This window comes from Camelus dromedarius, chromosome 14, assembly GCF_036321535.1.
Source record: "Camelus dromedarius isolate mCamDro1 chromosome 14, mCamDro1.pat, whole genome shotgun sequence".
In the NCBI taxonomy this organism is placed as follows: Eukaryota; Metazoa; Chordata; class Mammalia; order Artiodactyla; family Camelidae; genus Camelus; species Camelus dromedarius.
Genome location: NC_087449.1, coordinates 32,638,714 through 32,780,067, shown reverse-complemented (window position 1 = coordinate 32,780,067; position 141,354 = coordinate 32,638,714). Strand labels below are relative to the sequence as shown.

The 141,354-nt window shown below is 49.2% G+C and overlaps 4 protein-coding genes and 1 non-coding gene across 15 annotated transcripts; 1 reads left to right on the top strand and 4 right to left on the bottom strand.

Annotated features, from left to right (window-relative positions):
• Positions 1-88: 88 nt before the first annotated feature.
• Positions 89-15,386, top strand: CPT2 (carnitine palmitoyltransferase 2). Of its 2 annotated transcripts, none has more exons than XM_010982124.3 (5): positions 89-391; positions 7,514-7,594; positions 9,114-9,220; positions 12,648-13,952; positions 14,746-15,386. In XM_010982124.3, the coding sequence occupies exons 1-5, from the start codon at positions 144-146 to the stop codon at positions 15,075-15,077; spliced, it is 2,073 nt and encodes a 690-aa protein (XP_010980426.1). In that variant the 5' UTR covers positions 89-143; the 3' UTR covers positions 15,078-15,386. The 2 variants fall into 2 exon arrangements, with proteins under 2 accessions (XP_010980426.1, XP_010980428.1); XM_010982126.3 differs by lacking the exon at positions 89-391 and adding an exon at positions 7,851-7,953 and having other exon boundaries at positions 7,508-7,594.
• Positions 15,387-21,947: 6,561 nt separating this feature from the next.
• Positions 21,948-29,273, bottom strand: CZIB (CXXC motif containing zinc binding protein). The gene is made up of 8 exons (XM_031465159.2): positions 29,182-29,273; positions 28,878-28,961; positions 25,987-26,043; positions 25,563-25,644; positions 25,319-25,350; positions 23,934-24,011; positions 23,125-23,190; positions 21,948-22,201 (listed from the first exon to the last, which is right to left on the bottom strand). The coding sequence occupies exons 1-8, from the start codon at positions 29,185-29,187 to the stop codon at positions 22,124-22,126; spliced, it is 483 nt and encodes a 160-aa protein (XP_031321019.1). The 5' UTR covers positions 29,188-29,273; the 3' UTR covers positions 21,948-22,123.
• Positions 29,274-31,426: 2,153 nt separating this feature from the next.
• On the bottom strand, positions 31,427-40,542 carry MAGOH (mago homolog, exon junction complex subunit). Its single transcript, XM_010982128.3, has 5 exons — positions 40,369-40,542; positions 37,856-37,914; positions 36,630-36,740; positions 32,737-32,819; positions 31,427-31,678 (listed from the first exon to the last, which is right to left on the bottom strand). The coding sequence occupies exons 1-5, from the start codon at positions 40,454-40,456 to the stop codon at positions 31,579-31,581; spliced, it is 441 nt and encodes a 146-aa protein (XP_010980430.1). The 5' UTR covers positions 40,457-40,542; the 3' UTR covers positions 31,427-31,578.
• A 2,986-nt stretch (positions 40,543-43,528) lies between these two features.
• LRP8 (LDL receptor related protein 8) lies at positions 43,529-120,918 on the bottom strand. 10 transcript variants are annotated; one of them, XR_010383833.1, is made up of 21 exons: positions 120,259-120,390; positions 119,352-119,471; positions 85,258-85,380; positions 77,601-77,729; positions 74,088-74,477; positions 73,039-73,161; positions 72,219-72,341; positions 68,870-68,989; positions 68,670-68,795; positions 65,474-65,648; positions 63,249-63,476; positions 60,237-60,355; positions 59,845-59,984; positions 58,277-58,418; positions 57,656-57,808; positions 56,609-56,830; positions 54,922-54,990; positions 51,583-51,755; positions 50,475-50,651; positions 47,179-48,173; positions 43,529-46,334 (listed from the first exon to the last, which is right to left on the bottom strand). XR_010383833.1 is itself a non-coding variant. In XM_031465160.2 (20 exons), exons 1-20 carry the CDS (start codon positions 120,365-120,367, stop codon positions 48,135-48,137), a joined length of 3,000 nt encoding a protein of 999 aa, XP_031321020.2. In that variant the 5' UTR covers positions 120,368-120,390; the 3' UTR covers positions 43,529-48,134. The 10 variants fall into 10 exon arrangements, 9 of the variants coding, with proteins under 9 accessions (XP_031321020.2, XP_064349641.1, XP_064349643.1 ...); XM_031465160.2 differs by having other exon boundaries at positions 43,529-48,173; XM_064493571.1 differs by lacking the exon at positions 72,219-72,341 and adding an exon at positions 70,211-70,249 and having other exon boundaries at positions 43,529-48,173.
• TRNAS-AGA (transfer RNA serine (anticodon AGA)) lies at positions 86,247-86,320 on the bottom strand. The gene has a single exon. It is a non-coding gene; the product is annotated as a tRNA-Ser (tRNA).
• Positions 120,919-141,354: the final 20,436 nt, after the last annotated feature.

Below are 141,354 nucleotides of genomic sequence, written 5' to 3'. Positions count from 1 at the left end.
GCTGGACCCTCCGAGAGGCGGGCAGGGCTTGTGTGGGCGGGGCTTCGTCTGTGGGCGGGCCATTCCGTGGGTTGGGCCTTCCGTGGACGGGGCCGTGGCCGGAAGTGGTCCGCGGACGAGCACCGACTGATCCCGCGTCCCGGATGCTGCGCCCCGGAACACTGAGGGCAGCGTCCTGGGTCTCTGTACGCCACAGCTTCCCATCCTCCGCGTTCTCGCTGCCGCCGCCTTCCGGGACGATGGTGGCCCGCCTGCTGCTGCGCGCCTGGCCCCGGAGCCCTGCCGTTGGCCGGGGAGCCTCCTGTCGGCCCCTGAGTGCCGGCTTCGAGCCCGGCCAGTACCTGCAGCGCAGCATCGTGCCCACTATGCACTACCAGGACAGTCTGCCCAGGTGAGCCCGGCCTCCCGGTCCCCGCCTCCCACCGCCAGCCGGGATCGGCCCCAACCTCAGTCACTCACGGCTCTCCTACTGACCCTCTTCCGCCCCAAACTCCGACCCCGGACGCTGCCGCATCCTCCAGTCTGAAAATCCTGTGACTTGCGGGATCTCCTGGCACAGGAACTTCAGAACGCTCAAATTCTCTTCAGAACTCTACCCCACCCCCTACTCCCCCGCTTTGTTCTCTCAGATTTTCTCTCAAACTCTTCTCAAATTCCTCCGATAACCCAGCTTCCAATCAGATACCTAATTGTCCCTCACCTTTCTCCCTGAAAAATGTCCAACTTGCATATCTCCAACACTGTCCTTACCCCTTAACTAGGGTGTCCCCCACATTCCTTCCCAGAATACGGCCAGTTCCTGGTCATTAATAGTTAGTCCCCCTCAGCTTCTCCCAGCACTCCACCTTCTCCACGCCTGTTACTCAGAACCCTCGGCTGCACTCCCTGTGCCTCCAGGACTCTTCTATTTTAGCGCCCTGCTTTTCCCCCTAGCGGTCCTCACCTGGAAACCTTTCACCCCTACCAAACCTTCCTCAACACTTCCCTCTCCTTCCTCCCTCAAAATATCCTCCCTAACCCACTTTACCCCCTGCAACTTCAGCCCACCCTCGCAGAATCCTAGACCCCACCTTCAGTACTCTCAAAATCTTATCTTATTCACGTTAGAGCCAGGGCCCACCCAAATTCTATCTATGCCTTCTCACTATCGCTACTCCCCCGACCTTCAAACACTTCTCCCAGAATCTACTTCCCCTGTTAACACAGCCCCAGTAAATCTTCCTCTCTTTCCCTCACCCAGTATTTTCTTTAATTCAGTTTCCAGTTTTCCCAGTCTTTGAACTCCCAGCCTTAATCTAAGCTGCCAAATCTCCTCCAATATTAAAAATTTTCCCCAATTCCTTCATCCTCTAAAATCAGACTTTAACTTCTTGAGCTACTCACCAGTTAGTTCCTGGTGTCAAGTTCCAAATTTGTTTCAAAGACCCTTTTTACTTCCTTTCTAACCAAGCTGCCATCAGGGATCTGCCAGTCCAGGGACTGGAGACCAGCTCTCCCCACCCCATGAAGAGAACCAAGGTTGTCACAGGCAGCACCCCCAGCTACTAGGTTGCCTTTTTTCCTCTACATTCAGGAAACCCTTAACCCACTGTCATCACTGCCCACCCCCACCCTCTCAAGAATATCATCTGGGGTGATTCCTGTGAAACTATAATGGGCAGACATCTAAAATGAACTAACATAAGATTATCTAGTCCCAGTCTCAATGTTTAAATTTGGCAGGAGGGGCCTCCTCCCTTGCTCCCTCCTCTGTTGCTCCCTCCTCTTTGGAGACGGCCCCGCACTCTGTCTGTGGAGTGTGTACCGACTTTTACTTTAACCCGAGCACCCAACCCCCACACCTCGTGGCCTTTCTTTTGCCTTTTGAAACAGCCTACACCCTATGCAGTATGTATCTCTCTAAATAAATCTACCTGTACTCAAAAATAAATAAATAAAAATAAATTTGGCAGGAAGACGGGGAGGAGAAAAAAAGTCTCTGTGCCAGTGGGATAAGCTTTGACAGCCTGGGTGTGAGCTGAGCCAGTATGTCGGGGAAAGGTGAGGAGTGACAGAGCCTGTCTTCCTTTGCCAAGCCCAGCGTCAGATGGCCTTTAACTTCCAGACAGGCCCAGGCCCCACCCCAGGTTTAGGATCAGAGGGATTTTCTCCATTTTAGAATTGGAAAGCTGGGAAGAATATTTAAGATCATTTCCTCCAATTCACAGCACAAATATCTTGGAGCTTCAAACAGTAACACTTATCATCCACGTGTAAGTTTAAAGGACATCTTCCACCTAGTCTACCACGACCTCAGCTCCAAGTTGGGGGTTAGATGAGATTCCTTTTATCTCCGAGAGTCTAGAGAGGTAAAGTGTATTATCTTTCACACTCATTTTTTTGTCACACTAGGTGAAAAGTCCTGGCTTTGAAATCTGGTAGAATTTAGTTTCACATTCCAGATATGATACTCTGTAACTTAAGGCAATCCAGGGAACTTCTTTGAGCCCTAGTTCTTACTTGTGTAGTAGGAGCAGAACAGAGTTCACGGGGCTGTTGGGAGGTTAGAGTGAGGTAAGATGCCAAAATAGGGAACAGTCGTTAGCAGTTGGCATGGGAAGGACTATTCCTTTAGTATTACCTGGTCCAGCTGGGTCTCCCTTCACCTCTTCCCTCTTCCTTTTCCTGTCATATCACTGTCTTTAACCAAGTGACTTTGGACTTGCTTTCCTCTAGGAACCTTTGTACTATCATTTGCTTGGCTTTTAGATGTTATATTTTTTCTTTGCTCTTTTTTAGCATGGTCAATATACATAACATAAAATTTACCTTTTAAACTATTTTTAGGTGTACATTTCAGTTAGGTGGGTTTTTTTTTAAGGATTATATTTATATATTTATATACACTGAACCGTTAACCTCAGAATGTAAAACTGTAAGTCCCAGGGAGACAAAGCATGGATCTGCCAGACCTACACATTCATGTTATTAATCTGATAAACATTTATGGATTTGGAGACCAGTCAGTCATGATGAGGAGCTTACTAAATAGTGGGGGAGATATGACTGGTAAACAGATAGTTATGATATAATGGTTAAGTGGGAAGCAGCATCTCATAGTGGTTACAATCATGAGACAGGAGACAGATTTGATTTTTAATCCAGCTCTGCTTTTTACTAGCTGCATGGCTGTGAGCAAATCATCTAAACTAAAAATGGGGATGCTAATAATACCTTCCTCTCAGGGTTGTTAGAATTAAATACCCTGATATAACGCACTTAGCACAAAGCCAGGCACATGGTAAGTACTCAGTATGTATTCACAAGTACTGTAACTACCTTAAACAGACATTTGTTGCATATTGTGTTGTATAAGTGTGGGGATGGGAGTGACTTAGTGCCTGGGAGAGTAAGAAAGATTCAGAGAAGGGGTGACATTTGAGTTGGATTTTGAAGACCACCAGGTGAGAGGGGTGAAGGAAGAATAGAACAGCACATGCTAAGTAACAGAAGCCAAAAAAAATGCATTTCTAGACATGTTGAGAAGTTGATGGTAGGTCCAGCCCAAAGTAAAGAATCACCATTTGGTTACCTCCCCCTCAAAAAAATTAAAACAATTAATAAATAAATTTTAAAAATTAAAAAAAAAAAGAATCACCATTTGGGCCCTAAGTTATTAGAACTGGAGTGAGTGAGTGAGTGAGTGTGTGTGTGTGTGTGTGTGTGTGTGTGTGTGTGTGTGTGTGTGTGTGTGTTGGCCAGGGCAGGGAAGGGGCATTGCATCTTTAAAAAAAAAATAATACTGGGTCATTATTTTAGGCCTATGGTTGATCTGCAGTAATTGTCAATTATCTGTTGTTTCTCTTCTAACCTCTCTTAACTTTAGATGATAACTGGTATTCAAGACAAAATAGACATCTTTTCTAGAATTCACCTAGGAGGCAGGTGAGGCCAGAGTTTCCAGGGTGTGGAGGATAACAGGTAGAAACAGTAATGTTCTGGGCCCGAAAGGCATGTTCTGCAGATTGTCTTGATATCCAGAATGATTTTATCTAAATAAGAACTAGATTGCATAAAAATACGAAAGCTGTGTTTTATAGCTGTATTCTTGCAGGGAGAACAGTAAATGTCTACTGCTTGGAGACTGACTGAGTAATGATAGAATCACTTACACAGGAGATAAATCTGGGTAGTGATAACTTTTCTTCCATCTTTATTTTAGCAGATGCTGTTTAGATGGGGGTAGGGTTCTTAGCTAGAGGGTTGGGAAGGAGAACCCCCATGGTTTAAATGGACCTACCAGGAATCTTTCAAAGGCCCTGGCTCTACCTCTTTTAAGGCATCTGGTGAATTATATCTCAAGGAGCTCAAGGAGCTATAGGTGAGCATATGAACCCACTTTGGGTTTTCTTTGAGGAACTGTGGAGAAAGGGTAGTGCAAAGAGACTGGAGGTGACCTTGCAGCTTGATTTCTAAAGAGTAGAGAATAAATGCTGACTGTAAGTAAACACTGAAAAGGCCACAGTAAGGGCCTTTGTGGGAGCAAGCTATAGAAACCCAAGTTAAACTGGCTTAGGCCAACAGACCTGAAAAATCCAGGTTGGATTAAGGGGACCAAATGATGTCATCAAGACTCTGTTTTGCCTTTCCACTCAGCTCGTCATTTGTGTGACTCCATTCTCAAGTAGGTTCTCTCCTCATGGTGACAAAGTGGCGGTCACACTAATCTCTTAGTGATCCAGCTATCAGAGATTCCCTTGTCCTAACAGTTAAAAAAAAACAAACCCTGTAATTAAGTCTTATAGGTTCTTACTGGGTCTTATTGGTTCTGAACCAGTAAGCTGTAAGCCCATCCATGGGAGCTGGGCGTGTAGTGAGCTCCACCTGAACCGCAGGGACTTGAATAGGAGGAGGTGCTGTTACCAGAAGTGAGAAAGGACGGGAGCAGGCAAAACAACAGAAATGGTTAAACCCTGTGCTGGGCGCTGACAGAGAGATGATGAGCTAGTTCTCTAGCGTTGTGAACGGTCTAGTGGCAGAATTGGGATCTACAGGACTTGATGACTGAGTAGGTAATAAAACCTATTATTTATTGAGTGCTTACTATGTGCCAGGCACTATTGTGAGTCAGTGACTTGCATTGGCTCATGTAATCTGCACAGAACCCTAGGAGTACATATTAATATCATCCCATTTTATAGATGACGAAAATGAGGTCCAGGATGGGCAGCGTGCCCAGAGTCACAGAGCTGTGAAGCCAGAGTCTGCCCTCTTCACTGTTGTGAAGGTCTGCTGCTCTACAAGGGGAGGAATCGCCTGGGTTTCTGAGGTTGCAGTCACAGACTGTAAAGGAGCCTTAGAAACTGTCTTTTTTAGATCCTTCATCTTACTGAGGAAAAAATTGATCACCAGAATTGAAAAGTGACTTGGTAAAAACAATTTTAATAGCTTTATCAAATTCACATGCCATAAAATTCACACTTTTTAAAGTTGAGGTATAGTTGATTTACAATATAAGTTTCAGGTGTACAACATAGTGATTGACAATTTTTAAAGATTATACTCAATTTATACATATTATAAATTATTGGTTATATTCCCTGTGCTTACAATTTATCTTTGTCTGTCTGTGAGGCAGTTCTTCTTTCCAACTCATAGGCAGAAGATGGAGTCTGAGAGACAACAGTTAATTTGCAACCCATAACCATATCACTAGAGATTGAGTGACAGAGCTGGGATTTAAGCCTAAATCTGATTCTAAATCTCATTCTCTTTTCACTGTCAGTAGTTCTTATACTTTTGGATTTCACAGATCAGTAAAATTATATGGGAAAATATTGTTATCAACATTATCAACAAAATTATGTTATCAACATAAAAGAAAGACCTTTTATGACTGCCATCCAAAAAAAGGGAGGGGAGGGGGACAATCTCAGAATTAAGGACAGATTTTTCATTTAAGAGAATTTAGCTTTGTGAAAAGCTCACTGTACTATCCACATGTGAACCAATAACTTCATAACCATGGCCGTCACCTGCAAGTATCAGATAATCCCAGTCATATGGGTTGTATTGTTATTTGACATTTACGCTGAGGGTATGTTATGTAAGGCAAAAAAAAAAGACTTGGTAAGCTTAGTACATTTGTTAAGTTATTGTTAATATTTTATAGAAAACAAGTGACTTTTACATCTGTGATGAAAATTTTTATATAGAATTTATACTGCCTTAATTTAGTTCTATTGAGAAAATTCACTTTCTATTGTATTAACAACTCCAAAATAAATAATCACTCTGAAAGCTTGCTCTACTCCAGTAAAGGAAGTTCAGGCTAGAGTTAATACCCCAGAAGCTTTTAAATAAGGACTGTCTTTATAAAACTGCCGTTGCTTCTAATTTAGAATTTTTTTAAAAAGGTTAATGTTCATTTATGTCCCTATTGTATCAAAATAAAGTCTTGAGAAAGGTAAGCAGGTAACTTTGTAATTATGAATTCAGCTGGGGTCGGTTGGGGATTTTCTGTGGAAGTTCACGAATGTAAGGAGATCTGCAGTGTGAAAGTGTTCTGAGTGGTTACTCAGCGCAGCCTAAGTCCATGATGGCTGTAAATAATTCAGATTTATTTTTGACATCATGTTTTGGGTAAACATACATTGAAAAATAAACTGAAGAACATGTCTTAGAGTAAGGTTTTATACTATGTTATGGATAACTTTTTGGTTTTCCTAAATGGCTGCTATATTTAGATATTTTCAATGTGTTAACTTTGAGTTGGCAGAGGTAACATAACATTCTGATTAAGTTTTGGTACTAGGGAATATGTCTTTCAATAAAATCATTAACATGAAAAAGAAAGTATACCTCACTATACTGCCCATGTGTTTTCATTTCACTGTCGACCAGTAACTTCATCACCAGAGCTGTGCTTGGGAATCCACTGGTAGAGAATGATGACGAAGCACAGAGGAAGGTCTGGGTCTTCCTCATAGGACTTCTGGTGGGCTGGGCATGGCTTGCTGGTTGATCCCATGGTTGGCTGGCTTGCAGACAGACCTGTGCTTCCATTTTGTGTTATTCTCTGTCATAAAATACAACAGAAAACTTAAAAATAGAACTTTTTTTTTTTATCATCTTAGGGGAAAAAAAGACAGTTGTTCCAACTAGGGGTAGAATTAAAATCAGTGTCAATACAGGGTTAGCACAGGTGTTAGAACTGTGTCCAGCAAACAGGAATGCCTTGGGTAGCTTCTGCTTCCCCATTTTAAATCTGCTAGTTTATTTCCTAATTTAGCATATGAAATTCATCATTAATACATTTAAAAATTATCATTTTACTTAAAAACAGAGCTACCATTGATACTTCATCTATTCACTGATAACTAAATGCATCTATTCTCATTTGTCAGTGGCTTCCCTTTGTTGGTTTTGGGGAAGGAACTTAATTATCCAGTAATTATTTATTAGTTTGGGCTGGGAAGCTAATTAACCTCTCCCACATATTGTCACGTTTACACTGTTTTTGCTTTCTTCCCAGGCTGCCTATTCCCAAACTTGAAGACACCATTAGGCGATACCTCAGTGCACAGAAGCCTCTCTTGGACGATGACCAGTTCAGGTAAATGCTGAGCAATGGAATGACCATGGTTGGGTGGTTTAAGAGAGGCTGGCAAGTGGTGGTGGATCAAGCTTCAGGAAGTATCTGATTTGATTGGGTCACCAGGCACCTACGACCGAGTCTTTCATTTGTAAATTCAGGAGATAGGTTTTCACTCATGAACAACTGACCAAGCGCTGAGGTGAGAATCTCTTTAACTAGACTCAATAGGCAATGGTTTATCAGCCAGAATGCCAAATTTGTATTGTCTTGGCAGGTGCTACCTGGTAGGCTAGCTGATACTGGTCATTTGCAGAGGGCATGTGCTCTTGGTATGGGAGTTCACGAGGAGAGCATATGACAGACCAGAAGTCTGCTTGGTGAGCATATGTACTGGGTTGGATAGTATGCCCCCCCAAATTCGTTGCCTTCTCAGAACCTCAGTATGTGACCTTATATGGAAATAAGGTAGCTGCAGATGTAATTAGTTAAGATGAGGTCATCCTAGAGTGGGGTAGGTCCTTAATCCATTATGACAGGTGTACTTACAAGAAGACAAGAGACAGCCGTGTGAAGATCAGGCAGATTGGTGTGTGACAACAAGCCAAGGAATGCCAAGGACACCTGGTAACACCAGAAGCTAAGAGAAAGGCCTGGAATAAGATCTCCCCTAGAGTCTTCAGAGAGAATATGGTCTTGTCAACACCTTAATTCTGTACTTCTAGCCTCCAGAGCCGTGATAGAATACATTTCTATTGTTTTAAGCCATCCAGTCTGTAGTACTTTGTTGTGGCAGTCCTAGGAAACTAACTCAGCATGGAATTGGAAAATAATATTGGATATTGTCACAAAGTGGATTCTATCAAGCTCTTGTATCCTGGTGTAGTACTCTTTTCACACAATGAGAATTTGTTGTGCAAATAACTGGCATTGTCATAGAATCACAGAGTCCTTCTCTGGACAGTGATGGAAAAAAACAGATGAACTATTCATAATGTAGTCCTCTGCTTTTAAATATCCCATATTAGTCACTTGAAGCTTCTCATGACATGGTAATGATTTAATCGCTACCTGTTACTAAGTACTGTTTCAGATAATCCTAAATCCTTAGCTATATAAATATTTTTAAAATCACGTAAGGTATATTATCTCTATTTTAATATAAAGAAACTGAGACTCAGAGATCAAGTAACTTATCCAAGATCACACAGTTTGAAAATAACAGAGCTAGAATTTAAAATTAGCTCTTTTTGACTCCAAAGCTTACATTCTTTTCTCCATACCAGGCTGTCTCTTAGATTACACATTGTTTTATGAGATGTGGATTCATTTTCCCAATCATTTTAAGAAGATATCCTAGACTTACCGGTTTTAGATTGATTCCTGTTCTTCTGACCAGAGGTACTTTCTGATCTCTGTCCCAGGTTCTAGGGATATGCTACTGGGGACCCAAAGCTCTGTGTGTGAGTCCTTGGCCATGAATCTAAAAAGCGTGTATTCCCTGCCATGGTTTGATTCTATCTTTTCTTGAGCATTTCAGGAAAACAGAACAATTTTGTAAGAGTTTTGCAAATGGGATTGGAAAAGAACTGCATGAGCAGCTGGTCGCTCAGGACAAGCAGAATAAACACACGAGCTACATCTCAGGTGCGTAGGCAGGGCTGTGGGCGTGATGTTTCCCAGAGCCCCCCATAATGGAAAGTATGGCATCTTCTGTTTTGGTCTGAGAATTATTTCTGGTGAAACCAGCATTGAGTCATGTCTCATCCTCTCTTCCTGAGATAAACGTTAAGGCTGAGTGAGCTCCTCCTCCGTGAGGTATTGACTGGAGTCCATGCTCCAGAGCAATGGCTTGCCTGCTCTGTAGGTAGGATCAAGACAGAACCTAATCATCAGTTGTCTGAAAAGGATGCAGGATTTAGTCCTGTGTCCTGTGTGTATCATTCTAGGTCCTCCACGATCTGACCCAACTGCCCCCTCCAGCCAGTGTTTTAGTATTCTCCCAACACACTCATGCTTCAGCAAAACTGAACAACTCCTTCCCTCAGCCTTTCATTCTTCTTTGCTTTATCCATCCACTACCATTTTTTACCTGGCAAATTCTTCCTTTAAGACTCAGGTAATATGGTTGTCAGAGGTAGGGAGTAGAGAGGGCGTGGGTGAAATGGTTGAAGGACTCGAAAGGTACAAACTTCTAGTTATAAAATAAGTAAGTCCTGGGGATATGATGTACAACCTGGTGACTGTAGTTAACAATACTGTATTGTATATTTGAATGTTGCTGTGAGTATAGATCTTACAAGTTCTCATCACAAGAAAAAAGATTGTGTAACTATATATGGTGATGGACGTCAACTAGACTTACTGTAGTGACCATTTTGCAATATATATAAGTATCAAATCATGTTGTACACCTGAAACTAATATAATGTTATATGTCAGTTACATCTCGATAAAAAGAAAAGATCCAGGTAGGATGATTTTTCTGTGAAACTTTTTAGTCCTTCCCCCTTTCCATTCAGAATTGGATGGAACTTCCACCTCTGTTCCCACTTCTTTTAACTTAGTTTATATTTTAATAAGGTTATGCATGCATATAGTTTAAAGAATCAAATAGTTCTCTCAGACTTGTTTGGAGAAACAGCAATTTCCTGATCTTTCCCTAATTTCTCACTTCACATTTCCCTCCATTCTCTATATTACTTGCTTATATTGATACATCTTAACTTTTTTAGTTTTAGGCATTATCTATTGACCTCTCACTATAGAAGATAAGGATTTAGCAGTCTCTTACGTCCTCACCACATACCTGGTGTCATGCACACTTCCTATCCCCTCATTGTCACAGTATAGTTATTTGTAACTTGAGTTAGCTCAATACCCAGTATTTATTTACAGTTATGATCATGTAAACACTACTGTCAGCTGAGTCATGCAGCACAGTGGGATTGTTTTTTCTTTCCCATACAAACTTTATATTCTCTGAAGTTAATAATTATCTTATACCTTCTGTTGCTTCCTATATGCTTGATAATTTATCTGGGAACTTTCTTTTAAGTTCTCATCTTCATAGACTCTCCAAGTTGCTTTTTTCCTGTTTGTTTTGCCTCTTCTTTCTTCAGATGTTTCATAATCTTTCTTTGTTGTCTCAGAGATGAATGAGATTTAAAAGCTGTGGGAAGCTCTGTGGATGAGGGTGGGCTTGTCAGTCACAGCTTCGCCGTAATGTGACCTGGCTAAACCATGTCCTCGGGTGCCCCTAATGTTAGTGTCTTTGGGTTAGACTCCCTGTAAACTGCCAAAAGGTATTTTCCTGGTTGCTGCTGTGGTAGGAGTTGGGTAAGGGAAGAAAGCTTGAGATCTGTGACTTGTGTCTCCCAATTTACTTTTTCTAGTGAATAGCAAGTCTTCTACTGGAGTGGGGAGGGAATCTGTCAGATGAGGGTGGGGGGTCTAATTAAACAGCCCTTTATTTAGATATATCTAGGCTGCCAATTCCTGAGCCCTCCGGGGGTTCTGCTGTGTAACTCATATTATTTCTTGGCTTTCTCTGCTGCCATCTTAGGGTCGGCTTTCTTGAGTTGGCTTTAGTCATTACCAGTTGCCTGGATGCTTTCCAGTTTCCAGTATTCGCTTTTTCCTCCTTTCTCATTCTCTTTGCCTTATTGGTTTATGTCTCTTTAAAGTTCTTTTACTGAAGGGATCAGAAGCATAAATTCATGCCTTCTTTCATCAGATATATCTTACCCCCATTTTAGTGCTGTGTATTATGTTTTGATTCTCTTTGTCTCCTTCACGAGAGTTCTTCTGAGTCAAAGTCCATGTGCTATTCCTCTCTGTATCCCCTGGGCCAGGGGCCCAGCACAGCAGTGATCAAGGAATGAAGTGGAATGAATGGACCAACAAATGAATTGTAGATAAGTTTGTGTCCATTAATCCTTTCCTCAACACTTTGCGTGTAAAAAATATTTCCTCCATGGAAAGTATCCCTAATTTATAGAGTTCACCCATGCTTGCTAACCATAGCAGGAACTTCTCTTGAAGGCACATTTTCTGATAAAATTTCTGGAATTTTGACAAGCAAAATGTCCACAGGAATACAGAGGGCTAGTTTGAGTGGTTCCCACACACTGATAGTTATTTCTAATTGCTTTTCAAGCATTTCCTAAAAGAGGGAGTGCAGGAATGTGCATGGTACACAGAATGATGGTGAAGACTTCCCCATATTATGGAGACAGTTCTGTACGAATGTCGTCCCTGAAAGGAGATGAAGCAAGAGAAACCTAAGCAGATGGGGTAGAAATTAACAATTACTCTGTTAAAGCATGAATGCAAGTGAAGTGTTACTGTTTTTTATTCCTTTAAGTGTCAAGAAAGGAAATAGAATGAGGGAAAAAAAACAATTAATAAACATTAGGGAAATGCAAATTAAACCCACAATGATGGTTACCCACCAGAATGGCTCCAACCAAATAAGACAGTAACAATCACAGATGTTGCCGAGGATGTGGAGAAATTGGAGCTCTTGTACACTGCTGCTGGTAATGGTGCAGCCACTGTGGAAGACACCCTGGCAGTTCCCTAAAAGGTTAAATGTAGGCTTACCACATGACCTAGCAATTCCACTCCTAACTCTATCCCCAAGAGAACTGAGAACTTACGTCCATACAAAAACTTGTGCGACCCAGCATCATTCATAATAACCAAAAAGTGGAAACAACCCAGATGTTCATCTACAGATGAATGGGTAAACAAAATGTGGTATAGCTGTATAATGGAATGTTATTCAGCAAATAAAGAAATGAAGAACTAATACATGCTATAACATGGATGAACCTCAAAAACATTATTGTGATAGAAATCAGATGTAAAAGACCACATATTGTATGATCCCGTTCACCATTTATATTGCGTGAGTTATTGCAGAGCAAAAAATAATCAGAAAATTCCACCCTCTGGAGGTTAATGCCATTTCTTTTGCATATGTTTGATTTCTTTTTTTTCTTTCTCAAATTTTATTTTTAGGGACTACATTAACTCTTTATGTTTTTCTTTTAAAATTTTTATTTTTTAGGCCCCTGGTTTGATATGTACTTAGCTGCTCGAGACCCCATTGTCCTAAACTTTAACCCATTTGTGGCATTCAACCCTGACCCAAAGTCTGAGTACAATGACCAGCTCACCCGGGCAACCAACATGACTGTTTCTGCCATGCGGTTTCTGAAGACTCTTCGAGCGAACCTTTTGGAGCCAGAAATATTCCACTTGAACCCTGTCAAAAGTGACACTGATACCTTCAAGAGACTCATACGCTTTGTGCCTTCCTCTCTGTCCTGGTACGGTGCCTACTTGGTCAATGCATATCCCCTGGATATGTCCCAGTATTTTCGGCTTTTCAATTCAACTCGTTTACCCAGACCCAGTCAAGATGAGCTCTTCACCGATGACAAGGCCAGGCACCTCCTGGTCCTAAGAAAAGGACATTTCTATGTCTTTGATGTCCTAGATCAAGATGAGAACATTGTGAGCGCCTCTGAAATCCAGGCTCATCTGAAGTACATTCTCTCAGACAACAGCCTGGCCCCTGAGTTCCCACTGGCGTACCTGACCACTGAGAATCGGGACATCTGGGCAGAGCTCAGGCAGAAGCTGGTGAGTAGTGGCAATGAGGAGACCCTGAGGAAAGTGGACTCTGCTGTGTTCTGTCTCTGCCTGGATGACTTCCCCATTAAGGACCTTGTCCACTTGTCCCACAACATGCTGCATGGTGACGGCACAAACCGTTGGTTTGATAAATCCTTTAACCTCATTATAGCCAAGGACGGCACTGCCGCGGTCCACTTTGAGCATGCTTGGGGCGATGGAGTTGCAGTGCTCAGGTTTTTTAATGAAGTATTTAAAGACAGCACTCAGGCCCCTGCTGTCACTCCACAGAGCCAGCCGGCCAGCACTGATTCTTCTGTTGCCGTACAGAAACTCCACTTCAAGCTGAATGATGCTTTAAAGTCTGGCATTAGTGTTGCTAAGGAAAAGTTTGATGCCACCATGAAAACTCTCACCATTGACTGCATCCAGTTTCAGAGAGGAGGCAAAGAATTCTTGAAAAAGCAGAAGCTGAGCCCTGACTCAGTAGCTCAGCTGGCCTTCCAGATGGCCTTTCTGCGGCAGTATGGGCAGACAGTGGCCACCTATGAGTCCTGTAGCACAGCAGCATTCAAGCATGGCCGCACCGAGACCATCCGCCCGGCCTCCATCTTCACAAAGAGATGCTCTGAGGCCTTTGTCAGGGAGCCCTCCAAGCACAGCGCTGGAGAGCTTCAGCAGATGATGGCCCAGTGCGCCAAGTACCACAGCCAGCTGACCAAGGAAGCAGCGATGGGTGAGGCGGGGGTGGGGAGCATGCCCTTGGGCTTTGTTGCCCTCAGAGCTGGGGGTAAGCCTCAGTAATATTCTGCTCCACATCAGATTTCCACCCCTTCACTAGGTTTAATCCTTTGGCCAACTGATGATTATTTTTTTCTACCTTAAGCAGTCTGAACAGCCAGACTAGCCACTAGAGATCAGAGTATTCTCTGCTCTGAAGCAGGGATGGGGAAGTGCATCCAACTTCACCCTCATTTAAGGTCACTTTCAGCTGTGGCACATGCTGTCTATCATTTACTGGTCATCAAACTCACTTTTGACAATGTAGGATTTCTAAGCCTGTGGCCCCTAGGAAACTGAAGCCACTGGCCCAGGCTCACACAGCAAATTAGCAGTAAAGCTGAGATCAGAACCCTGGTCAAATACCCTTTCCATTTTGTTCCGTTGACTCAATCTTGTTTTTTACACTTGACTTGGACTTGGGGTTTTATCTTGGGGTTTGAGTCCGTAGTGTGCTGTCCGCCTACTTTTCTTAACTGACTAAACTGATTCAGTTTCAGAAATTTAAAAATCATTTTCATTTTAGGATGATTTTTAGCTCAGCTGTTCATGGCTTTTTTTAAAAGGAATATTCTAGAATGAACTCCAGAGGTTAGTAAGCTGAAGGTGTGCATACAGAGGGAGGCAGACCCCTCTTCCACTCTCAAGGATGCTGTGAAGGGTATTCCTACCATGGGTGGGAGATTTTACTAAGGTCCTTTTCAGTTCTGAAATTCTGAGACTCTGATTTTCCATCTTGTCTCTGACAGGCCAGGGCTTTGATCGACACTTGTTTGCTCTTCGGTACTTGGCAACAGCCAAAGGGATCAAACTGCCGGAGCTGTACCTGGACCCTGCATACGGACGGATAAACCACAACATCTTGTCCACGAGCACGCTGAACAGCCCAGCAGTGAACCTCGGCGGCTTTGCGCCTGTGGTCTCTGATGGTTTTGGCATTGGGTATGCTGTTCATGACAACTGGATAGGCTGCAACGTCTCCTCCTACCCAGGCCGCAATGCCCGGGAGTTTCTCCAGTGTGTGGAGAAGGCCTTAGAAGACATGTTTGATGCCTTAGAAGGCAAAGCCATCAAAACTTAGCTTCTGGGTGGGTGAAAAGCCTCCACTGCTTCATCATCGTGAAAAGTGGGGCCTCTGTAACCAGTGGGTGCTATTCTGTGACTAATGAAACTGATCATGAGGTGCCTGAGCACCAGTGCTCAGTGCTATAAGATTTGAGCTTTAAAACTCGTTTTAAAGATAAATATTTAATTTCCAAGTGGGACAGATCACAACTAAAGATAATACGAAATTTCACTTTTAAAGACATTTGATCAGGAGGTAAGATTTGGAAAACAACTTAGGTATATTTATTGTTGAAGCAGAAATAAAATTTCATTTTTGCTTGGAGGTGGTTCCTCGTAGGTTTTTTTGTTTATTTTGTTTTAACCTAATTGCCTCATCCCAAAGAACTTTCCAGCATTAAGTTCAGTAAGTTCAGGTAATAGTAAGTTCCCACTGGCTCCTGGCTCTTCAGGTGATGGTCGGAAATGCTCTTTCATCTTTTCTGCAGACTTGCTTCTCTCTCCTGTGGTGTCCTTTCTTTAAAAATCCTCTTCATTTTTTTAAGGCATAAACTTCTGCTTGATTCTGATAATCCTGTGCAATAAAGACTAGACCCATGGATTTAGGGGGTGCTGTTTCCCTATTCTTCCAGCCAAATGAAGATTAATAATTGGTATGTAATTTTGCATCTATGCTCATTAGTAATATTGGACAGTTTCTTTTTGTGTGTGTGTGATAGCTTTGTCTGGTTTTGGTATTAAGGTGATGCTGGCCTCATAGAATGAGTTCAGGAATGTTTCTTCCTCTGCAGTTCTTGGGAATAGTTTGAGAAGGATGGGTGTTAATTCTTTAAATATTTGTTGGAATTCACCTGGGAAACCATTTGGTCTTGGACTTTTGTTGGGAGTTTTAAAATTACTGATTAAATTTTAGTATTGGTAATTGGTCTATTCACATTTTCTATTTCTTCCTGGTTTGGTCTTGAGAGGTTGTATATTTCTAAGAATTTGTCCATTTCTTCTAGGTTGTCCATTTTATTGGCATATAGTTGTTTGTAGTACTCTCTTATGATCTTTTGTATTTCTGTGGTGTCAGTTGTAACTTCTCCTTTTTTCATTTCTGGTTTTATTGATTTGGACCCTCTCCCTTTTTTTCTCGATGAGTCTGGCTAAAGGTTTATCAATTTTGTTTATCTTTTGAAAGAACTAGCTCTTAGTTTCATTGATCTTTTCTATTTTTTTAAGTTTCTACTTCATTTATTTCTGCTCTGATCTTTATGATTTCCTTTCTTCTACTAACTTTGGGTTTTGTTTTTTCTTCTTTTTCTTGTTCCTTTAGGCGAAAAGTTAGGTTGTTTTAGATTTTTATTATTTCCTGAGGTAAACATGTATTACTATAAACTTCCTTCTTAAAATTGCTTTTGCAGTGTGCTACAGGTTTTGAATAGTCATGTTTTGTCTGCACTTGTCTCTAGGTATTTTTTTATCTCCTTTTTGTTTTCTTCAGTGATCCATTGGTTGTTTAATAGCATATTTTTTAGCCTCTATGTGTTTGTGTTTTTTGCATTTTTTTCCCTCTAGTTGATTTCTGGTCTCATAGCATTGTGGTTAGAAAAGATGCTTGATATGATTTCAGTTTTCTTAAATTCATTGAGACATTTTTGGTGACCTAGCAGGTGATCTATCCTGGAGAATGTTTCATGTGCACTGGAAAAGAATGTGTATTCTGCTGCTTTCAGATGGAATGCTCTATATATATCAGTTAATTTCATCTGATCTAATGTGTCATTTAAGGCCAGTGTTTGTTTATTGATTTTCTGACTGGATGATCTGTCCATTGATGTGAGTGGGGTGTTAATTTCTTCTACTGTTACTGTGTTACTGATGAATTCTTTCTTTATGTCCATTAATATTTGCTTTATGTTTTTAGGTGCTCCTAATTGGGTGCATATATATTTAAAATTGTTATTTCTTATTCTTGGCTTGAACCCTTGATCATTGTGTAGTGTCTTTCTTTGTCTCCTGTAACAGTCTTTATTTTAAAGTCTATTTTGTCTGATACAAGTATTGCTACCTCAGCTTTCTTTTGATTTCTATGTGCATGGAATAACTTTTTCCATCCCCTCACTTTCAGTCAGTGTAGGTCTTTAGATCTGACATAAGTCTCTTGTAGGCAGCATATATACAGGTTTTGTTTTTGTATCCATTCAGCCACTCTGTGTCTTTGATTGGAGCATTTAGTCCATTTACATTTAAAGTAATTATTGATATGTATGTTCTTGTTATTTTGTTAATTGGTTTTTTTTTTGTAGGTCTTTTCCCCCCTTCTTTTGTTCTCTTCTCTTGTGATTGATGATGATCTTTAGTGCTATATTTGGATTCCTTTTTCATGTGTGTATCTTATGTGTGTATTATAGACTTTTGGTTTGTGGTTACCATGAGGTTTATATAATGCTATCTATCTATCCATGATTGTTGCTGATCTCTTCATTTCAAATGCATTTTAACAACCCTGCATTTGTACTCTCCTCCCATCACAATGACTGTTTTTGAGATCATATTTTATATCTAATTGTTTTAATGTATATCCCTTAACTGCTTGTTGTGGATAGAGACAATTTTACGGCTTTTCTCTTTTAACCTTCCTACTAGCTTTGTGTGTGGATGATTTCCTATCTTTAATGTATGTTTACCTTTACTAGTGAGCTTTTTCTTTCATAATTTTCATGTTTCTAGTTCTTTTTTGCTTAGAGAAGTTCCTTCGACATTTCTTGTAAAGCTGGCTTGGTGGTGTTGAACTCTTTTAGCTTTTGCTTGTCAATAAAGCTTTTGATCTCTCCATCAAATCTGAATGAGAGCCTTGCTGGGTAGAGTATTCTTTGTTGTAAGTTTTTCCCTTTAATCACTTTAAATATATCATGCCACTCCTTTCTGGCCTGCTAAGTTTCTGCTGAAAAATCAACTATAGGCTTATGGGAGCTCCCTTACATGTTATTTGTTGCTTTTTGCTTTTTAATATTCTCTCTTTAATTTTTGGCATTTTAATTATAGTTTATTTTGGTGTGTCCCTCTGGGTTAATCCTGGATGGGACTCCCTCTGCTTCCTGGACTTGGATGACTGTTTCCTTTCCCATATTAGGGAAGTTTTCAGCTATTATGTCTTCAGATATGTTCTTTGACCCTTTCTTTTTCTTTCTGGGATTCCTATAATGTGAATGTAAGTATGCTTGATGTTGTTCCAGAGGTCTCTTAAGCCATTCTCATTTCTTTTCATTTCTTTTTTTTTCTGTTCAGCACCAATGATTTCCACTACTCTGCCTTCCAGCTCACTGATCCGTTCCTCTGTATCATTTAGTCCACTGTTGCTTCCCTTTAGTGTACTTTTCCTTTCAGCTATTGTATTCTTTATCTCTGTTTGGTTGTTCTTTATGTTTCCTAACTCTTTGTTAACAACTTCTAACTTCTCTCTCTGTGCATCCATTCTTTTCTTGAGTTCTTTGATCATCTTTACAATCATTACTCTGAACTCTTCACTGGGTAGACTGCCTATCTCCACTTCACTTAGTTCTTCTAGGGGATCCTTTATTCAGAACATGTTCCTCTGTTGTCCCATTTGCCTAACTTGCTGTTTTTATTTCTATGTGTCTGGTAGGTTGGTTATGTTTCCCAACCTTGGAGAAGTGGCCTCCTGTAGGAGACATCCTTTGCATCCCAGCAGTGCACTCCCTTCTTGTCACCAGAGCCACATACTCCAGGGGTACCCACTATGCAGGCTGTGCAGGGTCCTTCTGTTTGGCAGCAGACTATGTAGGTGGTCTGGTAGGCTTGGTTAGCTCCCAGTACAGTTGGTTGCCAGACCCTGCCTTGCATGGAGGGTGTTGGCTGCTGCTTGGCGAGGCTGGATCATGAGGTTGCTGACTGCAGAACCCCAGGACACCCCAGGGCCAGTGCTGGCTCACTGGTAGGCAGAGTCAGGGTCTAGAAGACTCTGGGGCTGTTGCCAGCCCACAGGTGGGTGAAGCCAGGTCCTGAGGTTAGGGCCAGCCTATCAGGCAGAGAAGTGTCCTGGAGTCTGGTTGCAGGGCCCAGGGATCCCAGAACTGGTGTCAGGTTGCTGGGGGAAGGGGTTCCTGACACAGTTGGGTATAAAGTCCAGGGTGTCCTGAAGTTTTTGTTGGCCTGCTAATGGGCATGGCCCACCACCCACCTGGTCCCAGGGTTAAAGGTCTGGCCTGCTGTGGGAAGACTGGATCTGCAGACTGTGGGATTGTAGTTTTCTTGCACCTAATGTCTGCCCCCTGATGTGTGAGGCTGGTCCAGAGGCTAGAGCAGGCTTCATGGAGGACAGAATTGGGGCCCATGGAATTCTGGCACTGATGCCTGCCCACTGGTGTGTGCAGCTGGGCCCTAGGCTCTCTGGTGGACAGGGCTGCCCAGGGGCAGCTGTGGGCTCATAAGGTCTTTAGGCAGCCTGTCTTCTGATGAGTGAGGCTGTCCTTGCCAGTTAGTTGCTTGGTCTGAGATGGGGGTGGGGGTGGGCAGATCCCAGCACTGTTGCCTACAGGCTGGTGGGTAGGGCCAGCTCTTGGTGCTAAAGAGCTAGAAGGAGGATTCTATACTGGTATCCAACAGTACCAGCATCCATACAGTAGAAAGATCTCCCAAGAATGGCTGCTGCCAATATCTATGTCCCAGGATGAGCCACAGCTGCCCTCCACTTCTCCAGAAAATTCTCCAAAACCAGCAGATAGGTCTGGCCCAGGCTCCTACCAAATTACTGCTTTTGCCTAGGTTTTTTGTGTGTGCCCTTTAATAAGAGCTACTTCTCTATTTCCCCCAGTCTTATAGGAGTCCCAGAATCAAGCCCCTCTGGCCTTTAAGGCCAAATGCTCCCAGGCGTGTCTTCCCAGTGCAGGAACTCCTGTGGGAAGAACCTCTGCAATGTAATTATTCCCGTTTGTGGGCCGCCCACCTTGACTATATTGTGGGCCCACCCCTACTACCAGTTTCCGTGGTTCCTTCTTTATGTTTTTATAGATCGTTTCTGGTAGGTTTCAATCTTTTTCATGGATGATAGTTTTACAAAGTTGTGATTTTGGTGTACTCATGAGAGGAGGTTAACAGCAGGGTCCTTCTAACCCTGCCATCTTGGCCAATCTATCGATCGGTCAGGAACATCTTTGATATAGTTAATTACGTTACTTTTGGGGGTAATTTTGTTGCTGTTCCTATTGCAAATGGTATTTTTTCTTCATTGTGTGTTGCCAGTGTACTGAAATGCATTTGATTTCTGTTTATCAACCCTAAATCCCATGCCTGTTAGTGCTTTTGGAGTTGGTAATTTGGAAAAATCACAATCTGTGAAAAGTGAATTGTTTCTTCCTAGTCCTTTCACCTTCTTTCTTTTCAGTCTTATTGTGCTGGGGACAGGGGGAGCTCAAGCACAATGATGAAGGGAGTGATCCAGCTATCCTCATCTCACCCCAATCTTGAATGGAATACTTCAAATATTTCATTTGCTCTGAACCTCCTGTAGATATCCGTTGTGAGGTAAGGGTAGTTCCTTTCTATTCCTAGTTTGCTAAGGGTTTCTATGGTTTGTTGTTGAATACTTTTTCTACATTTATTGACATAACCTAGTTTTCCATCTGTTACTGATTATTTGGGTTCCTCTACCTCCTGAAAGATGAGAAAATAATTTACAATATAAAGAAAACTTGATCCTTTTAGTGCTTGTTTTTGTAACACACACTGGCTGGTATGGAGACTAAAACCCAGAAAGGCTGCTTACCCAGCCTCATGGCCCCTCGTTTGCTTTCAGGCTGGGCAGTGGACCATTCCCAGCAGGTGGGGGTTGGCAGAGCTGCTGGCCGAGGGAGGCCAAAGAGGCCTGGCTGTCAGGTGCAGAAAGCACAGGCCAAGGGGCCAGGAACACAGGGAACCCAGAAGACATGTGACTTAGCTGCCAGACTGCAGAGGGGACAAGGTAGGCACCTCTTCCCCATCCCTGGACATGTCCAGCTTTACCTGCAATCTGAGGGTCCCCTTCCTGGAGCCCCACAACAAACCTTAAAGCAGGTAGACCGTTCCCAGTGGGCCATTCAGAAAATGAAGAGAGTAATTTTTACTTCCAAAGAATTCCAGACTCCAGCAAAACACTGGAGGAACAAGATCTCCTGTAACAGGTTTTCCACATGGTGGAGTCACTGGTGTGAAGACATGGCTTGCCCTCATGACTAACTGTGCACTAAACAACTCTGTCCACTGTGTAGGGGGATCTTAAGACCCAGGGAACTAGGCCCATGAGACACAGAGGCCACTGTCTTCACATCTCTACAGGGCTGTCCAGGGGCAGAACACGGAAGTGTGACCACAGAGGGGACAAACCAGGACCATCAGGAGGAGCTACAGGGAGCACAGAGACTGATCTGGCACAAGGAAGAATTTTCATAGGGATTCTCCTAACAGTAGAGGATTGCCCCCACCACAACAAGTGAGCAAAGACCTGATGTGCATCTGGCAGGGATTGTATAGATTAATACCAGGACAGAACTGCTGACCTCCAAAGTCCCTTCTAGCCCTGGAGTATGAAGTGACACCAGCTAACAGAGATGCCTGGGATTACGTGAGAGCCAAGATGGTCAATGCGACCTTTTGGCTCAGGACTACGGGCTCATGGCATCGTCCCAGGCTCAGCTGCCCTTTGTACCAATGGCCTTGACACCCTTGGTCCCCTGGGTTGGCCTGTGCACTCAAGTGCTGGAGAGCCCTTAGGGGCTTTGTGCTCCTGCATACTTTGCAAATTAGATCAGGCTAAGATCCTGTATTGTGGGAAGGTGCCACGAAGCCGTCAGAGACCTCCAACATGCATTCTAACTTGTGAAGGGGGTGGCTGTTCAGGCACCAGTGTAGCACAAACAGGAGCTTTATTGGTAGGGATCGGGAAGCTGTGGCAGAGCCCAGCCTGCAGGCTGTGAGGGCCTGGACAGCTGCCAGGGGATAAGGGTTGAAGGGACCAGCCTCTGCTACTTGGGGCACATTGTCCCTTTTCAGTTCCTAGAGGCAAGTGTATGGGAGGAGGGTTCAGCACTTCACAAACTGGTGGGTGACTTCGTAGATTCCCACAGACTCCTGAGCCTTTTCGTCATAGTCAGTCCAGTCCTATGGGGGAAAAAAAAACGTTAGCCTCAAGAGGCAGCCTGGGACAGCACAGAGAGTGGGGAACTGGGACTGTTAAGGCCCAGCTCAGGCTCTGACTCAGACTTCACGAGCATGTCTGACCCAGGGCAGAGCCAGACTGCACAGGCCTAAATTCCTGTTCTTCTAGCTTTCTGATTTTGGGCAAGTCACTAATTTCTCTGAGCCTCAGTCTGTCCTCTATTTAAAAAAAAAAAAAAGGGACAACAATACGTTTTATGTTGAATATTGAAAGAATCAAATGAAGTAACACATGTAAGAGTACTCAGCACAGTGCCAGGCGCCTATGAGAGCTCAGTAAAGCCAGTTAGGTTACTCCTAGGTGCTATGCAAATCAAATGTTTTTATCCTTCCTTCCTTTGAGGCCTGACCACAGCTTTCCTTATCTGCAAGGCAGTAACATGTCCAGGAGTACAGTAGATTCTTGTTATTCACGGTAGTTTTGTTCTACAAAGTCCCCACAAACACTGAATCAGTGAACACTGCTCCCGGAGAAATATAGGGTTAGGTTCCTGGGAGCATCTGATCATACTTTCTTCAACTGATCAATACATAACTTTGTTTCATGTATGTTTCTGTTTAAAAACACCTTATTTAATACATGCATTGATTCATTAATACTAAATTCATGGCCAACAGTACTGTATCTTATGCCTAAACAATGCTCATCGAATATATATTTTCTCTATAAGGCAAGTCCTGGCCTTCCTGCGTGGGGACGCTACGTAGCACTTCAGCACTACACCTGGGGTTATCTTGGACGCCAAAACCACCAACAAAAGGCACAGAAGTGCAGAGTCAGCTTCCCACTGAAGAGCCTTGTTCACCTAAAAGGCAATTTCCACCAGGTACCCTATAGATCCCTGTAAGGCCCCCAAGTCCCCTACCTTCTCCTGCAGATTAATGTCACTGAAGACTGTCCCCGATTCCACACCCTCGGCAGCAAACCCGGCCTGCAGGTGACAGGAAGGCAGCAGTTAATCTGAGGGAAAGGAGGGTCTGGCATGCCAGACCTGGCCAGGGAACTGGTCCTTCTCACAACACCTGTGGGATGGGGGACAGAGACGCAGTGTGGGCCGCTGTTCTGGAATAATGACTTGAGCTTCCAGGACCCGGCAGGCTGAGCTGCCCTGAGGCTAGAGTGGTTTCTCCAAATTAGAACCCTGGACTAGAAGGCAGGAGATGCAGGGTAAATCCTTCTACTACCCTTGATTTTCTGAATGACCCTGGGCATGTCACCTCCCACTCTGGATCTCAGTTTTCTTACTTATGAAATGGGGCTGACAATACTGTCTCCTCTGCCTACCTCACAGAGCTGCGAGGTGAAAACGCTACACAAATAAAGTGGCACGAGGGCAGGAGCACTGGCTCTGCAGTCAGACAGACAGAATTGGATTCAAATTACAGCTCCCCACTTACTAACTGTGTTACCCTAGGCAAGGTGCAAAATCTCTAAAGTTCTTTCCTCATCTGAAAAATAGGATGAATAACTAACTTCACAGGCATACTGTGAGTATAAGTGAGGTAACGTTTAAAGTAACGAGCCTGGTGCCAAACATATGTTAAATGCTTAAAAAATAATAATTATTCTTAGAAAGGAGAACTATTAGTCTGTGGTCTATGAAGGAAGCAAAGTTCTGCTGTCACTTCGTATATGCCCTCCCCAATAACACAGGTTCCCCAGGAAGACACACACCTGGGGCTGGAAATCAACCGGTTCAAGTCCTCGGCACTCAAACTCTACTATCGTCTTGAATTTCTCATTGTCTTCAGCCTAGAAAGGAAATGTGTTGAGGAGGTAGGCCCAACCAGGCCGTCAGGGTGATCCCAATGCCCCTGCAAGCCCAGAATGGGACTCAGGAGCAACTCATCCCCTTCTGGAAGAAACCTGCCTTGGCACCTGCTCACCACGAGACATGGATGCTGGAGAATAGAGTGTGGGCTCTAGGGTCGGGATGCCTGGATGTGACCTCAGACAGAGTTCTGTCGCTCTTCCTCCCTGGGCCTAAGATCGTCAAACAGAGCTGAGGAAGCTCTGTTTCCTACAGGTTTATTGTGAGAATCTGAACTAGGTGTAAAGGACCCGACACTATGCTCAATGAATGGTAGATAAAATTACCATTATGTAACTTTAACATTAAGCTACAAAGATCATCCAAAGGGTCCCAGGACACTTAGCTGTGGCCTTTGGCTAACCATCTGCCAGGCTGTCAAGGCAGGGGCTGACTTAAAGCCTTTGAAATGGGATTTGTTCATGGAGGGTGCTCACCTCTGAGCAGGGTGGTACAGCTAGGAAATTCACACCTGCCTGAGCCCTGGGCCCAGAGATGCCAAGGACCGCACCCACACTTTCATTCCCCTTCTGTCATGCTTCCTGCATACCAACCATGCGCCTGGCTGGGGTGGGGGCACTTCTCTGTTGGTCCTGGTTTGCTTTCTGTTTGCTAGTCTATCTCTACAGTAGATTATGATTTCCTTGAGGGCAAGTCCTTATGTGATTTCTCCCTTTAACTTCAGGACAAAGCTGAGGATTTGGCATAAATCAGACATTTTTCAAAAATACCATATAAGGAATGGATGAATACAAGTAACTGCCTTTCTTTAAACACACAGACCCAAAGCATACACTCCCTCCCTCACCTCTGGACTAATCTATTATGCTGTAACATATAAATACCTAATAACATCAACAATATCAAGGATGGCATGCACCATTCAAAGCACTGTCCCACCCATGGTTTCAGAGAAGGCTTACTAGTCCCCCAAGACATAGATAAGGTGAGTGCTTCCAGTGTTGGAGCCTGAGTGGCCAGGTTGGGTCAGAAGTCCCTCGAGCTCCCACCGCCCAGCAATTATAAGAAGGCACTACTATAGCCTGTTTATGAGTCCTTTTCCTACCCAATCACTCAGTCAGTGTAAGGTGAATAAATGACTGATAGAGTGAATGAATGAAAAAGTACTTGATATAAGTCAGTCCCATGGCAGGTCGGTCTGGTGCAAATATAATTCTAGAACCCAGGCTTCCTAGATCCCAGCCTCGATCTAATCCCACCGTGCCTGCCACTGCAGCCGGAAACTTACATTGTAAGATTTGATGGTGCTGCTCAAAATGTCTGAAAGGTAAAAGAGAAGACAAAGTTGATTTGGGTTCATACCCTGGCCCCATCCAGGTGCCCAAGTGTGGCTCTGGGTAAGAAAGAGTCTGCCGCAGAAGCTTGAGTACCTCAGGTCTGGGTCTACCATAGGTAACATGAGCCTGCTTTTGCTCTGATACCAGGAAGCTGTGGGGCAGCCTGGCAGAGCCCAGTATCCATGGCCTACCTACCGATGGAGTTTTCCCTTGAACACAGCTTGCACTTCTGGATCATAGAGGCGCTGCCACGGCCTCCCTTCAGTGCCACGCTATCCTGGCAAGGAGTAAACAGGACCTCTAGTCACATGTCAGTTACATACAAGGATCCTCAGGAGACCCAATCCTACCACCTATTATCCAGTTGAAGAGACCAAGACCTAGAGAGGGGTGAGCAACTTGCTAGGATAAGAATCCTAGGGAGGCTTCTTGAGGCTGAGGAAAGGACATCCCCTTGATTGTGAATTCTGCCTCACTTCCCAGTGTTGAACACACCAATGCTTGCCCTCCCAAACCACAAAAAGCAAGGGGCAGAGATCAGAGAGGTTAGGGCCACAAATCCCTCCCCAGAAGCATGTGTGTGTTTGGGTGTGGGTATAGTGGTGGGGAGAGCAATTACCATCAGCCGAATATATTGCCACTTCTCAGAAATCTCGCCACAGTTGCCACATTTCATCTTAGGGGAGGAAAAGCAGTATTAGTAAAGTAGTTGGCTCAGTTGGGCAGATGCCGAGGGAAGGGTAAGAACAGTGTGAGGTGGGCAAGCTTATAACCTTGTCAACCAGCTCTTACCTCATCCTTACAACCAGCTCTTACATCCACTAAGGACATAACCAGACTTATCTTTGGGCAAAGAACAGGTCAAAATGTTTCTTACATTGGCGTGCTCGCCCTCCTGTAAGAAGTGCCCAGTCTGGCTAGGGGTTCAATGCTCATGCAGTACAGAAATGGCCTCAAAGCCCCCCATCCCTGTTGGGTTAGGAGCTTCCTCTCTGTTCTCACAGGCCCTGTAGGTTTGCTGTGAAAGTATTTATCACTCTGTTGCTACTCTATTTCTTTGTCTTCTTCTCTAGACTGGGCTTTTTTAAGCCAAATAATATCAATTCCTCAAAAAAGCCCAGGCACTCGGGCTTCAAAATATTTGGCAATAAAGGTGGGCAGAAGGCTTCCTAAAAAAGATAAGGCTTTTGTCAGGTACTGAATGCTGGGATTTAGACTAAAAGGAAAACAGAGAAGCTCTGGGATCTGGGAGAGTGAAGGGCCTCAAACTGCTCTGTTACGATGAGGACCTCTGTAGACCATGCCACCAGCATACCAGATGTGAAAGAAAAACACTGCCTGCCATATCAGCAAACAAAGGCTGCTGCAGCCATCAAGCCAACAGCCACTACCACCGCCCCAGCAGTGAGCCCAAGGGAACTGAGGATGGAGACAAATAGGCTGTCTGGTGCCAAGCCCTCAGGCACTGCAGCCGCCCTCAACCGTGGGTGGAATCAGGATGGGAAAGAACAAGACACTGGCTCTAGATAGCTAAGGTGCATATCAAAGGAATGATTTCAGTGAGCCCACATAAGACAAGTCACTATAAACCTCCTAGAAGAAAACATAGGCAAAACATTCTGACATAAATCTTAGCAATGTTCTCCTAGGGCAACCTACCCAGGCAATAGAAATAAAAGCAAAAATAAACAAATGGGACCTAACTAAACTTACAAGCTTTTGCACAGCAAAGAAAACTATAAATGAAACAAAAAGACAACCTACGGGATGGAAGAAAATATTTGTAAAATGATGCAACTGACAAAGCTTAATTTCCAGAATATACAAACAGCTCACACAACTCAACAACAAAAAAACCAACAACCCGATCAATAAATAGGCAGAAGACCTAAACAAGCGTTTCTCTGATGAAGACTTACAAATGGTCAATAGGCATATGAAAAAATGCTCAATAACACTAATTACAAGAGAAACGCAAATCAAAAACTTCAATGAGGTATCACCTCGCACCAGTCAGAATGGCCATCACTAAAAAGTCCACAAATGATGAATGCTGGAGAGTGTGGGGACAAAAGGGAACCCTCCTACACAGCTGGTGAAAATGTAGTGTGGTGCAGCCATTATGGAGGACAGTATGGAGATTCCTTAAAAAACTAAAATAGCCTTACTCTATGATCCAGCAATCCCACTCCGGGGCATACATCCAGAGGAAACGCTAATTCAAAAAGACACATGCACCGTAATGTTCATAGCAGCACGATTTACAATAGTCAATACATGGAAGCAACCTAACTGTCCATCAACAGACGACTGGATAAATGGAGTACTACTCAGCCATAAAAAAGAATAAAATAATGCCATTTACAGCAACATGGATGGACATGGAGACTGTCATACTAAGTGAAGTAAGCCAGAAAGAGAAAGAAAAATACCATATCACTTATATGTGGAATCTAAAAAAAATGACACAAATGAACTTACAAAATAGAAAAAGACTTACAGAAATAGAAAACAAACTTATGGTTACCAGAGGGTAAGTGGAGGGGTGGAGGGATAAATTGTGAGTTTGGGATTTGCAGATACTAACTACTATATATAAAATAAGCAAACAATAAGTTTCTACTGTACCGCACAGGGAACTATATTTATATCTTGTAATAGCCTCTAATGAAAAAGAACATAAAAAAGAATATGTGTATGTATAACTGAATCACTGTGCTGTATACCAGAAATTAACACATTGTAAACTGACTATACTTCAATAAAAATAAATATAACAAAAGAAAAAGAAAAAAACCAATAAGCCCAGACTCTTGCATCTTCCTATACATAGAAAAGCACTAAATTCATTATCTTGAGATATCTGTTTTTCCTTAAGTAACAGTAAACCTTTGATGTTCCAACTATCTGGTCTTTGTTGCAAAACTCCTACATATCCTGGCTCCTCCTTTACCTCGTGGGAGTAGTCCCTCAGAGCTATTTGAGAAGCTGCCTCCCTGGCTTGAAATCCTCAGAAAGTCCACCGAATAAAACAATTCTCAACTTGAAGGTTGTGTATTTTCTTCAATGGACACAGATTTCCAATACTGGATGGGGAAGTAAGGGTGGAGCCATGTACACAATTAAACCACCTCACAATAATAAAACCTAATCAACAAGTAAAAAAGAAGGTGAAATTATTTTTACTAAATAATCACAAGATCTCTTTCAAGTTGCCTCTCCTATAGTGTGTTTACATATCATGAAATATTTAACGGAGGGAAAAATTACAAAAGGAATCCCAAGACACTGCCAGTTAAGAACTAGCCAACAAGCTTAATAAAGCAAACATAAAATTCTACCCAGAAGAAAAGAGAACATTTAATAATCAAACACATCTGGTCCTGCAGGAGAGAAACCTCCCCTTCACTACTGAGATCAGGATGGGAAAACCTCACCGGGCCCGCCCCCACCCGGAGCCTCCAAGCGTCTACAGCTTAGACGTCTAGAGCCCCGCCCCTCCAGCCTTACCCTCAGGTACCACCGGAAGTCCTCGCCCACCGGCCGGAGGTTGGTGACATTCTCCAGCGTGGCTTTGAGCTGCAGCGCGATTTTCTGAGGAGGAATGCCAGGGCGACTGCATCAAACAGCGCCTGCGCAGCCCCAGGCCTAGCCCCTGCCCCGCCCCTACCCTCCCCTTTCGAGCTCTGCCTCCCCGCTACTTCTCAGCGCGAGCCCACTCCCCTAATTTCCTCCTGGCGCGAGCCCCTGCCTGCCTTCCAGGTCCTCGCCACCTCCCAGCCCCTGCCTTGGAGGCGGTTCGCCACTGCCTTACCCCCATAGTGGCCCGGGCCGGCGGCGTTGTCTGTGGCCGCTGCTTTCCGGCCTGTCGTAAACGGCGGGCGCCGCCTGCGCACCCTCGGTGCGGGTTCGGGGCGGAGTTTGGGGTGGGGGGTCTCCGCGAGCCGTTCCCTCTCCCGCGCACCTGGCTTTTTGTTTTGGGCAAAGTGAACCTGTGGAGGTCGCGGGGTCCGCAATTACTCGATGCTCAGACCCGCGGAAGGCTGCCCCCAGCAATCGGTAATTCCAGATACTGAACACCGATCTCGTGCCAGCACTAAGCTAGTCTGAGGGATACCTCAGCGAAGAAGACAGTCCCTGCCGGAAACCTCTGCCAGGGCTTCTTCCTGCCTTTCAGTTCTTTCCTGGCCCCTCACTACTCTGCCTTCCCTCACCCAACCTCGCGGTTGATCCCTGCCTGCCCTCTGCGGCTTAGACCACGTCCGTTCAGCTTGCCCAGGGTCGGCTTCACAAATTTGGGAGATGGGACCTTTTTCTTTTTTAAACTGCTCCTTACTCTTTCCTCCCTGAGACCTTTCAGACGGTCGCCCCGTGTGCAAGTCCTCACTGTGGTCCCCAAGACTGAACACTTCCCTTCAGCAGGCTTTTTTCTGGGTTCTTGGCTTATTCTTACACATTTACTGAGCCTTGTTTTACCTGTGGTCTTGTCCAGGGCACATTTGAGAGCATACAGAAGCTGTGAGCATGTTACAAGGAACAGCGTATTTGAGTCTTTTATAGCCTGGTGAGATCTACTTTCTGTGAAATTTGGAGTGACTCCTTAGGATGTCTAATTTACCACAAACTTACTTCGTTGCCCCCCAAGTACCTTTCTGTAGCAGAGGGGACACTGGAGTCAGGAACCTTGACATCTCAGGTCCCAGATTTGCACCTTTTGACCAAAATGAAATCACACAACTGAGAGTTGTGAGTTAAGTTTTATTTGGGGTAAAATAAGGACAACAGCCCGGGAGACAGCATTTCAGATAGCTCTGAGTAACTGCTCTGAAGAGGCAGGGGGAGCTCAGTATCATATATGATTTTAGTGGACAGTGGTTACATACAGTCAAGCAGCACACACTTAGGCAGAGCCTTGCTGCTAGTCATGAGGAACAGGTGTCGCCATTAATGATTTTAGTGCTTTTCTAGATTTGAGGAGACGTAAGAATTTGGGCTCATAAAATTTTTGAAAATATCTATCTGAAGGCCTATTCTGCCAGTTTTCCCAGAGCAGAGTGCCTCATTCCTGATCTCCACCCTGAACTTTTAGGGAGTGAAGGTCAGCGGCTGCAGCGGCTCATGATTTTATCCAGAGGTAGATGGCAAGTGCCAATTTTTAGTTGGCACACCTAACTTACTGCCCTATAATCTTTGAGGGAGGCAAAGTAGAGCACTGGCCTAGGAGTCATGATTTAGGACCTGTCCCAAGTTGGTCTTGCAGGATGTGAGCTTAGCTTGATCACTTCCCCTCAGTCAAATGAGACTTATCAAGATCCAGTTCATTTCTGCACCCACAATGTGTTCAGCAATCTGCCTCACTAAGGAAGCCATGCAATTTAGCAACAAGAAAAAGTTCCTACAGATCCACCTGCTGAACAAATTCCCACTCTGTACAAACTATGTCTCACTTCTTAATGGCTGTTGGCAAGCTGATTTTAAAATGAGTTATTGGAAAAATTTTATGAGACCAGGCGTTTTATTGCTTACAGTGTAATAAACCAAAGTATTTTCCCCCATACAGAAGTAGCTACAGATGTAGCTATAAAGGTGATTAAAAAACCCAACCTCAATTATATCTCTATAAAACTGGATGAAAAAGAAAGACACTAACCACAATACCATTTCACATCTAAAAAATTAACAATACTTCATTAATACCAAACATCCAGTGTTCAAATTTCCTTAATGATGTCATTTTACATTTCCTAAATCATGATCCAAATAGGGTCCAAACATTGTACTGATTATGTCTCTCAAATCTACTTTAATGTACAGGTTTCCACTCCACCTCCATTTATTTTATGTTTGCAGCTTATTTATTGAAGAAATCAGATTCGTTGTTCTGGAGTTTCCTCTGGATACTGATTGAATTTCCACTGTATTTTTTAGCATGTTTCTCTATTTTCTTATTTCCTATAAACTGGTTATGTGTACGGAGTTGATTCAATTTTTGGCAATACCTCACATAGGATGTTAGTGTTAAAAAGTAATTGAAAAGAGTACATGTTCAGGTCTTTAAATACAATAAAAACTGCTTTTGTTATGTTTTTATTAAAGATATTCACTTATAGTTCATTAAAAAATTGCCCTGATATACACAAAAATGTCCTCATAATGGTAATTAAAAGCAGCTACTCCCACCCCCCCTTGTGTCCACACACCAATATTCAATTTAGATTGGCTTAATCTTGAAGTGTAATCCAATAAGACTGAAGACCAAACACTTCAGGTCCTGGACAAGATAATAAAATACTCGTAAGCCTTCTGGATCCCTAAAATGTAAGAGGAAAAAAATATTTTAAAAGCTGAGGAAAAAAATACCATTTAATAACCCAGATTATTTACATACCAATATTCCTCATAAAGGTATTTACAGAATTAAATCTTTCAAAACAATCAAGTGTCCAAAAAGAAGAAAAAGGCTATATGCTATATATTAAAATGGAATATTATGAGGTCATTTGAAATGTTAAGGTTTTTTTTTAATGAGGAAATGCTCATATCATTTTAAGTGGAAAAAAATCATGATTAAAATAATAGACTGTTGATCTCAATTACATTTTTTTTTGTGCTTTTAAAAGACTACATTTTTTTTAAAGCACAGAAAAAAGACAAGAAATAAAGATTAATGGTTATCTAATTGCAGTTTATGGGTGATTTTCCCCTTTCTACTTTTCTACATTTCCTGTATTTTCTACTATGAGCATGCATTACTTTCAGAATTAGGAAAACTTCTTTTTTAAGATGTAGTACTAAGTTGGACCCAGAGGCCGAAGATTATTATGGCATAACTGGCTAAGAACAAGTAGACTGTCCAAAGGAAGACAATCATGCCCAAAAGGTACTAAAAGTGACCTGTATCTAATCCTAAATCCTCAATGCACAAGTGCCAAAGAGGTTGCCAAATTCTAAAGACTCTTTGTGGCATATAGGTTCATGTCTCAACTTTATAATTTATCCTATTAACAAAATGACTTTTAAACTGATATTCTAAGTCATTTAAAGTTTCACCAAAGTCAGACTTTCACTTGTTTTGGTGTATTTCATTTTCTGTTCTGGCTAGATTCTTACCCACTTTGGCTGCTCCTATGCATAAAGGTATTTACAGAATTAAATCTTTGAAAACACTGAGAAGTTCTGATTAGCAATGTTTGAATACTATACCAAAAGCAATAGGAACAAGCCGTTGAAAATAATATGGAGGGGACAAAGCTGGCCCCTTCTGTTGCACTTATACCAGATGTTACCACAATGGTCCCAATTTGGTTAAAGGTTTCATATCAATCTGCTCTAAAACAGACACATCTGGTTATAAGGATCGTGTACCTACTTGGATTGATTGACATCAATAAGGGAACCAATTTTTGATGTTGTGAAAGAAATGTGTTCATCTCCAATGACGATTTCAAGCTCCTAGAAACATTAGAAGAAGACAAGCTGAATTAGATTTTTTCATCAATCACACAGAAGAAGGGTTCATCATCTGTCAAATCACACAAACTCTAATACAGATGGCCACATGAACACGACCAGTTCAATCTTAGCACTAAATCATGCTGGGGACTAAAACAAAGAGATAAATTAAATACTGGGTTAGCCCTTGAGTAGCTTACACTCTTAGATGAAGTTATGTCTGTGAGGCTCCACCCTTGGAAGAATTTACATCATGTTCTGTATACGAGCTTTCATTGTTAACAATGTGGAGTAACGTGTCTAAATGTTTTACAAATAATAAGAATCTAACTTTTTGGACAACATGGGACAAGGAAAAAAATTCTAGATCCTGGGTTTGATCCCAGCTTTGTCACTTACTAGCTGTATGCCCTTAGGCCTCCATTTCTAGAGTGAAACAAGTACTATAAATCTTCAACTGATCAATCAGTTGGGTGGGGAAGAAGGGGTGCTATGGGACAGATCAGCAAAAACAAAGATCTCTGCCTTTCTGGGACTTCTGAGCCCTACTTCTTTTCTTTTTTCCCTCCCCATTCTTTGTTTTTCAGTTTTTCAGTATGAAAAGAATTCAAACAGAAAATAGAGAAAATTCTTAAGACCAATGTTCTCAACGCTCAGATTTGAAAATGTTAATATCTAGTCATACCTGTGTCAGATTTTTCTTTAAAAGAAATAAAATATTATTGATAGAGTTTACGCCCAGCTCCTGTTCCACTCTCCTTCCTGCATCCCCAGAAGTTGAGGTGTATTCTTTCCACTCATGGTTTTGGTAGTATGTTTTTAAGATTTTACATAATCATACTATATCTTTTTGCTTTTTCCATTCAACAAAGATTTTTTAAAACTTGTTTCTATTGAGTTAACGTTGGTTTATAACGTTATGTAAGTTTCATCTGTACAGTATTATATTTCTACTTCTGTATATAATATAGCATGCTCACCACCAAAAATTCAGTTTCCATCTGTCACCATACAGTTGATCCCCTTTACCCATTTTGCACCTCCCCCACATCCTCTCCCAGCCCCTCCCCTCTGGTAACCACTGCTCTGTTCTCTGTATCTATGTTTTCTTTGGTTTGTTCATTTATTTTTTTGTTTGTTTTCAACAAAATTTTTTTGTAAATAGATCAAGTTGATTAGTTTTAAATGCTTTAGAACATTCCATTCATTCCCCTATTGAAAGTAGACTTAAGTTGCCAACTTTTGTTTCTATAAACAACACAGCAAGAACAGTCTTCCATGCATCCCCTGTACGTATGTGAAAATCTCTCTAGGAAATTCCTACAAGTAGGATAAAAGTATTTTCAACTCTGTTAGATACTACCAAATTGTTCCCTAAAATGGCTGTACCAATATTATTCCCACCAGTATATGTGAATCCCCCTTTTCTTTCTCATATCCTTTTAAAAACTTGGTGCCTTTTTTTGCTATTCTAATGGAGCTGAAATGGTATTTCACTGTTATCCTAATTTTCACATTTCAAATGAAACTAAATATTTTCATAAATTTATTAGCCACTTGTTTTTCCAGTTCTATAAATTGTCTATTCCTACCCTTTACATATTCTGCCACTGGCTTATATTTTCATTATTAATTTATAGTTCTTTATACATTCTGAAGAAACCCTTTGCCAGTTACATGTTTTCAAATGTCTTCCTCTAGGCTGTGGCTTATTTTTCAAATTTATCTTTGAATGTCTTTAGGTAAAAAGAAGTTTTAAATTTAAAGAAGTCAAATTTACCAATCTTTTCCCTTAAGGAGCTTAAAAAACTTCTCTATCCAGAAATAAAAGATAGTATTTTCTTCTAGTCAATATTTTCTTCTATATTTTAAAGTCTTGCTTTATTTCTATAAATGATCTAACTAAAAATACTTCATAAATATATTGCCAATCATCTTGGTATAATTTGTTAAACAGTCCATCCGTTTCCTACTAATTTGAAAGTCCCCATCTGTCATATACTGTTCCAAGTTCACATATTTTCATAGGTTGATGTTTCTGGGCTCTCTATTCTGTTCCAATGGTTTAGTGGTCAATTCCTGAGGCACTATCACTATATAAATGACTATAGCTTTATAAGAAATCTTCAAAATTATCTTGGCTACTCTTGCTCCTTTGATCTTCCATGAATTTAATCCCATGTTCCTAGGTTCTACGAAAAATCCTGTTGTGATTTTGATTTCAATTGGAATGAATTTATAAATTACCTTGGTGAAAATCAATAATAATACTGAGTTTTCCCATCTATAAAAATGACAGATATTTCTATGTCCTTCTATAAAGCCCCTTCCTGTAAATTTTGTACATCTTGTTAAATTTATTTCCAAGTTCTTTATAGCTTTTGTTGCTAATATGAATGGGATTTTATTTTTAATTACATTATCCAATAGGTTGTTGCTAGTGCACAGGAGTATGCACAGGACTTTTTAGTGCACAGGAGTCTTCAAAGGACTATTGTAAATGTTAAATGACTTAATGGACCTGAAACGTTTATCAATTCTAAAGCCATACACACACACACACAGTATCACTAAGAGGTATTACTAAGATCTCATGGACATATATTTAAAAATTAACTCGAGTAAGTACTGAGGATGGGATTTTTTTCACTCTTCCTCAAGAGCTGGTCCATCATTTTGAGTTGATTAGAATAAACTTACATGAGTTCTCACATGAATTTATCACTGAGCTTTTACTATACACTGGCACTATCTTAGTCGCTACAGATACAGCAGCAAAAAAAAATATAAAATCCTCGTTTTGAAGTTTTTATGTGTATATGTATGTCTGTTGTAGTGGCGGAGGAAGAGGGATACATAAAGAAAACCAAACAAAATTTCAGACAATGATAAATGCTATGACGATAAGAATCAGATCTTATTTTTAAAAAAAATGATGGGGAAGGCATTTTAGATCAGATAGACAGTCAAGACATCACTGAGGAAGTGACATCTGAAAACCTCAATAAAAGACAGGCTTGGACAGAATATCCCAGGCAGCATGTAGCAAATGCAAAGGTCCTAAATGAAGAACAACCTAGGAGGAACAGAAGTAAGGCCAGTGAGGTTTGAACCGTGAGAGATCATGAGAATGATAAGATAAGGTGGGAGTTTGGATTTTATTTTAAATGCGGTGGGAAGCCACTGGAGAGTTTAAAATCAGTGGAATATATAAGCAAATTTAAATTTTAAAGGTTACTCTGGCTTCAGGATGGAAAAATGGGCTGTAAGGGACAAGACGAGAAACAATGAAATCAATCAGAAGTCTAGATTATAAAGGTAGCACTGAAGTGGTGAGAAGACTCTTCCCTGTGAATTCAGTCAAACATGACTGGCTTTTATTTTTTAATCACCATAATGGTCTTCAGAACAAACATGTAAGCCACAAATTTAAACACATGTACTCAGTTGCTTGCATGATTTCCCATTAGATTGTTAAAATAACTATGTTTTATTTATCTTTGTATCCTCACTCTACTTTGTCCATAGTAGTTACTTAGCAAGTGACGTGGGCAGCAAAAACTCTGAAAAGCTGGGAAGGGGTCATAAGAAAAAATTCAGAGCTGGGCTCTAGGTGGTCAGCAGCACCACTTGCTCTCCCTGATCCTCCCCGTGGGATTACTGCTTCCTTAGACCAAGGTACTGGCAATCTGCTCTGTGCGGGGCTCCACAACACACACACACATACCTGTGTGTATTCAATGTCATATGCAGAGCAGTAAACCTTATTTGTAAGATTTCTGCACTGTGGGTAGTTGCCAAAACACTCACCTGCCGGCCCACTCGGTCAGGAGGAGGCCACAGAGCATCATCCTCTTTGGTAATTTCACTGTCATCAATTATTCTCTTCAGTTCCTCCATCACGCTTTTATGTACATAAGCCTGAAAGCAAGTTATAAAGCAGAATTTAAGTTGTATCCCTAAGAAGCATCCTGACTCAGTAATGAAAGATAAAGAAGACTACTCCTGAACACGTTTTTGGCAGCTTTGCAAGTGGGAAGATATTCTGGCTTGACCTCAGCATGCCAAGAGGGCAGGGTCAGAAGTGCCCAGTGACAGCACCGCAGTCCCACACATACTGTTCATGTGGACCTACTCCTTGCCCACCTACCCAACTCATCCCTGAGCCCCAAACAAAAATCTGTGAGAAACCCTGGTTATACTTAACTAAATGACATGCTTCTGAAGAGTAGACATTTCTTTTACAATATACTTTACATACTAGTCCACTGTTTAAAAAAAAAAAGCAAGTATGCTGACATGTGTGGGTAAGCATAAAACTGACTGCTAATTAAATAGCACGAAAATATACTGGCTGTTGAGACATTTTCAAATGTGACAAAGCGGTTAAAAGGAAAAAGCCTTAATGGTGTGGTAGAAATCATGCCAAAATGGAGTACATGGGCTTGACAGAGGCAGGCTCTCTTACTAGCAGGGATAACTATGAACAAGCTCCATAATTAATATCTGGGCCTTCACTGTCTTGTCTGTAAAGGGTATATAATATTCACAAAGGCTTACAATAAAGGTTAAATAAGACCACAGATGCCATGCCTAGCATCTGACATGCATTCAATGATGCTAACTGCTTTTTCACGCTCGCTTTCCCCCATTCAAATAAAAATTAAAAGACCTCTATTGAGTGCTGGGTTCCAGGGAATACAGCAAACTTTTGAGGGGTGAGGGTGGTTCAGATGAAGAAACTGAGACTTATCAAGTTCAACCAGGAAATTTGTCCAAGGTCACATGGTTAGTAAGCAGCATATTCAGGGTTCAACCCCAAATCTGCAAGACTTCAAATGATTACCAGTAACTGATTCAGCATTGTGAAAGAACGTAGAAACTAAAAAAAAAGATCTGACAAAAACCTTAGAAGCTGTCTACCAACATGTCTATACTTCTCTAGTCTTTATCTTTCAATACTACTCCCAGAAAGAACAAAAACAAGACAAAAGGCTAAATGGTAGTAAATGAAAGGCTCTCAGAAGGCTCATTACCTCTTTTCTGATCATGACATCATTTTTATAATTGCTGTTGTTGGCATATCTCAATTTCCCTGTGAGAGGCAAAAAACAAGTTCAGTGTATAATAAAAACATGAATAAAGCATCATTAGCAAGACTATCAACTGTTGCTTAAAATGTATCCTAACTTTCCCTTCAAAGTATCTAACAGATTTACTATTTACACCTTTGGTATTCCAACAATATTAGTCTTCTCAGTTTTTCACTTTAGCTTATTAAATAGACTTCCAATAAAAAAATACAGCTGACACTGAATTAGAGTGCCTTCAAAAGGCAGCTCAGGTGTGATAAAACAACAGACTCTTGTCACCAGCAAATCATATCTCTGCAGGTTAATGTCCTCAGCTGAAAACAGGACTAGTAATTGGTAACTTAACACACACATGGCCTCCAGAGGCTCAAATGAGTTATGAAAGCATTTCTGAAAACTGTAAAATGCTGTTTACATATATTATCATGTGACTGTGCAAAACTCTGATCTATTCCTGTGATGGAAAAGTTGTGGTTTTGTTATAAAGCACATCTGGTATACAAGGCCCTTTGTGCATATTGGCATTCCACAGGCTAATCTGGGTATATATGGTGGATACAAAAGAGAAGATAAAAGGGAAGAGATATTTTTTTTCCCTGTAGAATATAAGACACACTAAAAAGAGCCAAATCAACTGATGCCTCACTACTCTGCCTCTCTGCCACATCTCTCTCCTTTCAGTTCATTCTCCATACAGTAGACAAAGCGATGTAGTAACAAATGGATCTGATTAGATTACTCTAGTATTTTGACACAGACAATGGCTTCCCACTGCCTTCTTGATAAAATCCAACTTCCTCAACATGGCTTACTGCTAAGCTAAGCTCCTTTCTAGGCTCACTCTTACAATAGTCCTCTCTCACATAGCTGGAGTTAATCAAACTACAGTTGACCCTTAAACAACATGGGAATTAGGGGAGCCTACTCTGCAGTCAAAAATCCGGGTGTAACAGAGTCAGCCCTCTGAATCTGCAGTTCCTCCTGCATCTACAGTTCTGCAGTCTAGGATTCAACCAACTGTGGATCACGCAGTACTATAGTGCTTATTGTTAGAAAAAACTCATATATAAGTGGACCCACACAGTTCAAATCTATATTGTTTAAGGGTCAAATGTACTTGTCTCTGCCTGAAACATCCCATGCACTTTTTGGTTTTCAGCCTCTTTATTGTTAATGCTGTTCAAAATGCCTTCTTGACTTTCATCTGCCTAACCAACTTCTACACATTACTAAAGACTCACTCACACACACACACACACACCCTTCCCCATGTCATTTTATGCAGGAGGCCTTTTCTGACCCTCAGGCTAAGTGCCTTCTTTCTGCTCCTAGAGTCCTTTCTATTTCTTTCTTACAGCACCTAATACACTGTTTTGTCACTGTCAACAGCTCTATCTCCTTTACAACGGGGGCTTGTCAGATTCATCTTTGTGCCCGCATTTAGTGGAGGTTTTCTGCCATCTTTGATTCCCTTTCCTTCACCATACTGGCCCCTCCCCAGATCCTATCAACCAACAAAGTCCTATTGGTTCTGCCTCCAACAGTATTCTAAATCCTTCTCTCTACTAACACTCTAGTCACAATCAACATCCCTTTTGTCTTGACAGTTGTTAACTGTCTCCTAATAAGTAGCCCTGTTTCCATCCTTGCCCATTCTGCGCCTAATAATTAAAATACTTTTTCAAGAACAGGTTACAACTCTTCTCGGCTTAAAATTTCCCAACTGTTTCCTGCTGCACTTAGAATAAAATCCAAACGCTACCATGGCCTATGAAGACCTACGTGGTGTAACCCCTGCCTACTTAACCGACATCATCTCCTACTATTCTCCTCGGAGTTCACTACTCTTAAGCTACACTGGCCACCTGAAATGCGCCTAGCTCATTCCTGCTCTACAGCCTTGTCACTTGTTACTCCCTCTATCTACAATACTCTTCTTCCCGATCGTAACAAGGCTGGCTCCTTATCAGAGTTCAGTTCAAACATCTCCTTTCCAGAGTTCTCCAATAGCCACCCTTTCTAAAAGCAGCCCACCAGCATTATTATGTTTTGTTTTATTTTATTTATCATTTTGTTTTATTTTGTGACCATTCCTCATTATCTCGAATCTTCTTTTTTGTTTACGATCTCTCTCCCAGAACTCGAATACAAGTTCCACGAGAGAGGAAGCTTGCCTATCGTTCAGTCCTGTACCCTAGATTGTGCCTGCCACAAGGCAAGCGTTCAAGTAATGTTTGTTAAATAAAGCGTTATGGTCAAAACGTCACTAAACAGGAGTCCCTGGACGCTCAAAGAAAAAACCAGTGGGGCAGACACAGGATCGTTCCTTCCAAATCAGCGCCTCTCGGCTACCAGTCCCTTCCTCCTGCAGTTCCTCGCACATTCCGGACTCCCGGCCTCCTTCACTCGCCCGCCCCCAGGACTAGTCCTCCCCAGGGACGCGAGGCTTCTCTCACCGTCGGGTCGGAACTCAAACTCCAGGAATTCGTGGCCGAACTTGCCCTTGTGACCCACGTAGTAACGTAGATAGAAGTCACTCTCCATGGCTCGCGAAAGGCAACTTTAACAGCAAACCTCACCACCGCCGTACGCGCCCGATACTGACGTTTACGGCGGCGCGCGGAAGTGACGTCAGACGACGCTGCAGCTGGTCGTGGCCAGATCCCTTTCTGCCCCGTCCGGCGACGGGGACAAGGTGGCTCCGCCCCTCCGGGCGGGAACGGAGTCTCTTCCGCCGGATGCTGTTTGGGTGCAGCCCCGCCTCGCTAGTCCAAGGCGGGAACGGAGCTGAGGCTGATAGACATGCGTCCTCCTAGTCTTGAGGCCGGAAGCCTCCTGAGGGCGTGTGGGCCTCGTGGTGTGTCTGGAGGCGCACTTGGAGACCTTGGGCTGAATACCCTGAGTACTGTGTCCCTCCAGGTTCCACCTCCATTTAGGACACCCGACTATGTGAGTTGGACAGGGCCCTTCACCGTCTTGAGACCTAGGTCTTCTCAACAGTAAAATGAAGTTAAAGCACCCTACCTAACGGGAGGGCGCAGCACACGAGGGTGCTTGTGTCCAATGTTGACTCTGACTGAACTCTGCCCTTTTAGGGTCAGTTCTAGAAACCATTGTCATTGATGCTTTCCCTGACTCCACAGTGGAGGTTGCCATTTTCCTGCAACTAACTCGCCCACACTTATCCCCCATTTTATCTCTACCTTTTATTTCTTCCCCTTTCTACCTCACTGCACTCTAGATGAGGTGCTGTGAGTAGGAGTTAAGTTGAATATCTGATCTCCCACTCAGTCATCTATGCACTGCTTACCCAGCAGTGATTCTTAGTCCTGGCAGTGCAATTGAATCGCCTCGGAGGACCTAAAAAATAAACGTGCCTGGGCCCCACCCCAAACCAATTCAATCAAAATCCCCCATGGTGGATCTGTGCGTTGATACTTCTTTTTGCAGAGCTCCCCAGTTGAGTCAAGATTGAGAATTGCCCAAGAGGTCCTTGCCTTTTTCAGGCTGAAGTGATTGACATCTGTGAAGGCCTTCTGGCTGTGGAAAATTTTTATTCCTTGATTAGGCCAAGGGCAACCAAACTGCTAATTATTAGAAGCCTGCTTTAGCTCATCTAAGTTCCAGCCAAAGGGGAAATGGAATTGGTTCTTGGTGCTGAGATGGTATTCTTGTGGCCTGGCAGCTCTAACTATACCATTCTGTATTCAGGCTAGTGGTCTCTGATTCTCATTCCCAGTCTTGCCATTACTACTTTTCTCCCTGAAAAAGCATTGGTAGTAGAACGGGTGTGATGGCGGAAAAAGCCGCTGGAGATTTGTGTTAACCCCATTTGTGACAGTGAGTTACTGTGACCAAAGCTGAACTGATTGAACTTTTTAGACCTCATGTTTCTTTTCTTTAAAATGAGCATAATAATATTATACATCTGGCAGAACTGTTGTAAAGATAAGAAATAATGTCTTGGAAAATGCTTTGCAAACTAAATTGCTATAAGGCATTTTATTAAAAAAAAAAAAAAAACCAGATGTAGGTGGTAACAAGGGACTTGTATAAAAGAGAAGGAAACAAGGTATTAGGCCACTAATAGGTCAGCCCATAGGCTGAGTATGTTTACAAGTGCTTGTTTTTTGAATCCTCACAACAATCTTGAGGTGGTAATTGGAGTTAAGTATTTAGAGACATTGGATAATGACCATAAGGTTATTTTCCAAGAGTGAAATTATAAAAATTATAATGTAATTGGTGAATCTGGGCATCTGCAGATGTGGCAAATATCAAAAATGCTGAGAAAATTTAAAGGACGCTCAACTCCAATCATGCTATAAGGTGATTTCAGGTTTTGGAGTATGAGACAACGTAGCATAGCTGAAAGAACATGCGTGATCTGTGTGTTTGATGTGCCTAAATTCAGCATAATTTACTGAGCATCTACTAAGTGTCATGTGCTGGGAATACAATGGTGAGTAAGACAGACCTTTATAGAACTTGCAGAGGAGGCAATTAAGGAGCATGCAAATAATCAATTTAGTTAAAATTTACAAATAGGGAAAGCACAGAACACTATTGGAAGCACATGGAGTGGCTCCTAATCCAGTCTATGGGCCTAAGGGAAGTCTTCCTGAAGGAAATGTTTCAGACAGAGGGCCCAGAACTGTGTGGTTCAAATACAGAATAAGGTTGTGAAAATAGTAATGAGGTTGGAGAAGGGGCAGAAGCCAAATCATGAAGACCTTACCATCCATATTAAGGAGTTTGGGCTAAAACCCAAGGGTACTGGATTTTAATGCAAGGAAAATGGATGAAGGGCTTTAAGCAGAAAAGTGGAAAGGGGTGGTGGTGACATGATCTATTGCATTCTAGAAAGACCACTCTGGCTGCAATGTTGTAGACTAGATTGGAAAATGGAAAGTTTAGAAGTGTGAAACTCAGATAAGTAGTTGTTAAAGTAATCTATGGTGGTGATAATCCAAGATGATGGTGGCCTGTACTCGGATAGTGGCAATGGAGATATAAAAGTGGATGGATCTAAGATGGAATGCCATAACAAAGGGGTAGGTAAAGGAGATTAAGATGTGGCCAGAGAGGTAGGGGAAAAACCAGGAGTATTGTGTCATATAAGCCAAAATAAGAATATTTCAAGAAAGGAGCGCCAACATTGTTACATACTGCTTCCAGGTCAAGGAAGATAAGGACTGAAAGTATTTATGAGATTTATAATCAAGGAGACCCTGGGTGACCAAGCAACCTCAGTGGCATGGGAGTCAGAGGCAGGGCAGAAGTACTGGGATACAGGTAGGCAAAACCTGGCATAGAAGTGTAGTTACCTAACCCTGTGAGTTAGGTCTGAGAATGAGAGAACAAAGACGGCTTTCTAGGTGGAGTACTCAAGGACAAATAGGAGTTACCTAGATGAAGCAGAGAAGGAAAATCTAGGCACCACATGTGCATGAGCACTGCATGCACTACATGTACTTTGGGGGCACTAAACATAACTGTGACCTTGGGCAGTTCCTTCACTCATTTCCTCATCTCTAAAATGGGAATGATAATACCTATAGTCTTTATCGTGCAAGATCGTTCACTCCGCCTTCATTAAAGCATCACAAACAGTACTTTCGGATTTTTAAAAAATGAGTTTAATGTCTCTCTAGAAACAGTGCACTGATTTTACAAATGTCCACATTTGGCTTTTAGTTCACCAAGAAGACATCAGTACAGCTAGTAAGATGCAGCACACCACCCTTTGCCGCTGGAAGAGAAACCAGACTGCAAGGGGCACTGAGCATAGAAACTAACAGAACTCGGAAAGACAAGACAAAAGCAGAAATGGTTAGCGTGACCCAACATCCTAACATGCCTGTTACATCACATATGGTCATGTGGGGGTGTCAGGGGAAGGGGGAGACAAACAAGGGAAATTTGTTTGGGTACAATGTGATGGAGTTTGCAAACCAGTCCTTCACTGCCACAACAACAGCTTGTAGAGAACAAAATGCTATTTTAAAACACATGGTTTGTACAGATACTTGTTTTCTCTTGTAATTTTTGTAAAAAAGTATCAAAACCTTCATGTATTTAAATATATATATATACATATACAGGTGGCTTTTTAAAATTACTTTTTATAGCACAAAGTGTTTGCAAACGCAGAGGATTTCTGCTGATTCTTGACTATGCACATGGTGCATAGCCTGAATGAACAAACTTCCTGATTTCTTATATTAACTGAAATTTTGAAGCTGTAATTCCTCCACCTCTAAGTTCTCCATACCCTGAAAATCCCCAATACCCTAAAAATAGTGTGAGAAGACTCCGATACTCTTATCTTCATGCATTGCCAGGAAAAAAGTATTTACTCTGAAGCGTTTAACTGATAACTCATGTATATTCTGTGAAATGATGAATGTATGGCTGCGGTGAGGGAGTGGGGTGGAGAGGTTCACATTCCTGTGTCCTCTCCCCAGGCCCACCAGCACCAGACTGGACAGTGCTTGTGGTCCCCTCTCCATGTCTTCAAAATTTCCAGTTTTCTTTTTCACTGTTGAGAAAATCTCAGAGGCTCCTGACAACATGGAATGCTTATGAAAATCCCTTTGCCTTTATTAGTCTTCACTGACCATATCAAAAAGCTTCGACTCAAATATATGAAAAGCAGTCAGTTTCACTTTGGCCACTGGTAGGCTTGAGGCTGAAGACTGTCATGCCTGCAAAGTGCTGATCCATTTTCTGTGATGCACTTGGTGCCTTGTACACAATAAATGACCAAGAAATGTTTGATTATTTGTGTCAGAAATTAAATAGAAATATTCTATAAAGTGCTTATATTGAACCTGTCTTTCCATCCAGCCTCATTTCTGGCTAAGTCCCCCTTGAGCCTTTTGCTCACTGCAATGAATTCCACACAGTTCCTTAAGGTTGCCATGCTGGTTCACGCTTCTGTGTCCTAACTCAGTGTCTCCTCTGCCTGAAGCAGCTTGAACACCCCTACTTCATTTTTAAGACTTAGTTTAAGGTCACTTTTCCTATGATGCCTTTCTTGACCTCATCTCCTCAGGCAGAAACGACCTCTCTCTTTGTGCCCAGACAGTACTCTCAAGAGAACCTATTCCTTCTTTATTTGCACATATGTCTTCTTCTACTGCTATTGTGAGTTCGTAATGACAGAAAACATGACTGACCTGTACACCTGCAGTCCCTGGCACTTAGCTGGTAGCTAGCAAATGGTTTCAGTGAATAAACATACATTTTGCAATCACATAGATCTGGAGGGAGAGACAGTAGTTACTGCTGAGTTTAAATCCAATCTCAGTCTGAGGTTACAGGTTACCTCAATCTGTTTTATAAATAATCATGCTATCAAGAGTAAATAAATAAAATTTTAGTTTTCTCCGTTTCTGGAAGGCATTTCTGCCAATGCCTTCATAATTCCACTGGAAAGATAGGCTCTAAGATTGGTAGCAGGTCTGATACAATGTTTGGGCAGCCCAAAGTAGTCTCCTGGAAAGGAAAGGGAGGAAAAGGACTGGGACTAGTTTCTTTTAAAATTAAAAAAAAAAGTCTGATAAAATTTCTGCCCTCCTGATCTTATCTCTAAGCTTCCTTCCAGCCCTGTAGTCCAATGACTCTATGATCCATTATTGGCTGTAGACAGATGATGGCACAGGGGGAAAAGGCAACAGAGTTGCAACTGCACCTCAGAATGCCTCCAAGAATAGGGGAGGATGGACCTGACCCCTCAGATTTCATCTAATTTACTGCCATTCAACGTTCAACACGTGAGTATTCCGCAGATTTTTTTTTGGTAAGTTGTTCCCATAGCTGCCTCTTTCAAACTGTAGTTGTAGCGTATGCAGGAAACATGGATAATAGCTCAGAAAGTTGTGTTTCACCATCATTTTGAGGTCTCAGGATGAGATCCTGTGAAAGCCAGGATCTGACTGAAAGTTTAGAGACTCTGCATGAGTCAGTTATCATTTCCTCCAGGAAATTCAATTTCTTTGGAGGCAGGTTACAGAAAAAGTTGCTTGCTTTGTATAAATTTCATCATTTTTCTTATAATTTCATCAGTCAAAAAAATAATTTCACTTTCCATCCTTGAAAGAATAGTAGTGACTGAGTTCAATAGGAGTTAGCCACCTGTTCTTAAAATTCTGTTCGGTATTAGTCATTCTAGGTCAACTGCATTTAGCCTCTTGACGAATGCTTCAGGACAATCAACACATGAAGAAATTGCTTGTTTATGCAAAGCACAGTGCCCAGGCTCCAGAACATAGTTGTTTTCTCAGAAGTTAGAAGACCATGAGTGACGTAGAGAAAGGTCCGAGGAACAAAACGGGTGACAGAACTCCAGAACGTCTGCCTGGAAATTCAGAGGACATCAAGCTGGTAAGACATCCAAGCTTCTCTGAGTTGGGGGCAGCTGGGGAGTGGAGGGGAGGAATTTGCTTAAAAGTGTCAAGCTCCAGGTATGCTAAGGTTAGATACAAGTCCTCTGTTCCTACGTAAGCCAAACACTTCCATGTCACACCTTGTCCCTGGTTGTCCAGTGGGAGTGAAGTGGCAGAACAGTAGAGTTAAGAAAAGACCACACCTTGGATAAGAGCCAGTGGGGACTGAATTCCTTCTGCGACTGTAGGATTATGTTTTCAATGGGAGACCCCCACAAAGAGAAAAGCTCACTTTTTCCCACCTCCCCAAGGCCCAGGAAAAGCAAAGTAAGTGTCCACCATGAAAAAAAAAAATCTATACATATACCCAGAGTTTTTCCTTTTATTCACAAAGCAGTAAACCAAATCCCTATGTGAACATATGTTATCAATAGACTATAGTATTGCATATGCCATTTCCCCCTCAAATAGGACTTTAGGTTTGGCCACTTTTTCTGACTTAAGCCAAAAATTAGTTTCATCTATATGAATACCTGATGGTAACAAACCGATGTATTACTTTAAATTGTTTTCCCCACCTAAAGGAAATGGTAGAGTAAGGGGCAGGGAGAAGTAAAGATGTAATGACACCTGTCCCACCGTCCTTATCCTCACCCATGCATACTCAGAGGTCAGTGCCTGAGCCAGTCCCTAGAGTAAACATGGGCTGTTCTAGAAACATCTCCACTTAGCTCTCTGTAAAAGTAAGGATGGCACCCTTGGGGTGCTTAGAGGAAACCTAATGAATTCAACCCACATTGTCCTAAAGGAAAACGAAACTACTCGAAATGCTGAACTTTAAAACAAGGAGTAGCCGAGGTTCAGGCTCGGTCTCACCTGCGCTCCCGAGAACTCCTGGTGCTCTGTGAAGTCTGTACACTGGCCTTGGCCACGGAGAGAAAGCCCAGGTGAGAGTCACAGCAGCCACGGGTGAGCTGAGGGGCTTCTCCTGACTGACGGGGGCTCCAGGGGTAGAAAAGACCTGCCTTGTCCACTGCATGTTTGCACAAACCATGGTACCTGTTTTCTGAGCCAGATTTACAAAGGCTTTTCTGAAAACCACAGACACCCCTCTTGTGGACTGTTTTAAAATATATTTATCTTTATGTATTGGAACAACAGCCATAGATGCACCTCTTCTCTACAGATTTTTCTCTCATACACGCACACATAAACATAAATGCACACAGAGTCTGCGCAGTGGGCCAGTCATACCAAAAATAAATACTCTCATATGTCTCTAAATTACTTATAGAACTAACCTTGTTTTTGAAATATGTTAATAAATAATCTAAATGGAAGAGGGAGTTGAAGTGTTTTTTTTCTTTTTTTTTTACTTATGTTGATGGATAGCCACAAAGCATAATCATTTTATTTACAAAAAAACAAAACTCCCAAACCTAAAGAAGCCCCCCAAACCAAATACCCTCTGTAAATATAATTTTTAAATGATGAGTAAGCTACTGTACCATTGGCCCCTTTCGGTTATGTACATCATGTTAGTCACTCAGCAGTAGCTAGTCCATGAATTCCTCATGGGTAGTGCAACCAGTTAAAAAGTGTATAAAACATTATACATATAAAAACTCTCACATCCTTTGGATGTTTGCAGATCATCATAACTTTGTGGTTACCTTTCCGCAACATAAATTAAAAAAAAATTACGCACATACACACATACACACAGACACACAGACTCATATATATATAAACCCTTCCATCCAGGCATACACCATCCAGAGTGTAGTGCATGGGACTGAATTCCATGAGGCACGAAGGGAGTGGTCCCATCCTCAGGGCAGTCCATCATCTTCCAGGCTTAATGCCACTCGCTAGGGGAGACAGAGCAAAGAAATCATCATTAGACCCTCTGGAGCTATGTATTGGGTACCGACAAGATACCAGAAATTCTATCACTTTATAGGCATTAGCTCATACTCTTCAAACTACCTCAAGACACAGGTTTGTCATATTTATTTTACAGATGAGAAAACTGAGACTCAATGAGCTTAAGCAGCATTTGTCCTGGATCACACAGCAAGCAGGTGAACTAGAATTTGAATCCAGATGTATGTGAATCCAGAGCTGTGGCTTATTTCACCATTCTGTTCTGCCTCTTTGTAAAGAGGAGGGCTGCAGAGATCTAAACTTTCTCCATCTCCCCTTACAGGATTTTAGGTTTGCTCAACTTCAGTGGGTTCGCTTTGGCAAATGTTTAATCCCAGGTCATTAGCCTCTTGTCTCTAGCATGCTAATCACAAGCAGAAAGGTAATCGGCTGCACCCCTCTCAACTACTTACCCAGAATTGGAAGGCAATGCAGGTGAATGAAATTCAATCACTGTTTCCCTCACCCCTACTTTCTAGTCATTAGATACTAGACTTTTCTCTGCCACAAACAGCTGACCACTAGATGGTAGGCCCACTAACCCCTGAGCCAGTCTATTCCACTGTGGACAGTGGACTTCCATTCTTTCCTGTACTGACATGAAATCTGTTTCTTTATATCTTCTGATGTTCCTTGATTCTATCTCTTAGATTCAAAGAGCTCTATACAGACGACCCGTGAAAAGTTTTAGACAGTAGTTGAGTTCTTTCCTTCTTTCTGAGTGTTTTCATCTCCAGGCTATATCTCTAGTTTTCTCCAATTGGTCCTGATGTAATCCCGTGTCCCACTCTTCCATTTCCTGGATACCCTCCTTTGAACAGACCCTAGTGTTTCAAGATTTGTCTCAGCTGTATGAATTTGGACTAACCACTTCACCTCTCTGAGCCTTGGTTTCATCATCTGTTAAATGGGAATAATAATAGGACCGACCTCACAGGGTTGTTGGGAAATCAAATGAGATCATGTATGGAGAGTGCTTAATATAGTACCTAACACACACTCAGGGCTTAGGGTTCTAAATCAACCTAACCAGCATAAAACAGACCCAGATTAGTTTTCCATCTCTGGACAGTCTTCAAACAATAAAAAGTAACTCCACTGCCTTTTGAATCATCTTTGGATTATTTGTGTTTTTGCATGAATGCCATGGCCTTGCTCCAGCAGCACAGGTATTTGAGACTATCTTCTTCTAGTCCAGTTACCCTCCCACCCTCCCCAAGATAGATCTCTAGGCCAAAAGCAGGCCCCAGCAGTGAGACCAGAGAAAGGACAGGGGAGAGAACAGGTTGTCAAGAATACTGATTTCCAGAGCTTCAAGGCTATTTACCCTATGATACAGTGGAAAGAGCATGGGCTTTTGTGTACCTACAGACAGGAGTTTGAATGCTGGTTCTGCCACTTCCTAGTTGTGATCGTAGGGAAGTTACTCAATTTCTCTGAGTTTCAGTTTCCTCATCTGCAAAATGGGGCTAATAATATCAACTATATAGGTTACTGTAAAGACTAAACAAGAAAATGTACATAAAACAGTAGTGTCTGATCCACAGTAGGTTCTTACTAAATGTCAACTTCCTCCCTCTCCTCCTCTCTTTCTCTGTGACTGGCAGGAGCTTATTCTTCAGGCCTTAGATTCACCAGGAATTGCTCCCCCTGAGGGGTTGTTTCCTTCTCTGGAAACAGTGACACTTTACATGTACAGAGTGCTTCACAGCTCGCAAAGCACTCTCACATGTGCTGTCTTGCTTGAACTTCATAAACTTAGGAGGCAGAGAGAATGGGGATGTTATTTCCATTTTATGAATAAAAGTGAGCAGAGAAATGACTGAGATCACAGGGCTGTGGAACAGTGGACCTGGGAGTCATTTCCTTACTCCAGGCTCAGCATTTCTTCCACTGTGCCCTCTCTGATCTTTAAAAATTGGTTAAGAACTGTTTGCTTGGGTTGGCCAAGGTTAAGGATCCTCAGGGCCATCCACTAATCCTCCCCACTTGCTCAACCTCATTTCTCACGTCTCCCCTTCACAATTAGCTTCGGCAGCAGTTCTGTCCGCCCTGCCCCATACTCAATCATTTCTCCCACATGCCATTTCCTCTGTCTGCAGCTAACCCATTTTCCCTCTTTGCCCCAACACCCAGCTCACAATTTGCAGCCTTTCAGAACCAGAGAGCCTTCTAGGGTTGGCTGCACCTGCCTGGTTCACACCCTCACTCATCAGCCCCTCAGACTCAGAGTGGCACTGCCCTACCTTGCACTTGACGACAGGCAGCTCGGAAAGAGGGTTCTTCGGGAGTTGGTGCAGCTGTGACCTTGGTTCCCCCGGCAAGACAAAAAGCTCCTTGAGGGCAGGGGCTGGGTCTTCCAGTTCTCTGGTCTCCCCAAGGCAGGGCTCTGCCCACAGTGGGTGATCAAAGCTGCTGATTGCCTGACAGGGGGATGGACTGGATGACCTATGAGGTCACACTCAGCCCGACTCTGCTATACAACCATGACATCTGCTCCAGCCACTTTGTGGTCCTTGCTCCCCCAAGCCATGCCTGTTGTGCCTCTCAGCCTTTGCACATGCTTCTTTCTGGAATGCCATTTTCCTCCTCTCTATGTGGAAAACTGCTATTAATCTTTCAAGGATACTGTTCATCTGTCACCTCCTCTGCGAGGCACTCCCTGCCTGATTTTCCAAACAGAATTAACAACTCCCTTGTTGATGTTTCCATAGCATTTGTTCAACAACTATTTACTGGGAGCCAACTCTGCTGTGCTAGGCACCAGGAAAACAGATTAATTAGACAGTCCTACCTCAAGGAGCTCACGGTCTAGTGGGGAAACCACTGAGTAAAAAGACAAGTAGACTATAGTGTGACAGGTGCTGTGATGGAGAGAGGAGGTGGGAGGACAAAGAAACCAGAGAAAGCTTCCTAGAAGAGGGGACTCCTGAGCTCCCCCCATGGCATTCAGCGCACCGCTATACAATAGCCAAGTGACTCTCTATAACTCCCCCTCCAACTCCTTAGAGCAAGTACATCCCTTCTTTATTCTTAAACACTTGGTATCTAGTGCGGTACTTGGCACATACTGGCATACAGTGTTTACTGAAATGAATGGCCAGTTACCTTTCTAGGTCAAAGGTTCTGAAAACATACTCAGCACATAGACAGACATTTGGCTTCTTTACACCAGGAAGAGCCTCTAGGTTTAGGGTGGTCCCGATACCCTTCTACCCCAACTACCTGCCTTAGCATTTCTGTGTCCCCCTAGCACATGGTACGTTCTTGGTAAATGTTTGAAGGAAGAAGGAAGGGAGGGAAGGAAGAAGGGAGGAAAGGAAGGAAGGCATTCTTCCAGCAAGGAGTACTTACTGCTGGGTAGACATGGCCAATCTGAGCACTCCTCCCTATGTGGAGCTCATCTTCATCCTCCTCTTCTGTTGTTTTCCTGTATACTGGGTTGTCGAAATTCATGCTTTTGGTATTCTTCCGCTTCCAGTTTCTCCAGATCAGGTAGCCACTCATGCACAGCAGGGCTATTACCGCTGGAGGAAGACACGTGACACTGAACATCCAGCAGGCTCCCACCCATTGCTCAAACAGTAGTGCGTTTCTTGCCACCACTACAACGTGACAATGTTCCTCAGGCTCTGTTTCTGCAGGTTTCTTTTCTGCTGTTGAGAACGCCTTTTCCTAGCTCGTCCTTCATTAACTACTTACTCATCCTTCAAAATCCAGCTCAAATGTGAAGCCTTTCTCAACCTCTCGCAGTATGGTCATTTATTCCCTCACGTGTGTCCCAGTCCACAGTGTCATACCTTATACATGTGTACCCCCAAGGAGACTGAGCTCTTTGAGGGCAGGGACTGTGTCTTTTTTATCTCTCTATGCCCAGTGCCTAGCACTGGAGCTCAGTAACGTGCTGACTGAATGAGTGAATTTCTTCACCACACTTCTGCCCTAATGCTGCTGCTTCCCTGGATTTCTCTAAGAAAACCATTCTCTCCTAAAATCAGAGGGTAGAGGGTGGGGAGGGGTGCTTCTTTCAAAGCTGGGACTCTACAAGGAGAGGCACATCTCTAGAAGCGGACACAGCAGGGAACCTAGGCTATGAGTTATAAAATATATATAAATGAATATATTAATGAGTAAAGGAGGACATTCTTAAATAGAGCTGGGCAAAAACGGAGCAAGCAGCTTCATAAGACAGTGAGCCAATCAGGTGGAGGCTGGGTGGCAGCTATCCCGGATGCTATAGAGGGGGTTTCTACTTTGGTAAGACTGTAATAATGAACAGTAATTGGTGCCCTTTAAAGATGGGAACAAGGCAAGGATGCCTGTTATTGCTGCTACTATTTGTTGTCCCAGAGATCTAGCTATGCAGTAAGACCAGATGAAAAACTGAAGGGCACACATGGGAAAGGAGAAACCAAACTGTCATTATTAATAGATATTGTATGTTTGGATAATCTTAGAAAAGCGGATGAAAAACTATTAGAAATAATTTTAGTCCATCAAGAATAACATAAAAAAATCAACAGCTTGCTTATTAATCAGCAATAATCAAATAGAAAGTGGAATGGAATAAGAACACATGCATAACAACCCAACAAAAACCTGTAAAATACTTGGGATTACCCAGCAGGGAACGTACAAGTTCTATGTGATCTACAAAATGCTACTGAAGGACACAAAAGGAGGCTGAAATAAACAGAAAGATATGTCATCTTCCTTGCTGGGAAGATTCAATATTGTAAAAATGTAAATTCTCCCCTCATCAATTTGTACATTCAAAGCATAAGATTCCATTGTAACTTTTATAGAATTAACAAGATGATTCTAAGGTTCACCTAGAAGAAAAATTGAATAGAAATAGCTAAGAAAATGTTTCAAGAATAATAATGACCTATTAGACATTAAAATATATCTCAAAGTTGTGCTTCTAGTAAATGGGAATAGAGAGACAACTGGTGAAGGAGCAGATCAAAGTACGTATTAGGCATGTAGTTCATAATAAAGATGACAAGTCAAGTCAGAAGGAAAGGATGGACTACTTAATAATGGTCTTGTGAAAACTAGGAAGGCGTGTCCAAAAAGCCAGTTAAAGCTCAACCTCACCCTACCCTCTAAATTCCAAATGGACTAATATCTAAATACTAAAAAAACGCTTAAAGTAAATATATAGGGAGATATTTTAATAATTTAGAATGAGGCAGACCTTCCTAAGCAAGACACAAATTTCTGCTAATCTGAGGGGTGAAAGGGCAGGTTATATCAGGGAAAACAACATACACGTGCCTTTCTATAGAGCAGAGGATGGCAGCAAAAGAGCAGATTTCTCTTTCACTAAACAATGCTGAGTATTTTCCAATCGCTCCACTCAAAGTGAGCCTGGAATGGTCTCACCATCACCTGTACTGACGAAAGCCTTTCAAGGCCAATTCAAAAGCCACCTTCTCTGGAAGAGCCACCTCCTCTCCTCCACAGGGCATCGTGCCTCTATTACAGGCCATAATAATACGTATTCACACCTTTCTTGTATCACTTTTCTATGATTAAAGACTGAAAGCTCTTAAAGTCTTTTATCTTTTTCTTCCCTGGACCCTTGGTGCCTGGGACAGTCCCTTGCATAGTTAAGAGTTTTTTAAACTTTCACTCACTAACTCACCACCATACTGGCGACTCCCAGGATAAAAGGGCAAAGTCCTCGTCCTTGAGGTACTCATGGGTAAGGAAGGGAGATAAACCATGAATGGACAATCACAATTCAAAGATCCCACCAAGAGAAGAGACTGGCATGAGAGACAAGACGTGCAGGATATTATGGGAACATCAGGTGAGAGAGAGTGAATCAGCCCCGGGGGCTGTCTCTGAGGTTTAACCAAATGTCATATTCTGGCCGTATTCCAAATCCACCTGCTCCTGCCCTCACACACCATTTCCCATTCCTGGCTTTGCTCATGCTGTCTTCACTTGCTCAGGTTTCTCTTGATATCCTTTCCACTGGCTCAAATATCATTTCCACTAGGAACCCTCCCCTGCCCGCTTCTCTTCTCTCCCAAGTCCAAGTTAAGTGCCTCCTGGCACTTTGACTGAACTGCATATTGCTTCATTTTAGGAATTACCATGTCAGAATCAAGTATCTGTTATGTGTGTCTCTCTGACAAGTCTATAAACTTTCAGAGGACAGGAACCATGTCTTACTCATTTTTAACCACTTTCCCTCCCCTTATCACAGAGTCTAGTACATGGTAGCTGCTTAATAAATGTTTGTTGAAAAACCAAACAGGAAGAAAGCAAGATAGCATGATTTATTAAAGGAGGTGCAAGTCGCTCTACTTATTAATTCAACAAATATTTCCTCCCGTGTGCCAGATACTGCAGGGAGCTGGGGAGAGTGGTGAAAAGAGGGACACAGCCCTGTCCCCGTGGAGCCTATAGTCTGGCTTCACATGGCTGGTGTGTAGAGTGTCAATGAGGGGCAATGGGGGAAACATCTGGACGGTTGCCTGGGGCCAGGTCTGGAGAGCCTTGTGTGCCAAGCTGAGAAATCAAACTAAATCAGGACTGGGAGGTGAGCAGGAAGGCTGCCAGGGCAGAAAAAGTCAATGAGACAGGTCAGGGCACTAAGTACTTTGTCCTTCTAGTGCTTTTTCCTAGACCCTGGGCAGGGTCTCTTTCTTTTCCCCAGTGGCTCGGGGCCACACTCACCCATGGGCACGACGATCCCAATGACAGCAGCGGTGACTGTTGAGCCCATCCTGCCACCTTCATTCCCATCTGCAAAACACACATGTTTGCTGACCGAGTCCAAGTCCTTGTTGGCCTCAAGCAGGAAGAACTACCCAATTGCTTCTTGCCCTCATTCCAAAATGATGATCCTGGCTAATGTCTAATCATTTAGTCTTTCCAGATCCCATCAGGACAGAAGTCATCTCCATTTCACAGATGAGGAAACTGAGTCTCACTGGGGTTTGGGGGACTCACGGACAAGTGGCAGAGCGGGTACTCACATCCAGGACTTAAGCCTAAGTCCCTCAGCCTTTCCATAGTATGAGGGTGGTAGGAAGCTGGGGGCTGGTGTGGCAGAGTAGCCCTTACATCTTTATGTGGCTGACTGCCTGGGGCAGTTGCCTTTTTCAGCCAGGATCTGATGCTTAGCCTGTCTTGTTTCTTGTCCATTTTAAGTAATTAAAATGGGACACAGTATAATAGTATAAATAGAATCCAGAGCACAAGCCCCTGGGTCAGACTTCTTGGGTTCAAATCTCGGCTCTACTACTTACTACTTGTGTGACCTTGGACAAGTTGTTATATGTATGTAAAATAGCCTATTTATCTTTAAAATGAGAATAATGGTATACCTCCTTCCTAGGGATATTGTGACGATTACATGAGATAATTCATGCAAAATGCCTCCCCAGCACAGTGCCCGGCACAGCCTTGCCTAGTTCAGAGAGGGCTGGGGATGGGGTAGGGGTTGCTGTGAAGCCCGAATAGGGTCTATAAAACACACTCTAAACTGACAAGTGCTGGGAAAGTGTACTATATATTTTTAAAAGGAAGTTGTGTCCTCTTTTTCACGCTTACACTCATCTTCATTGTAACATCTGTATGGACCTTTTTAGTTTAAATAGCAGCTTTCCCTTGGATCCTCAGGACAGCCCTCTGAGGCGTGAAGAAGGGCTAACGTCTACATTTGCTCCAAGAGAGGAGATGACTGTCCTCTGGCAATGGCCCAAATGCTATCCTCTCCCTGTGTCTGTTTCCCCGGGTTACTCTCAGGGAACCTAATTATTAGGGGGAGAAAGGAGCTGCAATGCTTACAAAGTTTACTGTGGAAAAGCCACTGTCCTCTGCCTCCAGGGCCCAGTGATGTCGTAAGTGGTGAACTTAATCATTTCTATCTCATGGTTTGCAGAGAGTTATGAACGAACCATAGTTATGGATATGACTGTCTGGGGAACCTACTAAGGGTGCTGAGAACGAAGAGCAGAGCTTTTGAAGTTTCCAAATCTGAGGGACGCTCCCTCATATACAGTCAGTAACGTGTGACATGGACACACTACCAGTGCCCGCAGGTACTCCTGTTTACACAGCCTTCTCCGTGTCGCATGGCAATCTTGCGAAGCAGGCAGGGTAAGGGTTATTATTATCCCACCGTGCAGGTGAGGAAACTACGGCTCAGAGACAGGAAGTGGCTTCCCTCAAGGCCCTCTACACAGTAGAGCACCTACGGACTCCTAAAGCGCAGGTTGGCGTTCACCTCCCCCTGCTCCCCCTGTGCAGACATCCAGTATTCAGCGCTGCTATGGCCTCTTCTTCCCACAGCTCCCCCCATCCTGGCTTCCCTAGGACCCGCCCATGTCATGAAAGAAGGCAGAACTCGTTTCCTTACAGTGCTGGGAGTGGTTGCTGGTTGCAGGGCTTGGGGCAGACGGGCTGGTGCTGGGAGCTCTGGGGACACTAACTGAGCTTGGGACCGCTGCTGCCAGGCTCGGTGTCTCTGTGCTGTGGTTCTGGTAGGTGGTGCTGTGGACGGTGGTCCCAGGGGCTCTGGTGTCAGCTACTGTCCTCGTTGTGGTAGAGGCTAACGTCGTAGTTGAGGTAGACTGAGGCGCTGAAGGGGAAATATCATGAAGGTCACTTGGATGGAGAATTTTGGTTTCAGTGCTTAAATTTTTGCCCCTGGGAGGTTCACTTGTGAACTCAACCTCATGGCTCAGCTGAAACTCCTTCCCTGATCCTCCTTAGCTGGGTGCCACGCATACTGCACTTTGACTTGATAAAGATGAGTCATTAAAACAGTGCTGGAGAATTAGGTGTGGGCAAGACCACTAAAAAAGACTGGGAAGAGTGGAAACCATATAAATCTAGAAGGATTTTACATTGTTACACTGTAAGGTTTAAATTCTCACCTCACTTTAAACACTGGAACCTGGAAATCATACATGGTGCAGCAGACTTACGCTCAAAAGGCTGTGTCCCTTCATCAGGACTGGGGGATGGATATAAATTTATATGGTTGAAGCATTAACTGACTGTTAGTTCCAATCACAACACAAAAGGGCATCTGGACAGTGTGTTAAGTTCTGGGCAAGTTCATAATCACCTGCATATAAATAGTAACAGAAGCCATGGGGATCAAGGCTTTTTAATTCAAGGTCTTCAAGGGGTTCCAGATTCCCCTGAAACTGAATTTGAAATGTTGTACGTGTATGTGTGTTTTTCTGGGAGAGAAAGGGAGAAGAGAAAGCCTTGGCGGGACCCCAGGGGACACCAGCATTCAAGGTAGGTAAAGAAGAGGAGCCTGAGAGGCAACAAGGAGCCAGCCAGAGAAGGTGGAGGAAAACCAGGAGCACGTGCTTTTCCAGAAGCCATGGAAGGCTTCAGCGGATGGGATCTGGCTTTGCCAGGGGCCACCCCTCCTGGTCGCTCTGCTCACCTCGGTAGCACCTCTTCATGTCAGGGCCCAGCCACATGGTGTCAGGACAGGCACACGTGTACTTGGGAGAGTGGCTGGAGATCTGAGGAGCAGGAAGGCACAGGTACTCACAGCCTCCTTTGGGCTGGGCACTCAGCTCGCAGGCGTCTGCAGCTAGTGGCACAGAGAGACGGAGCGAGAGAGGGAGCTGGGGCGCAGACAGGGCCTACCAGGCTCTCCCTCCTCTGAGGGCCGGGCCCTCCCCACTGGGCTTACTCAAAACAGTTTCGCTACTACTTTTACTGGGCACCTTCCAGCACTGTGCCTGGTGTTTTACCCCCACAGTTTCATTTAATGCTTGTCAAAGCTACACCTCTAGTAACTTTAGAGACAATTTGAACTGACATCTGTTGTACTCCAAAGTCCATGATTTTTTCTCTGTCACATGCCATGTATCTCTCTTATTTAAATTTCTAGATCTAGAATCAGGCGTCAATCTTATTTCTTTACCCCTTTTTGCTTTCCCACCCTTCCCGTTATAGTTAGAATGAGGGGTTGTTGCCACTACTTCTGGGGGTGCTGCATTGAACGTGAATGCAGCCTGCCTCGTGGAGGGAGGGTACAAGGGCAGGGAAGGCTCACCTCTTGGCTGCTTCAGCTCATGGAAGATGACAATGTCATGTGGGTTATTGAGGTTCTCAGCTAAGACAGAGATTTCCAGGCCATTGAGCCGATTTGCACTGAAAATGGCCTCATTCTCCAGGTCTGTCCAGAACACCTTGTCCTGTGGAGTACAGAGGCAGAGGACGAGAGGCCTAGAGCCTAAAGCCATGACCTCAGTCTGAGGGCTCGGCCCGAAAATACAGCCACAAGAACTGCCCTGAGCTCTCCTGTCCAGATTCATTGTGGGATTCTCAGCTTTGATCTGTGGCATATGCTCTGGTTCCCTTCTGTCTCAGAGGGTTACTCAGTGATTCTGTGCTTTGGCCTGAAGCCTGCTCATTAATGCTGAGCTAGGCCTGCTTCCTGGAGTTCAGCAAAAACCCAGGGTGGGGTTTCTATAGCTGTCACCATTACTAGGGTCTGGGACCAAGATTGAAGAGGATGTGTGATCCAGTGAGCATGATCCCTACTGGGCTTCCTACAGCCTCTGGGCATACACACATACGCATGCAATGGTTAGTCATACAAGCCTGGATGTGCCTCTGTAGGCAAATCCACATTTACAGGTGCAACCGTGCAGCCTCATGTACAGATGCAGACACGTAACCTCATGCTCATCTACGCACCCAAAGGCACACTGGTACCTAAATGAACATCTAAGTACTGGTATACGTATTTATACCCACAAGCACTAGCACACACAGGAATGCACATTTTAAAACTAATGCATTTATGTGTACACATGCACATACACATACATGCCACATATATGCACAAACTCATACACATGTCTGAACACACCTGTCTTTTGAAGCAGGGGCTGGACTTGGGAGGTGGGGCTTTGCCCACAATTTCAGAGCTGTGTTGGGTGATGCCACTCCAAGCAAATATTGCCAGTGCCCTCCATAGATCAGTGTCCCCTTGCTTTCCCTCCCCTCGGTGGTAGAGTTAGTTTTGGGGAAGAGGTACATGTGTGTGAGAACCTGGTTGGTTCTGGCTTCCTCATTCCCCAAGAAGAAAGGTTGTTAGGATCAGAACACAGGAAGATCTTGACTCTGCACCCTCCTGTGAGCGCCTTGATAATGGGGATGATGTCTGAATCACTTCTATGATCCCACGGTCCAGCAAAGGTCAGTAAGTGTGCTGAGCTAAATAGCATCTCTCAGGCCATTTCCAACAGTAAATGATACTAAGAAAATGTGTATTCCTTCTTCCTTCCCTCCCTTTATCGGGTACCTTCCCTATATGTGGGTACAGTGGGGGTGCTGGGGGTACAGAGAGGAAACATACATGGTCTAGAAACTTACCTATGAGAAGTGCTCTGAGGGAGGGGCCTTGGGGAAGGAGCATAGGAAAGGCTGCCAAGTGGACAACAGGCTGCAAAGCCTCTGTTTGCAGGCAGCACACAGGTTGTGTACAAACAAGTCAGGTGGCTTCCCTGTCCCTTTGTTTCCACTTGGATGAGTCTCAGGGAGTCGTCCTATTTGAACAGCCTTTTCCAGTCTCCGGCTTCCTGATGAGGCCATGCATCCCCTCACGGGTCTCACCTCAAACACGGCTATCCCAAAAGGGTGGCTCAGGAAGTCAGGGGAGGAAATCAGCATCTTCCTATTGCCTCCACTGAAGTCAGTGCTGGACAGCTGGTGCAGCTTGGAGTCCACCCAGTACAGGCGCTGGTTCAGCAAATCTAGGGGAGGGAAAGGGGATGGTGGGTCAGGTTGTGAGCCTGGGACGGCAGCCTGGATCTCTGCTCCTCTGTGCCCCTCCCCTGCCCACATCTCCAGGCTAGGCCTCAGAAGGAGGCCAGCTCCGGGCAACCATCAGGAAACACAGGCACTGGCACGATGAGGGGAAACAGAAACAAGGCCCAAGGAGCTCCAGGCAGTGGTCAGGACCAGGTGCCAGAACAGGCCCCCAGTCCAGGGAAGGCAGGGCTCACCCAGGGTGATTCCGTTGGGCCACTCAATACCATCTGACACCAGCGTTTGCCGGTCCACACCGTTGAGCCCAGACTTCTCGATCTTGGCCTGGTATCCCCAGTCAGACCAATACATGAACCTAGAAGAGAGAAGAACCCAACTAGGTTTCTTGTCAGGGGACACAACTGGAGTGGTCTGGATCACAAAGGCTCAATGGCCTTTGGAATGTTGAAGACGATGCTTAGTGGGGATTGGCAAGACTTGTGCAGGTCACCGGAACCAGCAAATCTTAAGAACTGGCTGGCACTTCAGCCTTCATCTCACCTGAGTGCCTGGAGACTGTATTCCCCGAGAGTACACCTGACCTCAGCCAAACAGCCCTGTGAGCCCATCTCTCCCACTTCCAGCAGCTGAACCAGAGCCCCAGAGCACTGGAGTGGGAAGGCAAGGGCCTGCCAACCCTTTCTTACCTTCCTGGTCAACAGAGGAGAACACGGACGACCTACCCAGGGTCACAGTGTTAGAACTCTGTCCAGGGCTCCTCTCTTTTTTGTCCTGAACATTTCTTGAGTATTTACTAGGTGAATAGTCCCACCTCATTTACTTACTAATGTAGTGTTCACTGCACTCTCTAATCCAGTCCCTACAGAGCAGGCAAAATGAGCTTCTAAAAGTAGAAGTTGTCATTCTCCTGTTTTTTTAAACTGAGATATAAGACATATAACATTACATGAATTTCATGTGTACAGCATAATGATACTTATACATATTGCAAAATGATCACCGCAATAAGGTAGTTAACATCCAGCACCACACGTAGCTAACAAACTCTATGTGTGACGAGAACTTTTAAGATCTATTACTCTCCTGCTTTTAAACTTTATGGTGGCTTCTCCTATTGACCTTAAAATAAGATCCCAAATCCTTATCACAGCTGACAGGGCTCTGCGTGTCTCTTCTGCAGCCACTGCCCGCCTCCCTCACACACCCCACACCTACCCTGCAGGGCTCCTCTTAGGTCCTTCAGGGCACCAAAGCCTTCACAGAGCCTTTTTCCTCCCCTTCTCTTGCTATTTAGAATAAATGTCTTTCGAGTAGATAATCTTCCTCTGACCTCTCAGCGTAAGTAACTTCTCCCTGTTATCAACTCTTAAAGCACCCCATTTTTCCCTTCTGTAGCTCTACAGCATTGGTTATTTACACATGCAGTGCAGTGTGTTTGTTTACTGTCTGTTCTCCCCACTAGTTTATAAGCTCCATTGAGGGCAGGCTCCTCATCTGCCTTATTCCTCATTTTATACCTGGCAGGTAGCTCATGTGTGGCAGAGTCCTTATTTACCACTTGCTGAACAAAGTAATGTTTTCATTCTGGCCTTACAACCACCCCCAGAAGGGTATAATCATTAGTCCCACTTTACAGATGAGTAAATTGTGACTCAGAGGGGCTGACTTCCCTAAGATTACAATGTGAAAAAGTACTGAAGCCAGGCTTCAAATTCAAGTTCAAATTCAAGCTGGAGTCTAAAGCTTGTGTGCTTAATCCTCTCCAAAATGCCTCTGCTGAAACCTGGCATCAAGCCAAGGCTAGCTCAAGACTAGGGGGCTGAGTGCTTGTTCTGGACACCTTCCATTTGCCACTTTGAATCTACTCTCTCCCCATCTCCATTCTGCTTTGAACACCGAAAAGCTGACTCATGTGGGAACCACATCAGTGGGCATGGCTCCCTAGCCTTCTGGCCTCCAGCTGTGTTCAGCAAAATCCTGGAGGGGGAAGGAAAGAGACTGAGGTCAGGATGTCTATTCCCCTGACCGCCCCCTACAAAGTTGGCTGGCTGATGTCCTAAAGGTGACCCTCTCTACCCCTCTGTCCTTCCCAAACTCAGATAACCCTCCCTGCTCCCTGTTCTTAGTCCAGGATGGTGCATTAGACCTTACCTGCTCCTTTGTACATAGTCCCTTTATTAAACTGGCCTTAAATTTTATCTTGAGTATGCAGTGGGTTCCCTGCTGGTACCCTGCCAGATCCCCAGTGGACAAGGGATGGGCTGGGTGTAATTATATGGTTCGGAGGATGTGGCAGGTGCAGCCCAGGTCTGTGTGACAGTAGACAGGGAACAGGGTTGAGGTGGGCACTAAATGAGATGACTTGGTGTCTGCAGAGTGCCTGGTACTGTCCTGGATGCACCTGTGCACGCTTATTAAACAGCAACTATCAGTCAGTTCCCACAGCCATGCACACCCTCTCAGGGGGCCAGCCCCGCCCCCAGCTGCCCTCACTGGAAGAGGGTTTTCTTATGCCTGCTTAACAATTAAGGAAACAGCAGTAGGAAGAAGCTGGTGAGTCTGGCAAACTTATTATGATGCAGCTGCTTAAAAACCACACCATCTCAGGACATCCCTAGACGGAGGGAGGGGGCCCTGCTCTGTTCAGAATCCCTACCCCTGATATAGAGGCGTGGCCAGAGCAGGGCAGCCTGGAGCAGAGCAGACCCAGTGATTTCGGCCCTCAAATCTTGCTGGCTGTCCTGCAGGGCAGGGAGTAAACATGTTTGATGTAATTCCAGAGGCCAGTGGAGGAAGTCAGAGAGAGGCAGACTTGGGAATACGAGAAACAAACAAGCAAAAGAACACTTTCTAATGGGCAGGGCTGCCCCCAAATGAAACAGGCTGTGTGAGAAGTAGTAAGCTCCTGTCTCTGAAAGTGTGGGGGCCGCCAGATGCCCACCTGTAGCGTGTAGCAGCCTGAGGGAAGACTTCCTGCCCCAGCAGTGTCTACCAGGCCATCTCTAGAGCCCTGGTTTTATATTATGATGAGTGAGTAGCAGAGCCCTGGGAGAGCCCTGGCGACCAGTACCCAGGGAAACCTTGGTCAGGGGTTAACAGCCTGGGGGGCCCATGTGGCCTTTCTTCCCCATGGTCTGTGTCTGAGTGGCCCAGGGCCTCCAAAGCCCTCAAGATATCTCTTGGGACAGACACACGAGGACTGAGCGCCTTTGGGAGGAGAATGGGCAGTTCGGGGTGGGGACACTCACCCTCGCAGGGGGTCGACGGCAATGGCCCGGGGTTCACTGAGGTCACGGCTGAAGAGAGTGCGTCGGCGGCCACCATCGACTGTGGCCACTGAGATGGTCTTATTGCCCGAGTCAGTCCAGTAGATGTGCTTGTGGACCCAGTCCACTGCCAGGCCCTCTGGAGAGTGCAGCTGCTCGTCAATGAGGACCTCCTGCTCTGCTGGGTCGCTGGCTTTGTCCATGTAGGCGCTAGGAGCAACCAGGGCTGGCATGGGGTGGGCGTTCCAGCCCTGGGGCCCATCTGGAGCTGCCCTTCCCCCTCTCTTTTCCCTCTGGGCCATAGCAGTGGGTTTGAAAGGAACTTGGCTAATTTCCATTCAACATGTTCTCTGGGCCACTAGGGTAAGGATACAGGCTTGAGTCAGCCACAGTGTCCGGCCTGGAGGAGCTCAGTTTAGTAGGGACAGAAGTTTACAGCCAGATAATTACAACAGTGCAATGTGATTACAGAAAGTATCAGAGGCTACAGAAGCAGGAGAGTGGAGACTACATCATCCTGGAGGGTTGGAGAAGGCTTTGTAGTTGGCCCTGGAGGACCAATTCACCAGGAACACAAAGAACAGAAGGCAGAGGGAACAGCATGTGCAGATGCCATGGTGTGTGTTCTGGAACAGTGAGATACCCAGAGGGGGTGGAACCGGGTACATGGGATGTAAGACTGGAAGTAAGTGTAGGCAGGGGCCACATCCCGACGGGCTCTGCATGCCATGCTGAGGGGTCAGGGTTTCATCCTGGAGGGGTAACTGAACACGTCCGAGGGCATGGTCAGATAGGCATGTTAGATCACTGAGGCACCTGAGGAATATGGGATGGATTGGAAGGGGAGGGGATGAAGGCAGAGAGACCAGTTAGGAGGCTGTGACCTCATCCAGGTGAGAGACGAAGAGGGTCTGCAGGAGGGCCGTGGCGGTGAGAATGGAGAGAAGGGGCCATAGTACAGCAGACACTCAGGAGGCAACATGAGCAGGGCTCTCGGTCTCCCAAATGCCATTTTCCCCAAGCTTTTCTTCTCCCCATACCCTCTCTTTGGGTGATGAGTTCCACATTGTCCCCCGCCATCCATAACTGACTCTCTGATTCTGAGCACTCTCCTAAATTCCAGACTATAAGGCCAACTGGCCCCCCTCTGATGTCCCCTGGATACCTTGAACCCAACACGTCCCAACCTGCTCCTCTCAATTCCTCTCCTCTCAGCCAAACTGCCCACCTGCCCCCACGTCCCCCTCCACTGCTCCCATCTCAGAGAACAGTACCACCGTCCACAAAACCTCCCAAGCCAGAAATTAAAGCTCCCAAAATGAACCTGGGAACTCTTTCTCCAGCAGCCCCATACTCAGTCCGTCGTCAAATCCTGACTCTCCAGTCACAACTGTCAGACAGGCACTGCTCTAGCTGTCTCTGGGTGTGCAAGTATGACTGAGTGTGTCTGTGCATGATGGGGGTGTGGCAGGCATCAAGGTGTCACTGAGCAGCACTTGGCATTGCTTCCGTCCAGCCAGCCAGCCCACCATTTGTTCAACAGTTTACCCAGTCCTGCCTAGCGGATCTCAGGACAAAGAAAGGACATGACTACTAAAAGGGGGCCTGAGCACATGCAGAAGCACCTAGGACAGATCCTCCTTGTGTGTGTGAAGAGCCTTCCACTGGCTGTGCTGTGAGGGGCTGGACTGGGGGCAGTGCCACCCAGGAAGATCCTCCACCCCCGATTGGGTCAGAGGCCTCCTCTATACTTTTCCCTCATGATCATCACAATGGATGTCACTATGTTCTGAGTGGGGATCCTCCAGGCAGGACCAGGTCTGAGTCATCTTTGAGTCCCCAGGATGCAACACACAGATATGTGAGCTGCTCTGAAAGTCCTCACCAAACCCAGAGATTTCTTCCTTTCTGCCCTGGCTGAACAGTTCCTATGTCTTGCACAGCCCCATTAGGCCACCAGAGGTCAGTCAAAGCCCCAGTGTGTGGGGCTCAAAGCTGTTCAACGAAGCCCTCAGCATCAGCCCACCCAGCAGGTGGAGAAGTCCTGGCAGTTCCTTATCCACTGTGATCCTGCATCCCTTCCTAAGCCCCGGCTCCCTCCTGGGGAATCCTAGAGGCAGAGAGGGTGGGGAGGCCACCCTTCATCTCCTCCTCTGTCAGCCCCGCCCCAGCCCAGGCCTGGGGGCAGGACCCCGGCCTCGGCTCACCTATAGATCTTGCGGTAGGAGAGGTCACACCAGTAGATGCGATTGGTGGCAACTTCGACGTCCAGCGCCACGACATTCTTGAGCATGGGGATGAGACGCGAGTAGTCCCGCTTCACCAGGTCTATCCTCCGCACTTCATGCCGGTTGGTGAAAATTAGGGACGGGCTTCTGCCAGCTGCCATGCAGGGAGGTCGAGAGAGAAAGGGTCAGTGCAAGCAGCAGGGGATCGCGGCTCTGCCACTGGTTTGCTGGGGGGACGCCTCACTTCCTGTAAAAAGCAGTGACAATGCCTACCTCGTAGGTTAGAGAAGCAGATGAAATAATAGGTACTAGAAGGATAAGATGCAAAGCGCCAGGCGTTACAGAGAGATCTTTATTCTTTTTATTAGACATAAACTTCCCCCAAGTCTTTTATGACTCCCTGTTTCCTCTGGCCTGCACAGAAGGCCTTCCGCAGTGTGACCCCCCAGCTCCCTGTCCTGCTCATCCCTCACCCCTCTAACACCATGATTCCAGCCACCAGACTACCTGTCATTGCCTCCCAGCGGCAGAGCCTTGCTGCCTTGGGGTCTTTGCTCAGGTTGTCCCTCTACCTAGAACGCATTTCTCCCAGAGGCTGCTACCTCCTCTGCCTAGGGCCCCGCTGCCATGCTCAAGAAGGGACAATGTGAGCATTAAGTGCATCAGAAAGATGGCTGAGGCTGCGGGATGGAGCACAGATGTCAGAGCTGGGGGTGAGACTTGAGGGATGAGAGTCAAGGAGGCCACTGTGAGTCTCTAGTTTATACAGAGTGTATCTGGGGACATGGTAAGAGATGAAGCTGCAGATGCTATTAGGGACCAGGTGACAAAGGATCCAGTGAACAGGGTGAAGAGTTTGCACTTTATTCTGAGCTAGAAGTAGGGGTGGGATGTGTGTAATATAACAGATTATATGTGCAATAGGGCAACACACATTGTGTATACACAAACCCATTTTCAGATTTAGGATCAGATTTGGATGATCCTGGCTACTCCATGTGGAGGGTCACTGTCCCACAGGCCTATGAGGGCCTAGCACATAGCACAGGCCGCCATTGCTCCAGCCTGTTTTAGACGTAACGGCCACTCTGCAGCACCAGCACTGTCTGAGTGGCAGCGTCTATCCCTAGAGCTGCCTGTGCCTCCTCCCTGTCTTGTTTTCCAGCTGACACTTCTGCAGGCCACCTGTTCCCTGTCACTGTGCATTTGTGCCAGGTTAATGTGCCCCCTCAGGGCAGAGTGGGACCAGCACAGAGCTATGTGGGGCCTGGGGCTGGGTATGTGACCTGTGGGACACAAAGAGACTATTGCAAAGCAGGGCGGGTGGCAGGGAGGGTGTGGTACGAACAGAGGGCACAGAAAAACAGGGCTCCAAGCACAGGAAGGAGAAAAGAAGAAAGCTGGGGTCAAGGCCCGACTCTGTCACTGACAAACTGGTTTTCCTCACCCCAAAGTGAGAGCAAAGACACTTCATTTTCCCAAGGGCAGGAGCTGGGTTCCAGATATGAGGTGACTTTTACTGGGGGCTGTGACTGTGACGAGAGCCCTCAGAGCCCGTGTGTTTGTGATTTGAGTTTTTGTGTAACTGCACTTTAGATATTCGTCTGTGGGGGTTTGTGTATACGCAGGCAGTTGTGTGTTGTCTCCACTGCACATATATAATTCATGTCATGTGTCACACGTGTCCTGTGTGGGGGAAGAACAGGTGCATGCTACATGTGATGTGCTAATATATGTGCCGTACGCTGTACAGTTTGGGTGGTGCATGTTTTGGGTTTATGGGCTACATGTCAATTACTGTAGCCACTGTAATGTTATAACTTATAGAGTGATACTATATTTGTGCATCTGAATTCCAGGTTCACATATCCAACAGCCTACTCAATCCTTCTGCTTAGATGTCTAAACAGTTTCCTTAAATTTAACATGTCCAATCAATCTAATATTTCTCCAAGCCTGCTTTTCTCACCATCTTTCCCAACTCCATAAACAGCAATCCTATTTTTCTAGCTAGTTGGCCAAAAACCTTGGAATCATCTTTGATTCCTTTTTTTCTTTCACATTCCACATTCAATTCATAAGCAAACCTCTTGCTTCAGAATAAATCCGGACCTTTGAAATATATTCATACCGTCCACTTCTCATCATTTCCACTTCAACGCCCTGGTCCAAGCCACCAACTCTTCTCTCCTGGATTAATTACAGCAACAACCTCTTCCTCTTCAGCGGTTTCCTGACTTCCTCCCGTGACCCCGACTGTCTATTCTCAACACAGCCGCCAGGGGGAGCCCACTGAAATGTAAGGCGCACCAAGTCGCTCTACTCAGAACCTGCAAGGGCTCCCTTCCCCCTGAGAGTCACCTCGCTGACTTCATCTCCTCCTTTTCTCCTTGCTCCAGCTGCCCCAGCTTCCTCGTCATCTGAACACAGTAGGGATGCTGCTGCCTTCCGGCCTCTGCTTTCTGCGGTTCCTGCAGGTGAGGCATGGCTCACTCCTTCACGTCTTTACTCAAATGTCACCTTCTCAGGGAGGGCATGCCTGAACACTTGATCTAAAGCTGAAAGGCACTGCCCTCTTGGACTTCTCCCTTTATATTTCTCCTGAACCCTCATCACCACCTGCCATGCACTGTATTTTATTTATTTTTCTGATGTCTTATCTGTCTTACCCACAAGTGTATAAGTCCCATGAGGACAAAGATTCATGTCTGTTTTGCTTACTGCTGAATCCCTAGTGCCTACAACAATGTTAGGTGTAAAGAACAGAGTAAAAGGAGTGCATTCTGTTGGCTGATGGACGTTAGTTAGGTCTGCACATGGCCTGCTCTGTGTGGGCTGCCTATGCTGTGCAGTCAAGCCTGTGTCTGGCACTGTGCTGTCTCTGTGGGCTGTACCAGGCGGCTTTACGCAGGATCTTGGTCACTGAACCCTTGTTGATTGAAGAAGAGTGGAAGGCTGAGAGATCATTTCTAATGGGTGTTCTAGTGGGTGTCTGTGTGCAGTGCTGTGTATTTACACGTTGAGCACTGTGTGCAACCTGCTTCCTGTGTGTGTGTGTGTGTGTGTGTGTGTGTGTGTGAGGGTGTCCACGTCCAGCCCACATACCCGTGAAGCACACTGCTTCCTGCAGTCCCTCAGAGCCGCTCCCTTGCCCCCCACCTCAGGGTGCCCATACCAACAGCCTTGCAGTTCTTGGTCAGGGTGTCCATCTCATAGCCAGGGTGGCACTCGCACTTAAAGTAGCCCTTGTAATTGACACAGATCTGGCTGCAAGCGTCTGGGTCCTCGCACTCGTCGATGTCTGTGGGGAGGAGCAGAGGTCAGAATTGGCAGGAGGAGCTGCCTCGCTTGGGGGGGCGAGGGGAAGGGTCTCACCGCCACAGGTCTTCTGGTCCAGGAGCTGGTAGCCCGCTGGGCACGCGCACTCAAAGCCGATCTTGAGGTCAGTGCAGATATGGGAACAGCCACCATTGTTGTGCAGACACTCGTTCAGCCCTGGGGAGGGATGTGGGCTCCTGAGGGCCCAGGAGCCCAGGCTGGGGTGCAGGCAGCACTGGGGGTGGGGGCAGGACAGGGATGGGGCCTAGAGCTGAAGCAGAGATTCAGGGCAGCGGGCCTCCCCTAGAGCCTCATCAAGCCTCTGCCTCATTGGCCAGGTGGCTTGGGCGAGAGGAGGCTCAGAGAGCAGGTCCCTGCTCAAAGCTGGACACACAGACAGGGCAGAGTGGAACCAGAACTCAGGTCCTTTGCCTCCCAGGCCAGACCTCCATCCACCACCAGGCTGGAGGCAGCTAGGCAATATAAGGTCTTTCCTTTCACAAACACGTTTCTTATGGCTCCTCCTTCCTCATGACCTCGGGGTCAAAGGGGCCATGTCCTACCCTCAGGTACCCGACGAATCCATTCTGAAATGCCGTTGCTGAAACACCTACAGCCTCGGAAAGCCCATTTCCCTCCTGAGGCGGCTGGCTCCCCCACAGGATGGGCCGCCCTGTGGCTCCTGCTCCCCACCCGGCGCTGCCATATCAGGTTGGCCAGAGTCCAAGGGCGCCCTCAGAATCTCCTTAAAGTGTTGACTTCTGGTTCCCCACCATTCAGGTGCTTTTCTTGGATATACTCCATCTGTCTGTGTCCCTCTCTGGACAGGGCGCAGGGCTAGTCTGCCACCCAGAGGGGTCTGAACAGCGAAGGCTGCCCGCTCCTGATCTTCTGGTCTGCTAGGACTCTTTCTACACGGAGCTGTTGCTAAGTCAGTTCTCTCCCACCATGAACTACAGTGGATTTTTTTCATCTCCTCTCCTCTCAGCCCTTGTTCCTGTCCTACACTCAGTCACAGGTCTGGTCCCAGTATTACCAACTGCTGCAAAGGATGAAGTGATGTCAGGAGGTCACCTGGTTCCCCTATCCTCCACTCCCTCAACACATTTTGGCAGGGTACTAGTGGAGGTCAGGGAGGCCAGGACAAAGGCTCACCAAGTTCTCACAGCATCTTCTGGGCTTCAGAATCACAGAGAGTTAATTCCACAAGCCAAGGGAAGGTGCTGTGCCACCCTCTGCCCACCAGGCCCGCGCACGACCACTCCAGCCAAGCCAAGCAGAGCTGCACCGAACCAGCCATGGCCATGCACACGGCTGGTCTGAGCTGCCCACCCCGCCATGCACAGCTGGGTGCCCCACCCCCAGCCCGAGCCATGCTTAGGGAATATTCCCCTTTACCCCTGGGCCGCCTCCTGTTTCCCCAGGATGTTGGCAGAACTGAAACAACAAAACCACAGCAACCCCATGACTGGGGGATTGGGGTGACTCAGCCGAGCCCAGCTGGGAAGCCCCAGCTCCTTGAGGTGGGCTGAGCCATGGTAGCTTTGGGGTGGTCTCTGTGGGGCACCACCTCCCTGAATCTTTCTGTCACTGAAGCCCTCCCTGACCTCTCCTATACCATTTTGTTCCCTCAGCGCCATCCATTCACTTGTCCACCCACTCACTCAAAGCCTCAATCACGCATCACTCACTTCCTCCCTCTTCTGCAGGAGCAGCAACTCAACCATTGCATTTACCAAGCCCTGGATGGAGTGGCTCGTGTAGGATGGCTCTGAAGGGGGAAGGGGAGAGCCCCACGTGACTTAGGCTTTTATAAAAGAGGAAGGCACAGAGTCCTCCAGAGAAGAGGTGAGTCAGGGCAAGAGAATGGGTAGTGGGTCCGGACCTGCCATCCCTGTCAACCCTGCCCTGGAAGGCCAGCACCGAGGCCGAGGCTGAAGGGGAGTCTCTGGGCCTTCCCAAGTCTGTCTCGCCATGAGGTGATTCTGCTAGGGGGTCTGCAGGAGAGGAGAGGGGCAGGCGGTCCAGAGAAGCCTGCGGAGCATCTGAGGTCCGCCATGAAGTGAAGGGGCAGTGTCACTTCCCCCAGCATGCGCGCCCACCTGCATGCACACACCCGCGTACAAACACACACACCAGCTGACGTGCAAAAGCACAGACAGGCCAGGCCCACGGGCTCCACAAACACATTCACACAGACATGGGAGCCACAGAGACATGTGATGCAATTCTCTTGCCTTACGCAGAGAAGGAGCCATGGACACAGACACTGGCCTCTCACCAGCACAGAGACACAAACACATGCGTACATACGTCTCTTTGGTGTGTCATGCAAAAGACAAGAGAGAAGAGAGTTTAGCAGGTTAGTAGTCTCGGGGCGGAGCAGGTAGGGCAGGGGTCTAGGCTCAGCTGCTCCTGCTTCCCTAGCCTCTTTCCACAGCTCCCTTCTTTTGGGCCTTTTCTTGGCAGGGCCTGGGGGAAGTCTGTCACCTGCAAACTCAGGTGGAGGCTGAGCTATTTCCTAATCTTCAAAATCAATTTCTTAATCTTCCACAAGGACAGAAATGTGCTATTCCAGGGAGCTCTGGGGAATGAAGCTCCTCTGAGTCCCCAGGAGGGGAGGTACTGGGAGAAACCAGGAATGCCAGGAAGGTAGGTGACAGAGGGTCTGACCTAGGCTCTGCCCCCAGGACAAGCCCCTGACCTCAGAAATGAACCTTCCTGGAGCTTCCCTGGGTTTCCTGTGTGTTCTCTGGGATGCCCACCCACCTACAGTCTAGACTCTCCTGTTCTTTTTAGCCTGGAACCCACGCTGACAGCTCTGGCCATCAGGATGGCTGCCTCATTCTGCTCCTCACTCATGTCCAGCCTGTGAGTCTGATCTCCTAGAAAGCTCCTCACAGTTCAGGATGGTGCCATCCTCTGCTGTTGGGTCTGCCCTACCCTCACCTGGGCCTGGCCTGAGCCAAGTGGCCTTTGGATGTGCCTCATCTGGCCACCCACCTGCTGTTCCCCTATCTCTCCCTCTGCAGGGACTCCTGCAGGGGGGTTGAAAGGCCTCAGAGGCCAGGGCCCTGGTTAGGTCAGAAGGGAAACACTGAGGAAGAGAGAAAGTTCCAGAGTGAGCACACACTCAGGTCTGAATGTGGAAGAAATGAGGAGAGGCCGCGTTTGTGAGAGGAAGCATAATTTTTGAGCATCTGGACTGGAAAGGAAAGGCCCTTAGATTTGCAGAGATGCAGAACAAGAGGCCCCAAAGGCAAACAGCCCTGTCTGAGGCCACAGGACTGTACGTGAGTCCAGAGAGAGGGTCAGAGCAGAACGTGTGCAGAGGGGCAGGCAGGGCCGGGGAGGGGGCGTGGCAGGGAGGGTTAGTCCAGCAGTTGGTCGGAGACAGGTACCGTACCACACTCTTTCAGAGGCTCATCCGACCAGTCCCGGCAGTCCCTCTGAGCATCACACACTTTCCCGCCGTCCACGCACTCGCCACTCTTACACTGAAATCTGCGGGGACCCTCACATGTTGACTCTGCTGGGCCGGACAAGACAGTGGACAGCACCTGTGAGACCTTGGGCAGGGAAGGCTGGGCCGAGCCGGGCCAGTGGGAGGTGAGGAGAGCTCCAGCCCCAGCCCCTACTGGTCTCCAGAGGGTGCCCCAGGACAGATAGCTGAATACAGGACTGGTGGGAGCTCTGTCCACGGAAGGACAGGACCCCAGGGATAATCAGGATGCCCAAGGATCATCTAGGTGGGCAGGGGACCTATGCTCCAGGGGCCCTGGATACGGGAGGCCACCTTCTATATCCATTTCCCCAGATAGTCAGTGTCCCTGCTTCTACAAGGTGATGACCAGAGGGGCCATCTGAGAATTAAGGGAGCTCTTTGGGGAGCATGACTCAGCCTCTGCTCAGTCTAGGAACTAGTGAAGGAAGCTGCTTGGAGGCTTAGATGTGGACAAATGGTGGGGGCTGGACTTGCTGCAGTATCTTTCATGTCCCCAGTCCCCTGAGCCTCTTTCAGCTGTCACAAAAACACTAGTTCTGGTGCTGCCAGGACCCCCAGGAGGGGAGCAGGGTGACTTAGGGGGCAAATGATGCTCCGGGAGATGATGTGTCTCAGGGACCAAGCGGCAACCTCTCCCAACTCTGCTCTCTCCAAAGTCAGGGGAGACCTCAGGGCTTCTCCTCACACAGGATGCTGCCCCTTTGCCTCTGGCCACACGCACCCTGCAGGCAGCCAGCTTCGTCACTTCTGTCTGGACAGTCCTGTTCCTGGTTGCAGCGCTTGATTGCAGGGACACAAGTCCCATCCCCACACTGGAACTCGTCTCCACGGCAGGTGCCCAGTGCTGGCAGGAGAGGGAAGGGGAGAGGGTCAGGGCCAAAGAGGTGCTGGGACAGCTCTCTTCCCCCCTCCACCCACACCCCCACCTCATTTCCACCCCTGGCAAGAACACAACCAGTGGCTGAGCTTGGGAGTCTGCAGAGGACACCTGGCCAAGGCACTTTCAGTGTACAGACAAGGAGACTGAAGCTCAGAGAGGGGGAATGCTTCACCCAGGGTCACACAGCACTCTGGCTGGGAAAGCCAGGACTAAAACTCAGGTCTCCTGTTTCCCCATCTACTGTCTCTCCCCAGGGCCACCCCTCCGGAACAGACAGGTAGCCCTCTTTTGAGTCTTGGTGTTCATTGTTTAATGGTTTCATCCTTTCAGCAAACCTTTCCTGAGCACCCACTGTGCGGGTGGTGGTGGGTCGGGGGACACAGAGACTACTAAGAGCCTTCTCATCTTCTAGGAGCTCAAGAGTGCAGAGCCAGGCTGAGGGGCAAACAATGACGGCACCATAGTGTGGGATGTGCTGTAAGAGAGGGCAGCTCAGGGACCTGACGCAGCTGGGCCCATCTGGGCGAGGCCTTGAAGGATAAGCAGGCCCAGCAGAGGGGAGGTGAAGGGCTTCCTGAGTGTACCAGGGTCTCCAGCATTGGAACCAGCGGGTGACTGTCTAGGACATAGAAGTGCAAGGGTGGGAGGTATGACAGGGAGGGCATCACTGAAGGTCGCAGGTACTGGTGAAGACCCTGGCCTCTGGAATTAGACCTGCCACGTGACCTCACACAACTCATTTCACTTTTTCCAAGCTCCGTAGCCACCGTTAAAACATTAATTTGATCAGAGTAGGGCGGGAAGAGGCGGCCCCGCCGGCGGACGGTGGCGCCTCCGCGGCCCTGGGCGGGGAGCGCGGGGCTGCGCGATCCGGAGGGGCGGGGGCTTACGGCAGTCGGCCTCGTCCGACTTGTCCTTGCAGTCGCGGTCGCCGTCGCAGCGCCAGCTCAGGCGCACGCACTCGCCGCTGCGGCAGGCGAACTGGCCGGCGGCGGCGCAGGCGGCGGGCGCGGACGTGGCCCCGGGGCCCGCGCGGCCGCAGAGCTCGGCCGCCTCGTCCGAGCGGTCCTCGCAGTCGAACTGGCGGTCACAGACCCAGCGCTCGGGGATGCAGGCGCCGCCGCCGCCGCCGCCGCCGCAGCGGAACTCGCGGGGCCCGCAGGCCGGGTCGGCACAGCCGCGCTCGTCGCTGCCGTCGCCGCAGTCGTCGTCGCCGTCACACACGAACACGGCGGCCAGGCAAGAGCGGTTGCTGCACTGGAACTCGTGCGGGGCGCACACTGCGCGGGACAGAGAGCCGGTCGGCCCGCTGGATCCCATCCCCCGCGCCCCGGGCCACTGGTCCCGCTACAGGGGCCCGGACCCTCACCTACGGGCCAGAATGAGCCCTGCCCGAGGCCGAACAGTGTCCAATCTGGGTCCTGCCAGGGTCATGATTGGGCAACACATTTGCCCTCCCTGAGTCTCCCCAGCGTCACTGAAAGTGGGACTTCCTATCCTGCTGCCAGCAGGACGGTGGGACGAGGAGGGTCTGTAAAGCTGCATAGTGCAGCCTATCTCAAAGGACTCTGGGATGTTCTGGGAAATGATATGTAACACAATGCTGACCCTTCTAGGGAACAAGGTCTGGACCTGTTTCCTTACAACACAGCTCAGGCCCCTCCCCACCCCCAGTTTCCTTGCGTTATCCCATCTAAGTCCCTTTGCTTGGCATCCAAGGCCACTAGCATGGAGCTACTGCTCTGCTCCATCGCCTCACTTCCACACACATCCTGGCTTCACATCACACACTAGACCATTTGTACATGGTCCCACCTCCCGGCCTTTGCCCATGCTCTTCCATCTCCTGGGCACCCATCTCTTGCCCACCACTGTCTGTGTATATCACAAGGATGAGTCCTTATCCTTCGAGAGTCCAAAGTTCTATTCTACCTCTTTCAAAACACACTTTGTGCTCCTCTGCTTGGGAAGTTCCCCCTACCTCTGCTCTCCTATAGGGTGCCCTTCACAGCCTGCTCAGGTGTCTGGGTCTCATGTCCTTCTCTATCTGCCCCATGACCACAAACTGCACAGGGATGGGCTCTGAGACTGACCCACTTTTGTCCTGAAGGCCAAGCACAGAGCTCCCTGCAGTGAGTGGATATGGTGTGCATGGAGGCTGCACCAGCACAGCTATGAGGAGTGAGTTAGGGATCTGTAGTTCAGGGCATAGGTCAATGGCCCTGCCTGGGACCCTGGGTTTCCACTCTCTGGTGGGCTACTCTGAGTTCAGAGGCTGGGAGAGCCTTAGGAACCACCAGCCCAACTGCCAGTTTACAGATGGGGAAACTGAGGCCCTGAGGGAAGATTTGCCCAGGTTCACATAGTCTATCCATGGTGATGAGGGAACCACAGCTCAGGTTTGGTGCTCTTACTTCCCAGTCTGACTCCTCTCGGCTTTCTTTCTGGTTTTCTCCTTCCATCCTGGAGTACAAACTATTATAAGAGCAGCAACCCCGCCTCTTTCCCTCCTTCATTGCTTACATAGAGGCCAAGAACAGGTCTGGGGGACCAGGTGGGATGTGTATGCAGGGGCTGTGGCCAGTTAACCTGGTGATGGCAGCACCATATCTCTCCATTTGGGGGCGCCAAAAGTCTGTGTTTTTATTTTCTGGCAGAAAAATGTCATTTTTCATTGTTATTGAACATAAAGTAGACGATGTCTTCAGTTTCACAATGTAGGCAGCTCATGTCATGTGTTGCTGACAGCTCTATCAAGTTTCTGACAGATGCATTTCTTCCCCCTTCTGGGCTTCTGGGATGCTGGGGCATCAGTGGGAAAAGCACACCCTACCTTGTGATGTCTGTCCCTCTAGATTAAGCTGACACCTAGATTAGCTCCCCTCCTCCTGTCCAGACAGGGAGGGAGGACTCACTACGATGAGAGTTCTGGGAGGAAGCGCTTCCTTCTCCAAGATTTCAAAGCTGACAGCAACTTTAAGATCTATATCCTCAGGCCTATGCCAAGAGACCCCACTCCCAGCATTCATGGATGGAAGAAGCTCTGAGGGACAAAAAAAAGGAGAATTCTTTTTCCTTTGCCCTGGTGGTTGGGAGCTGGAGCAGAGAAGCCCAACAGGACCTCTGAACACTCCCAACTCCAATAGTTAACTGGGAACATTCCTGCCGCAACACGCCTAGTTAGAGCTATTCCTACCCCCTGCAACGGTGGTGATAGCCTTGATGACTGAGGAAACATTGGATTTTCTGGAGTTACAGAGGGAGGAGGATTCTCACTGGCCAGTGAGGCCTCACAAAATTATCACAGCTGGAGAAATGAGCCAGTACCACCACTCAGGCTTTGAAAATGCTGGCCCCAACCAGGATCTCCCCCCATCCCCAGAGGGCTCCTGCTTTGACACATCCAAACTCCAGGCTTAGAATCTGAGTGTTGTGACTCAGAACCCCCCAGAGGAGACGGCATTTCCCCTGGGCCAGGAAGGATGGCTAGGGTGCAAATACAGAGGCTGGTGCAGGGAGCAGGGTGGGAGACAGTGGTGGGCAAGTGCTTGGCAAAAGTCCCCCGAGCGCCCACCTGGATCTCAGCCCAGCCCCACAGCCTACTTACGACAGCCAGGCTGTCTCCTGAATTAATCATGAGCTCCCAGAAGGAAGAATGTGTAGGATTCACCTTATAATCCCTTCCAGAGCCTGGCTCCGGGCCTGGCACACAGTAGGTGCCCATCAGATATGAAACATGCATGTTCGGGCCATGCTCCCCACTGGCCCAGGCCTTGCTGGCCTGTTCCCTGGGAAGGAGATAATCCCGTGTTTGAAGCTCAGTGATGTGGAACTGCCCCAGTGACCACTTCCATCTGTCCCTGCTGAGGCTGCCGGGAACGTCTTCCTGCCCCACGACATTTGTGCTTGCATCTGAGAGTTCAGCAACGGTCGTCCTTCCCCCTTCAGGAATCTGCCCCCTCCCCCCGACACTGCCAGAGCCCTGGCCCAGGTCACCACCATTGCTCATCAGGGCCCCCACCCTGGTCTCCCTGCCCTTGCTTGGAGATCAGTACAGACTTATGGAATGGATGAGCAGATGTCAGGCATGGTAAAAAAAAAAAAAACTCATGGATTTTGCTGTCCAGACCTGAATTTGAATCTCAGTTCCATCACTCAGCCGTGGGCACTTTTCCTCGCTTGTCTGAGCCTCAGTTTCCTCACCCACAAATGGGGATGACAATGGCTGCTTGTGAGGTGGTTGTGAGGATGAAAAAGAACGTGTCTCTCCAAAGTGCCGGCCACGACTAGTGTCCTGACCATTCTCCTTCCTCTCCACCCACCAAGCCCCTGGAGTGCCCACCCCTCCCCAGAAGGCAGCCTGACCGTGCTTGGCAGACCCTGGGCCCTGACTCCCGACTCACGGGTGGCACAGCCGGCCTCGTCCGCTCCACTCTCACAGTCCTTCTCCCCGTCGCAGCGCCATGAGGCGGGCACACACTTGTGGCTGGTGGGCCCACAGCTCAGCTTCTCTGCGGGACACACCTGCTTAGCTGTGGAGACAGACAACATGCATGGCTTAGCCAAGGGGGACACAGGGCATGGCGCCAACCAGTCCTACCGCCCGGCTCCAGCCACCTGGCCCGAGGCCCTGGGAATTCATCAGGACTTTCCTGCCCCATGTCTCAGTTTCTTCATCTGAGAAGAAGCCACTGTTTGCCATTAAGACTTTCTGAATCCTAGACCTGACCCCACCACTACCCTGCCTGACACCCATTCATGGCCCCCTGGTCCCCAGCTCTCAAGCCCCTCCTTGATCCAGCCAACCCCTGCCTGCCTCACTGGCCCTACCTCCCACCTTTCCAAGCCTCCCCTTTAAGATCCAGCAGCATGGAGTCACCAGGTCCTATGTGTGTCTCTGCCATTTCACAGCTGTGTGCCCTTGAGCACGATGTGCCCCATCTGGGTTTCAGCTTGCCTTCCAGATCAGTGACTCCATGTTCCGAACCTGTAGATTTGAAGGGCTCACAGAGGCCCCGACAGATCCCTCCGAGGCCTCGACAGCTCCCTCCAAGGCCCCTCCCCTGGCAATGGCGCTGAGCCCGCTGCTGAGAGCAGTCGCCATGAGACCGGGCCCAGCGGGACCACACAGCTATAATTACTGCAGCTGCAATCAGAGGCTGACTCAATCAGGGGCCCGAAGCCCCAGGGCTGATTCTCAATCTGGGAGAAAGAATGAGAACCCTGATCATGGCTGGAGATAGCTCCCATCCTGAGCATCCCAAGATGACCCATGCGACAGACCCAGCCGAGCAGACGCATCTCAGATCTCCGTGGCTGGCTCCCTCTGCCTTTCAGGGTGTATATGAGGCTGAACTCAGTGTCTCTAGGATGTGTCAGGCACAGTGCTAGACGCTCCCATTTTATCTTTACAATAACCCAGCAGGGTGAGGATTATGTCGAGGCCTCGAGGGCGTGGACTCTGGAACCTGGCTGCCTGGGTTCAAATCCAAGCACGGTCACTCAATGCCTATCTACCTTGGCCAACAATCCTTAGCTCTGTGCCAATAAAATGGGGATAATACTATTCCCTACCTCCCAGGATTGTAATGATGACCATGTTAGTGTCTGTAAAGCACTGAGAATGCCCAGCCAGTGCTCACTAATGGTACCTACTATTTTTCTCCACATGTAGCAGATGAAGACTTGTTTATTCGCTCAGTGAGTAACCACTGAGCACTGCTGTGTACCAGACAGGGCACAGAGCACTGGGTCCTAGTCACACAGCTGTGAAGAGCGGAGGAAGGGTGCAGTCAGCTGTATCTGATCCCGAGACTGGGCACAGGCCACTGCACCCCAGAGGCAGTGGGATACTGTATCTCACCCTCAGTTTTTCTCTCTGATCTCAGACCAGTTTCCCCTCCTCTTACTTCCACAGCTGGGATGAGAGGCCACAGATGGAGAAAAGGACACAGACAAGATAGGGTTCGGGGTAGGTATCTGAGTCAAGACCCCCAGACAACATGATGCCATGGAAGAGGAGTACCAGGGACCCCCAAGTGTGGACCCCAGAATTATCCATAGGAATACAGTTCATAAATATAGGGCAAACTGTTGGGAATATGGGATTCATAGCAGTCATTTTACAGAAATTTCCCTTTACAAATAACTGTCAGGTAGAGCCCTGGAAAGCACTGATACCCAAAGACCCTTTACGAAGGGCTTCTTGGAGCAGTAGTGCAGGGTGGTGAGGGGACTGCGAGTCAGGAGGGGGGCCCAGAGCACCTCCATCACCAACACACTGCAGGACCTGAATGAACACTTCCCACTCTGGGTCCACTAGAACACGAGGGGGCTCAGCGACCAGTGTGTCCCAGAGTCCTGACCAAGGGGTGGGCATGTGAGGGCTGTTACAAGTGCAGGTTCCTGGGCCCGAGCTCACACTAGACTAAATCCAGACTCTGAGGGCAGAGCTCAGGAATCTGTACTTTAGTAACTCCCCACAGCCCCAGTCCCCTGGTGATTCTCACACACCCAATTTGAGAACCCCCAAGTTATCATTCTGCAAGTCCAAAACATGTAGGATATTTCATCTCTTAAATTCACACCCAGGAAAGTAATAGAGGCATTCTGTATGTTTGTGATGGGCTAGAGGGACAAGGCAACCCTAAGTCCCTAAGCCAGGCCTCAGGAAACGGAACCTCATGGGGAGCTGGCAGGGAGCCACTTACAGAGCACTGCACTGGGTCAGGCTGCGCTGTGCTGTTGAGCTGATAACTTCCCATGTCAGTCTGACCCTCACTGCCAGGTAAGCAGGCCTTGTGAGTGCAAACTCCAAGGGCACCATTCACAAAGATTATCATGTCACTGGCACCTCTGGAAGGGAGCAGGGCAGTGATTCTTCAGGTAAACACTCCATTTTACAAATGAGGAAACTGAGGTTCAGAGAGATCAAGTAACTGGCCCAAAATGCACAGCAGTGAGAGGAGGCAGAGTTCAGGTTTCCTTGAGTAAACTCTGCCCTTTCCGTCAAGCCCCTCACGCTCCTCTGGGTAGAGAGGTGGCCCAGAACCAGCCCCAAGCTCTCCGCTCAAAAGCCCAGGTGACTGAAATGGCCCTTGAACTGTCCACACCATCTCCAGGGGGCCTGGTTCTGCATACCCCAGTGCAGCAGGCAGCTGCTTGAACTTTTAATGAATATTTATACAGTTAATTGCATAACCTTTCAGCAAGGACAATGATTAAACAATCCGTCTGCTTCCTTTCTTTATAATTAATAAGACATTGGCTGCGTCCCTAAATAGACAGCTCTAATTACAGGCTCTCAAGGATTCAGCAGTGCCTGACACCAGCCCTCCTACCCTCAAAGAGCCACGGCACCTTCTGGGAGTGCCGGGACACGAGGGGCCTTGGAGGTCACATTGAAGAGCAGCCACTGGAGTGACAGGAGACAGGCCCAGAGAGAGGAGGTGACCTGCCTGGGCTACTGGGTGCTGGGTGTTCCAACTGCTGTCTCTCTGGGAACCTCACCATCTCCATTGTGATGCAGCTCCTCCCCACAGCAGGTCACGGACCTCGCCCTCTGGGCTCCCGGGTCAGGCGTCCCACTGCCCAGCCCCGGGAGGTTGGTCTGGGGAGTGTTGACGTGCAGTGTCTCCTTATGAGGCGGGTACTGTTATTACCTCCATTTTACGGATGAGGAGAGCAAAGCCCAGAGAGGGTAAGTCATTTGCTCGAAGACTTCCACTCCAGCTTCCTCAACTCCAAACGTCCTTCTTAACTTACTGCATTTATCACTGCACATGAGAAAAGTAGGCCCGTCAGTCTCCTGGTGTCTCTGGCTGGAGAGGGGTCACCGGAGGCAGGAGGCTCACTGGGCCTTTGCTCAGGCAGAGTCTGCAAGATGGTAGATGGCTGTCTGATGTCCAATTTCAGGATAACTGAAGCCAAAGGCCCCAGGCAGCACAAGGCAGGAGACAGAGCATGGGTTTTGGAGTTGGACAGGCCTGGATCCAAAACTCATTTACTAACATGAAGGAATCCGTACTTTGGCAAGTCATTTAACCTCTCTGCACCCTGGCTCACCCCATCTGAGAATGGGATTACATAATCTCCCAGAGTTGGAGAGTAGTTTAAGTGGGGAAACGTGGAAGTCCCTACACTCAGAGCCTGGAATAAACTCGGAACTCAGAAAACCACTGCTCTTGTTTTCTTTCATGAAATGCAGATGCAAAGGGATGGGAGGGCCCTGGACTCACCCCTAGGGATACACATTACACAGTATCAGGGTCCACACTGCCCACCACGATGCAGCCCCCCCCCCGGACTGAACACATCTCTCTCTCCTTCCATCTCACCCCCTCTCTCCCTCTCATGGAAACAGATGCCCCAAAGGATGCCTCTGGCCTGCTCTCCAAAGTATGCCAAAGTCCCCAGACGCAGGAGTGAGCCCCACTGTCTTTCAGACATCAGGAATCCTCCAAAATCACCAAGCACCTGCAACGGCATCCTGGAGTGGCTGGAGGCATTTATAAATTCCCAGAGAATCCTGCCCCAGAAATCCAAATCCACTGGTACTTTCTCTAATTCATAAGTTCACCAATTAATAAAAAGGGAAATGTCTGTTGAATAAAAGAATGAAAGTGCTTGACAGCTATTTATTGAGTGAGTGTATCTGCAGTGTTGGTCACATGAGGCTTTAGGGGCAGACAACCTCCAAATGGGGGCCACCAGCTCCGAGCGGACTAGAGACTCAGGCAGTGGGAACTACCGGTGTCCAGCTGCTGCCCCAGGAAGCACGGCATGGGCGCATCCCACCGTGCAGAAGGGGGCAGATACAACAAGCTCCTTCTCATGGGCTCAGGTACAGCACATCCAGCTGGGTCAGCCCCTAACTCGTGGGGTGATCTCAGAAACTGTCTCTGGTCTCTAATAGGAAGGGGTACTTGGTTAATCAGTGAGGTCCCCCTCCAGGTGGAAAGGCTCCAAGATGCATGAATAGAACCTCATTTTCAATAAGCAGCACCCAGATTTGTAACTCATTCACCTAGAACCAACCTCCCCACCTCCACCCCACACCCCTCTCAACAAATGCCTGAAGGTGGGTCACAAACATCCCCAATCAAGTGAGCTATAATTAGAGCTGAAATGCTACTTTCATTAGGCAAATGTCCGGGCTCTCCCACTGTGACTCCTGGCCCAATATGATAGACACAGACTCCAGAACCAGAAGGAAACAGAGCTGGGAGAAATCCCAGCCAGCTAGGGGCAGATGACTTAGAGGAAGAACATAAGAATGGGGACCCACTCCCAAATCCCTTTCCTTCTTCATGCAAACCCCCCTCACTTAGACTAAGATTTTAAACTGGTGTATGTTGGGGAGAGGGTCTGGAGTCAAAATGTCATAGTAAAAATAACACTGTCATTTACTGCAGTACTGACACTCTGTGTGCATTTTTTTTCACTTAATCTTCACCACCCCTGTAAGGTTGAGTACCATTACTCCATTTTACAGATGAATAAACTGAGGGAGATGACTGGGCAATCTGCCTCAGGTCTCACAGGTTAAAGGACCTGAACCCAAATATATCAGACCCAAAACCCACTGCACTTTACCATTGCCTATAATGCTTCTTTGCAGGTGGGGAGGGGGCTCTATCCCAGGAGCTGGCACTGTCCCCAGGAACCTGGTAGACTGTGGAGGTTGCTACGACAACGCCAATTAAATGGGCAGCGGGTTGGCTGCCAGGTTCCCATTCGGTCGGGAAGCTCTGAGCAAGCTAGCTACCAGGTCCTGCTGCCCCAAATTCTGACTGATCCTCAAGGTCCCATTCTGGCTGACCTCCTCCAGGCAGCCCTCCCCATCCACAGGCCTTGCGCATGTGTGACCAATGTAACTGAGCACACAAAGTGAGATCCTGGGCCTTGGGCCCTAGCTGGGACAGGCAAGGGAGAAAGAGGGTCTCAGAATCCTAAGAGTCCAGGAATCTTAGAATCATGGTCTTTGGAATTCTAGAATATTAGAAACCAGGGCCCAGAGGAGAGCTGGGCCTCCCGACTCCTGGGGTGCAGCAGTGGTGCCCACGGGGCGCTGACAAGCCTCAGAGAGCCTGCCTTTGTCACGGAAGGCAGACCAGCCACGAACAACCTGTGTGTCTTGGAAGCAAGGCCCCCTGCTCCTCTAGGCCTCCAGTTACTCAACTGTCAAATAACTGTGCTTTACAACTGGGCATGAAGTGGGCCTAGGAGTCAGGAGGCGTGAGGCTGGAAGGCCCCTGCACAGCCCAGAGGATGTGCAGGCAGCCAGTGCTGGGACGAGCGAGAGTAAGGAAGATAGAGGGAAACACGGTCAGGGCAAGAGAGAGATGGCAAGAGGGAGGAGGAGGAAGGGGCAGGCAGGAAAGCCCGAGAGCAGGGCTGGGCAGGAGGAAGATGAAAAGCAGCATCAGTGCAAAGAGACGCAGATGTGGGGAGAAGGGGAGCACAGCTCAGGCAGCAGGACAGGCCCCAGTAGCCATGATGAGGCACCCCCTCCCCCTGCCCCCAGTGTCCAGGGTAACTGCTGGCATGGGATCCGGATGGCAGAGCTGGCTGACTGCCATGGTGGCCACAGCCCCCTCCCCAAACATGCACTCGGGGCTGCACATAGCTCTGCCCCGTGTTAGCTGGGCAGCCTTGGGCAAGTGGCCAAATCTGTCCCAGCCTCAGTTTCCTTTTCTTAAAACGGGATCCACCCCCTCCCAAGGTTGCCATGAGGATGAGAGCAGCAAGTGGGCGTGGCTGGGCTTTGTTCCTCCAGAAGATCAGGACAAAGCGCTGGGCTGCCTCCTGCCCAGACTCCTCCAGGACAGCACCAGGTTTGGCTACTCGATGGGGTGAGGAAAGGATAGGGTCTGTGGCACGGCTGGGAGTGCAGGGCAGCTGTGCAAGGAAACCAAGGGGCCCCCTGCCTCCAGTGGGGGTGGTTCCTGCTCTCCTTTCTCTCTCCCTTTCTCTTTCTCTCACACAGAGACTGGTAGCTCTGTTGCTAGGAGACAAGGAAACCCAGTTATCACCAGCCACAACCCTAGGTGGGACACTGGCCTCCACTGTCCCTGCCTCTGCCTCTGGGGTGACTGTGACCCCTAAGGAGGACCCGGGACTGTGACCCACAGGATCTTCCAGCCCCACCGTCCTCCACGTGCTGCGCCCTCCCCCAGACCCCTTCAGCCTTTTGTCTCAGGCTCATTCAGCTGAAGGTCAGCCTCCGGGACCACCGGGTCCTTCCCCGCCCCCTTCTCATCTCCTTTTTAATTTAACAAATGCCACGGAATGACCTGCCGGATGTAAGTTTGCTTTGAGGATTAGGGCCTGGAAAAGAAATCTCAGAGAGACAGAGCCTGAGTGTGGGAGATGGGCCTGGGGCTGGCCTGGCCTTTGCCTGGCCCCAGGCTGCCTCTGCTGCCATCTGGCCTGCTGTGGAGGCCAGGTTCCTAGGCTCTGCCCGCCCAGGGAGAGGAAAAAGCTGCAGCCTCAAAGTCCCAGCTGGGTGGCCTTGGGCAAGTCACTCAACCTCTCTAACCCTCAGTGTCCTTTGCAAAATTCAGAAAGTGACAGTACATGCCTCGTACAGCTGCTGTGGGGATAAGATGAATTAATGCATACAAAGCACTCAGCACAGTGCCTGGTGCACAGTGAATGCTTAATAAGTGCCAGTTGCCATCAGTGCTATTAGTATTATGATAAGAGTCCTCAAAAAAAAATGTGTCAGGGAGACCAAGGGGAGGCCTGGAGGGTGCGCTCTGGCAACTTCTGGGGAGAAGGGCTCAGAGGGGCTGTTTGGAGCTCCTGGTACTACAGGGGCAGGGCCCAACCTGCAGGAGGGCTGGGAAGAAAGCCCAGAAACAGGTCACCAGACACCAGCAACTAGAGGCACCTGACGGTTGGCCAGGAGCTCCCGAGGGCTCAGCAGAAGTGAGTCTCAGGCTGTGTTCCACAGATCACTCACCCGAGCCTCCTAACCTCCCAACAAGGAAGATCTGATGAGGAAACTGAGACCCCGAGCATAGCCTCCCCGACCCGAGACCAAGGGGCAGGACTCACTGCAAGTGGCCTCGGACTCGTCGGAGCCGTCGGGACACTCCTCCTCGCCGTCGCACTTCCACTGCTCGTGGATGCAGTGGCCATTGTCACAGGTGAAGTCACTGTCCGCACAGGTCTTCTTGGCTGCAGGGCAAGGAGAAGAGTGAGGGGCTGGGTGGGCACAGGAGGCTTTTCTAGGATGTACAGTCAGGTGGCTACCAGGTGACCAGAATGTGCTCAGGCTGCAAGCTGGACCACGTGACCTCCCACAGCCCCAGCAGGCCATGAGTGCCTCGCTGACCAAGAGGCGAGGACAGGAGAGAAAGGCTTATTTATGTCACACCAGGTGGGGACAGGTGACACCTGGTCCTGCTTTGCAAGTTCAGGTGTTCAAGTCCAACAAGGGTGACAGGATCCCTTCCCCTGTCACACCTCTCTCTTCCCTCAAGTCCAGTTCCGCTGTCACAGCCTCCAGGAAGCCCTCCCTGATCATTTACAGTAGCTGCCTTAGCCTCATCAGTCAGTTCTCAGTCTCTTGACCTGCCTTTCTTGCAGCCCTCAACCAGGGTGAATTCAAGGCCCCTTCTGTAAGCACCGGGGAGCTGCTGATAATAAACCATAAAAGCAAATGATCACTGTGTGCCAAGATTAATGAGGTGTGTTCTGTTTAGAGTGAGGGACAGAGGATCTACAGGCAAGACACCCAAATCAATCTGCCCCCAAGGCGCTTACAGCCTGGAGGGGAGGCCTCCACACAGGGGGTTTGAATCCTAGCTCTGCCTCTTTTGTTACTTAACCTCTGAGCCTCTGTTTTCTTATCTATATAATGAGGAGAAGGAAACAAAGCGCTCGGAGGAACAGTAACAAGAAGTTACAATATATGAAAAACAGGCAACAGAGGCACACAGCAGTAAGTATTGCTGTTTTTATAGTTTGATGAGTCTTTTTTTTCCCATGAATTTTATTTATTTATTTGGTTGGGGGAGGTAATTAGATTTATTTATTCTTGGAGGAGGTACTGGGGATTGAACCCAGGACCTCATGCATTCTAAGCATGTGCTCCACCACTTGAGCTATACCCTCCCTCCTTGAGTCTTAATTAGAAGCAGAGGAAATGGGGTGTTCTGTGCCCTCACAGGGGACGTACGTAGCAGGCTAGGCTCTCACAGCTGGGAGCAGAATGGGACAAGAACGCAGAGCCAACGTGGTTTGCTTTTCTCCCTGTCCCTGCACTGGCCTGGTGCTCCTCCAGTGCAGAGACTGCGTCAGATTCAGCACAGGACCCAACTCGGGGTAGCGTTCAGTGGGGGCATTGAATCCAATGGAAACGCAGCCACCCAGCCTCTGCTCCCACACCTCCAGGACCAGGCTCACCTTCTCCCGGAAGGTCCTTCCCACTGGCCAGCCTGGGACTATGTAAATCCTCCCACAGGCCCTCTGTTCCCCTCTGGAGCCACCTGACTGCTCCTGACCCTGAGCAGCCTGACAGGGATCTGGGGACAGACACTAGGCCTCTAGAATCCATTTCATTTCTGCCTTTCTTTTCAGTGGAATCCTTGCAGCACATCTGCATTCTATGCTGAGTTTTCGTCACACTTTCCTTAGAAGAACACCTCTGCCCGTGTAGGCTAGGAGAGACCAGAGTAATCAGAGTCTACCTACAGATGGGAGCCTGAGGCCCAGAGAAAGTTTAGGGGTGGCCCAGGGACACTCAGAAAGGCAGTGATCAGAACCAGCTGGCTGGCCTCCCAGCCCAGGACCACTAGGCAGCCCTCCCTGAGCCCTGCACTGAGGGGTCATCGTTCGACATGGGAACAGATACCAATACGGTACCACCTTTTGGTAAATCACGGACTGTGATTATGGGAAAGTAAGTAGTTATGAACCACGGCACCTAGGGCACTTCCTAACACGAACACCAGAGTTCTCCTTCCACAAGAAGCTCGGCATCCAAAAAAGAAACAAATATTTCAATGCTATCTTTTCCCTGTTCTAACATTCTCCAAGTGCATTCTGCGTGCCAGTCTCTGTGCTAAGCACTTTACCAGGAAATCCCACGACAAAGGGCCTATTACATCCTCACTTGACACATGGGGAAATTCAGCCCCAGGGCATTAGTTACATGCCCAAGGTCACATCTAGGTGGGAGCAGGGCCATAATTTGACCTCACAGGCAGGCATCCCTCTTCCCCACCATGGGAATGCCCAAACAAAATGCCCAGGGGCATCAGATGTGGAAGAAAAAGGCCTAGAGTAAGTGGGAAAGTCCATGGAAGCTTCAGTTTGGCCCTCAGCAAGCTTGCATCTGTGCCCTGAGCACACCCAAGAGAAACCAGCCCGGCAGTCAGTACAAGCGCACAACCAGCAAACCCCAGGAGAAAAAGGCAGGTTTGACAAAGGTGACGGAGGGGCTCCGTCGCCGGGCTGGAGCCAGCCAGCCCCTCTCCAGGGACCATTTCCTCCCTAGTATTCTGGGATACTGGGAACGAGCTTGGCCTCCCAAGTGTGCCAAGTCCTGGCAGGCACCGGGCAAGGAGGCCAGAGCAACCACAAGCCCCATCACCATCCTGGAGGGCAGCCCTGAGGCCAGGAAATGGCAGCCTCAGGGACGCATGTCCCTTGATGGTGTTTTGGGGAACAGATTTGCTCACTGTCATGACCAGTTTGGACATTTTCCACCCTGGCTCTGCCCTGGGACCTTTCCCCCAATATCCCAGTGACTCCTCACAGCTATCCTGGCAGCTGGTGTTAATCCCACTTTACAGAAGAGGAAATTGAGGCGCAAAGGGGTGAAGGTGGTAGGTGGCAGAAACAGGATTTCAATTCCCTGCAGCAGTTGCCAGAGCTTGGGCTCTTCGTACTAAGTCCCATAGCCACCTCAGCATTGTCAAGCTACGAATGAGGACCTCAGAGAGGCAAATGGGTGTGACTACATCCCAGGGGCTGCAGGTCAAAGCAGTGTGGCAGATCAGCCCCAGCCCAGAGGTGCAGGCATGAAGGGCTCCCCTGGAACATGCCTAGAAGCATATATTAGAATAAACCTGGGCCTATGACAACCTGTGCTTTGCGAAAGGGGAAACTGAGGCAGCGTGGTCATTTTCAGGTTAGGGACTAGACTAAACCACCTTTGTGGGCCCTGTCTGAAGTGTAACCATGTGGAAGGATTTGGAAGTAGAGCTGAGCCTGAATCCTGGCATGGCCACATCTTCCCTAGGTGACCCTGGGCAAGTGCCTTCCTCTCTGGGCAAGCAGGGATGGTTGCTTTCTGAGGCAGCACTGCCACAAGGTCAAAAGGCAAAAAAGGATCTGAGCGAGCATCCTGGCATCAGGTTGTTCAGTGCAAAGAGCCCAATAGCCCCTCGTCAAGAGGCTACCTCCACCCTGCCAAGAGACGAGGGCTGGGCAGTCTTTTGAGGCTGTCAGAGCAAACCATGCCAGACCCCTACTCTCCTGGCCTTGGCAGCCTTGGCTCCAGCTCCCAGGGTGATCCCCAAGCTGGGCTCGAGGCCGTGGCTCTCTGTTTCCAGGGATTTATGTCCCTCAATGCCAGTTGCCCTTTGGACAATGCCCACCTCTGTGATTCTCTGTACTCCACAGCCCAGGAGCAGTAGTCTACAAGGTCTGCGACATCATAATCTGGTGCTATGGCAACAGATGGGCTGCCACAAAGGACGTGGGGTTCCCAAGGGCAGTGGGGAGGGGCCAATCCTGTGGCAGACTGGGAGAGAATGGGAAAACCAGGACAAAGGAAGTGGGAGCTGCTATTTCTAACGAGAACGCTGGCCGAGGATAGCGTCAGATGTTCACAGTTGATGGAACTCTGCTCTGCCACTTGTGGGCTGTGTGACCTTTTGCAAGTTACACAACGTCTCTGAATCTCTTTTTAAATCTACATTCAGGGGTAATATCCCTGCTTTACCACACAGGGTTGTTGTAGGAGCAAATGGGCTAAGGGTGGTGCCAGGGCTTTATGAACTAAAAAGCAGAAAAGTGCAAATCTGAGGCATGTGGACTCAGCAGCTCCAGCTGCTGTGTGTGTGACATTGGGCTCATCAGTCACCTGGGCCTCCCTTCTCATCTGGATGTGGAGGTGTGGTGCATCCTCAGCCCCTCTTTGTGCCCATAGTCTATGTTCTTGTGAAATTGTTATGATCACTCAGCACCTCCCAGCTTCTCCACCCCCAGAGGCGTCCTACCCCGAGACAATGTGCATCCTTCCTGCTGCTGTTCCCCACCCACGCTCATCCCGCAGCCCCAGTGCTGACAGGAGGCTTCAAAACAAAGATTAGTCAGGGCTGCCAGGTGGAGCTGCTCGGTGTGGCTTCTTCTTGGCAACCACAATGCTCCATCATGTCAGCGCCCAGGGCCTTGAAGTCTCCTCTGCCACCCTCCTGTTCCATAAGCCAGAAGTCAGGCTCAGGGAGAAGTGGCTGCTCAAAGGCACAGCACATGTCAGCGGGAGGGCTGCACCTGAACCTAGGTCCCACTGCGTGGCCAGAAAGCCAGGGGAGGGCCACCTGACCAGCCCAGGGGTCAGGGAAGGCTTCTTGGAGGAGGGGACCATGTTCAGGGAAGAGAGGTCAGCCAAGCCGTGGGAGTGAGGAGAACAATGAAGGGCCTTCCAGGGTGAGGGGTAACAGGGTGCAGGGTGTAGAGGAGCCAGTGGAATGGCCACTTGGGGCTGGGAGGAGGCAAGGGACAACGGACCTGGGAGCTCCACAAGGCCAGGGGCCAACTTGCCCCGCCTGGCACCAGGCTGCCCTCAGAGGCCCAGTGCAGGGGCCTGGCTTTCCCTGAGCTCACCCTGGGACTCACCCAGCCTCTGCTAAGCACAGGGCAGCCAACAAAACCCACTGCTCCAAGCTGCCCAGGCCTCCTCCAGTATTTGGTGGGGCCACGCACATGGGTGAAGAGGTCCTAGCAGAGGAAGAGAGAGGCAGAAGGCAGGACAGAGAGCAGGGGGACCATCCACCCCGATGTCTGGGATAATTATTTCCTCCTTGGAGATGAGGCCTACTGGCATACTAAGGGCCCTGAGAAGGCCTACAGTAAAGGTATCAGATTGATTTTGTTCCCTCCAGCCCTTTCCAGACTTATTTAGCCAAGGAACTCCTTTTTTGGATGCCATGTCTATTAATTTCCCAAGAAACAAGTGTCCAATGAGCCACACTCAATGAAACACTGCTGTTGTGTGAGCCTGTCATCCTATAGCTCAGAAGATAAGGCCCAGAGAGGGGAAGGACTGGCCTATGGTCACACAGCAGAGGCTGGCACCCAATCTTGTCTCTAGGCCAGCTCCACTAAGCCGTGAAAAACAGGAGAAGGCGTTCACAGAGCACTTGGCCCAGAACAAAGCTGAGGGGGCTCCAGTGGCGAGACACCAGTACTAAGAGCAGGGACGTGTCCAGAGGCAAGCTCAGGAGGGGGGAGGGGGGATTGATACCAGGCCACGTGGGACAAGGAGATGAGAGAGATGCAGACTCTGTCTGCCCTCAGGTTTCTGCAGACAAGTCATGGGCTCCAGGGAACCCTCTCTGAGGGTAGAGCAGAGACCCACAGGCAAGATGATTCCAGCTCAACCACCTGGGGCAGGTCTCTTCCCTCCCAGGGCAGTTGAGAATCTGAGAGAGCAAAGATGTAAAGCCCCCACCTTGGAACCAGCGCACAGAGGGGACTCATCCGTTCCCACTCCCTCTCCCAGGCCTGGACCAGCACTGAGCGGCCTGGCTCTGGCCCTGCAGCCCAGCCCTAAGGCAGGTGGGCCACTTGTAGCCGGGCTGGGGAGATGAAAGGGCTGCTCCCCGCTCAGTTACCCTTCTGCAGAGCTCACCAGGCCCTGGCGTTGCCAAGACGACCGCTACCAGCAGAAGGAAGATCCGGGGTGGGGGCAGGGGGCGTGCCAGCCCGCCCCTGGCCTACTAACCTGGCAGGCAGATTTAAATGACAGCCCAGGAAGCTACTATTAAACTGTCACCCCAGTCAACGGGACGACAGACCCGGAGTGTTCTCTGGCGGCAGCAACAACACAGCAGGAGTGAGAGGGGGAGGAGACGGTGGCCCAGAGCAACTTGCACCCCCTCCCAGGAGGCCCCATGTGCCTGCCTGTTCACCCGTGGCCAGAGCCACCCTCTCGGGGGCGGCAGGTCCTGGCACAGAGCTGCACAGCACAGGGCCCAGAAAACCGTAGTCTTTATTTTTAAGCAGAGGAATGTTTTTTCTAACTGAAACCCCAACAGATAAAATAGATTAAAATGGAGCTGCACTACTGGAAGCAGGGCAAGGGGGGGGGGGGGGCCCATCAGCTCTTTCCCTGATATTCCCTTAACAGCCCTGGTGGAGCCGTGAAACTCACAGCCCATCACCAGCTGCTCTAGGTTAAACTCCGACCCTGACCCCTCCCCAGATACATGATGTTCCTAAGAACCCTCAGTTTAAAGATCCCGTGAGTCTAACAGAACATTTAGAACAGCTTCCATGGGTTTACGGTTCTAACTCTCTAAGGACCCAAGGTTCCAAGACTGCACCATGCTGCTCTGCTCGCTGTCGGCCTCATGACGGACCTCCAGGACAGGTACTACGTGAGCCACGCATGTTGACAAGCTACGGACGCCCCCCCACCCCGATTCCATCCTGCAAGGGACTATGTCTCTGAGCCCACGCTGATAGTCAGACTCAAGGCTCTGGGCGGTGCCAGAAAGGCAACCCGTTCCCACAGTGTCCTGACACCCCCGGAACGTGGTGGGAGGGGCTCAGCTCCCGGCTTTGTGCTGCCCAGCGGGCTCCAGGGCTCAGGCCACCACCATCCATCAGCAGGTGACATCTGAGTCCGCTTTCGCTTCCACCCTCTCATCCCACCTGGGGAGAAAGAGGAAACAAGCAGCAGATGCTGGGGGGAGGGGGGATGTGAAGGGTTTGAGGGAGAAGAGGAAAGAATGAAGGGGGAGCGTGGGAGGAGCACTCTGGTGAGGGGGGCTGGATGGGAGGCAGTCACCAAGCTTCTTCCCAGAGGAGGGGCAGGCGCTCAGGTGGCAGCTGCAGGACGACACGGAGAGCGTCAGGGTCAGCACGGTGTCATGTGGCCATGGCAGAAGACATGGATGTTGCCCCATGAGCTGCCCATACCACCTTGTCCCAGATGAAGAGACGGGGTCTCCACGTGATCTTCAGCTGACCTCAGCTGGGGGCCCTCAGAGACAGCTCTATGAGGACAGGGAGGGAGCCCCAGAAAGGGGGAGCGACTTGAGAGAGATTTCATGGCCCCCTCAAATTTGAACCCAGGCCCCCTTTCCCCTGGTTCATGGCTCTTTCCTCAATGTCCTCCAGCCCGGGGGTGCACCTGCCCCCGTGCCTGCCAACATTTGCTTCATCTCAGGGTCCCCTCACACCGCCTCACACAGGGTCTGACACCAAGCAGGTGCTCAAAGAATACCTGTGGCCTCACACCTCTGACAGAGCATGTGACCTCTTCCCACTGGGCCATGCTTCATGCTCCAGAGGGTCACCTGGGGCTTCCCAAGCTGAATCCCTCTTCCAGGCCCCAGCATATCTCAGCTGCTCTCAGACACTGACCGACTCCGGCCCTGCTGTCACCAAGGAAGGTCCAAGCCCTCACTGGGGTATGTGGGACTCCCTGTAGCCACAGGGAAGATGCGTGTCTCCGAGGGACAGGCGACAAAGGGGTCTTCCTGTCGCAGTGATTTGTGGATGCAGGGGTATTGACCAAGTGACAGCTGTGAGGAGTAGGGGGATGGGGCTGGGGAGAGGTGGACGGGATCAGCAGGGGTCCCGGGCTGGTGCCTGTAAAAGGACAAGCAAATGCAAGGGGTGCTGCTCAGAGAAGCAGCAGCACAGAGAACACAGCCCATCCCCCGCCCATCTTCCAGGCTCAGGACTGCCCACCCCGGACCTGGGACCCCCACTTTGTGCTCGGATTTTAGGTCCCAAGGAAACAGCTAGAGAGAAACTCATGGTATCCTCAGAGTAGAAGCCTCTAGAAGGCAGAAAGCGTGGCTGGGAAACCCTCCATGACCTCCAGCCAGAGCCCTGCCTGGTTCCCTGCCTCACGCTGTCTCTCCACTCAGGCAAGAGCAGTCGGTTGGCCCAAGTGGGGACTCAGCCTCCTCTGACCTGGGGACATTCCTGTCTAACCCCAGTCAGGCCACCTGAGCAGAGGGGGACAGGGGGCCCACAACTCTGCATCTCACAGGCAGACCTCAGAGCATACCAGGACCCCCCCCACACTGCGGCCCACCAGGCCCTGTTCTCCCATCACCAGCCCTGATGGGAAGAAGGATAGCTTTTCTGCCTCCACTTCTGCAGCTGAGGGAAAGGCTCCAGGTCTCATTCTAGTTGGGCTCTGCCACCAACAAGCCGGGTGATACCAGGCAGGACTCTCTGGGCTCTGTTGCTTCCACCGCACTTGAGTGAGAAACCCAGGGCTCCCTGGGCAGAACTCTGCAGTCGGGGGACAAGGAGACCAGGCCAGAGGGGCCTGAGAACCCATGAGGTGCAGACGCTGCCTCCGTCAGCAGCCTGCATCGGGTTTGCTAAAGGAGTAGGAGACAGGTGGTCAGTCTTTCCCACCCAGCAGCCTGGTGGCACAAGGGCGTGAATGATGGAGTGACGACCCTCACTTGTCTGGGGAAGGGCCAGTCCCCCACCCTCCCCAGGCAGTCAGGGCACTGGCCCCTGCAGTAATGTTCATGCAGCACCCTCTGCCTACGAGGCAGTGGCTGGACCCGGCTGCTTCCACCAATTAGGCTGGTAGGAAAGCATTTCCGAGAGGAGCTCCATGGAGCCATCCTGGTGATAAATGGGCAGTGACACCCTGTTATTGGGAAATCCATCACCTGGGGCTGGGTGGGTCTGCAGCCCCTCTTGGGCACTCTCTGTGTGCTGGTCCTGGGCTTCTTGCCCCGGAGGCTGGTACCAGCTCTCTGCCACCCCCAGCCCCTCGCTGGCCATCCAGGGAGCCTCCGTGTGCCCAGCAGAAGGCCTGAAGGTTAGGGCATTGCTCTGTGAAGTGGCTGAGGCCTGTGCCCGGAAGGCTGCTGGCTTTTATTTGGAGAGAGACTAAGACTATTTCACTATGAATTGGGTTAGCATTGGGCTCTCTCCCACCCCTGGCCTGGGGTCCTGGCTCTACTGTGTGACATTATATAAATCCCCTGCCTTCTCTGTGCCTGGTTCCTCCTCCACAACAGGACTGGATTGGACGAGATGATCTCTAAGTTCCTTTCCTTTTTAGGTTTGGTGCTACCATCACAAGGTCCAGAGTTAGGCTGGCAGAGGAAGGGATCCATGGCTTGGTCCCCAGGCCCTCCCAGTCTACCCCTCTGGCTCCAGGTGGGGGCTGGAAACCCACAGCCAGCAGCCACTGTCCTGCTGACGGCCTCTCCATCATCAGGAAGCCATCTTTCCTTGTACTGCTGAATTCCCATCTCCCCTAGAATATGTGCAAGTGTCTCAGCAGGGAGCTCAGGAACACTTCCAGCTAACTGCTCTCACCCACCCCTGGCTACCCCCACCCCTCACATCCACCCAGCAGTCATGGACAAACCATAGGCTTGCTCACCTGGTGTCTTCACTTATGCAGGAGGTGCTTCTCCCAGCTCCATCTGGCAAAACTCTCCCCACTCCTCAAGGCCAGCCCAAGCATCAGCTGTAGATGGTGTAAGACAACGCCCTCCACCTCCAACAAGGCCCAAAGGAGCGGAGCTGCTGCCGAGGCCCGCCAGGGCCCAGAGCACCGAGGGCAGAACATTAGCAAACTCAATTCTCCACAGGATGCTTATTCTGCTGCCATATTTTTGGCAGGCCAGACCTGGGCAGTGCCTGCAGCAAGCCCTTCTAGGCTGCGCCCACCCTGGCTGTCACTGCCGAGGTGAAGGTCTGAAGCCCTGCTGGATAGCATTCATCTCCCTGCTGACAGCCTGGGGCGGCTCCACCAGACCAGAGCAAGCTCAGCGAGTCATTCCAACGGCTCAGCCGGCCCGCGGAGCCAGACTCAGGGAGAGGCAAACCTTCCCTTCCCATTGTAGCTGGGCCCTTGGCTGTGGAAAGGCCCTTCCAGGCTCGGCTTGGGGGAACCAGAAGGTTTGGTCTGGGTCTCAGAGCCCTGGGCACTACTGCAGGTTGCCCCTGGCCTCTGGAGTGACCTTGGGCCAGTCCCTTGCCCTCCCCATGCCTCAGTGTCCTCATCTGGATATCAGAGGAGAAAGAAGTCAGGTTTTCCACATGTACCATTCATGGGCCTGCCTTGGGAGCCCCACCAGGTGGAGGGCAGAAGGGACAGACGGGGGTCACTCCAGGTGTGCGGGCAGGGCTGCGTGCTGCGAGCTGAAGGGTCGGCACCCACTTTTAGGAGGGCAGGCAGGTGTGCAGCTGTGCTGAGGACAGTAGAGCACGTGTGTGGCACTCAGCATGGGCGCTCCATGGAGAGAGGGTGAGGACAGCAGGGGCCACAGAGGAGCAGCAGCTCGGAGGTGGGAACTAGGGAGCTTTCCTGCTGGGACTCTGGAGGAGAGCTGGGTTGCTTTCTGGTGGAATGAGAGAGGACTGCGGGCAAATGGACAAGGGATGTGGCTCAGATGGGAAAGCTTCTGGGTTCCCTGAGGTGGGGTGGGGTGGCCAATGCAGGTGGGGCTCTGTGTGGAGGAGGCTCAGAAAGAGCCAAAGGGGGGGCTGCAGGCAGAACACACTGGGAAGTCAGGAGCAGGCCATCTGGTCTAACCCTTGGCATTTCATAAATGAGGAAACTGAGGCCAGAGAAGGCCTGGGCCGGCTTGAGGCCACATTCTCTAGGCAGCCTCAGCGAAGCAATTTCACTCCCTCCTAAGACCCAGTCATGGAGCAGAATTGCAGCTTAAGAGGCTCATAAAATAGCCTTAGAATCACAGAACAGAATCTCCAGTTCCAGAAGAGTATCTTAGAATCTTAAAACACACAATATGAAATATTTAGACCCAGATGGCTCAATGTTAGGACCACAGGTTCACAGATTCTTTCCAACTGTGAAATTACAGAGAAAATCTTAAACTTACAGACAACAGAACCCTAGAAACTTCAAATCACAGAATCTGATCCAGGCACCAGGAGTGGCCAAGGCCTGTCCCTTCCCCCAATCAGTGCAGGAATCCTCTGTTCCCACCACTGACATATGGCCATTCCGCCCTCTTGAACGCTCTCAGCGACAGGGGACTCAGTCAGCTGTGACGGCTGGAGGCTGGACACGTTCCTTCCTCTTGAACAGGGAGGGAAATAAGTTCTCAACAGGAGATCCTCACTTCGTACAAATGGATTTTTCACCCCTCCTTGTTCTTTGGCTCTGGTCGGAAAGATTCCTAGGGAAGTGGAAAGGAGCCAAGAGCTGCCACCGAATGACTTTAACCGGCAGACAGGCTGGTAATGGGTTTCGGTGGGAAAAAAGAAGGAGAGGGGCGATTAATTCCAACTTGCTATGCGATAAAGGAAATTAAGGCATAATACAGAGGAGGCAGCAGTTCCATTAACCTGTGTGGAATACCAATTACTTCAGGCTTCTCAGAATTGCTGGAAATAGAGAGAAAACCCCCAAAGAGAATGTGATTGTGGCCCAGAGCTCCTCTGGATTAGGCTGTTTGTTTGCCCTGGCACCCTAATGATGGGAATGAGGGAAAATTCCCTGTTTCCTGGGAGATGGCTACCCAGAGTGGGGGAGAAAAGGCAGGCCCACGTGTTGCCACTGGACTGCTTGGCAAGTGCTCAGGGCGGAGGGGTCCCCAGCCCACTTATGGGAGAGCTTTGTGCAGGCGCTGATAGGGCCTCCCCTTAGTCCTGGGTTTGGGGAGGGAACCTGGGAGGACCACGCTTCTGATGACCCCTATTCCAACTGCAAAGTCTCAGGTCTCTGCTGCTGGAAGCCTAAAGACTCAAGTAGAGGGCCTACTGTGTGCCAAGAGCCCCACTAAATGCTGGCAAGCCCTGCCACTAGGTAAGATCTTCAGGGGGGCCCATTTCTCAGCTGCTAGTCCTGCTGACCCGGAGCCCAGAGCTCTGGCCTGGACCGCCCACCTCTCTGCAGCCAGCCATGGGGCCGACAGCGTGGGGAGAGTTAATGGCCATGGGGCCAGGGACTGCTATGAGGGCTGTGAGCCAGAACTGGGCAGAAGCAGTCGTGGCTGTGGGAGGTGAGCAGAGTGAGGGAGTAGGGCAGGTGCCCAGCAGAGCCTCACATCCTGCCGGCATTCTGGCCGAGACTCCTGCCACTTCTCAGAACCTCTCAAACAGGGTGCCGTCACTCTAGGGCTCTGAGCCAGCAGAGTTCCCCCAACAAGACAGGTCCCACCACAGCTTGAATGAAAGGGAAGCCATCTCTGAAACAGCCTGCTCCATGAGTACGCCTACTGCCCCACGACAATTCCACCCTCCTCCACCTTTTCTTCAAGCAGACATTTCACCTAGCACAGACATTTGGAAGATGTTAGTCCACTGCCCACTGTGGCCCTCCTCCCACGAGGAGCAGGCTGGGAACCAATGCTCACATCCTGGATTTGCCCCTTGCTGCTGTGTGACCTCAGGCAGGTTACTTGACCTCTCAGAGCCTCTAAAACTGTGATGCTGAATCATGACTTGCAGGGTAGCTGGCTGTAAGATAACTAATATATCAGTGCCTGACATTGTGATACAAGTTCCTCCCAACTTTTCTTTGTTGCTCCCCAACCCCCAGGCTCTGTACCTTGTAGGCCCTCAGGAAGTTTCTATTACAATTGTTAAAGGGCATCAGGAGGCCTGGCCTCTGTTGTCCTGGGCCTCCTGGTTCTTCTGAACTTGGTTTCTCCGTGTATAAAGTAGAAGGGCTGTTCCTTGGAGAAAAAGGTCCAGGTGGAGTTATCTCTAGGCAGCCAGCCAGGCTCACAGGACAAGCTATTTCAGAAGCAGTCTCCCCAGCTAATCCCCCCATGATTATAACCCTGAGCAGGTCAGAGCCAAGACTGGACCACCTAGACATACAGGCAGAGGGGAGGTTACAAGGAGATCCAGCCACCAGCATTCCCTGCCACCTCCATCCGTGCTCCACCCTTAAGCGTGGGCCTGAGCTCAGGGACAGCTGCATGGGGGAGGGGAGGGATGCTGGCCCATTTCTGGATGAATGATAAGCCTGTCCAAGGTCAAGTCCATGTGAAGCTGGGAGGCCAGGGTGCCTGGTGGGCACATCTTCCTCATTCTTTGGGGGTTCCCCCACTCTACTGGGAAGCTGTCCATAACCCTACATGGGATCTGAGGCCTGTTCTGGCCATAGCCTCATCATATCTTTCCCCATCAGCCTAGCAGCTCACTGGAGGCAGGATAAGATCTGCATGGCGGGCACCAAGGGGATGCTTAGGGAATGGGTGCTGGATGTATGAATGATGAATGAATAAATGAAAGAACACATGCAATCTGGAGGCCTGGGTCTTTTCTATCTATAAAGAATTTATAGCCCAAGATACAAACTATATTTACCATCTAGCATTCTGCATACATAGTAAAAACAATAATTAAAACACTGCTTTAAAAATCCTTCATTCATACATAATGCCTGGAGCCTCAGGGGATCCCAAGTTCTCTCCAGTTGGTTGGCACTCCTACCTCCTTCCCTCCAGGTACAGGAACCTTTCTCTGTCCCCTTTCTCTTTTTCCAAGGACATAGCAGTGCAATACCAAGGAGAACAGAGCCAGGGGCCAGGACGCCTGGGTTCTGGTCCCAGGTGTACCCCTGAGCTGCTATGTGGCCTTAAGCAAGCCACTCACCCTCTCTGGGCCTTAGTGGCACCACCTATTGGATGAGAGGTGGGTCCCCCTGCTCTCTGAGCTCCCTTGTTGCTCTAGTTCATCACCATGAGCCACATGTAGGAGACTGGAGCTAGAAGACAATGCCAGTGCCCAGCACCCGGGCAGACGGTTCTGGAGAAAGATTCACAGTCTGCCAGGCTCGAGAGGGTACCAGCCTCTTTCAGAAGAGGCTGCCTGCCATCTCCTGCCTGCTCCTGAGGGAACCCTGATCATAGTGTGATGGCCATCCCTGGGCCAGGCCCTCATCTGTCCACTGAACCTTGAGGTTTACAAAGCCCTTAGCATGAACCTCCTCATCTAGTTCTTGCAACATCCATGAGACTCAGAGGGAGACAGGATGGGCCCAGGCCACACAGCAAGTCAGTGGACCCTCCATTGGCCCAGTGTTCTGCCCTGACACCATCACCCTGGGCCAGGCTAGCAGCCCGGCTGCCTCCTCCACACAATGGAAGGGTGCAGGATGTGCAGTGCAATCCTGCCCCTGCCCCTGCCCCCTGAGCAACCCTGAGAAATGGGGATGGTACCCTCTCAAGAGCCTCTGCCACAAAAATCCAACAGCATAAAAGATGCCTAAGGCACAAAGCCAGGGCAAGAGCCACTGGAGCAGAAGCAGCAGCACACAGGGAGCCCCAGAGCAGAGGCTCCAGCCCCAGCCTCTCCACATACTGGCTCTGTGCTTGGGCAGGTGGGGGTTTCCCCATCTGTCAAACAGGGGACAAGACTCCTGCCCTGCCCACCCACTGCAGGCCAGCTGCGCACTTGCCAAACTTACCCCATCCCACTTGTGCAAGGCCCACTCATCTGTGAGCATCACCTCAGCCAGGAGGGGTGGAGAGGCTGCCCCAACTCTGCACACAGCCCAGTTTGACTCACTGCCCCAAAAAAGCCAGGCCTGGGCACAGAAATGTGCTCAGGCAGACATGCAGACCTTCGGGCACACACAGCGCATGCACATGCAGATGGGCACACATACACACAAACACACTGCCTGCTTGCACACTCAGATGTGTACCACATACTGAACATACTCAGACACACATGTCATACCGTGCACATACCACTGCACATGGGCCACACAGCCACACATGCACAGGTGGCTTCTTACGCCGCTCACACACCACAGACAGATATGCATAGATTTTCCTGCTTCTCCTGTGACAGCCAGATGGTGGGCTTCTCCCAGAGGGCTACCATTTAATGCTCTAATTAATTTTTTAAAATTCTAGGTGCCCAGAGCCTGGGTTTGTTCCAAATGTCCCCACCATAGCCCAGTCCAAAACCAGGAGGAGAGCAGATCCTAGGGGGAGGGGTTATAGGGCCAGGGAGAGGGAGGGCCTCCCACTGCCCCCAGGAGAGGCTGCACTCTCACCTCGAGGGCTTGACACCTAGCCTAGCAACGGAGGGGTCTGGGCTCAAGGGTCAACTGCCCAGATGTGGTCCTGATCCTGGCTCTAAAAGCACCCCACGGCCCAGGACAGGGAGACAACCCCTCCCCCACAATGACAGCATCCCTGGCAGGGATGCCTGGCCCTGCCTGCACATTTTGGTCCCTGCAGAGGCCACGGGGGCTCCTGTCAGACTGCACTGCAGGGGAAGGTGTTTACAGACACCAGGGTGGGTTCCAGGGCCCATGTTCAGATCAAAACTCACCCTTTATGAGCCCTACTGTGTGGCTCCAAGGCACTGGGAAGAAACAACAGGCAGAGCCAGAATAGTCCACTGCATGAGATGAATGAGGAAGGAAGATGATGGGCTGGCCCAGAGGGATCTGCAGTGCTCTCTGCTTCCCGCTTACACACCTCCAGTGAGGAGGAGCTCACTACGTCTCCAGGCAACCTGCTCTGACTGGACCAGGGCTCATTCCCACCCAGGTCTCCTGGTGAACCCCGGCCGTTCTCTGGGCCACGGTCCCTGGCACTTCAGGCTGGCAGGAGCCACACAGCACTTGCCCTCCAGGCCTTGGCTTTGCCTTTCCTGGGGGCACGTTCTTTGCTGCTGAGTGTTTGGGAAAGTACAGCAATAAATTTACCGCCTCACTTATGAGTAATTTGCTGTCAGGAGCTCAACGTAAGCAGAGGGCTGAATTAACGAGGCTTAATTAACATTAATGTTGTGACAGATCTCAACTAGAGTCGGGAAATCCCTCATCCTCGCCGCCCAGGCCCTTGCCTGCCGCTTCCCAGCTTGTGGGGGAGGTGGGAGGTCCAGGGAGAGTGCGCAGAGCTGCTGACAGACGTGACTGGGGGCTGCCTCCTTCCCAGGATTAGGAGGGATTTGGGATCTGGGGGCTGGAGGTTTGCAGATCAGCACAGGAAGCCAGGAGCCTCTGCAACACCAATTCCAAAGGAGCTTTCAGGCTAAGCCCTTCGTCCCTGCCTGGCTCAGTGACAAAGGCATGGGCCCCTGAGTCTGAGAGACCAGGGTTCTCTGATGGGCCTTGGGTGTGTCACCTACCTCTCTATGCCTCACCATCCCCATCAGAAGAGGGACAAGACAAACCACCACCACCCCCTCAAACAGGACTGTCAGAGGGTTCCCGAGGTCATGCGGGGAGAGCAGAGGTGCTCCGAGATCTCCATCTCATCATGAGCATAAGAGCAAACGTCACTAAGTGATTACTGTGCACCATGCTCATCGTCTCATTTAATCCTCCTAATAGTCCTTCGAGGAAGAAACTACTCTAACCCCATTGTACAGATGAGGAAACCGAGGTCCTGAAAGGGGAGGTGATTTGCCCAAGGTCACACAGATAGTCAGCGGAGGTGAAGGGACCACAGTCACCCACTATGTTCACAGGAGAGCCCCTGGAAGGGTCTAAACAGCCAAGGTGAGGGGAAAGGCCAGGCAGTGGGGGCCATGCTGAGTGGGCAGTAACGTTGGTGGAATCAATCTGTGAATGATGGAGGAAGGGGAGACATGTGCCCTTTGGCAGTAGGTGTCCCATTAGAGAGGTACTTGATTTTCAAGCACTAAGACTTTATTAAGCTGCCCCACAAGGGCCCGGCCTGTGTCAGGCCCTGGGGAAGAGATAAATGCAGTGGCAGGTGCACCCCCTGCTCTCAGGTTTGGTCCCACCTTCTACTCTTCTCCATTCCCCCAGCTACTGGCACCCAGCCCAGCCCTGGCACGGGGCGGGGATGTGGTAATTTATCATTAATGATTGCCATTAGTAATATGAATGGGAGGACACCTCTGACCAGAACCAACTTTAAGGAGCAGCAGGAAGGAGGCCAACTCCCACACACCTATCCCGACACTTCGGGCCCCCAGCCATCACCCTGCACACATCTTAGATCACTGAACAGGACAGGCCGTGTTAAGGTCCTGAGGCTCCTCCTTGGAGCACCTGCAGGGGGACAGGAGGGGCTCAGGGCCCCAGGGCTCACCTGAGAGACCACCCAATTGGAGTCTTGGTGTCAAGAATGTGTCTGGGAATAGTGTAGGGGACAGGGAGGACAGAGGGTGGTACAGGGTCAGACCTACCACCAGAGCATGACCCCTCCTCAGCCCTGCCAAGCCCCACTTCCCCCCACGTCCTGCCCCAATGTCCTGTTCCAGGGGGCCTTCCTGCCCCCCGCCAGCCCACCCACAACTCTTGACTCAGACACTGGCCACCTGACCTTGGGGAAGCCTCTCATCACCTCTACCTACTTTCTCTCTGCATCATGGGGATAAAAACAGTATCTATCTTATGGGGCTGATGTGACTCTCGAGTGAGATACCACCTAGCACTGAGTAGCAGCTCAGTCAGTGCTGGCCGCGGTTACTGACTGCCCAGAGGTTAGTGGAGACCAGCCTTGTCAGGGGCCACTGAGGAGCCGGGTGGGTTCGGGGTTCTCTGGTCCCTACAGGGCTGCTCTATGGCAGGAGGATCAGCAGGGGAATCCGGACAGTCCCTAAAACAGGCCTGGGACCCACAGGGCCTCTCAGAACAGAATCAGAATGAACTGTTTCCAGAAATAGAAAGAACTGCTTTATAAAGAAGTGAGGTCTCCGTCCCAGGAAGTGTGCAAGCAAGAGATCCATCCATTTATTCAGCAAGCATTCACTGGGCACCTCCTCTGTGTTGGACCCTGTGTTGGGCTCTAGGGGTTGGGAAAGAGCACAAGACCCAACCCCGCCTAGAGAAACCCAGTCTAAAACAGCAAGAGATACTGAAGGTGCCAAACCCACCCCAGGCCAGGTCTGCCGACCCCTGCAAATGTGTCAGAGCCTAGAGAAAAAGCAAGAGGCCCTTTGCTATGAAGGGGGCTTGGGGAACACCCAGGGCAGCTCAATGAATGGCTCCTGCAGGCATGAGGCCGGGCCCCACTGCTCTGAGTCCCCCCTAGCCCCATGATCTCGAGGGCCTCCCAGTGCCCGTGCCCTCCTGGCCCTGGTCCACCTTGACCACAGCTCAGTGCCAGACCCACCACCCCCACCCACCCCAACATCCATTGAGGGGTAGGTAAGAGGTGTCCTTGGAGGGAGGGAGGGCCCTGCTGGAAGGAGGGAGTGGAGGAGAGAGGGGTGGCTGTCTCCACCTGGACAGGGGCAAGGGCACGGCCAGTCCCAGGGAGGTACTGGGCTCAACCCTTGCCCACTTTCCTGCCTGCCAGCATCCACAACCACCTCCTCTACAGTTCCCGGGGAGCAGGCTCCAAGGAGGCCCAGCAACCAGGCCACCAGCTGCTACCCCCTCCCCATACAAACCCTAGCCACAAAGCAGCCTCCCCCCAGCTCTGCCCGCCTGCGGTGACAGCCTCTTGGCACCAGCTCTCCCCTTCCCTCCATCTGTCAGGAATCGGTGCAGACAGACTGTGAGAACCACAAGAGGAAGTAGCGACGCTGCTTGGACCCCTCCCCCTGCCTCCCCAGCACTCCCCCTAACCCCACGTCCTCTCTCTCCCCACTGCCCCCTGTGTCTTCCTTTCCCTTCTGTCTGTCTCCATCTTTTCCTACTGATGAAGACACTGACCAAGTGGGAGTAGGGAGGGGAAGAGGACCAGCTAGCCTGTGACCCCCACTTACTGGTCATCACCACACAGCACGGCCACAGCACAGCCACCCATCAGTCTCCATCCCTTACCTTCTTCCCATACACTAAGGAGTTGGAAGACTGTGGGACTGTGGGCTCAGTGTCACCATCTGTACAACTGGTACAGCAAACCCTGCCAAACTCGCCTCCCAAAGGATACTAGGAGCCGGGTGGCAGTAAGTGGAAAGGGCTCTGTAAACTGTAGAGCTTTGTATGAGGCAAATGGCTGGTGTCCCCAGCTTCTCCTGTCTGATGTGGGAATGAAGATCCCACTGCCGCCTTCTTCCTTGGAGCAGTGAGGCCAGCATGGGACAAGAACAGACAGACAGTGCCTTGAGATTACAAAGGGCTGCAGGAATGCACAGGCAGGGCCGTCGAGGGAAGGATGCTCACCATATGAACATGAGGTGAGCAGGGCAGAGCTGGGAAACCAAGACCCAGAGAGAGCTGTCACACAGCTCTGTCAGAGGCAGGATCGGAACATAGGCCAGGCCTCCTGGCCATGTCCACACCGGCAAACCAACCAGGACGCTCAGCCCTCGCTCCTCTAGACCTTCCAAGGGGTTCTGTGTCTCCTTGAAGTCTCCCAAAATGTGTGGAAGAAATCAGCTTTTTCTTTTTTTAGAGTAAGCCCTGCCCAGCTGGCAGCAGAACCCACAAGTAACGAGGAGGCCCTGTTGCAGAGCGGGGGGAGCAGCGGCAGGGGTGGGCAGGGTGCGGGCTGACAGGCCAAGTGTCTCACTGGATGTGGGACTTGCATTTTAAAACTAGGGCGGTTCCAAGCAAACCAGGACGAGCTGGTCACCCTGCGTGGGAGTAGGCACTTGGTAACGCCAAAGTGCTGGCAAACTCGGAGTGGGCCATTTCACAACAGAGAGCAAAACCCCATCATCCTTGACACCGGTGAAGCTTGGCCCAAGGGAGAGGATGTTCTTGTCTGGCTGTGGTCTAGGGGCCCCGTGGGGCCATGTCTGACCCTAACTGCAGCACAGATGTGCCCGAGGAAAAGGGGAAGGGGACTTGGGTCCTCCACCCTCTTCACAGCCAAGGAAGCTTGAGGTTCAGAGAAGCCAACTGCCCAAGGTCATACTTCGAGTAAAGTGGCCAAGGCCTGCTTTTCCATCTTCACATCCTCTCCAGGTCCCGGCAGGGCACTGGCACCGAGCAGGCCTTCAGTGAATGTTGGAGCTCAGACTGAAGGCTCCAGTCCACACCAGGCACTTCTCTGGGGCTCACAGAAACACCCATGCCTGGCTGGCACGTGGTGCAGGAAAAACACAGTACGGGGTGGGAGGGGTGCTGGCTGTATGAACAGCCAGAAAGCCCCATCCGCTCTCCCTCCCACACCCCTCCCTTGCAGGCCCTGGCGAGGTCCCTCTGCTCCACACCCCTGAGGCCTGTGGTCCAGTGTGACCAGCAGTCTCTTAATCAGACCATCCCAGTGCAAAGTGACAAGGACAGAGATGGAGGGAAACACAGGGAAGGGGAAGCCCAGAGGAGGCCTGGTCCAGCTGGGTTGGGACGACTCCCTGGAAATGGAGACTCTTGAGACAAAGTTGGGTTGGACAAGCAGCTTCCAGGCAGAGGGAACCACATGACATCACCCTCATGTGGGGTGTGGCCGGAGCACAGAGCCGTGGGGTTTGGGGGGCAAGTGGATGGTGAGGTCTGGAGCGGGAGAGTTGCCAGGAGTGTTAGGTCTTGAAGGGCCCTGAATGTCAGTCAAGCAGACTATCCTGTGAGTGGTTGACATCACTGCAGGACACTGAGCAAGCTCCGTGTGTTTGGAAGCACTCAGCTGCAGAGTGGAGAACAGACTGGAGGGAAAAAACAGAGATGAGGTCAGAGCTGCTGCTGTGGTCCAGGGAGGCTGTAGTGGGACGGGGAAGGGGCCTGGACTAGCAGGTGGGAAGGGAGGATCAGGCCTTGGCAGCCATTAGTGGTAAGGGAGACGGGGGCTGCGATGACTCCCAGGTTCCTAACTAAGGCCCAGGAGATGTCCACGCTTTGGACTAGTCTTGCAGGCAGAAGAGGTCCACGGACAGCCCCCCAGTGCCCATGTGCTGGACTGCAGGTCATCACAGGGTCTGGACACTGCCACCCTGCTGACCAGGAGACAAACTGCCTGCAAAGGTGTCACCTTTACCTCTGGGCATGGCACATCTGTCTCTAGCCCCTACTTCCCTAGGAGGTAGACTGCAGATACTGGAGGCAGCCAGTGTTTACAGAGCCCAAGAGAGTGCAGCCCACCAGGCCCCAAGAAGGGATAGGCCTTACCCAAGGCCACACAGCACATCAGCCATCACAGGCCAGGAAGGGATGCTGAGCAGGCTTGGGGTGAAGCTAGGGGCCAGTGTCCATGAGCAGAGGCCCCCGAAACAGAGCTGGGACCAGGATAGGGCTGGAGAGTCACAGGAGGCAGATTTGAGATTGAAAAGAAGACAGATTTTCTAACAGGAAGAGCTGTCCAAGGACAGAATAAGCTATCAGGTTGGTTAATGAGCTCCCTGTCCCTGGAGGTATTTAAGCAGACCCTCTCCCCCTCCCCTCCCACCAACTCCAGTTTCTGGGGCTGCCGAGGAATTCCTGCATTGGGATGGGGGTGAGGACCTTGCTTTGGCCAAACGAGGATGCTGCTCCCGCCCCCAGAGCCACAGCTCACTCATTCGTTCATTCCCTCAATACACAGTCACAAAGGCTTGCTCTGTGCCAGGCCGGGCACATCAAGCACCAAGGGCAGGTGAAGCAGAAGAAGAGAAACTTTCTCTCTCAAACTTCTCCACCTCCATCCAGGGGGGTGAGGCCAAAGCTGGGCAAGGAGAGAGGATGGAGGCCCTGGCTGCCCACACTCTGTGTCGCAGGTCTGTAGCCTCACTTCTAAGGGACCAAGTTCCTTTATCTTCCTGAGCACATTTGGGGCACAAGGCCAAGGGCTGGGCAGGGTCAGACACAATGCAACCTCCTCCTGTACCCACCCCTCCTGAAGGTCCCCAAGGCTCTGGGCTCATTTCCTAATGAGGTCCCTGGAAGGACTCTTCCTAATTAAATTAGGACAGTAAGTTATGGCCTGGGACCGCAGGGAAGATACAAGGACAAAAGAGACTTCTGGGGGACCCCTGAGCCCCTCCCATCCCACCCAGCAGTGCAGCAGCCCCACATGGGAGGGGGTTCCTGAAGGACAGATGGGAGATGGAGGTTCAGAGAAAGCGGTCAAAAAAAGTCCAGCAAACCTTGAATTGAGTGCTGATCATGGCCAGGCACTGTTCTCAGTGCTTTTCATAAATTAACTCACATCATCTTCCAACCACCTAGAGGATTAGGTATTGACAGCTCCATTTTACAGATGAGGCAAGTGCTCAGAGCGGTGAAGTAACTTGCCTAGGGTCCCACAGCTAGGAAGCGGTGAAGTGTGGACTTGACCCCAGGCAGCCTGGATAGAGGCCTGTGTCACAGCAGATTCTCTCATGGATGAGGGGACACACGCAGGAGCAGTCAGAGGTAGGGAACCTGGGGGTGGGGGGTTCCTCCATGTCTATGGCTCCTACCTGGCCACACAGCAAGCAGAGGTTTGGAGTCAGACAAGGACAGGGGTCAGGGAATCTGAATTTCAAAAGCCATCCAAAATGACTCAAATTCCTGATCCAGTCCTCATAGGTGGCAAAATTGAGGCCCAGGGAGGGGCAGAGACTTGCCCAGGTCCCTCAGCAAGTCAGTGACAAGGTAAGGCTACCTGGTTCCTGGTGTGATGGGGCTGAGAGCCTGCGGTGGGGGGCAGGCCTGGCTCTCAACAGGGTTCAGTTAACCAAGAGCGACAAGGCCTTAGGCCTCTGTTCCCAGGAGCAGAACTCAGTGCAGAATCTGCAAGTGTGGGAGAGGCCAAAGGCCAGGGAGAGGGAGGGCGAGGGGTCTAGGAGAAGGGGTGGCAGAGAGAGCAGGGGCTCCGAGCACATGGCTGGCAGACTGCTGTGCCCTGGTGTAGCTCAGTTCCCGGTGTAGGAAGTACCAACTGGCTCCGTGGGACCCAATGAGGCTTCAGATACTGTACACAGGACAGGAATTGCTTACTACCCACATGCACAGAGTAGGAGTCTGGGGTTCAGGTTCAAGGGTCTTGCACTAGGCCCCCAACTAGGACGTGGAAGGACTGCAGTGGAAACCCGAGTCCGGCTGACACTGGGAGGCTAAACATGTCCCTTGTCCCTGCACCCCTGAGAAGCAGGTAGTTGTGCATGTTCGGGAAGGAGATGGGGGGAGACATGAGAGTGCCACAGACGCAGCAGATATAAAGCCAGTGACTATAGATATTAAAGAATCAGACTGGTCAGATGCAGCAAAAAAATTAACAGGAGGAAACCTCCAAGTGGATGGAGGTTCTGCTAATAAACAGTTGGTTCCTGCCCTGCATATATGGTTTAGGCCTTGTCCCCTGTGTGAGGAGGTGGATTTCACAGCCCCCGTTCCTTGCTCTGAGCCTCCTGGGCCTCAGGGAACAGGGGCAGCTCCTTGGATCCCCGTACCTGGGGCCTGGCCCTGGCAGAGCTCCTGTCAAAGCCCCGGTTCTCAGGGGGAAACAAAAGAACCCCAGAGAATTGGTCTGAGAGGGGCCTGGAGATGCCTGGCTCCCAATAAGCAGAGACCCCCAAGACGGGCAGGGACCTACTGATGGCCTCTTGGCAAGGAAGGAGCAGGGGTAAAGCGGAGGTGGGCCTGGTCTCTGGGCTGCGGCATTTATATCAACCTCTAGGTGGGGGTGAGTGGGTGCAGGCAGTGGGCTGTAGGCTGAGGCTTCAGGGTGGGGAAGAGGCTGCCATGGCAGGGCGCAGGCTGGGAACAGAGATTGCTGGCACTTCTCCAGCTACAAATAATTCCCCGCCACAAACAGCCCAGTGGGAGACTTTGGCTTTGGCTTGGCTGGTGTGGGAGGAAGAGCGTCACCCTGTCCCTGCAGCCTCTGTGCATCCAGAACAGTCACCTCCCTCCTCGTACACACCCCCTCTCTGAGCATGCACACTCTGTGCACACACACGTGTGCTGGTACACGTGGCTGAGAGATGTCTCTGAGGGTGACGGGGGCAGCAGATGGCAGCTCAGGGTCCAGGAAGTGGAGTGGGAGGGAGGCAGGAACACTGCCCTGAATATCCCTGGATTCATGCCACTAGGAAAGCCCACCCTTGGCCTCCAGCTATTCACTCCAGCAGCTTAACCTGGGCCTGGCGGGCCCTTCCTGTCTCTCATCAGCTGCCAACTCTCTGATGTTAAACGGGTGAACCAAGGCCCCTCCTAGATAACTATGCCAGGCCCAGTTGGTTAACCAGCTCTCCTTCTTTCTCTCTGCTTAACCAGCTCTCCCAGACCACCTAGGAAGCAGCCACCCCGGGGCCCCCAGTGCAGATGGCAGCAGGATGAAATGATTCCTACGGTCCCTCCTAACCTGAGAAGCTGCTGTTCTCCCAGGCAGCCAAGTCCTCCCAACTGGCCAGTTGACCCACATCTCTCCTCCTGCTATTTCAGCAGCTGCCCTCTTGCTGTGTCCTTGGTGAAGGAGGAAGAAAGCTATTGACGGTCCCTTCTACTTGGCTGTTCCCTCTGCAGGGATTATGGGCTTGGGAAGGGGGATGGAGATGCTCATTTTCAGGGCCAGGTTCTGGGCAGGACACTTTACATCAGCCAACACATCTCCCAGAGGTGGGCTCATTATTCCCATTTCAGAGACCAAGGATCTAAAGCTCAGAATACAAGACCCACACGAGGGACCCCGGCTAGCGGGTCACAGGGCTGGTGGCCTGACTTAATTGTTCTCCATCACTCTACTGCATCCAACCTCATCACCGACATAGGAAGGAGGGAAAGTGGCCCAAGGAACCTGGGCTTTAGGGCTGAGTTCTGGAAGTGGACCTTAAGAAGTCCAGCTACCCTCCATCGGCCTACCCAGAATCCACCCACAAGGCCAACTACGTTCCCACCAACACTCACCAGGCAGTAAGAAACTCGGGGTCCACAGGCTAGGACTGACCCTGAGCCCAGCACCAGGAAGAAAATATCTGCTCAGATTGCTGGTTGTAGTGCAGGTGGAGCAAGGATCAATGGGTAAAAGAGAAATGAAGTTCAGAGAGGGAGAGCTACTCACCCAGGGTCACACAGCAAGTTAGAGGCAGAGGCAGAATGTTTATAATGCTATGGAGGAGATGGATTCTACAAATATCTTGAGAAGAATGATGATAGGTTTTGTTCTCCTTTGTTTTCTTCAGTGGGGGTGGGGAGTCCTTGGGGCCAGAACACAGTTGTTCTTGCTCATTGTTTGCTTTGTGCGGCCTGGATCTGGCTACTTTGTCTGCCCCATGGGGCCAGGGATGAGGTGGCCCTGTGCTCAAGGAAGAGAGAGGTCCTGCAAGCTGCCCACCTGCTGGGAAGGGCCACGGGGAGATAGGGGAGCTGTGAGGCCGGAACACGTCTCCTTGAGGAAGAGCAGCAAGGCAAGGAAGAAAACACACACTCTCAGCCATGCTTTTCCTGGGAATTTGCCTTCAGGAAAGAATCAAACAAATGCACAAAGGCATAGTATGGATGTTGACCCCAGCACTGTGCAGAACAGGATAAAAACAGAACCAACTCAACAATCTATTAATAGGAGACTGTCATTAAATTATGGAAGATTCATGCAATAGAATACTACCCAGCCCTTTAAAACAATGATGTGAATCTACTGTTACTGACATGGAAAAACATGCATGATGTGGGGAGAAAACAACTGGTATCATGTTCAGTTTTGTTTTAAAGAAAAATGCACGTGTTCGTGTACAGCAGCTCGCATGCAGAGAATGTGAGGACATTCCCGGGAGGATGTGCAGCTCACATGGCAAGGTAACCAAGAGCGACTGCTATCTTCCTCTTTTCTGTTTTGTCTGTGTGTTTTGTTTTGTTTTTAATTACAGGGGTGAAATCACTTTTGTATAATCAGAAAAAGTGGAAAAATAAATGAAATCAATTGCAGTGAGTTTCAGCCCCATGCCCTCCCTGAACCTCACTTTCCTCATCAGGAAAATGGGGATGATAATGAACTCTTGCACCACCTCCCTCCCCGAATGGCTGTGATGCATAAACAAGAAAAGGCCATACTGTGGTTCTAACAGGCTGAGAGGGCAGGGAACTGAAACAGTCTCCAGAGGGGTGGGGAAAAAGTCCTTTGTGGCGCCTCAAGGCCAGTGACCAGGGGAGGGCAGTGGCCACATGAGCACTCCCGTGGACTCCCAGACTGGCAGACCCCAGGGAGGCTTTCGGCTGACTGTCCTATCATTTCCAAGAGGCAGATGTGTGAAGGCCACGAAAGGTCATGGGAACTGCGTGGACCTAGGAGCCCCAGGGCACTGCCTGTCTGGGTGACTCTCCCAGTCACCAGAGGGTGTTCTAAGCAGCCTGATAGTAAACTGGGTTACATACCCCCAAAGCAGCCAGCTTGTGGGCACCTGGCCTGGGTCCTGCCAGGGACACAGAGGTCAGACCACATGGAGGTCGAGGGTGGAGGCATGGAGCTCACAGTCAGGGCCCCCCCAGAACTACTCCAGCTGAGGAGCTATTCCTGGGGCCTGTGACATACAGCAGCTTGTGAGAGGACCCAGGGTGAGCACGGCTGGTGATTAAAACTGCCACCCAGGGGGGGGCATGCTTGGGGGCACCCAGGGGCCAGAGATACTCAGGAGGGAGCCAGTACACCCACTGACAGGGGCTGGCAAAGAGGGACACCTGGAAAGGAAGGGAGGCCGTAGCACAGCCCTTGTGTCACCCACTCTCTAGTTGTGACTGGGATGTGTGAATGTGTATCTCTTCCTTTCAGCCATGTCAGACTGCAACCAGACAGGCGTGGCCCCGTCCTGCCGCTGATCACAGGGCTGCCTGGGGCAAGTGACTTCACCCCTCAGAGCCTCAGCTCTTGGTGGTGTACAGTGATGACACTTCCAGGCACGGGCTGAGGGAGGTCTCGCGTGAGAAAGCCCGCAGCAGCGAGCACGCTCATGAACTCTTACTACAGTTAACAATATTATTTTAGATGAGTGCCCAGCAATCCGGGGGTGGGCAGCAGGGCCCAGGCAGGGGTCCCCATGTGGGAGCCCCGAGCCCTTTCTGTGCAAAAAGCCTGTGCCTGCCCTCAGCCTGAGAACACCTTGTTCCCTGGTCCCGCAGGGAAGTGTGAGTGGGCATGGCGGATTGGTGAGGCAGCAGGTGGGAGGCATACTGTTATGATCTCCCCAGGAACCAAGGATACCCTAATTCTGAGAAAGGGTCCCTGCTGACACCTGGAGCTAATGTCCAGCCATTAGGGCCTCCGTTTCACCTTCTGAAGCCCGGGGCCAGAAAAGCTCCCAAGTTTGCAAGGAGAGCACTGAGAAGCCTGCGTGCGTGGGGACAGCCCAGGCCCTGTGTGACTGTGGATGTCACCAGTGCCCTCTGGGTTTCAGGTGACCCAGCTCATGAGAGGTGGCCTAAGGTCCCTAAGGGATACCCAGTTCCCTTCTCCAGACTAATGAACCCCTCAAGGGCCTTCTCAGAAGCCCCTGGGTCCCCCACATCTGATCAATATCAGATTCTCTCCCTCAAAAGCAGGGTCCATTCATTCATTCACATGCCATCCCCAAATGCCTCCTCTGTGCCCAGTCCTGTGGTCATGTGGTCCCCCACCTCAAAGTGCTCAGACACTCCCCAGCAACCAGGAGCTCCCACAATGGGCTATGACAAGGGTGCACAAAGCCACGGGCATCCAGACACAGGAGAGGTTAAGTCACACCAGGAAGACAGGGTGGGCTTCAAGGAAGTGGCAATGCCCTGGGTTTTGAAGGATGGGTGGGAACAGAGAAGGACAATCCAAGCAGAGGGAAGGTATGTGTGAAGACCTAGGGCCAGGAAATTGCATGGTGGTCTGAGAAAGGAAGCCCAGACTTTGGATGACTCGGGCTCTTAGACCTTTCTGGAGGAAGGTTGGTAAATTGGGAATGACACTCCTTGAGGTCACCTGCATCAGAGATTATCACTGGGTCCTCAGTTTCCCTATCTGTACAGTGGGGACAGAAATCAGCACCCCACAGGCAATGGCCAAAGGAGGCCCTTGGAAATTGTGGACGGTTACACTCAAGGGAGGCTGGACAAGGTGGGGCCTTATGTGTGGTCTCCAGAGAAGAGGGTTCCCCTCCAACAGAAACTTGTAGCCCAGGGTGGCATTACTGGATATTGCAGCCACTCACCCTCTTCCTCCACGCCCTCTGAGCCCCAGGCCCTCTGACCACAACAGGGTAGAAAGAGTTTGGAGAGGAAGACTTGAGGAAGAGTCCAGGATCCAGAGCTGACAGACTTGAAGCAAATCCTGGCTCCAGCACTTAAGCATCATGATATTGGCCAAGTCACTTCTCTTTGAGCCTCAGTTTCATCATCTTGAAAATGGAAATAGTAAGAAAACAGCCTTCACAGGGTTGTGAGCAGCAAAGCTAATGAATGCAGATTGTCCAACATGGTGCCAGGCATGAGGGTAAGTAGCCAATATCTGTTAGTAGCAATTCCTTAGAGGGAGCTATTTATTTTGGAATCCCTCGTGCTCAGCACAAGGTTGGCAGAGCAGATAATACAGAGAAGGACCCGAGACCGAGGGAAGAACAGGGACATGTTGTGGGAGCTCAGGGACTGGGGGCGCAAGAGGACAAGAGGTCAGGGAAGGCCACCTGGGGGAGGCAGCATCTCCACCAGGCCTTCAAGGACTGGGTGATCTGGGTGTGTGGGCATCCGCGGTGCAGGTGTCACTGGTGCTGCTTAGATCCAGGGCCCTAGGGCCTGGTGGCACAGCCCCCACAACTCAGCCCCACACCTCCCCAGGCCCAGGACTGGCTTCCTGCGGGTGGTGCTGGTCGGAGGGGATGACTGCTGACCCCGGGCCAGGAGACCTCCACTTGGTTAGATCCCTGGAGGGCAGCACAGAAAAGTACACGCTAGCCTGCTCCTCAGCCCGCTGGGTTCTCCCTCTCCTCACCCTGTCCCTGGGGGCGTCTCTCTGGCTTCACCCGCTGCTGCTATTTCCCCAAGGAAGGAAAACTGTCAAGTCAGCTGCCTGCAGACAACTGAGGAGAGGAAACCAACCAGCCCTGAGGCCCACTGTCCTGGAACCCCTAGCAGGCCTGAGAAAGCCCAAGGACTTTCCGGAGGGGAACTTGGTCTCAGGAGAACCCATGGGGAGGCCCATGCGAGAGTCTTCAGCAAAACACTCCCAAGGCCTGCCGAGGCCAGTCATAGAGGCACTGACTGGGGCCTAGGAAAGAGAAGCCTGGGGCCTTCTGGGCAGACCCACAGGGGCTCAATCCCAAGCACAGCCAGGAAGAAAGAAGTACAAGGCCAGACAGGTGGAAACCAGCCTTGGAACAAGCACACGGCCGGAGAGGAGCCTTCCTCTGCCCCTCCCAGGGCCCTAGGCCACTCATTCACTGAGACCAACCAGGCCTGTTTGATTCATTTCTTCCCTCAGGCCCCCCCTAGGTACCCATCTCCACTCCCAAGTCCACCTCAGGGTCAAATGGCCTTGGGGCCACCTCCACTGTGCCCAGGCAACCCTCTGGCTGAGGCAGGTCCCAGCTGTGGGAGCCTTCAGACCTCTGGATAAGCAAATCTGGGCAGGAGTGGGAAGAGGTCCTCAGCAGCCAGGTACCTAGAGAACCCAGTGAAACTCAATTGCCATTCACTGAACACCTACTGCTTACCAGGCACATTATCTCATTTAACCCTCACAGCATCTCTGGGAGGGAGAGACTATTACTACCTCCAAGGCCATTTAGCATGAAATCACAGCTGGGACAGAAAACCAGGAGTGTCTGATTCAAGGCCACACTGAGTTATTTCAACACAGGTCTCTAAGTCCCCTCTCTTGACTTCTGTATCTCAGCCCTGGGGACAGAGGATAGCAAAGAGGGCTTCCTGGAGGAGGTAATACTTGCATTGAAGATTCTGAGATGATAAAAGAAGGTAGCCAGGTGAGGGAGCAGAAAGAGCATTCCAGACAGACAGAAAGGCACGTGCAAAGATCTGGTGGTGAGAAGCAGTAGGAAGGTCAGAGTGTGACAGGAGTTTGGTGTTGCAGGCTCATAGGAAGAGCAGGAAGGGGCTGGAGGGCAGTGGGCAGCAGAAGCTGGTCATCAAGGGCCATATGCAGGGGAGTCTAAGCTGACTCTGTGCCATGGGTACATGGGAGCTTTGGGAAGACTCTGAAAGGTGGAGTTGCCTGGTCAGATGAGGAAACCGAGGTTCAGGGAAAGCAGCCCTGTCTGTCAGTTGACTCCAACCAAAAAAGAAAATGAGGCTGGGCCTGGTGTCAGGGGTGTGAGAACCGGGCTGTGGCATACTGAAGACCTGAAGCGGGCTGCAGCCTCAGCTGGGAGCTGTGGCTAAGATTTAATTATGTACAAGGATTCTTCCCAGCAGGCCTCAGCACTCCTGCAGCCTGGCCTCGCCCAGCTAATGAACTCTCAGCCATGGGAGACCTCGCTGCAGCCACTCTTTATTAAACCTGGAATGGGGGGGGGGGGCTGGGAGAACAGGGCCACTTAAAGAAACTTGAACAAGATAGAGGAACCCAAGCACAAACTGGGCCACCTGTCTAAGCTGCCCAACCACAAAGAGAAACACAGAGGTCTTCCCAGAGCTGGAACCAGAGCAGGGGTATAGGGGGAATGCCACCTCAAGATGGGGAAACAGAGGCCTAGGAGGACTTGCTGGAGGTCACTGGCTAGCTCTTGACACAACGCACATTCCATAGCTGGGTGCCTACTTTCACACCCCAGCAGTTTCACTTAAAAATCATACACCTTCGGGCCGGTAACTTAACCCCTCGGTGCCTTTGTAAAATGGGGATAATGCAGGCACTTCATAGAGTTGCCCAATTTTATAGAAGAATATGAGGTGATGTGTGTCAAATCTCAGCACAACTCCTGCTCCACGGCAAGTGCTAAGTAAGTGTTCACTGTTGTTGCTGTTACTACGCTAGGAGCAAAGGGCTGGCTGGAGACCAGAACCCCTTTCTCTGCCCCCAGACACTAAGGAGCAACAGGAAACTGGGGCCAAGGCGCCAGCTTGCCTACGTGACCCAGGTAGGGCCAGGAACCCCACCCTTTCCCCTGGCTGGGCTGTCCCTGGGCTTCCTTGGGCCTGGCCCTCCCGCTTCCAGCCCCTTCCTCCACTTTGAAGGCCCTTTGAGCTGGGAACTGAAGCCCCATGAGTCTTTCCCTTCCCCATCTCGCCAGTCTTTCCGTGTCTCCAAAGGGCCACATCCCATCTGCTGTGGCTAAGGATCAGGACTTACAAGGCCTTAGTTTGAGTTCCAGCTCCAACCCCAAGGAGCTGTATGACTTTGGGGGAGTCATTTCACTTCTCTGAACCCCAGCTCTTCCTCTATAATATGGGGACCACATCACCTGCTTTTAAATGGTAAGCCCTGAGGAAATGGTATTAGTTACCATCTTTCTAGGCCTGGCTTAGCTGTCACTTCCTCCAGGAAGCCTTCCTTGGCTTCTTCCATATACAAGCTTCCCCGCCCCCAACCTCCATCAGCTGTCAGAATTCATGGTCTGCATTCTGGCCCCTTTGGAAGCTTGAACTCATTTTGCCTCACAAAGACTTACTTACATATTGTCATCCCCACTTTGCAGACCAAGAGGTACAGAGATGGGGTGGCTCAGGCCCTCTCACAGGGTGGAATGGTTGGAGTGGTCAAATATAAGGCATGGAGGCTGCTCAAGGAGGATGGTTCAAAGAAATGCAGCTTGGGCTGGTGGCCCAGAATGGAGGGAACTCCCCAGACAGGGAAGGAAGGAGTGACAAAAGACCATTTTCCAACTTCTAGCCCCACATAGCCACCCAAAGCTCCCACCCCTTTCTTCAAGATTTCCCTCTGGGGCTCCAAGGGGTCCCTTTCTAAAGATCTTGGTGGTATGAATTCCCTTCTCTTCACCAGCCCCACGTGAAGACTTTTTACATATATAATCTATGGTAGAAGAACAGTTACCCCCCATTTGGCAGATGAGGAAACAAGCTCAGAAAAGTCCTGACACTTAATATTAAGGGCAAGGCCACCAGCCTTTCCACTCCAAGCCCTCAGTGTCTGTTGCTTTTATTCACTAACTCTTTGCCTGTGACTCTACCTCATCTATCTCAGAATGAAAGCAGAAGCTCAGAGTGGCCATCAGAATGGTTCTGGTCCCATCCGGGGTCACCCAGCCATCTGCTACTTCACTCCCCCATCTTGCCCAGAGCCTGGCATGGAGATAAAAAAGCTTCCGAGTCACTCTCTTTGGGTCCTTCTACGCCACGCTCCCCATCACAGCAGACAGTGCCACTGAGGTAGAAGGCAGGCAGACATCCTGACCGAATTCTGACACTCTCAGCTGTGTGACCTTGGGCAAATTACTCAACTTCTCTGAGCCAGTGTCCTTATCTACAAACAAGGATGACAAGAAACAACTTCTGCTCTTCATGGCCACCCTCAAAACTGTTGTTATACAAAGCCAGGGAGATAACGTAAAACCAGCCCAGAAATGCACCGTTTCCACTTCCTTACCTCATTGTCAGCACTCCCCACTGTATGGGAACCACAGAAGAACAATTCCCAGGGAAGAGACTCATTATATTTTACCTTGGCCCAGACATTTTCATAATTTCAATAGCACTGGGAAATGGTCAGGGTAATAATTAGGCTAAGAACTCTGCAGTCAGAGGCTTAAACTCAAGCCCCTACTTAGCAGCTCAACAGTTGTGGGGCCAGTAACAAATTCTCAGTGCCTCAGTTTTTTTAGTCTGTAAAATAGGACTGTTCTGAAGGTTTAAGGACTTTATGTAAGATAAGCACTTACCACAGTGCTTGGCACACAGCTAACAATCAGCAGTTATTAGTTTCATTACTTTCAATTACATTACTAGAACTAGTCCTCAAAACCCAACAGGATTCATTATCCCAAGTGATCAGGAGAGGAAACTGAGATAGGTGGTAAAAATGCACCCAATCACAGAGCCAAATCTGGGTTGCATCTGAGAATGAACCTGAAGTCTGACTGGCAAACCCAAAGGGAGGAAAAAAACAGAACTCAAAAGACAACGGCTGTCCAGGTGTCCCTCTTCCTCTCTTGCCACTGTGTGGAGCTGTAGGCCTGTCCACCTGTTGCCCTCATCCCACAGACCCTGTGCTGCCTGGCCCTGGGTGGGTCTGTCCTCCAAAGTGCCCAGTGCCTAGCATACAGCAGGCACTCAGTAAGGAGGAATGAATGACCACCTTAGACTATATTTTCTAGAGTCTTGTTTTTCTGTTCCTGGAAACTATACTCCTTCCACGATGGCAACTGCCTGCTAACCTCTGCAGGTCCTACAGACATCTGAAACCGCACGCACCTCAAGAAAGAACTCCCAAGGCAGTCACACCCGGGTGTACAAACACCACACTCAGCAAAGGCAGCTGGCCACCTGCGCACTGCCAGGGGTTCACGCTTGGCCTCGGGATCCTCACACATCTTCCAGGAAACAAACGCTTCAAAGAAAGATGCCCTTCCTGCTCTGTGCCATGACTCATCCCCAAGCCAGGCTGGCAGGAGAACACGGTTGGCTAACCAAGGTGGCCCACAAAAAAAGTCTTCACTGTGACTAAGCAGAAAAGCAGCGAGCGCCAGCGCCCTCCCTGCACCTACTACCCACCGGATGCGCGCACGGGTGTGACTGAGGCGGGGCCAGGGCTGGGCCCCTGTGCCCAAGGCGCCAGAAAACTGCACCCCTTCCCGCTGCATGATTGGCCGCTCCAGCCACAGGGACCTATGGGGTGGTCCTCGCCCAGCCAATCAGGGGCCCCCGGGAGCCCAGTCATTCACAAAACCCAGCAGGAAGAGGAGCGAGGCTAGGCCCGGAGTCGTGTGGAACTTTGAAACACGCGCGCGTTCCGTGGGGCCAAAGCCGGAGTCCCGAAGGGCTCGATCTCAGAAAGCTAGACGCGTGCAGGGACGGTCGCATCGCCGCCCACAGTTCCGAACCAGCAACCCGGGCGTGGCGGGTTTTCCTCCCGGGCCAAGCCGCGCCGGGCCCCGCCCCGGGCCCCATTAGGACTCGGAGACTGCCCAGATCCCCTGCCAGGTCCCTAAGAGCCACCCAGCCCGGAGGCTGGGGGATCCCGGGCTGGTTCTTAAGAGGTAAAGGTCCACGCAGGTGGCCTGGTGGAGGCTGCACCCACATAAGCGTTGAGCAAGGGGCTCCCCACTGTTCCTTCCCGCCCCAGCCGACCACTCACGGCAGTCGTCCTCGTCGCTGTTGTCCGAGCAGTCGTTATCCTCGTCGCATCTCCACACGGAGGGGATGCAGCGCTCGTTCCGGCACCGAAATTGGTCCTCTTCGCACTCCTTGACCGGTCCTGCATAGGGGAGAAGGGGCGTGAGCAGAATCCCCGGAAAATGAGGTCCTGGCCGCGGGGACCGGTCTACTGGAATGAGGGAAAGGGAGCAATGCTGGAGCCATCGACCCCGGGGCCTCGGGCACCCTCGATCCGGAGGGAGGGCAGGATGGTAAGGGTTCCTGGGATGGCATGCCCGTGGTACGGCGAGGCCAGGCACACAGTCTGTGTCACACGACTTAGGCATACACCCCATTCAGAACACTCAACCGCACACACGGCCCATAGTCAGAGATCCACGCAGACACAGCCCATTGGGAGTCCTCAAACACGCCGCGACACGCGCACTGGCGCTGCAGGCACATCCCCCTCGCACGCAGCCCCCTCTTTCTCTGCAAAGCGCAGGGGTCGCCGGAAACGCATTGTCAGGCGGGGAAGTCGCCAGGCTCCGCTCATAGCCGCCGTGGAGCGCGCGTGTCAAATAAATTCCAACGGCGAGAAAAACACGGCCCACTCGAAACCATCAGTGACCACCCCCAGCAAAGTTCCCGCCCCCTCCCGGGTCCCCACTGCGCCCATCCCCCAGGAGCAGGTGCCGGAGGGCAGAGCCCACCACGGAAGGAGCCACGGGGCCCGGGGTCCAGGGTAAACTAAGAGATAGCTGGGTCCGAAGAAGCATATCCCACCCGGGCGCCCCTCTGCCAGGCCCAGGTTCGGGGGCTCCGGCACAACCCACCGCCAGCCGCCGTGCCACGCTTTGTTGGCGGCTCCGGCGGCGCCTAGCCGGGCCGGAACCAGCCGCACGCACCTTGGCCGTCGCGCAGTGGATCCGCCGCCGCCGCGAGATGCTGGAGCCGCAGCAGAAGCAGAAGCAGCAGCGCCAGCGGCCGGAGCGCGCCCCGCTCGGGGCAGCCCATGGCGGGCCCCGGGCTCCGGCCGCCGCGCCCCGTGCACCCCGTGCCGCCGCCGCGCCTCAGCCCGCCGAGTCCTTGCCGCGGCGCCGGGGCTGCCGCTGCCCCCGCCGCCGCCGCCGCCGCCGCTGCCGCCCGCCCCGGCTCCTCGGCTGCATTTCAAGCAGGTTCCGTGACGCTCGGCGGCGGGGCGGGCTCAGGCTGGGCGCGCGGCCCCGGCCCTGGGCAGCCACCGCCGGAGCGCGCACCCCCTCCCGCTGCCGCCTCCGCCCCACGCTCCTCCCTCTGACGCCTCCTGTCCCTCCTCCCTCATGGCCGTGGTCCACTCCTCCCTCAGCCTGCGCTGGGTGACCCTGTTCAGGATCCGCCGCGCGCTGGGCTCTGCAGACGCTGGGATGAACCGGGGGAGGCCTCTACCCCTAGAGGTAGCAGATGGCCCAAGGGAAGCAGCACAGGCTGCCTGGAGGAGGTGACTGGCAGATAGGAGGCCGAGGGGTGCCTAAGAGTGAACCCGGACGGGAAGGGAGATGTTCCTCGGTACACAGACCTGTGCATGTGCATATGGCGCAGGGGTGGTAGTGCATAGGAACTGGGGTACTGCATATCAGAGAGAAGCTGTGGGAGCGGGAATGGACCTCTGGGCCTCTCCAGGGCTCCAACCTAGGTATTGCACATCCGTGTAGCTGGTTAATGTGCCCACGTTTATCTATACATGTACTCTCATGTGACCACGACGAAGGATGTGAGGCAGGTGGCCTGGGCCTGGTGCACAGACTTGACTCATTCATCCTCATTCTGAACTCCATGGGGCCACGCAGAGGGACAAACAATCCTCTGAGGGACCTGCAGGGACAACAGGGTAGTCCTTGCTGTGATGGAGAAGGGTGGAGACTGTGGGGCCCTGCAGAAGGGATGCATCATCCCTATTAGTAGACAACACACACTCAGGGCTCCTGTCCGCCACCGCTGGTATGAATGAGAAGTCCCCCTCCTCCAGAAGGTCTCAGCCCCATCCCAACCGTGCCAGGGTGCAGGGTGCAAAGAGTAGACCTAGGGTCTGGGACTAGATTTTAGTCGCCTGCTGGTAAGCAAGGCCTAACCAGCACAGCCTTCTTTGGACATTGAGTTTTGAGGGCACTGGCCACTAAAAGAGACAGACTTGCAGGTGGCTAGGCCCAGTGTAGATCCACCTTCCTCTCCCTTCTTGCCCCTTCACCTCCATGGCAGAGGGACAGAAGAAGGGGCTTCAGGAGCTGTTAGTCCCAGGCCTAGAAGCCCCTCTGTCTCATCAGCAGTCCGATTACTGAGACTCATTTCTTCCCACAAAGAGCAGCCCCTTGGCGTGTATGTGGCCACCCCATGGGAGAGGGTTGCAGACCCCAGATAACCCAGCAGCTACTCTTTCCATTACCCCTTCTTCTTTTGTTCATTCATTCATTCATCCAACAAGCGTATCCCAGTCCTGCTTGGTGCCAACCCTGGGCCTAGGAGTGCCAAGGTGAATCAGACATGGTACCAGCCTGACTGGTGGGGAGATAGACCATCAGCAGACAGACAATGAAATGCAGATATGCTTTCAAGAAAAACTTATAGAGCACCTATGTGCTGGGCATTGCCCAGGGATACAGTGTAGAAATAGATGAAGTCCCTCTTTACTTTCCTGCATCTTACATCTTAGTTGAGAGAGACACACACAGAAGCAAGAAAATAAACAAAAATAATAATAATAATTTCAGATCATCATAACTGCTATAGAAAAAATAAAATAGGATGATTTGAGAGTGATGAGAGATAACTTTAGAGAGGTGATCAGAGGAGGCCTGTCTGAGGAGGTGATATTTCACTGAATGGCAGGAAGGAGCATGCTACAGATTGAATGTTTGTGTCCTTTCAAAATTCATATGTTAAAACCTAATCCCCATTGTGAGGGTATTTGCAGTTGAGGCCTTTGGGAGGCATTTAGTATGTGAATGGGCTTAGTGCCCTTATGAAAGAGGCCCTAGAGAGATTTCTGGCTCCTTCTGCCATGCGAGGACACAGCAAGAAGACAGTCATCTATGAGCCAGGAAGTGGGCTCTCACCAGACACCAAATCTGATGGCATCTTGATCTTTTAGTCCCTTGATTTTGGACTTCTTAGCATCCCAACAAATTTCTGGTGTCTAGAAGCCACCCAGTCTATGGTATTTTGTTACGGCAGCCCAAATGGGCTAAGATAGAGATCAGTTGGAAGGGCATTCTTGGCAAATGGAACAGCAGGACAGAGGCCTCGAGGTGGGCTGCAGCTTGATGATGAGAAGGTGGGTGCACCACATGAGGTCAAAGAGAGTCAGCGAGGTCCTGATCATAAGAGGGAAAGGAGTTTGGGTTTTTGTTCCAAGCACAACGGTGCCTGCTGTGATGGCAGAGTACCTGGCGCTCTGGAGCGCCGCCTGCAGCTGCAGCGGACCTCTCCAGCTCAGCCCCTCCTTCGCTCTGTAGTCTCAGGAAAGTCAATCCCCATCTGTGAGCCTCAGTTTCTCATCTGCAAAATGGGGGAGATGGGCAATTTCCAAGGTTCATTCTAGTTTTAAGATTGTATAGTTTGAAGTTCAGAGGCGGCAAGGTAGAGAGATTCAGAGAATGGGCCCTGGGTTAGACTGCCTGGGTTTAAGTCTGTTCCTTCCCTTCCTGGCTACGAGAACTTGGACAACTCACTTAACCCCTGTGGCTCAGTTTCTTTATCTGTAAAATGGGAATGATGACAGTACCTCACAGGGTTGTGAGGATTACATTAGATGAGATTATTTACGCACAGCACGCAGTGTACAGTAGGTACATAATAACTATTAGTCATGTTCTTTTATTCAAACATAATTCCCTCTTCAGAACCCCTGATAACTGCCTAATATTCAAAGAATAAAGACTGAGCTCAGGTATTCCTTGACCTCCCTCCAAAGCCAAGGTGGGAATCTTTGCTCATACTGTCCCAAACAGGACCAGCTGCCACTTCCTTGTCTCTCAAGAGCCGCCTCATTGAAGGTTCCCCAGGCTCCTCTCAGTCTCCACCCAGTCTGGGCCACTCCCCTTACTCCATAGTCAGCCTATGTGACCTTCCTGAGGCCAGGAACCAGCTCTCCTACATTTCTGGGTCCCTGGCATGGGACACATTTGATCAATGTTTTTTGTTGCCTTTACTCAGCTTTTCTATACCTAGAGGGACTATGTCTTATTCAGCCCTATTTTCAGAGGATAAATACAAGGCTTGGAATATGACAAGAATTAGATAAACGATGTGTAAATACTTGAAAAGATTAAAAGGAAAACCATATCAAGTAATAATAATAGCTAATATTTAGTTTACACTTGCTGGAGTGAGGAGGGGGTCAGGCCCCAGCTAGGTGTTTTAAATGCTTTAACTCATTTAGTCCTTGCAACACCCCCATGAGACAGGTTTTATGTTGATCCTTTCTTACAGATAAACGAACTAAGGAATGGGGAGGTCGTATTGCTAGTAAATGGGAGGGCCAGTGTTTGCACCCAGATGTCAAAACTGGGAATTTTTCAGGGCACATAAGTTGGTAAATTCCAGGGAGGGGCGAATGGAGAAAGCCCTTGGCACACATCAGACATCAAATGGACACTGAAAGTCCTGGTACAACTTCTGCTGCCCAAGTGAATTCTTGCCCTCACCCATCTTCTCTCTCTATCCTGGCTGACTGACGCATACAGGCCCTGCCCAGACCAGTGTTCCCAAAGAAAACCCTCAAATCCAACCACAGGTGCAATGAATTCCCCATGAGATAGAAACAGGTGACATTCTATCTGCTGTCAGCGTGGCACCTTGCCATTCCCAAGTCTTTGTGTCCTGCCTTCAGAGCCATCAGGGGCCCAGTGGCCCACCCCTTGCACATTCTACCCCTCTACCCTGTCCCCTAAGAGAGCCTCAGGCCTCTGCTGACTGACTTCTGTGCATCCTTTGGGCCTCAGCTCACATTCCTCATCCTCTGGGAAGCCCTCCAGCCCCCTCTGGCAAGGTCCTTCCTCCTCCTCTGGGCTTCCACAATACTGTGTGTCCCAATCTCTCTAATCACACTGGGCTATCGTTGTTGGATCCTCCATCCAATGGGAGATGCTCAAGTCAGAAACTGGGTCATCCTGGTCCTTGCTGTGTCCCCAGTGATAACTTGTTAAAGAGTAGTGTGCATTCTCTCCAGGGCCAGGGCCAGAGAGCATTCTGCACACACCCTCCCCCAGCCTGTTCTGGCTCTCGTGCTAGGTGAGGGGCACAAACGAACAAGCCTCCATCCCTCCCCTTGAGGATCTCTGGTCTTGGGGCAGACAGTGCTGGTGCAGGCTGATAAAAGTCCCGGAGAAGTGGCTGCCCAGGGGCATCAGATTCCATCCCCAGGTACCCAAGGCTGCACTACCCACCTAGCCAGGATCAGAGACCAGTGGCCCCAATCTAATCACAGCTGAGCTGCAAGGACGGCAGAGCTCTCCCACTGTCCACTACCTTCACTTTACAGAAGATATGTTGTACTGTGAGCCAACTGCCAGTTTCTCTTTGTCACTATCCCTCTGTATTCCTCTCTTTCCCTCTCTCTCTCTCCACAGTGTCTTCATTCCTGTAAAAGAGGAGTTCTAATTAGTTACGTGAACTTTATACAGATCCAAACTGCCATGGTTGAAATCACTTGTTAACTGTGTGGCCTGAGGCAAGTTCCTTGAACTCTCTGTGCCTGAATTTCCTCATCTATAAAATGGAAATGACACATCTCCTAGTATCAATTATCTAGTGCTGCATAAACAAGGTATCCCCAAACTTAAAAACTCAAAACAACAACAAACATTTATTATCCCTCGCAGTGTCTGTGGGTCAAGAATTTGGGAGCAACTTAGTTGGGTCACGATGTTGTCCAGGCTGTGATCTTCCAAAGGTTTGACTGGCCAGAGGGTCTGGGTGGGCTCACTCACCCGGCCGTCAGCAGCATAACTCAGTTTTTCATCACACAGATTTCTCTGTAGAATTGTTTGTTTGTCCTCACAACAGGGCAGCCAGCTTCCCCGACCCAAGAGGGAGAAAGAGAAAGCAAGGAGGAAGTCACAGTGTCTTTTATGGCCTAACTAGGGAGGGCACACTCCATCATTCCAGCAATATCCTGTTGGTCTCACCAGTCAGCCTTATTCCATGTGGGAAGCTCTATAAAGGAGTGTGGTGCCAGGAGGCAAAAGTCACTGTGGGCCATCTTGGAGACTGGCTGCCCTACTATCTCACAGGATTCATGAGGATGAAGTAAGTTAACATACATAAATTGTTCAGAAGAGTTATCTGTACATAGGACACCTTATACATGTCTTTGCTATTATGGTTATTGTTGTTGTTTCTGGTACATAGTCAGCACTCCTTAAGGATTATCTACAGTTTTCATGAAGATTATTTCTATTAGCTGCAGGGCCCCATTCATTAGGCAGAGGAAGACACCCAGGAACCGAGAGGGTGAAGGTGTTTCTGGGTTTCAGAGCGGAGCAAGACAAACCCAGCCTTGGCTTCTTGCCTCCTGGCCACATGCTCTCAGGAGAGCCATATCTGCCTCCTTCGCTGCCCTGTTGTGGGACACTGGCCAGGTCCCTTTCCGTCTCCGGGCCTGGGGTCCCCATCCCTAAGAGAGGGTTTGGATCAGGTCAGTATTTCCCATGACCCCGGGAATGACCGTCTCCATTTCACTTACCTCCTCTACTCTTATCCTAGTATTTTCCTTTAAATCCTTTCACTTAATAAACTTCGCTTCACCCCAAGCAATAATCTCCATGAAGTCGAAGGCTTGATGTGCTCATTGTATTTTCCAATACGCACAAAAATAAATGTGTGCTTATTCCAATAAACAATGCTCCTCGGTCCATCCAGATGCGTCTCGCTTCTCTCAGGGCCACTAGCTCTGTGTCCTCCGTGCAATCTGGGTGAAAGGATGGAGGGCAGGAGCCCTGACCGCTCTGTGTGGGACAACAGCCTCCTCAAGGTGACTTGGAGGTCTCCAGGCCCTGGGTGCCCGCCACCTGAGTCACAGGGCCTTCTAGGGGAGGCTCCGCAATTTTCCATTTACTTCTGTTCTGGTTTAGTTTTTATTTTATTTTTTCTTATCAGAGTTTTACTTCACACAGTTTAAAGAAATCAAATCTTTCCGCACGCTTGTTATAAGAAACTTAAGTCATTCGCTCCCCACCTCCATTTCCTTCTCCCCAGAAGCAAACACTTTCAACTCTTTTAGCTAATTCTTTTGGTATTGATTTCCCTATCATTAAATAACACACCTATTTCTATTTCCTGATCTTTCCATTTCAGGCAGTATCTTTTGACCCCTCACCTTGAAGACGAGGATTTAGCTCCCTCACCGCCCTCCCCCTGCCCGCCTAGACACGTACACACACAGACACCTCCACACTCACTCTCTGAGTAAATACGCACCCATCCTTCCAAAATGGTTGTGATTATTTCATTTTAAAAGAGGTTTTTAAATTTTTTAAATTATTTTTAATTGTGGTAAGATATACATAATAGAAAATTTACCATCTTAACCATTTTTAAGTGTACAGTTCAGTGGCATTAAATACATTCACACGGTTGCATAACCATCACCACCACCCGTCTCTAGAACTCTTTTCGTCTTGCAAACTGAAACACTGTACCCATTAAATAACTTCTCACTCTCCTTTGTCCTCAGCCCTCAGCAACCACATTCTACTTCCTGTCTCCATGAATTTAATTACTCTAGGTACCTCATGTAAGGGGAATTATGCAGTATTTGCCCTTTTATGATTGACTTACTTCACTTAGTACAATGTCTTCCATGTTCATCCCTGTTGTAGCATATTGTGGAATTTCTTTCCTTTTTAAGGGTGAATAATATTCCATTACACATATATTCCACATTTTGTTCATCCATTCATCTGCTAATGGACGTGGGGGTTGCATCCACTTCTTGGCTATTGGGAATAGTGCTGCTATGAACACAGGTGTACAAATATCTCTTCAAGTCCCTACTTTCAACTCTTTGGGGTGTATACCCAGAAATGGAATTGCTGGAGCCTATGGTAATTCCAATTTTAATTTTTTTGAGGAACTGCCATACAATTTTCTGTAGTAGTTGCACCATTTTACATCTCACCAACAGTGCACAAGGGTTCACAACCTTGCAAACACTTGTTATTTTCTGTTTTGTTTTGTTTTTTATAGTAGCTATCCTAACAGGTATGAGGTATCTCATTGTGGTTTGATTTGCATTTCCTCCATAGTGATGCTGAGCATCATTTCATGTACTTATTGGCCATTTGTATATCTTCTTAGGAGAAATGTCTGTTCAAGTCTTTGCCCATTTTTAAATTAGGTTGTCTGCTTTTTTGTTGGTGGTAGGTTGTAGGAGCTCTTTATGTATTCTGAATGGTAAGCCCTTACGCAGTACATGATTTGCAAACATTTTCTCCCATTCTGTGGGTAGCCTTTTCACTTTGTTGATTGTGTCCTTTGACACAGAGTTTTTATTTTTTGATGTAGTTTATTTTTTCTTTTGTTGCCTGTGCTTTGATGTCATATCTTGAAAGGATTTTTATGTGATCATAACAAAATAAATGCTATTCACATTATGCCATGATTAGCATTTTTTCCTGCATAACTGTTTTTTCCTGGAATTAGTGATGGATTTTTAAAATTTATTGTTTTATTTTTTGCTTCATTTCTTGTATTCATCCTTTATTCCCAAACTCTCCCACATTTGTGTAAATCTCCTCTTAATACAATCACCCATATTAAGTGTTCTACCAACTTGCTTGTCTGAGAAGTCACTGCAGATTTCTGACTCTCTGCTCTGGACTGGTCAGTGGCAAGGCTCTCATTGTGGGTCTCCCTTCCCCATCATCTGGAGGCTTCTCTGCAATTTTTTCCTGTGATGAGTCTCTTGCTTCCTACATCCCATGTCTTCCCTATACTCACTACTTCATTTGGAGGAACATCTGCTCATAGCTTTCTCAAAGGAGGTATTTGAGGTAACATTTTTGAGACCTTGCATTTCTAAAAGTGTCTCTCATTTAATTGATAGTTTGATGAGGTACATAGAATTCTAAGTTGGAAATAATTTTCCTTCTGAATCTTGAAGGCTCGCTCCACTGTCTTCTAGTTTCTGTTGGAAAGTCCAATGGCATTTTGTTTTCTAATCATTTATAGAACCCTGTTCTTTCTCTCTGGAAGCGTTTAGGTGCTTGTGATCTCAGTGTGTCTTAGAGGAAGTCTGTTTCCATTCATTGCGCAAGGCACACACTGGGCCCTTGTGTTCTGGAAACTCATCTTCAGTTTGGAGATTTTCTAAAACTACTGCTGTAACAATCTCCTCACCTCCATTTTCTGTTTTTTTCTTTTCGGGATCTCCTTAATTATTCCAATATTAGCCCTCCTGGACTGGTCTTCTACATTTCCTATATATTTTTTCACCTCTTTTTGTTCTCCACTCTGGAAAATTTCTTCAATCTTCTATAGAGTTTTTTGAGTCCTTTTTTTTTTTTTTTTTTTTGCTTATTCCTTTTATATTTCCAAGAACTCCTGTTTGTTAGCTGACTGTTCCTTTTCTTTAGTACCTTGTTCTTTTTTCATGGATGCAATATTTTCTCTGATTTCATTGAGGATGTTAACAATGTTTTGCTGTTGTTTCTGTTAAGGTGTTTATCACCGTGCATAGTCTCTGCTTGCTCCAAGCTAATTTTTTTTCTGATTGTTGAAGACGCTAGTCACAAAATGGGAGAATATATTACAGTACAAATAATGAACAAAGTATTACTACCCAGAATACATAATGAACTCTTACAAATCAATGAGACAAAGACAACTCAATTAAAAAAAATAGCAAAAGATATGAACAAGCATTCACTGCGGAGGAATTATGAATGGAAAATAAACCTGAAGAAAATATGCTCAACTATATGGTAATCAGGAAAAAGCAAATTAACATCACAATGAGATTTTTCTGCAGAAAAGGAATCTGACAGTGACAAGTATTGGTGAGGATACGAAGCAACAGGAATTCTCCTCTGCTTCCAATGCAGTGAAAATTGCTGCAACCACTTTGGAACTCGTGATTTCATCACTGAATGTAAACGCTAGAGAAACTCATGCAGACAAGCACCAGGAGACCTATACAAGAATGTTCATCGTAGAGCCATTTATAATGGCAAAAACCTGGAAACCAAGCTAATGTCCTTAAAAGGAAGATGACTTAATAAATAATGCCATCTCCATATAACAAAATCCTATACAGCAGTGGAAATGAGACCAACATAGCAGCTGCTGGCTGTGCAGGGGAATCAGAAACAACGCTGAGTGAGAAAAGCTTATTGCAGAAGACTCCGTACAACATAATCCAACATTCAGATGGCTCAGAAACAAGCAAAAATACACTATATTCTTCAGGTTTTCATTCAGATGTGATACAGATTTTTGGAGGTTTTTCTGTGTGTGTTCTGTTTTTGTTTTTTTACTGAGGAAATGATTCACATAAAATTCAAGATAGTGGTTACTTTAGTAAAGAAGGCAGGGGAATGGAATAAGGAAGAAGCCCACAGTATTAGTCATGCTCTCCTGTTTAAGTTGGGTTCAAAGGTGTTCACTATTGTGGTCCATACCCAGGGTGCCATACATCCAGTGTTCCCAGGACAGGTCTGATTTATACCTGTGGTTCCACATAATTATTCCTTGCAATCTCTTTTTTTCCTCAGAAAGTCCTGGTTTATGTAATAAAGTATATGACTAGACTGTTTATTTCTTATAAAAATGCAACATATGTCTCTTTTGTATAAATCTATTATTACGTAATATATGTAATTTTTCATACCAGGGCCGTGGCCTGGCCATGGTCTAATGGATGTTTGTGGTTTGGCCCTGGCATCCTTCTGAAGCAGTCTGGGTATCTGCCCTCAGGGCCTCAGATGACCCCCTCTGGCCACTGTGATCTCCCAATACCCTAGTCCTCACTGCCCACCCTACCTCGGTCCCACCCTACCCTCCTCTCCACATGTCACACTGTGTGGGGTCACCCTCCAAAGTCCCTGAAACCTCACCTGCAATCCAGGGTCACTGACTTCCCGTCTGTGTCAGGCCCTGCACTGGGCAACATTGGGGACTCAGCCTAGGCCCTGCCCTAGTGGGAGAGGGAGACTGTGACAACCCAGAGGATCATAGCAGAGAGACAGTCCCAGGCTGTGGCACCACAGACAGAACATGGCCCAACCTGGAGACCCAGGGCGGGCTGCCTGAAGCTGAGTGAGCTGGGTGGAGAAGTGGGGGGAATGCTTGGGGCAGCAAGAATGTGGAGAGAGCCGTGGGCTGGAAAAGAGCAGGCTGGGCTTGGGGAAGGCAGTACATATTTCAGCCCAAGTAGAGTACAGGACACCAGACAACAGGGCCACGCAGCAACAGGAAGCAAGACTGGAAAGGGCACCTCCTGGGATCCTTGAATGCCAAGCTCAGGATCTTGCCTGTACCCTGAGGGCAGCAAGGAGACACTGTAAGAATCAGAGTGGGGCAAAGAGAACTGTGAAGCCAGGAAGAGTGGTATCAAATGAGGTTAAGAAGGAAACTGGGGAGAGAGAGTCAGAGAGACAGAAGGGGCCAAAGCAACAGAGAGATTTTGCTCTTCTGCTTAGTGTTGGAAGCCCACTCCCCTGACAGCCTTCTCTCCTCCATCCTGCATCCACCACCCACACGCCAATGCACACACTTGCTAAGAGACGGGAAGAGCTCAGGGGTCTTGTGTCCAGGCACTGCTGTAGGACTCCCTGGGTTCAGATCCCAGCATTGCCCTGCATCCTACCTGTGTAACCTTGGGCAAGCGTCTCAGTCTCTCTGTGCCTCCAGCTTCCCACTCTGTAAAAGGAAGATGAGGAAAGTACCTGCCTCAATGAGATTTAATTGAATCATAAAGGGCCAGGAACAGGAACTAGTAACCTGTCAATGAGCATCCCTGTGATTTGGGCAGACAGCACCCCCTCCAAGACTGGAGATACAGCTGCAAAGAGGGAAGGTCTCTCGGCACAGCCTGGCCTTGTGGCTCAGGACCCCACCCAGGGCTGGTGAGTCCCTCCGCCGAATGAATGAGATTCCAGTCGCCCTTATAAATAAAGCCTTGAAGTCTCTTTCCCCTGCCCTTGCCTGTGGTGGGTGGGATGAGCATAATGACAAAATGACAGCACATTCCCTGAAGCAAATCTCCCCCCTTTACAGTTTACAGTTCCTGGTTGATCCTCACAGCAGCCCTGTGGGTGAAGAACCTTTGCCTCTACTTTCTAGGTGAGGACACCGAGGCTTAGAAAAGTGTGAAGCCTGCCCAAAGTCACAGAGTCAGGGTACATGACCAAGCTCAAGCCGCCTAACCTCCACTGCCCACAGCTGTGTGAATACAGACTCTCCGGACGCTGGAGCTGGAAGACCCTGGGAGAGGACATCTTGGATGTGGGATTTTATTGCCAGAGTTCTTTCTTCAATAAAACTCTATGTACAACCTAAAGATATAAAATCCATCAAAGAGGAATATATCAGCCATGCAATTCTGGGCTCTGCTGAGGTGACAAATAAACCCTGAAATCTCAATGGGTAGCACAGTGAATGTTTATTACTCTCTCTCGCATGTATAATGTGGGTTAGTGGCTCCCTTGAGTATCTCTCCTCCACCTGATGACTCAGGGATCCTCGACCCTTCCCTCTCACAGTGCTGCTATATATAACGTAACTTCCATATGCTGTCACTGTGGGAAGCAAAGAGCAAAGAGTGTCACATTAGGGAATTAAAGCTGGGCCTGGAAACAGTGTACTTCACTTCTGTCCACACTCCCAGTTACCAGCCTTTGACACCTTGGCAAGTTAGGTGAGAAATGCAGTCTTGCTGTGGGTCCAGGAAGAAGAGATAAGACTGGCAAGCCTGTGGTCACACTGAGTGCTTTTACTGGAGGGCGGAGCCCTAGAGCCCCAAAGCTGGCAGCACTCTACCCAACACCCCTCACACAAATGGGGAACATATTTGAAAATTTCGTTACAGTCTAGCAACCCTGGGGGCCCAGGCCTGGGGCAGTTTCCTGCTTCCTCTAAACCCGAGCTCTGTCTGTTCCTGGCTGTCTTGCCTACTTCTTAAAGGCACTCAGCCTAGCATGAAGGTCTCTCAGCTATCAGCTTTTCCTGTTGTAATCTCTTAAACCCTCGGCGCCAGCTTCAGCCGTTCCCTTGCAGTGCCCAAGATAGCCTGAGACGCTATCCCGCTCCAGTCAGGTGCTTCAGGAGACTGGGATCCCACAGGAACCTGCCAGGGCAGCTGCCTCTAGCTGGTAGCTGGGTCATAGCCAGCTAGGGCCCAGAAATGGGGCTGGGAGGACAGATAACCACTGTTTGCTTGATGTCCATGGCTTTCGGGCCTGGCGCCCCTCTCCTGGTATGTCAAGATGACCTCCCAGAGGCAGAAAGGCTGGGCTGCACCTCAGCAAAATCTACCTCACTGCCTCCCCAGACCCGGAAAAAGACCCCACCTCATCCTGGGGTCTCCTTGCTCCTGCTGCAGGGGTAGGGCTAAGGGACCTGGAGGGGTGGGATACAGGAGAGGAGAAAGCAGAGTATGGTCCCAGCTCCCAGGTCCCAGGATGTGCTGCAGGGTCCTAGGTCTAGGCTGGGTGAGGATGGAGATGGGGGAGGCCTGGGTGATCGGGGGGAGGCCTGGGTGAGGGGGGAGAACAGGAGAGAAACACCTCCTTCCTCCGTGCATCAGCTGGGCCAGCCCTGCCTCAGGTTTCTAGGGAGATGGACAGTGCAGCTCCAGCATTGTTCTCACACTGTTGATTCTCTGTACCGGTGGTTATGGCCTGTGTACCCAACTAGAACCCGGGGTGGGGCTGGAGTGGTGGGGGTGTGGCCGAGTCTGGGACAAGAATCCCTGGGACCTGCATCCTCATACTGGCTCTGCTGCTGACATGCTAATGATGGCGACTATGAGAGGAGCTCATGTGGGTTTGGAGACCAGCACGTGCCATCCTGCATGCGCTCTGTGTTCATAGGGTAGTAGGAAAAGGCAAGGACTCTGGAGCTAGGAGGCTTGAATTCAAATCCTGACTCTCCCACGCACTAGTTTGTGGCCTCAGGCATGTTACTTAACCTCCCTGTGCCTCAGTTTCCTGATCTCTAACAGGGAGAGGATAATAGGAGCATTGATGCCTGCTGAAACCCCCAGCTGTGTGACCTGGGGAAAGATTGAGGTTTGGTCTCTGCAGCCATGAAACAAGACTTCATCAGGAGGAAATGGAAGGATGCACTCAAAACTCTGAGCCTGGTGCCTGGTGCAGGGCAAACACTTTTAACAAGTTATAAAAGATGAGCAAATGAGATTCAGAGAGGTTAAGAGGCTTGGCCAGGCTCACAGAGCCAATAAGTGACAGAGCTGGGATGACCTGAAACCCGGGCACCCCAGTCCTGCCAGGCTGCCTCTCACTTGGCCTTGTTTTCCCCATCTGAAAGGCGAGAATTGGGGCCTGTGGGTGGGTCAGTGGGATGGAGGGCACTGGGTTCAGGCTGCAGGGTCGCAGCCTCCAGACACCAGCTGCAAACCTGGGAGGGGAGGGAGGAAGCCCAGAGGACCAAACCAGGTCCCCAGCCCTCTGCTCTCCCACCTCCCCTACCCAGAGACCCTCTCCTGAACCCATCCCACTCAGAACCAGCTTCATGGTGGCAGCCCCCATTGTAAGAAGTCACATGTCTCCCCATCCAAGAATCCTCTCCAAGCCACTCTCCCTGTGACCTGGGACAAGTCTTAACCTCTCCCAGCTTAGGGGTTCATATGTTCACCACACGAGATCACTGCTGTGAAAGTGCCTGGCTTGCGAGTCGACAGTCAGTTGACTGAGCACCTGCTGCACACCAGGTTCTTTTCCAGGCACTTTACCTTCATTAGTCCAGTTAATTCTCCCACCAGCCCTGTAAGCAGCATACTGTTCCTGCTACCCCTTCGTCCCCAGGATGGAGAAGGTCCCACGTCACAGGGCCATGGTGAGGGACAAGTGAGATAAGGAAGAAGATTGCTGTGGACTGGCTGGGCACCTGGTCATTGCCACATACGTATTTGTTATTCTTCTTGGAACTTCAAAGTTTATAAAATGCCAGGACCTCCTCATGCTCCTCTGGGAAAGCAGAGGACAGGGAGCAGTCATTATTGTTATCATTTTTACTGTTCATCCATTCGCTCATCAACCCAGCACACATCCATGATCAGACCTGGGCCAGGAGCTCTGGGGACCCTGAGGCAAGAGGCTGTGGGCTCCCAATGTGACTCAGGGGTAGAAGACCCACCGGCTTCCAGGAGCGACAGAGCCTAAAAGGACAGGAGAATGTGACTCAACCTAGTGGATTATTACCCTGCAAGGTGGGAACCCAGTGAGCCCAGATCTGATTTTTTGTGGGAAACTTCCTGATCTTTTATCTTTTAAATGCTGGCAACTAATTTGATTAAAAGAAACTACAGTACAGCCTGTGTCCTGCCCTTGGAATGTTCAAGCCCTCCAAGAAACTGAGGTCCAGAGATGTGAGGGAGCCTGCCCAAGGTCACACAGTTGGGGTAAGAGCTGGAATTCAGACCCAGGAGTCTGTATCCCCTCAGCAGGTCTGGAACAGGTAGAGTTGGTGGAGTGGATTTAGTTCGTGAACCCTCCAGTGGGGATCGGCCAGCTGAAAAACGTCACTGGGACTGAAAGTGTCCTCCAGCTCCCTACCCCTCATGGGGCAACCTGTGGGGAGAGACTTTCCAGGCTGACTGACTGGACCTAGGGGCTGGCCAGGAAGAGCTGGTCCCAGAGGATGTCCATCCCTCCCGCTCCCCACTGCCAGTCAGTCCCTGCCTTGCCCAGGCCTCCTGCTCACCCTCTGAGTCCGATCTGGAGTCACCCCCAAATGTCCAGCCTGGGCCAAGTGCCCGCCCTCCCTGGCCTGACTAATTTTATGGCCTCCTCACTGTCCTCTCTGATCCCACCCTTCCCCCTGCAGTCCTTCCTCCCATCCAGCCAGAAGGGTCTTTCTAAACCCAGATGATGTGACCCTGTTTCTTCTCCACCTAGCATCCTGCCAGAGCTCCCACCCGCTCTAGCCCTCGGCCTGGCATTCAAGACCTGTCTCAGCTTCAGCCTTACTGCCTTTTCCCACCTCACCTCAAGACCGCATTCTAGGAATCCCGCATTCTGTGGTGCCTGCTTACCTCCCAGGCCCTTTCACACCTCCTAGCCTCTGCATATACTGCGACACCCCTCCTTTTATTCATTCTTGGTTTAACAAATATTTGAGGCTACTGCTCACAGGCACTGCTTAGGCACAGAGATATAAAAACAAACAAAAAGGACAAAACCCTCCTCCTCAGAGACCTTATATTCTAGTGGGAGACCAAGAAAATAAACATATAAGCAAATGGAAATGCATCAGATGGCAATAAGGATGATGCTCAGAGAACAAAGCAGAGACTGGGGACTGGAAGTGCTGAGGCGAGGAGGATGCAGGCATATTACACAGGGTGGCCAGGATGATCTCACTGGGCCCAGCCCAGGACCTTCCTACCTTGGGAGAAGCCTGTGTGTGCCTGGGAGTTTTTAGGGGGCTGAATCTGAGCCATTCTAGCAGGTCCTCTTGGAGAAGGTGTCCTGATGCTGACCTTGAAGGACAGGTGCTTACTACACAGGATGTGAGAGTCCCAATAGGAGGGATTCCTGATGGAGCCTGGGAGTTAATTCACTCCTGACCCATTGGATGCCAGGCAGCGGGCAACCCTCTCCCCAAGACTGGGCCTTGAACCAAGACTACTGGCCCAGGCACCTCACCCCCACCAACCCCTGTTCTTCTGGGTCAGGAACTGTGGGACTGAGCCGGTCAGGGAGAGCACGTCTGGCAGGAACATGGCCTGAGCAAAGGCCTGGAGCCCAGACTTTGCATGGCCTGGGGGGGGTTAGATGGACATGGCGGACACCAGGCTGGGCCTTCCAAGGGGCAACCCTGCCAGCCCTGCAAGCCAAGTTGGCCAAGGAGTGCAGTTTGCGCCCAAATTGCCACAGCCCACTCTGATTTTATTTATTAAGTTAATTAGTCTCATGCATCACCATGAGGGCTCAGAATTAGGCCGCTGCAGGGGCCGCTCGTTGGCTTCCTCCGCCGCAATTCTGCCTGTGTGCTTAGGTAGAACGGGCCTCGTGGTGCTTCTGTGCTGCTGATTTGTGCCTGAGGCGTCCGGGGATGGGGTGGTTCAGTTGCTATTTGCAGAAGGCCCCTGGGGCTTGGAAATCTGACCTAGAACAGTTTTTTATCCTTGGGTTCAGAACAAGCCCGCTGTCCCCATTCTACAGGTATGGAAGGCAAGGCCCACGGTTCCATAGCAAACCTGTGGTAGAGAACCCAGGCCTTCTGCGTCCCAGCTGGAGCACTTTCCACTGCCCGCTCCAGCTCAGGATTTTGTCAACAAGGCCTCCCAGGAGAGAGGACAATGTTCCCATCTGTCCACCAGCAGGAAAGGGAGAGGGAGGAGCAAACTGTGGGGGTAGGAAGGATCCCACAGACCCAGAGCCTGATGGGGAACTGGGCTTTTGCTCAGAAATATGTATAATGGGGATCGGGAGAAAAGCAGAGAGTCCTTGCCCTCCCTGAGTCCTTAGGAGGCACAAACCCCCTTATTTCCTCAGGGAGTTACATTACTGTTGGAAACAAGCATAAGTCTCAGTTTTGGGAATGACATAAAACATCGTATCTGTGGGAAAAGTCTAGAAAGAAACTCTTCAAATGTGGTCATCTTTCAGGAATATAGGGACTGAGATCCCCATCACAGAGGGCATGCAAGCAGAGGCTGGATTGTCCCCAGTGATGGCACCAGAGTCTGAATCTGAACCCCAGGCCACTGATTCATTCATTCATCTGCTCATTCAACAATCATTTATTTAGCACCTGCTAGTGGCAGGCCCTGTGCCAGGCACAGGGCTGTAGTGCTAAGTAGAGAGAGATGTGTGTCCCTGCCCTCGTGGAGCTGACAGGCTGGAGTAGAAAGCAGTGTCATGGTTTGAAGTATTCAAAGAAAAATGAGGCAGGTTAAGCAGGGTGGGGGCACTGTATCTGGGTGGTCAGCTGGCCTCTCTGAGAGGGACATCTGAGCAGACACCCACTTAAATGGAGGGAGGGTGCCTCCAAATACGTGGGAAGAGTGTCCAGGCACAGGGAACAGCCAGTGCAAAGCCATGTCTGTGCTGCCCCAACTCCCTCCCCACAGCCTCCATCCCAGCCTGGGTAGAAGATCCCTAGAGTGCCCCTGCCTTCCCTACCCAGACCCCACAGAATCTCCCCACACAGCCCCCAGCCCTGCTACCAGAGGAAGCTGGCAAGTTTGGGTGGCATCCTTGCTGAAAATAACCATGGAGATCCATGGAGAGCCCTCCCACTTTAGGACCTGGTTTCCCCAGTGTGTGGCGGTCAGAGCAGAAGGGATGCACAGGGTGATTTTAGGAGGTACATGGACAAACATCTTCTTTTCACAGTAGTGTATTTATTTTAAAACATATTTAGAAGAGAAATAACAAGCACATCAAACCTCTATTATTGCCAAGGACTCAAGGAGAAAAGTTTGTTTCAATTCAAAACAGAAGAGCACACACATGTAGAGAATGTCAGCAATTGTTCAATCTTGGAGAAGGATATAAGGTGTTCATTTTCTAGTCTTTCACCTCTTCTATGTCATGGAGGAATTTCAGAGTGCAAGGTTGGTGGGGCGAGAATAAAACTGAGGATTAGTGGGGGTCACTGTGCGAGCTGAGCAAGGGCCTGGCCAAGCTCCACGTGGCTGCAGGGGGGAGAATGGACCCGAAGAAGAACAGAGGTGAGGTCACTGCTGCTGCTGCAGTGGTCCAGGGTACTCGCAGTGGGATGGGGAAAGGATCTGTTTCCTTTGTTCTCAGTAACAGCACAGTGGTTACAAGCGCAGGCTTAGGAAACTGACTGCTTCTGCGTGGCTCTAGTCTGTGGCCTTCAACAAGTTCCTTAACCTGCCTCAGTGTCTCATCTAAAAACTGAGATAATAATAGTACCCACTGCCTCATCAGGTTGTCCTGAGGCTCTGGTGAGTTAATAGATGTAAGGCATCGGAAAGGTGCCCCACCCGAGGCCACGTTCCATAAATGCTCGCACCTCAGAAGACTCTAGGCAGGGCGCTGACGTGGTCACAGTGGACAACTGTTTGGTGTCTGGAGTTGGGCCTGCACTGGGGAGGGCTTCACGTCCTGCCTCCTGTTTTGCCCACAGATACACACACACACAGATCCCAGCCAATTCTGCACAAAATGCATTTAATAAGTCCATCAGATTTAGTAGTACTTCCATTGGGCTGTTAATTTTTTATTTTAATTTTTAAAATTTAATAACATTGTTTTGTTTTCATGGTTCATTTTTAAGATTAAAGTCTACTTTAGGCAAGTCATGCTGGTTTTATTCTCAGGAATAATGAAAAGTTTCCTTTTAAAATAAAGTTTAAGAGGAGAGTCAGTTGCTTTCTGAACTACCTTCACAATATTTCAGTGAATCTAAAACTATTCTAAAATTAAAAATTTATTTTAAAAACTCAGATTCAATTTTTTCAGCATTTTTACAGGAAAGCTGATTAAAGGGAAATATTAAATACTGGCTCTGGAGATTTGACGGGACTGATGGGTGGGAACCAGTTTGATCAGCCTGCTTTCCTCCCAACCCCGATCAACTGTGTCCACAGGGGAAGACCTTGGGGGCCAGGAGAGGGGAGAGGAGGAATTATGGGTGACAGAGCACAGAGCTCTTTGGGGCAGGCTTGTTGCCAGGGGAGTGGGTCTCTGCCAGGGTCCCTTCAGTGTCATAATCTCGCTGAGTCTAATGGCAGGTTCAGGAGTGGTGAAGCACCCTGGGACTAGCAATAGTGCCCTGCTCAGTCCACCGAGGTCTGAGGCTCTGGGAGAGTGCAACCTGGCCCAGCAGGGAGGGGGCTGGGGGACAAATTTGTTTCCTTTGTCCTCAGTAACAGCACAGCTGTTAAAAGTGCAGGCTTAGGAGCCTGAGTCCCTCTGCGTGGCTCTAGCCTGTGGCCTTGAACCAGTTCCATAACCTGCCTCAGTATCTCCATTTAAAAATTGAGATAATAACAGTACCTACTACCTCATCAGGTTGTCCTGAGGCTCTGAGGAGTTAACAGATGTAAGGCACCTCTTCTGTCTTCTTGAGCTCCTGCTGCTACTTCCCAGGGGCTGAAGGAACCAGAAACCTGAGGCGAGGGTGCTCACCTGATGCAGTTGGTGGAGCAGAGGGATGTGTCTGCAGGGCAGACACAGCATATCCAGTTCAGTCCTGGGCAGGTGGAGGTAGGACGGTGGCTCTAGACCTTCAGGAGATTTGTGGAAAGAGCTGGGAGGTGGGGTCAGACCGCCCGTGCTTCATTCACACGTACTGTGTGATACTCCAGAGTCGCTTTCCTCTGTCCATCGCAGTAGTGAAGGCCGCCTCCAGGAATGCAGAGAAGCTGAAGTGGGTCCGTGCAGACTAGGGAAGTCAGGCACACAGTAGGCTTGCTGGTCAAAGCAGAATATCCTCTGTCCCTTCCAAGAGAGGACAGAGCCTCTCCCATCTCCCCCCTGCTCCACCAGCCCACCCCGCTCCTCACAGCCGCTCTGGGGGCTGTAATGTCCTCAGCATAGTTCATGGTTTGTCCTGCCACTGCCAGGCCTCTTTGCTGTCTCAAATCCCACCACAGTGCTTCTCCCCTCACCCACCCCATTTGAGGTACAGACCAAGAGCCTGAGGCTCAGAGAGGGGAGCAGCTAGTCCCAAGCCACACAATAAGTTAGTGGCAGGTCAGTGGATTTACTGGGGCCTGGATGGCCAGTTCATCAACAGGAAGGCCCTTTCCCCAGAACTGACCTAATTTTCTGGCCTGAGGGGCCTCCCCAGGAGGTGGGGGAATCGTGGTCAAGGTTTCCGGCTGTCTATAATTTTCCAGTCTAATTAAACACCTGCAAATCCATTTGCTACTAATGATATAGAGGGAGCCCCGGGGAATATTTGGAGGAAAAAACAAATCATTCAAATTGAAAGAATAAATAAACAAAATCCTGCAGAATTGTAGGTGCCACGGGAGTTTCAGTGATTTCAACACCTACCCATCTCTGTCAAGTCAACCCTGCCCGTTCTTTTATGAATACTTGATGGACTCCTGGTCTTAAGTAAGAGGTTACAGAAGTACCATTAAGCTCCCCCTTCCTCCAACAGCCTCCCTGGGCCCATCAGGGAAAGCCCTGGTTCCAGTCCCTACCTATGCTGACTGCTATGTGGCCTTGGGTGCATGCCTGCCCTCTCTGGGCCCCAGTCTTTCTCATTTGTATGAGGGAATTGTGGTCCCTCTCCTGTTGTCCTCATCCTGCCAGTCCAGGAGATGAGGAAACACACAGACCCAGCCATTCCTGTCTCTCTCCCACCTCTGACAGCCCACCATGTTCCAGCCACACTGAATTCCCTGCCACTCCCCAAATAGACTTCTTGACATAGAGGTGTATCACTTAGATTTTGTTGTGTAACAAACCACCTCAATTCAGTAGCCAGTTTAAAACAATAACCATTTACAGATCAGCTGGGCTTACTGCTGCACTTGAGTCAGGACTTGCCTTTTGTGACAGATTGACTATGAAATTGGCCCTAGTGTTCCACCCTTGTCCCCATACCCATGTACCTTAAAGTGTGCCCCTCCCATAAAGAGTGGGAGGCTATTTTCCTACCCCTGGCTGCATGACTTGCTTTGATCACCAGATGTGGCAGAAGTGATGATGGGCCAGTTCTTAGCCTCTGCCTTAAGAGGACTTGCACATGTCCACTCACTCTCTTGGACCCCCATCACTGCTGCCATGAGAACAACCTGGGCTAGCCTGCTGGAGCATGGATAACACCACAGGGAGAGACCCCAGCCATCCTCACCC

Excerpts from the sequence above, each read along its gene's own strand:
- CPT2 (XM_010982124.3), top strand. The coding sequence starts at position 144 with ATGCTGCGCCCCGGAACACTGAGGGCAGCGTCCTGGGTCTCTGTACGC. Across the intron at positions 9,221-12,647 it reads ACACACGAGCTACATCTCAG|GCCCCTGGTTTGATATGTAC; the intron begins GTGCGTAGGCAG and ends TTTATTTTTTAG. Across the intron at positions 13,953-14,745 it reads GACCAAGGAAGCAGCGATGG|GCCAGGGCTTTGATCGACAC; the intron begins GTGAGGCGGGGG and ends TGTCTCTGACAG.
- CZIB (XM_031465159.2), bottom strand. Across the intron at positions 24,012-25,318 it reads GCACCATCAAATCTTACAAT|GCTGAAGACAATGAGAAATT; the intron begins GTAAGTTTCCGG and ends TTTCCTTTCTAG. Across the intron at positions 23,191-23,933 it reads CGGTTGATTTCCAGCCCCAG|GCCGGGTTTGCTGCCGAGGG; the intron begins GTGTGTGTCTTC and ends TGTCACCTGCAG.
- MAGOH (XM_010982128.3), bottom strand. The coding sequence starts at position 40,456 with ATGGAGAGTGACTTCTATCTACGTTACTACGTGGGTCACAAGGGCAAG. Across the intron at positions 37,915-40,368 it reads GTTTGAGTTCCGACCCGACG|GGAAATTGAGATATGCCAAC; the intron begins GTGAGAGAAGCC and ends TGCCTCTCACAG. Across the intron at positions 31,679-32,736 it reads ATTGATGTCAATCAATCCAA|GGATCCAGAAGGCTTACGAG; the intron begins GTAGGTACACGA and ends CTTACATTTTAG.
- LRP8 (XM_031465160.2), bottom strand. The coding sequence starts at position 120,367 with ATGGGCTGCCCCGAGCGGGGCGCGCTCCGGCCGCTGGCGCTGCTGCTT. Across the intron at positions 68,990-72,218 it reads TGAGCCTCTGAAAGAGTGTG|GGCTGAACGAGTGTCTGCAC; the intron begins GTACGGTACCTG and ends ATCCCTCCCCAG. Across the intron at positions 58,419-59,844 it reads TTGGGATAGCCGTGTTTGAG|GACAAGGTGTTCTGGACAGA; the intron begins GTGAGACCCGTG and ends TGTACTCCACAG.